Source organism: Dermacentor andersoni, chromosome 3, assembly GCF_023375885.2.
Source record: "Dermacentor andersoni chromosome 3, qqDerAnde1_hic_scaffold, whole genome shotgun sequence".
In the NCBI taxonomy this organism is placed as follows: Eukaryota; Metazoa; Arthropoda; class Arachnida; order Ixodida; family Ixodidae; genus Dermacentor; species Dermacentor andersoni.
The window spans coordinates 131,604,497-131,711,215 of NC_092816.1; the positions used below are offsets into that span (position 1 = coordinate 131,604,497).

A 106,719-nucleotide genomic window follows, 5' to 3' on the forward strand; every position below is an offset into this window, starting at 1 on the left:
GTCAAGTCTGTCCGTGTCCAAGGTTTCTTTTTCTTTTTTGGTCAGCAATCACTAACGAATCGCTGATAATTGAAGGGAGCGCTCGTTTATGTCATAAACATGGAAGCTTTATCAGCAGGCACGCGTTTTCCCGACACGCAAGAGGCAACTCACCCTAGACGCAGCGTCAGAGTCAAGTGGGATGCAGGCTCTTTGTTCGTAGGCAGACAAGTTTCCGGTGAGAAATAAAAAAAAATCCGACCACGGACAGCAACGATGACGACCTTGCGACACAACACACGCAGCTGCGCCAGCGATGCCGTGAGAGCAACGCACGTGCTTGCGGAACAGTGCCTCGACGCAGGCTCACAACGAGTGAAAGATAACGCCAACGCTCTCCGCTGTTTCTTTTTTTTTTTTCGTCCACGAACACGGGCATGACGATAAAAAATTACCCGGCCAACGGATTTATGCATCACGCCCCCCCCCCTCCCCCCACACACACACAAAATGCGAGCTGTATAGTGTTGCGTGCGCGATCGTCTCCTGCCCATGGCCCATTTTTTTACTTGTACGACCGTCTTCGGAGCCGCGGCTAGGGGCAAAGACAAAGAGAGCGTTATCGTTTTTCTTTTCTGCAGGCAGTTTATTTCCTCCCTGTTTGAGCTCCTAATCTTTATCGAGTTTTCAACCAGGGTCGACATAGAGCTTCCACAAGTTCACAGTAAGAGCGCTCAATGGCGATCCTGATATGACTGCTGCCTATGGTCGTTTGTGACGAGCCTCTCAAGAAATGCGAAACATGTACTGCGTTGTGTAATTAGGCTTGCCGTGTTCACCTAATTGTCTCTCAAGTTGCTCGCGTATAGTGAGCCAACAGGCGGTTAAGACTACGCGGAGATCTTTTTAAGTAGAATCACCGACCTTTGGAAAGGAAATGCGTTTGCGTTGTCGCTGCTGCTGATTTATTTCATCCCCTTTGAAACGGGGCGGTAACAAATAGTCACCAAGCCTGCTTGATTCAATCAGGGCTATTGTAGTTATTTTTTATTCTAGTATATTTCTATAAATCTCCTTAGTCTTATTCTTTTCTTTTTCTTCAAAGCTTCTCTATCTACCTTGTATCGCTACCTATACCTGTAACAGATCCGGTCGTGTCAATTTCTTCCCGACTTTTTTCCATCAATACTCCAAAAGTCGGTTGCTTATCTCGACTGCTGATCAGTCGATGCTTCCGCCTACAATCGAAGCGCTTCTGGAACGTATATGTTACCTCCCGAAGTCACTGGGATAATCCCTTGGCATTGCATTAGGATGTACTGAATGGCCTCCAGGTTTTTGCTGTCGCGTTATGTCTCCTCCATCTTTTATTCAATCGACAGTTATTTCACCTTCTCCTGCCGCTTTTCTCCGTTTCATGTCTTGCAAGGTCCTTCTAACTTCATCGCTTGTTATAGAACGAGCCTCTGTAACCTGTTCATTACTACTTCAAATGGAGGTAATGTGGCTGCTCTCGGTACTGTACAGGTCAGTACAGAATTCTCCCGCTGGTTTTACTATAAATTCAAATTTGCTGAAGATATTACCCTGCTTATCTTTCAGTGCACACGTCTTGGTTTGTCCTATGCGAAGTTCCTTCTCACTGATTTCAGGCTGCGTCAATCTTATACTGTTTCCTCAGTCTTTCTCACGCTATAATTTCGAATATCCCTTATTTTCTCCTTTCTTTATGAGTTTTGACAGTTCCGCGAATTCTATCTGATCTCATGAGTTGGACACTTTCATTCTTTGTCGTTTCTTTATTAGGTCCTTTCTAACTTGGGAGAGCTTGCCTACTGGTTACCTTGGTGCCTTATCTCTTACTTCAATTGCTGTTTCTGAATGCAGCCTAGTCACGGTTTCATTCATTACCTCTATGTCATCTTCATCTCTCTGTTCTAAGGCTGCATACGTGATGCTTAGGTGATGCAAAAAATTGTCGCGCAAACGAAAGAGGGCAAGGTGATGAGAAGGTTTGCGGTACCACGCAAGGGGTGAGAAAAAATAACGTAGCGACATCAGTAGTGCAGTTCGCATACAGATTTTCATTCCGTCAACAACGGTCGTAGTTTGCGTGCATCTCTTTCTTCTACATTTGCACTTATATTTGTTTTCGCGTGTTTCCGTTCGTGTTCCCGTAGATCACGAACTTGTGTTCGCAACTGCTGTACTGCAAGTACTGCAATGGCGGTGGCAAAAGGGACGTTATTTGCTTTCCCCCTGAAGTATACAACGCGTGTCTAATTGATCGCAGACGCGTCTGCTGTATAGCTTAAAGGAGGCATCGTACAAGCGCTGTCTAAGCAAACAGAAAGGCCGCTTCCAAGGTCGCCTGTTTTACGCGTGGCTCAGAACCATACTGTTCTGGCGGCCCGTCCGGCCACTCTTAAAATTTACCCGTGAGCGATACTTTCGGTATAATTTTCGGTATATGTGTATGCCAATGAGCCCTTCTCACACCCGATGACTCGGCCTTGGGGGGCGCTAAAGACGAGGGCGTAGAAGTTCCGACTCCTTCTGAAAGGACTTCTACTATGCCAGAGGCAGGCAGACGCGACAGTAAGCTGATGGGTGCATCTCCGTGCATACGTGGCTCGTGGATTACCGGTAAGCACTGAAACCTTTTTCACACACGTCTTAAGTGCTGTTCAAATTGGCCGAAAATATATTGTGTACTTAGCCGCGTTCATTGCCGCATGCGCACGGGAGATTCCGAAGCCACGATGTTACAACTATTGAGAAATACTAGAGTGTTTTCAGGCATGTAGGGTCCTCTGGGCTGGAGTTCTCCGACGTAAGGTGGCCTCACAGCCTGCAGGGTTATCTGACTGAGCTAGCTTTGATACTCGGTAGCCATAGTCGGAAGTTCGAATCCTCGCGCTTTTTCATTGTTTTTCTATATATATATATATCTTTTTTAATCTGAAGGTGGGAAGCGCGAATTCACGTCCTGTAGTACGCTACATCTCCAGGCTTGGAGTGGCGCCGTGCACCGGCGAAAATGCTGATACCCAGTGGGGCTATACTAATCCAGGTAGAACCAAATTAGGAAGGCCCACTAAGCTTCAACAAAAGACACTCCCTCACCAGAACAGGAATTGGCCTCCCTGGTGCAGTATTCGGCCACTCCCTCACAAATGAACAGTCGGTACGTGACTGCAATTTTTCAAATGTCTTTATCTACCTTGACAGTCTCTTTAGTTTGGAAATTGGCAAAAATTCTTTCTGTGTATAAATCCGCGGACAAGCAGTCACCATTAAACTATCGTCCGATTTCACTGACGTCTCAATCATGTAAACTTCCTGAACATATATTCTTTAAGTATATTATGGAGTTTATTGAATATAATAACATTTTGAGTGATGCCCACCATGGTTTTCGTCGCGGGTTTAATACAATAACTGAGCTCGTAGGATTCTCGCATGAGATTTCACACGCTCTCGTCATTGGAAATGAAATGGATGCCATTTTCATAGATTTTTCCAAGACATTCAACACTGTTACACAGCCAAAACTTCATAAGTTTCGTGCTATGCTTAATAACTCTTCCTTGGCTTACTGGATCGCTAGCTTTTTACATAACCGTTCCCACTGTGTTTTGTTTAATTCCTCAAAATTGTCTGTAGTAAACGTGACGTCCGGAGTTCCCCAAGGTTCAGTCGTGGGGCCACTTTTGTTCTTATTGCATATAAACGATTTGCCGAATTATAAGTCCACAAAACTCCGCCTTTATGCTGACGGCTGTGTGTTGCATAACGGAATTACCACGAATGTTGACCGCCTTTCACTTAACGATTCTTTTACACAAATTTTGCACGTGGTGCGACAAATTGCAAATGAATATAAACTTTATAAAAACAGACACTTTATTTTTTACTAAGCGCACTTCTATTTGTTTGTTTAATTATTCGTTTAAGAGCTCTTCCCTTGAACGGGTGTGTGAATACAAGTACCTTGGCCTCATCTTCACACCTAAGATGTTGTGGCCAACGCATATTGAATTAACGTGCAATAAAGCCCTTAACAAAATAGGCTATATAAATCGCACATTGCGAAAAGTTCTGCGTGAAACGAAATTGCTATCACATAAATCGCTCATCCAACCCATTCTCGAATATGGTTGCCCCATCTGGAACCCTTATAAAGTACCTGACATTAACACCCTCGAAACAATTCGAAAGAAAGCAATCTATTTCATACACCGCCATTTTGAATGGAACTTCTCCCCTTCGTTTCCCTCTGTTGCACTAGGTCTACAACCTCTGCCCGAGTGGCGCGTTCGTAAATGCCTTTAATTGTATCATAATCCCATTAACACCCCACGCTACTCATTAAAGAACTGTCTGTCTCCTGATAAATTGAAACCTACTAGGAATAGCCACAAACTTAACCTTGCACCTTTTCAACCGCATACTAACCTATTTAAGTGTAGCTCCTTTCCTCGTGCAATTGAAAAATGGAACTTACTACCTGCTGAAACTAGGTCACTGCCTTTAGAAGAATTTTTATATAAGTTAACCTGATTCGTGCTGTGTTCGTTATTACTCGTTGTATGTATTTAATTTTCAAACAGTCACGATTCCTACGGTGTTGAAGTTTATTTGTGCAGAAAAATGTTTTGACGTTATATCCAGTATACACACCCACTCCTGCGATAGCCCAGTTGGGCTGCAGCATGTATGAATTAATTAGTCAACTAAAAATGAACATGTCAAGGTCGTGATGTCGTCGTCGTTATACCGCCCTTTGTCTTTCCATCAATTTCATTCCTTCGTGACTCCATCGCCACTGCATCGGCGTCATACAGTCGTCGTCATGCCGCTATGCTCATGGCCGACCTCGGCAAGCGAGTGCTATTGTGATGTGGGGCAAAATCGGAGCATGCGGCATATATCCGAAACAAGGAATGCGACATAAACATAACTATACACGTGTTGCTTAAGCGTAACTTCAAAGAATACAGCCTGTCCTCTTCATTGCTCGAGTGCTATTCGCATTACCGTCGTAAGCCATCGTGAGACGAGTTCTGCCGTAATTTTTGTAGTGTGATGAGCATTTTTGCGTACTTCAGGTATTCATTTTCAGGTATCCATTAGCATTTTTGCCTACTTCTGCCTATCCATCGACCTCCATCCATCCACCCACCCACTTATGCATCCATCCATCCCATCCACCCATCCATCCATTCATCCATCTATCCATCCGTCCATCTATCCATCTATCCATCTATCCATCCATCCTCTTACTTGATTTGAATGCCAGCTTGGGCGACTATGCCGTGACGCCGCCGAGGTCGTGCCACCATCGTCATTTCAGATTTGTGATCTGACTCTCGCGTTGCCAACGTCGCCATGTCCTTTCGAATTTAACACTCCTAATTCCAACGCATTAAAAGGAATAACACATCCAACACACACTATACTACACACTCTAAAAAACGTTTACACCCCTTGGGTTGTATTTTGTCCCAAAACAATAATCGTCATCTATCTTGCCCACATTTCCTTTGTTTAACGCTGCGAGCCCGGTACTTTCTAGTCACTCACGGCTTGCGCGTTATCAGCTGGACACAGCATTCCATACAGGAAAGTAGCGAGCGCCGAGTTTTCTAGAGAGGAAACGCAAGCAAGGCAGATGATGATTATTGTTTTGGGACAAGATAAGCCCCAAGGGGTGTAAACGTTTTTTAGAATGCAGCCGCGTGACCCGATCTCGACGTCACACGACAGAATAGAAACCTAAGGCGTTCCAAACCAAAAACACAAATATTAAGAAAGCCGCTTGTACCTGACTCCTATTCGCTTTCTATACTTCATTAAGGACGGTAAGGCTATTCGTTAATGGTCGTGCTTGCTACAGAAAAGTGGCCAGTGGTACGCGTTGTGCATGCCGAGTTACGGGAAAATCTCTATCATGTTCAAGTTTGATTTGGTTTGAACGGAATGGTTTTAGCCACTGAGAAATGCGTACAAGCAAGTTTTACAAATATAGCTACAGATCCCTATACCTTAGATGACCCCCTTGTTCGACAGCTATCGACAGTCAAGTATCTTGTGTGGTTGTGTTGTGAGGACAGATTGTGAGGTAGCGTTGTTCGTAAAGCCAGTGCTTCACTTGGGTTCCTTCAGTACGCCTGCCCTTTGTGGGACCCGTCCCATTTTGTGTGCATAAAGGCATTAGAGACAATACAATGCAACACCGCAAGATAGTATCTCGGGTGGTAAAGCCGGCTTCATAGCGCAACAAATATGAAAATTGTTGCAGAAACAATCGGATATGATTGAACGCAAAAATGAAACGTACACACTAGGAATACTCCATTTTAGCCACTTCATTTTGAAATAAAACAGCGCGGACAAATGAAGACGGATAGAGCAAAATACACACACTACGAGCAACGGCCCGCAACTGAAGATATACTGAATCGTTCACAAAAATTTAAACAAGCACACGTGACATGAGTTGCCGCAGCCTTCTAAATCAGCCGAAGTTGGGAAAATATCTGCCGCAAAAAGGCAAATTCCTTCTCATGCAAACTGTCTCATGTCACGTGTGCTTGTTTGCTTGTTTATATTTATGCTCATGGTTCGATAAGCACTTCAGTTGCAATGCAGCGCTTGTGGTGCATGTTTCTTTCTCTATCCGTTTTCGTTTAATGCGCGCTGTTTTATTTTAAGATGAAGCATTACCAACTCACCAAAGTCGCAGTTTTATTATAGCCTACGGCTGGCGTCAGCAACGGTATTTCGTAATAACGGAACAAATAATCGTTCACATTCTTTGGTAGACGGCATGACCACGTGACAATGGTGTGGCAACGAATGGAGATGATGACGGCGCCAAGGACGACGGCACCATAACCAAGAAAACGTGACTATAGCGGAACCACAGCAGCGTGTAGAACCTCTGCGCGACGACGGTGGCGTGACGATAGCGTATTTACAGTAGCATGCCGGCGATTGCGTAAAAGCTGCTGCCGGCCTGCGCGTTCTCCTCTGCTCATTTACTTCACTGGGGCCATTCATCCTTCTCCAATACTACCTCCTGTCCCATCGTCTATATCCCCCTACTGATAAAAGCCCCACTCGAATGGAGGTAGTTGCGTGGCGAAAACTGCAAATAAACGCCTATCATCACATGTACCTTGATCACGCCTTATAACCAACCCTATAATCTCACAAGTGTTTGCACTGTGGAGGGCATGCCCCTCTGTATCACGTCACTTGGGCTTGCCGCAACACTCCCAACCTGCCCCTAACCGCAGACTCCGCCCCTGAACAGTGGGAGGCCGTTCTGTCCAGCTCAAACTAGCGTGATCACCAGTAGCTTGTGTGGCGGGCCGGTGGGGAGAGGGGGGCGAAGGCAGTCGTAGGGATCCTGGACTGAGAAGTCCCCTCACTGGAGCGACACGGAAGCATGGAGAAGCAGGAGTTCTCGTCACTTCTGTCTTTTAATTTCTTTTAATAAATGTTTGATCCTCGTCCTCCTCGCGGGGGCCAGATACACCTCTGACCATTTGCTCCCCGCACTGTGGGATCCCCCGCACTGTGGGAGCTTGCTAAGCGAAGTCCGCAAGATGAAATGGTGCATCTCGAGAAGACACGCGAGGCGGAACTGGGCGACGAACGCTCCTCGAAACTGTCAGCCCAGGCACCAGAGAAACGTGAGACAGCCGCAATCACCGACCACAGTCCCTAAACCATCAGACGCCACAAAGCTTTTGACCGGCAGCACGCATTCGGCAACGCACAATCACCGCAACTCGATTAGGTGGCTCTCGCGCGATAGCACTTGTCCTTTCCTTCGGGCAAGATATCTGACTAGCATCCAACCGCGTATGGTAGCCAAACGGAGCGATTCGCTTTGTAAAGGAGCCAGGCTGGGCTGCTCCCAGCTAACACCGTGAATATCTTCGCCTAGAGGTTTTATATACGATTTATAATAACCACACTGGAATCTGGATCCTGTCGTACTTACATCCACCTCATTACTCATCTGCCTCGAGACAACACACGTCCAAAATTTTACCCCAGGAAATAGACAGGAACAGATGATAGCAGAGAGGAGAGAGTAAACAATAGAACCATTTACATATATATACATGTTAGTGATCTTGCTTTTTGTCGAGAAGGATGCCATTTACTCTGCTAAGCCTTTTTGAAGTGACAGTTTAACTGCTATTTCTCTGCTAATATAAATGCTAGGCTAATTGTAAACTTAAAGCTCATTATTTCTAGCTAAAATATTGGCTGAGCACTGGCACATTATCTAACATAATATCTTGCCACGGCGTTTAGGCTTCATCTAAAACCCAGTGACACAGAGATACGTCTGTACGCTGATATCAGTCGCCTTAATGCCCGTAGAAAAACCGGAAGCCTTCCACGTCACAGAAACAAACGAACGTAATTGGCTGGCGCATCCATACAAATTATCTTTGGGTCAGACAGCGGTACGTACATATGCCTCAGCATTCTTAGGTTGTCACCGACTCTGTTCCTTCTGACGCTTCAGCTGCTACGGTGTTCATTGCTTAATAAAAAATTATGCAGGTCCAACGCGCATTTTTGTATCCATGTGAAGCTAAGCTTTCGTGAAGCGGCTAACTGAATTGTGCAACGTGTTTTTTAGGAATAGCGATTGCGTGCCGGCCCGGCAAATCATGACGACGCGGCAAACCCCACAACGTGACCCGCGCGACCCACGCGAACATGGATTAGACAGTGTCCCGGATCATCCCACTTTTCTTCAGGCCAGCTTCGGAATCAGACCAGTACACCATTCTCCACGACCGCCCCACATTACTCGGCTATGAAACCGACGGAGCAAACGCAGCAAAGCTCGGCAAAACAATAACATAGTCAATTTAGTCTTGAAGGCAAGAGAAATGCGTGAGAATCAAGTCTCGCCATAATTAAAACGCGTTCACCACATTGCAACTTGTTGTTCAGGAGATCACTCGACATACGTCCTGCCTCTTCGAGGTGCGAAGTGCAACCGACGGTTAAACGAAGCACACCACCGTCAGTTGCACGTTATATATATATATATATATATATATATATATTACTTCTGATTCTCACGTATCAAAAGGCAATAAAGCCTCGCTTTGATAACGTCATATATGCTCGTCGTCCTTGTCTTGATTAGAAAGCGAGAAACCCTGAGAAAAGACGCTAAATTTATTCACCAAATAGAGCACTTTTTTGAAGGGTTCATGGGTGACGAGGTTGGGCAATCGAAGGCTTCAGCGAACGCCTCCGAGTTCATCAGCGGAACCACACATCGCAACCGGGCAGTCGCCTGTCGTGACTGGCTGCTCGCGTTGCCGTTCAGCTCGCACAGCTTGGCGCAGTGGAAGGCGTAAAAGGTCTGGTCGGAGTCGAAGGGGCTCCTGTGCAGCCTCACAGCGCGCTCCTCCTTCGGCAGATCCGTGAAGGCCGCGTACGCCGCCAGCAGCCCCACGAAGTCTGCCAGGATCGCGGAATCGGGCGACTCGATCGGCGACTCGGCGTGGAAGCGATGCTGCGCCTATGCGGGAAGAAGGTCTACGCTTCAGTACAAATCGTATGATGCAATCGCTTCATTACCAAGGAAGTCCCTTCTCCCGCCTCCCTCACCCCCCCCCCCCCCCCAGCTTTTTGCTCCGTATGCGCTTTATACCAATAAAATGGGTCGGCAAATTGTAGCGATACTCCAATCTATGCCACTCTTATCAAACGCCGTTCACGGCGGGCTGATCATGTTGCTAACGCGGGTGGAGCACTGCTCTGACAGCTGGTTAAGTGCGAACATAAATGGCATTGAGATAGAACCGTTACATTAGCTCATCCGCGCCCTGCTTTGTGTTTTCATGGCCAATGGACCTTCCGTAACACAGCCTTACAGCATCGAGAAAAAGTGCACTCACGAGAAACATTGAAGCGTGGGAGCACTGAGATTGTTCGACAGGGCTGTTATGAGCCAAATGTGACACCCATATATTTAAACGAATCAACTTCCTTAATGGGGTTATTCTTTAACGTAATATTTACTTGACTGGTGTCAACGTTGTTTCGCCTCGATTGAAAAACTAATATTTCGTCTTATTGCTATTTAATGTTAATTTGTTTTCTAAAAACCACAACGAAATTCTTGGTAACTCGGCCATCACATCTGTTTGTAGTGCAAAGAGCGTGTCTCCTGTAAATAAAAAAGCTGTGTCATCCGCAAACACTAGAACACTGAAGAGCTTTACGGAGGTCATTAATGCACAACGAGAATTACACGGAACCGAGCACAGACCCTTGTGGAACTCCGCTGGTGACTGTGCTGCATACAGAATAATAATCACCCATTACTACCATTTGTTTCCGTGAGGATAAATAGCTGGGAACAGAATTCTAGGGAGTCATTTGTATCGCCATAACTTTCAAGTTTTTGCAATAGTATTGATTGAGAAACAGTATCAAATGCCTTTTCTATATCCAAAAATATTCCTATAATTAGTTTATTATGATGAACTGCAGAATTCATTAATTTTGAAAGTGTTAGGACTGCAGTTGATGTCGATCTAGACGGAACAAAGCCATGCTGCTGCGGACAAATTACATTGTTTTCGTTGAGAAATCGCTTCAATATCTTGGAAATTCGTTTTTCAAAAACTGCGTTTAGCACACTCAGAACAGAAATTGGCCTATATTTCTCTTGTTGGTTCGACTGTCAGGACTTGTACACGGGAATGACTTTGGCAGTTTTTAATATATCTGGATACGAGCTAGAAGCAAACGCTAGAGTGAATACATGGCATATGGGAAAGGTTAAGCAATATTTGCGTTTGATTCAGAAATACTCTGAACCTTTGGAGCATGCGAAGCCGATCCAACACCTCAGCGCTACACAAGCGCCCTGCTTGCAGTCTCATTGTGCCACTTGGCACCTAAAAGTAGCATCGCCATTCGTCAAGTCATAGTATGGAAGAACTGCCAGAACGGGGTCTCGAGACGGCTCGTTGTCTCACCCACTAATGCCACAGCGCCGCCATGCTGTCGAAGCTGAAGTTCCTCGAGTACAACAGACGGGGACGAAAAAAAAGAAAATGTGCCACTTCTATATGTCGACGCGCTTCGCTGCAGGTTCCGGTCTCAGCAGGAGTTGTGGCTGTTGGCTTCGAATACCACGCAAATAAATCCCGCCCTTATCAGAAAAATATTTCTCCTCTCCTAAGCAAGACGTTCTGACCAACGCGCTCTCACACACGTTGCTTAGTGCCAGTATCCTAAGAGTTGCGTGATCTCTTGTATGTCTCCGCCGACGCCGGCCCAGGTGCTTCAGCGTCGCACTAAGCGCAAATCGTAACTCGGTCAGGGCACGCACCCGCCTTGGTTGCTCAGTGGCTATGGTGTTAGGCTGAACACGAGGTCGCGGGATCGAATCCCGGCCACGGCGGCCGCATTTCGATGGAGGCGAAATGCGAAAACGCCCATGTACTTAGATTTAGGTGCACGTTAAAGAACCCCAGGTGGTCGAAATTTCCGGAGTCCTCCGCTACGGCGTGCCTCATAATCAGAAAGTGGTTTTGGCACGTAAAAACCCCATAATGTTGGTCAGGGCACGCAGCGGTCCAATAATCACATTGGTTCTGGGTGAAGGAAAGGTTGACAAAATTTTTCCTGGATTGGTCTTCTGCTTAGCTTAATTCCTATTACAATATCACAATTTGTACATCGGGAAATATGATACTGCCGGTTTGCAGATATACAGCGTATTTGACAAAATGCGCTTCGTTATTCTCAAAGATTGGTAAGATGGAGTATTTGCGCGATTACCTGGCTATTGATATTACAATAGAGGTGAAGATCTTGCTTGCTTCATGATCGCTTCTCGTTTATCCGGCGATCAGGAGTAAACAGTCACTTCACGCATGCGCGTGTGCTAAAGACGCGACAGCTGCAGTCTTTGATAGTTCACTTTCTGTTCTAGGTGAAATTGGCAGGAATTGATTACACCGGATAAATTAACAGCGTCAACGTTTTGCATGTATCAAGCCAGCTGTGAGCTTCGGGAAGGACTATAGCTTCAATTGTCGGGTTAGAATCAGTTGTTCTTTCATCATCATCATCATTAGCAGCAGCAGCAGCAGCAGCCTATTTTATGTCCACTGCAGGACGAAGGCCTCTCCCTGCGATCTCCAGTTACCCCTGTCCTGCGCGTAATCTTTATGATTGTCGAAATATTATCCTAAGTTGTTTTCTTTTGCATGGCTCTGTGTTAAAAGCAATGCCAAGCAAACTAGTTACATATTGCACCTTTACTATTTTAAACAAACTTACGACACCTTTCTTTCTAACACAGTAAATATTAACCTTCGAAGCTCAACCCAGCGTACTTTTTTGTTATTCAAGTTGCCGGCTTAGCATACTCGCAGTATTTCGTAAGTGCGATTACTATGCAGTTGTGCTACTTGTTTCGTTGTACTGCTGTTACGCCATTAGTCATCTGCCCGCTAACGACCCCGCTGTGCAATCTTTCTCTTCTGTTACGACCGTCCTGGCCAGCACTAACTCCCTGAATTTTACTGTTTACAAAATCCTACACTCACACCGACACATCACTCAGAATCACTGGTTCATGTACAGGGTGTTTCAGCGAACTCATTAAAAAATTCTTAACGGTTGCCTGTGGCAGATAGCACAATTCTTGTTCATGAGGTGGCCTACTCGGAGCGACTGACACTGCTTGCAGAAAAAAATTAAAATGCATAATCGACTAATTAACAAAAATCACTAAAAGCCCTTTTAAGTAATTATCATATGGCCCATATTGCAATTTACTAATTCCAGCCGTGGAGTTCGCAAGGTGTCTAAATAATGCTGGTTGCCCTTCGGTCTTTTTCACGAAAATTTGTGAGAGCCTTTTGCAAAAGTTGAACGAAAAGAAAAAATTGCCACAAACCTAGTTGGAACGTAACAAAACGCACGTGATTTCGTAGCTTCGTCGCATCTCTCATTATGTAAAAAAAGTTTCTGAGAGATATAACGTAAACGCGCTCTTTTCTACCCCGTGCAAGCTGGCAAAGTTATGCCCTTTGTTGTCAAACAAAGACGCGCGTGTGGGCTGCTCTAAGGACGCATGTCAAACGTTTCACCGACTGCACACATGACGTGGTTTACTGGATTCCACTGAGTTGCGGCCTTTCTTATATTGGGCAGACAGGCCGATGTTCCAACGATAGAGCACGCAAGCAGTCTGGCAGTGCGCAGCAATATAGGTGGTCACATGGGTGACCATTGTAAAAGAACGCCAGTGTAAGCCAGTACTAGAAAAAAGAAAATTCCTGAAGCGAGCCACGGATAAAACAGAGAGAGAGAGATAGAGAGATTGTAGAGGCTTACCACATAACCAAAGTAAAGCAAAAATGCATGAGTATGCCGTCACTGTCACTGCTTGGTAGAGAGATCAATTTTTTTAGATGGTTTCCTTTAGCCCTTGTAAAGTTGAAATATTGCAGAGATTGTATGACTGCTAAGCTTTCTTAAAGTTAAAGGTATAATACTGCTTGGACGCTCAAAATTAAACAGTTGCAAGTCAGAGCTCGTTGTGTCTCTTTGTGTTCCTAGTCTTTCGTCTTGTTTTCTTCACGCTGGTGAAAAGTTTGCTTCAGAATCATGAACCAGCTTACTCGCATACCTAATTCTGCTATTATCTCTTGCGCACTCGCAGTGCTCAGATCAAAGGCAGGAAGAGGCATGGTAACCTTTCGCAGCTCACCGCCAAGTATTTTCGCTCATAACACACGCAGCAGTCCCCGCGTCGAAAAGGGCTAGGACGGGGACACCTTCGACAGAGTTGGCAACAACATTCCAGGGGCGACAGATGGGTCTTGAAATGTCCGCATGCGGCGCAGTTCTTGCCCCCGGAACTGCGGCTCCTAGTTTTCCCCTGAGACAAGCTGAGGTTGTTGCAGCACAGGCAAAAGGCAACGGCAACGCGGTTAGGGCGACCGTCTTGTATTGAAGTTGCCGTGTGTCTAAGAAAAGCAGTTCACAGGCGCGCCAGATGAAGCATTCTGCGGTATCGGCACACAGTCATAGGTGTTTGGGCGGACGTCCTCGCTTGAGAGAAAGTCACCCCGGCGGCAAGAACGCGCTTCGAGCTCAGGCAAATGGCGCGAGAAGCTCATGGGGCCCTTGCCTGCAGTGCGCCTCGGGTTTTGAAAACGTAGTGCCGGTCGGTACTACGCTTTCAACCGGTGCAACCGGTACAACCAATGCAGCCTGGTGCACTGGTTGAGGAGCGCAAGAAAAATACGTGCGAGCACGTAGTGGTTCGTGATGGGCGAAGGACGAGGCCTGACCGCGGCTTCCGCGTAAGTCATCGGAGTAGCCACCGGTAACGTAGGCGGAGCGGGTATCACCTTGGTAACTTGCTCTTGAACGAGGCGTCGGATCGTGGAAGGTAGCAGGACCACCTGCTGACGATGCAAAATGAACAGTACAAGGAACAAGAATGTACAGTACAGTACAGAGAGAGTTTACGTGCAACCTCCTCGCATACAAGCCGCTTTGTCTCGCGAAGTAACGAAGAGTGATCCCCGAAAGGCAAGCAGGTGTTAATGCCGAAATTGTTCTTTCGGGTGAGCAGGTTCGGCGAGTCGACTCACGTTGCCTCAGCAGCTCATGATAGCTTTTCTGCGGTGATAGCTTTTATGATAGCGTATTCCTGCGGAATAAGCGATACCACGACATGCTCCCGCGAAACCATACCCGACGCCACACGTACCTGCTCCCTTTAGTTTCAACCGCGACCTACCCGTCTGCTACGCCTGCGGTTTCCGATTGCGCGCTTTTGTTGCCGCCACCCGCAGCGAGCAGCACGTTGTCGGCGTACACAACTCGTATGCACGAAGACGCGCCCGCGCCGTTTGGAGTCCATCCTCTGCGGCAACAGTGGTTCTACCAATCGCGCGATGGGTCCCCTGTCTGCGAGCGCCGCGTTACACCGCTGCGGACCCGTCTGCGCCGTTCGCCATCCCCGCGCCGTCGTCAGTCGCCTTCGCCGCTGCAGCTGGGAGGCTAGCTGGTGCGGCCGATGGAGGTGTGGTCGCGAGACGGTCAGACTCGCCAATTGCTCCGCCTGTTGTTATGCGGAAGAACAGTGTGTGTGCGTGTGTGCGTGTGTGTGTGCGTGCCGCTATTCCTGTTACAAGCCTACGCTTAGGACAGAAAGTTATGTTAGTGTGGGATCCCAAAGCAACTTTTCGGGGAATTGAAGGACAAATGTTGCACCCTGTTGGTGTTTGTTCGGTTTTGGTTGCGATCGGAGGACAGAGCTGTAGAGCCTAGTTCACGGTATTGGTCCACGCAACTCATGATGTTGCTTTAGACATAGATTCGCTACGTGAATGCAGCGCTGCACTCGACTGTGGCACTGGAGAGATCTTACTAAGGAGCACCTTGCCAATTGCCATACTTGATGATTTGCAGACCAATCAAGCCGACGTGTTTTCACTGTCTGTAGATGTGTCACTGCTTGGTCGGACAGCCATGTTTGTTCCCGCGAGTTTTTCACGTGTCCGGATGGGATCATGCGCCGCTCTTGCCGGTCCACATCATAACAAGGCGATTAAGAAGAATGTGTTGGTCCCTCGATCTGTTTTTCAAGCCATGGGCGCGCTTTCTCCTGGACAGGGAACGCTTCCACGGGGTCTATTACCATGCCAGTCGGACTTGGCACCGTTTGAGGAGCAAGCCACAATTGATTTACGAACAGTTGCAGTGTCTTCAGACATCAGTCGACCACTTCCCAACTATTCTGTGCGATGTATGATAAACAAGTCGTCGTCGTCGTCCGAGCAGGACGTACTCCAACAAGTGCTCGCCTGCTACATGTCATCATTTGATTTTACTTAACGAGAGCGTTCTTGGATGTTGTCGGAATCCCACATGCGCCACCGCATCAACACGGGGCAAGCGACTCCGATACGTCGGAAATCCTCTCACCTGTCTCTCACGGAAAGAAAAGTGATCGCCGAACAGGTCAACGAAATGTTGCAGAAAGGCGTTATTCAGGAGTCTTGCAGAAAGGCAACTCCTGGAGATTTCGCGTCGACTACCGCCGCCTGAATGCCGTCACAAAGAAAGACGTGTATCCCTTACCACGCATTGACGATGCTGTTGACTGCCTTCACTCCATATCGTACTTTTCGTCGGTTGACGTCCGGTCCGGGTCATGGCAGATACCGATGCACCCGTCTGGCATAGAAAAGACTGTTTTTGTTACTCCGGACGGACTCTGAATTTAGCGCCATGCCTTTTGGCTTATGTAATGCCCCAGCAGCCTTCGAGCGATTCATGGACTCCATCCTCCGTGGTCTCAAATGGGAGATTTTTGTCTGTTAGATAAATGACGGGATTATTTTCTGCCGAGCTTTCCACGAGCACAACCAGCGGCTCGGCGTTGTTTTGGGCTGCATCCAACAGCCTGGCTTCATTTTAAACTCTAAGAAGTGTCATTTCAGTGGGCGTCAAGCACTTGTGCTAGGATATCTCGCCGCCAAGGACGGTATAGGGCCAGATCCCCAAAAGATTTCTGCTGTTCGCAACCTTAAGCAGCCGAAGACAGTGAAAGACCTGAGAAGTCTCTTGGGCCTTTGTTCTTATTTTCGCAGGTTTATTAAAGACTTCGCCCAGCTTGCTTGTCCACTGACTGACCTGCTCCTCAGGGACTCTCTCTACATAGGGTCTGCTCAGTGCGAGACTGCTTTCCAGCAGTTGAAGTTTTTGTCCACCTCTGGGCCACTTCTCCGCCATTCCGATCCGGAGGCGTTCACCGGACTGCATACTGATGGAAGTGGTGTGGGCGTCGGTGCTGTGCTCGTCCAGTTTCATGATGGACGCCAACACGTCGTTGCGTACGCAAGTCGTATTCTGACGAAAGCGGAGAGCAATTATGCAAGCATGGAACTGGAATGTCTTCCTGTTGTTTTCGCCATCCACAAGTTGAGATCTTATTTGTATGGCCGCAATTTCAAGATTGTCACGGACCCTCATTCTCTCTGCTGGCTCGTTGGACTGCGTGACCCAGCCGGGCTAGGCTCGGTGGGCCTTGTGCCTCTATAAGAGCGGTCGGTGCCACACAGATGCCGACTGCTTATCTCTTCTTCCCTCTCAGAGCGAGGGTACTGATGATGACGATTCTGACGACTACTTAACTACAATCTCATCAGACTTTCCTGACTTTGCCGTTTTTAAGAACGAATAACAGGGCGGCTCTGCACTAAAGCCGATTATTGATGCTCCCACAGATCTGAACGGGCTACGCCATTTGTGATTCGTGACAATCTCGTTCACCACAATAATTATTCAAACAACGGTGCTCAACTGCTGCTCGTCATACCAAAATACCTGCGCCTTACTATACTTCGGGCCATGCACGACGACCGTCGTGCATGGTCACATCCGGTCACATTGGATTCGCTCGAACGCTCCACCACCTCCGACAACGTTTCTACTGGCCTCAATCCTGGAAGAGAACCAAGCAGTATGTCACCAGCTGCGATGTCTGCCAAAGCCACAAACAACCGACAACAGCTCTTGCAGGAACTCTGCAACCGGTGAGACCACCGACTTCACCTTTTGAGAAAGTGGGCATAAATTTACTCGGTCCCTTGCCCAAGTCTCCACTGGCTGCCGCTCGATAATCGTGTGCGTGGACTATTTAACACGTTATACTGAAACAATGGCACTTGTCTCAGCTACTGCGTTCGATGCTTCGGGGTTTCTTCTGCATTCTATTATCCTCCGCCACGAAGCTCCTCGTGTGGTGATAAGCGATCGCGCGCCCGGCAGTTCATCGATGACATCGTGGAAAAGTTGCTACGACTTTGCGGAGCTCAGTATCGTCATTCCACGCCTTACCATCCGCAAACCAACGGTCTAACCGAGCGCACCAATCGTACCCTCGTCAACATGCTTTCAATGTATGTTTCAGTGGATCGTAAGAACTGGGATGCCGTATTACCGTTCATCACGTATTCCTTAAACACAGCCAAGCATGAATTCACCGGATACATACCTTTCTTTATCCTCTACGCTCGCTATCTACAAAGTTTTCTCGACACATACTCATTTTCCACTTAACGACGATGTTTCTGTCACGCAGATATTGTGTCTTGCCAAAGAAGCACTTCGACTTGCCCGGCTCAGAACCCTATCAGCGCATGTTCATACTAAGGCTCGCTACGGCGCACAAAATCTGCCCGTCAGATTCACCACCGGTGACTTTGTGTGACTGTGGTCACCGGATCGGAAAAGAGGTCTTTGCAAAAGCTCAAGTGCTTCTCAAGTGCTTGAGTGAAGTGACCTGTGTGATCGCTAAAGTGAGGGCTGATAACTGCCGTTCACGTGAGACGCAAGTCGTGCACGTCGCGCGATTGGAACCGTACCATCAACGCGTACTGTGACTCGCTCGGTGAGCTTCGTCTGCCCCGGCGGAAAATGCAACGCCGCATCGGAGGAGCGTGGAAGAGGAAGAAGCGGCGCGAGGTTTTTGGGTGGTCGGATGTTTCGGACCGTCCAATGCCTTCTCTACCATTCTCACTGCAAATAAATCCATTCTACATCCGTAAGAGTGTGTGTATATATATATACAGGGTGTCCCAGCTAACTTGGACCAAGATCTTGAAAAAAACCTACGCGTTCTTCAGAACAGAAATCGCGTGGATGTTGTTAGCGTTTATCTAATCTTACAGAACCCTCTTTTTGCTGGTCCCTTTTTGAGTAATTGGCCGCGATAAATTAATGAACTTTTTAATACAGCTTGAAACGTTCAGGCGTCCATAGGAAAGTTGTGGAGCTTCCCAACTGCTGCCCAACCCAGGTACTTCGAACGAGATAGACTTAGAGTGGCCGTTTTTATTCGGGAAACACGAAAGCCCGCGGAGTTTAAAAAATACCACGTCACATCGCGCTCTGTGCGCCCGAATACGCCGCGATTACAGCGCTCTCGTGAGTTATTTTTGAAAACATCGCCAGCGCCGCGCCATCCCTTCGCTTACGAGAAAGGGCTTCACCCTTTGCTCGGCTCTGACATTACCGGCAGCGGCTGGCGACGGCTTTCCGAAAAAGCGCTTCGACAGCAGCCGCTCGCGCCTGACGGCGAAGAACGCGCCGTCATCAGCCGTTTATTCCGATATGACGAGAAGGGCCGCTTTTTTTTTTTCCAGCGTTCAAGTCGATGGGGAAATAGGAAATACACACAGAACATGCATCATACATCTGGAACCTGTGCGAGAGAGAGCACCATTTGTTACGACGCCGCTTTACTGCCAAGCTGTGCCAGCGGGTAGATGCATGTGAGCTCGACTGTCTATTACTGTCGTGCTGCGCAACCGTTTCGAAGAATTTGTTTGCAGTGCCTAAAGCATGCCGTACTCAAGCGAGCAGAAGGCGAACCTGGTCTTATCCTTGGGAGCGCCACGGGGCGACAAGAGCAAAGCTGCCAAGGTATACCGAAATTGGCAATGTGGGGGAAGACCTAGCATGAACACAATTATGAGAAGTTATTTGACGCTGAAAGAAACAGGTAGCTTCAAGACGCGGTACAGAAAGTGGGCCATCAATGAAGAGGCTGAAGGAGACATTTTGGCTTTCATGACTGCAAATCCTCATTCCAGCGTACGTGATGTGAGTGGTGAGGTCGCCATTTTAAAGTTTTCAGTGTCAAGGGTTCTTAGGAAGGCTGAAATGCATCCGTATCACCTCCAACTGCATCAAAAGCTGCAATAAAGAGACTATAAAGAGACAATAAAGAATCCAACAAACACTGACACCGAGGACAACATAGGGGAAATTACTTGTTCATAATAAATGAAATAAAAAAACGGCAACTTAATGGAAATGAAAGTGGATGAAAAAGCAACTTGCTGCAGGTGGGGAACGATCCCACAACCTTCGCATTTTGCGTGCGATGCTCTACCAGTAGAGCATCGCATGCGAAATGCGACGGCTGTGGGATCATTCTCCACCTGCGGCAAGTTGTTTTTTCCAGCAGAGCCTTGCACGCGAAATACGAAGGTTGTGGGATATATATATATATATATATATATATCGTTTTGCGGATAACTGTGATGGTGATAGGGTACGACATCCCACCGCGGTCAATTTTTTCACGTGCGAAGGACCACCTGTCCTTTTCATCACATACCATGATTTCTCTGAGGCGGTTCCCCTCTGTAGATTGTAACGCGGTATGGCCACTTTACTGCCATGTCAAATGGCTGCCATCCTAAGTTGTTATTCGAGTCGTTGTGCGACAGGGTTTCGTTTGGAGGAACCGCGTGTAAAATAGTGATGTGTCGCTTTTAAAACAAACGCGGATCCGCCTCGGTCAAGCCCAGTGGCTGCGCCATTGCGCTGCTGAGCTCGAGGTCGTGTGTTCAAACCCGGCCACGACGGCAGCAGTGCGATGGGGGCGGAATGCGAACGCGCTAGTTTACCTTGCATTGTATGCACGTTAATGAACCACATATGGAAAAAAATTAACCCGTAGCATCTCACTACGGCGTGCATCATAAGATCGCAATTTTTGCGCGTAAAGCACCAGAGTGTTTTTTTTTTTAACTAAATGTCCCTCGATACTATATAGTCGCGATTCATGAAGAACTGTTGTCTTGTGGGGTCTTAAGCGCCAAGTGGAATCTGTGTGGACAGACGAAACGGACATGGACAGACGAAAACTTTCCCTCCTTCATCGATGCTTACGAAGAAACCCGCCTAAATCTGTCGGCTTCTGTAGTCAGTTTAACAGCCGCGCGATGTTAAGCGAAGCTTAAGTGATGCTCTTAATTAATCTGAAGGTTAATTAAATGCAACGAAAGCGTCGTATTGCAAGGGGGACGGGCGCCACACATCCCTCTTTCTGCTGGCGTCAGGTCGACAGACGTCAGCCGTGCGCAACCCCGATAACTGTGAGAGCGCGGCTGTCAGAACGTAGGACTACAGAAGAAAAAAAAATGGATTGGTCACAAGCCCAGTTAGCGTGAATGCGGCAATGGTGTATCGCATTTCTTAGCGCATCGCGGTAACAGTATGCGACAGCGTTTACACGTGATGCCTCTGCCTTCGTCCGAAATCAGCTAGACCCTGTTGCCAGCGAGTGCGTTACGTCAGTGAATCGAGGAGTGCGCCATGCTGGTAGTAGTTTAAGTTTTCTTCCCTTTCTCTCTCTTAATGCCTTGCTCTAGGGTTTACACGAAAAGCGCGAGTCGACTTAACCGTTATTGGATTTCTGGTTCGTGGTCTCGGTGCTTGGCGTCACGCTGAGGGTCGCTCTCTAGCCCACTCCACCGGTGCGTCGCGAAACGGGTAGCTGACCCCCGCTACCGTGGCGTCACACGGAGGCTAAGAGGGCCCGTGCCATCGTCCGAACTTTCACGACGAAAGTTGCTAATTTTTGATGAGTACGAGTTATAGCAGGTTGGAGGAATTGAACAGGGGGTTCACTCACAGACAGACAGACAGAAAAACTTTATTCATAGCAAGTGAGTTTGGACTCCTCTGGGTCCCTGGACCACCGCACGGTCCCGCACTATGTCGAAACGTTCATGCTCCTTTTGTTCATGACGTCGGCAGCCCGAGCCACCGCAGTAACCTGCGATGTCGGGTCCGTCGACGAGAGCAGGACCTCCCAGTCCTCCCAGCTTGAGATGGCGGGCTGTCCCTGCGGGGGAGGATCGGCAGGGCAGCCAAAAAGGATGTGGGAGAGTGTGGCGTGAGGGTCTCCGCATAGGGAGCATGTAGGGGAGATGCCACAGTAGTGGGATAGCAGCTGAGGGGATGGGAGAGAGCGGGTCTGGAGGCGTCTCCAGAGGATCTGTTGGGAGTGCGTCAGGGAGGGGTGGGGAGGAGGGTAAGTCCGACGGTCCAAACGGGGTATTTGCGTGAGCTCCGCAAAGCTGTGTACCCGCTCCCTCGAGAAACCCGGATCGAGGCTGTCCTGAGCCCGGCAAATTAAACCTCGGGCCAATTTATCGGCAGCCCCGTTTCCGGGGTTCCCAGAGTGAGCCGGCACCCACCGGAGCTCAACCCTGCGTGGTAAATTCTGGGTGGGGATGTTCAACAAGTTCCAGGCAGGGCTGTGAATTCTGCCTCTGGCAAAATTGGACAAAGCAGTCTTTGAATCGCTAAAGATGTATTCAGCATCCGAAAGGGCAAGGGCTAAGGCGATGGCGGTCTCCTCTGCTTCCTCAGGTGTAGAGGCCGAGGGAAGATGGTGAGTTAGGGGTCGGGGTAAGGTTGGGTTGTAAGCAACTGCTACAGCTTCATGCGTTGTACATGCGGCGTCCACCCAGATGGCTTTCTCGACTTGTCCGTAATACTTGTGGAGGGCATTTGCGCGAGCTACGCGGCGAGAGATGTGATATTGGGGATGGACGTTTCGAGGAAGGGGTTTCACTACAAGGGGTGTATGAATGTGTCGGGGAATGGCTATAAGGGTTGACTGATTAGCGGGTATGTTGATGCGAAGGGAGGCGAGGATATGGCGGCCAGTGGCGCTCGCGGCAAGTCTTAAATACTGCGTCTGAAGGTGCGCCTCAACTAGTTCAGGAAGCGTGTTATGCATGCCTAGTGCAAGGAGTTTCGCTGTGCTAGTGCTGCGAGGCAGGTTGAGGGCTGCCTTAGTTGCAAGGCGGATCATGGCGTTCACGCGCTCGGTTTCCGTGCAGTTCAGCTTGAGATATGGAGTGGCGTACAGAATGCGGCTAAGCGTAAAAGCATGTACAACTTTCATGTTGTCTGCTTCGTCTAAACCCTTGTGCAGGGAAGATACGCGGCGTAGAAGCTGCAACACTGATTGCGTGGAGGCCTTCAGTGTTTTAAGGGTATGGTCATTGCGTCCGGAATCCTGCAGGTAGAGGCCAAGGATGCGCAGGGTGGGAGTGATGGGGATAGGGGATCCTTGTAAAGTGATTTGGATGGGTGAGTTAGCGGCAGATTTTGGTCTAATTAGGAGGAGCGCGGACTTAGAGGGGGAACATTCGAGTCCGATAGATGATACGTGAGCGGAGATCGTGTCGACTGCTAATTGTAGAGTTTCCTCAATTTCCCCGTCTGAGCCATGAGTGGTCCATGCGGTAATATCATCAGCGTACAGAGTATGTTTTAGGTGTGGGATGAGATTGAGCTTCTGGGCTAAGGGGATGAGAGCAATGTTAAATAAAAGGGGGGAGAGGACCGCGCCTTGCGGGGTTAAAAATTCACCGAGTTTATAAGAGGGTGTGCTGAGCTGATCAATGTGCAAGGAGGCAGTGCGGCCAGAGAGGAAGGCGCGAACGTAGTTGTAGGTCTTAGGGCCTACCTGTAGTTCCTGTAGTACCCGTAAGATGGCAGCGTGTCGAATTCTGTCAAATGCCTTAATGAGGTCAACCGCCAGGATGGCTTTAGTAAGATGGGGGATGGTATCATCAAGCACATCGTGCGTAATTTGAAGTAGGGCATCCTGCGCAGATAGATGCGCACGAAAGCCGACCATACTGTGGGGGAAAAGGTGATTTTCTTCCATGTACGTTGTCAGTCGGGCAAGGATTATGTGCTCAAAGGTCTTGCCGAGGCAAGATGTAAGAGAAATGGGGCGGATGTTCTCGAGGGTGATGGGCTTGTGAGGTTTTGGGATAAATATAATTTTTCCATGCTTCCAGGGGGCAGGGAGGGTACCTGCCTCCCAGCACTCGTTAAAGTAGGTAACGAGGTGAGATATGGAGACATCATCAAGATTTCGGATGGCAGCATTCGTAATTTGATCTTCCCCGGGTGTGGTATTGCGCAATTTCAATAGGGCTGCGCGAAATTCAGATTCTGTAATAGGAGCGTCAAGCTGTGGTTGGGGTGAGCCCGTGTACTCGGGATGTTTGCAAGGAGGACCTGGGGTGGTATAGGTGCATTTCACCTGCGCGAGGAAGGCGTCGGTGTCCTGCCGATGATTATGAGTGAGGCGGCGAATGCTAAGACGCGTCTGAGTTTTAGATTGCGTGGGATCGAGCATATGGCGTAACAGGTGCCAAGCACGGGTTGTGGAGAGATTGCCTCGGAGGCCGTCACAAACCTGAGCCCAGTTAGCTTTGCAAAGAGTGGCACTATGTTGTTCTGTTTGGGATTGAAGCTGGGTGAGTTTGAGTTTTAGTTTCCTGTTGTGCTTTTGAGTTCTCCACCTTCGCGTTATGTTCTCTTGAGCTTCAAGAAGGTGGGCGAGCTTACTGTCGATAACGGGGGTGTCTGGGGTAGTATCGAGCGTTTGGGTATGTTGGCGAATGTCTTTCTGTAACTGAGTAGTCCAGGTGTCTAGGTCGAAGGGGCCCTGTGCTGGCTGCGCTTGCCTAAATTTACGGAGCTGATCCCAATTAGTATGCCTAGCGGTAAATTTGCGCTGAGGTCGGCGATAGTTCACCGCTATGCGAATCAGGTGGTGGTCGCTGCCTAGTGTGCCTTGCGTTCTTTCCCACTGTAGGTGAGCCAAGTTTCTACCAAGCGTGAGGTCTGGGCTAGTATCGGCAGTAACACTGTTACCAACCCGCGTAGGTAGGCTAAAATCATTAAAGATGGTCAGGTGAAGTAATAGCGTATTATTGTATAAAACTGTGCCTCTGTGGTTGGTGCGTCGATAGCCCCAGTCCACGTGAGCGCAGTTAAAGTCACCGGCAACCAGTAGGGGGTTTGATCCGGCCATTTGGGTTACGGATTTGAGGAGTGGAGCAAGTAGGTGAATCGGCTGTCGTGGGAGAAGATAGCAGTTAAGCATGAACAGGGGAGATTGTGCAGGGGTGTGGGGTAAAATTTCGATGAAGGTGTTAGCAATAGGAGAGGTAACGTCGTGCTCCGCGTAATGCAAGGTGTTACAGACGTATGTAACCACCCGAGGAAGATCAGTGGAGTCAGAGGGGATAACAGCGTATCCTGGCAGTTGCCTGCAAACATTGGCATCCTGGATAGCGATAATGTCTGGCGGGGACAAAGAACTGGCGATAATCTGCTGCAGAGGGTCGCGCTTTCGCCGAAAGCCCCTGCAATTCCATTGAATAATTTGTAAGGAATTATGGTGCCTCGGAGGAGCCATGTTGAAGGGTGGCGGGGCGAAGGAGGAGTGCAGAAGGCGGGACTGCGGGAGGAGAGGCCGCTGACAGTCCAGATATAAGGTTAGCTAAACGCTCCTCAACCTTGGCCATGATGCTAGATATGACCCTATCTATTATACCGGTAATGGTAGCTTCAATCATAGTCTGGCACTGTGCAGTGACCTGCGCAGTAATGCGCTCTGTGAACTTGGATTCTAGGTTTTGGGCGAGGTCCTGAAATTTGGCTTCCAGGTCTATAGGTTGGACTGGGCTCTCATCAGGCCTCCTCTTTTTCTGAGGAGGTTGGTCGGACGGGTTGGATGAGGAAGATGGGGATGGTGGAGTGGGGGGTAGAGCAGGGGTGGAGATAGAGAGGGCTGCCTTGAGCTGCCTTACCTCATCCCGCAGAGCCTTCACGTCCAAGTCCTGGGAAGTCATGATGTTCGTCTTGGCAACCTTGGAAGCCCATGTAGAGGTAGACGGGAGGGTCGTGCTAAGCGGGGGAAAGTCCTTCTTGGTAGGGAACTTTGACTTCTGGGGCGGTGGGCTAAGTCGTTTGGTGGCGGTATTTCTTGCCTTGCACGAGCCGGTGCCCGTGAGGTGCTGCCCCCCACAGAGAATGCAGATCGGGATGCAGGAGGGAACATCTTGCAGCTCATGCTTGTCCCCGCACCGCGGGCAGAGACCACTCTTGGGGTGGGGGCACACGTCATGTCTGTGGCCCGGTCGACGACAGTTTGTGCACGCGTCTGGACTTCCCTTGTACGCCGTGCATCTATGCACTACACTCATTTAGCGTATGGTGTGAGGGACTGGGCCATGCGCAAATGTAATCAATATGGAAAGGGTCCTACCCATTCTGCGGGCTGCGTTGATATCAGCTTCCGGGTTGCGAGTCTGGAGGTCTTGTAGCATCTCTTCCGGTGTTTCCGCCCAGTAGGCTTGCGAGATGACTCCGCGCGCAGCAGCGGGCGGCGGTGCGATGTAGGCGGCGACGGGGTAACTGGTTTCTTGAAGGATCACTTCCTTGATTTGGACGAGGTGAAGGGCCGTTGACTCGTGAGGTGTAGCGACCGTGAAGGTGTTATTCGTCGGGTGAATCCGGAGGTGAAACTCTCCTAGGTCCCGGTCAGCGGCGGTGACTCGCAGAGCTTTCATGAGTGGCTGCGCCATGGCTCCGTTCAAAGCGAGGCCTCCTCTTGGTCGGAAGACTACCCTTATAGTGCCGGGAGGGAGTGAAGCAAGTTGCTTACTTCGCAATGCGATTGCGTGCGTCACGCGCAGCTGTTGTTGTTGAGCACGGTATGTCGGCTTGAAGGTCGCAGGGGCAGTGTCGGCCGGAGCACCGACGGCGGGCGCGGCAGGCTTATCTCGAACAGGGGCTGCATGAGGAGGCACAACCAGCGTTTCCGGGCTTGGTTTGCCTCCCTTGTACGCGCGGAGTATCGTGGTCCACTCACTGGGTCTGAACGTTGTCGGGTCGAGGTCTTCGCCTTGCGATTGCACCTCCATGGCTGTTGGGGGTGGGTGCGCTACCAGTGATTGGCCTAGCCTCTAGCGAGGCAATACCCAGTGCGGCGGCTGGCCAGGAGCAGACTTTCCGACATCGATACGGTCCAAAAAAGTTCGGATGTAGGTTTAGCGGTCGGCAGCGGCGCAAACGGAGGGGATTCGTGCGTATTCCGTGGTGACTGGCACACACAGCGCACGGCACCTCGGGAGGCCCGGGCGGGGGGCGACGGGCAAAGCTCGCGCCTCGGGAGGCCCGGGCAAGGGGCGACGGCCAAAGCTCACGTCGGATCGGCTCGGAGTGCGTGCCGACGGCACGTACGTTCTCTTCGGGCAGATTTCGGGGTCCGGAGAGCGCCGACGGCACGTCCGCTCACTTCGGGTGGCTGTGGTCGAGTCCTCACTCACAGGGGGAGAAAGGGCCAACTTATTTACAGAAACGGCTTAAGATACTCGTACTGCCAGGAGCGTCTAAGGCAGTGCATGTAGCGCGCAACTACAAGCTACATGTCAGAACAGACTACATCGTTCTGAAAGTGCATACGCTCAAGATGCCTTTTAAAAAACCCTTCATCTTCCCTAGATCACTCGCTATGCAAACGGGCAATGTTCCTATCAACCAGCTCGTAGTTTCGTATCGGCACAGCCCACCAGCTCCGAGGAGGGGAAGGTTGATACAAAGCCCATGCGCCGCCAAGCAGATCCTGGGATGGGGGGAGCAAGCAAACCAGACCCAGTGTTTCACTGACGACGCCAGAAAGTAAAGCTACTCCACGTCCTGAAGCCATTCGGTGAAGTTCTGGGAAAACTTCCGTCGTCTCGTTCTTATGCCGACCTCTAGTTTGCCGGAACTCTCAGCATCTCAGTGTCCACATTGACTTGGTGGAATGTTTGACCTCGGGACCACACTGGCCCCGACCTTCGCCGTTCGGCGAATGCGCCACACCTAACACGGTTTCGATCTATACTCTCTCCTGGCGCACTGTGGCAATTGACTTCCTAGCGCATTACCACCGCTTACGTGAATTCCATGCTCTTGAAATGCGATCCGGTGTGCCACAGTCGCATTCGTGTGCGCGGCTACAGAAGCTGCCGGCACTCGAGTTTGTTATCCGTACATCCAGGAAGCAATAAAAGCTGAGCAGGGTATAGAGGAAGAAAGCTTCGCTTTCTGCTCGCTCGGATGCAAGTAACTTCTTTCACATTCGGTGATTTAGTGCGTTTTGCGAAGTTGAAATTAGCGTCGCGTGGATGATTATCTTCTTCTATTTCATGACACTTGCTTCTTGTGGCTTTGCGAATAACTGTGATGATGATAGGGTACGACAACGCACCACGGTCATCTTTTTTTGTTCAAAGAACCAGCTGCCGTTTTTCACCGCATACTATGATTTCTCGGAGGAAGTTCCCCTCTACAGATTCTAAGGTGGTAAGACCACTTGACCGCCATGCCAAATGGCTGCCCTCCTAAGCAGTTATATCCGAGTCGTGGTACGACAGTACGAATCGTTTGGAGCAACCGCGTAGATTACAGCAATGTGCCGCTTTTAATAGAAAACGCGCAGCCACCTCAGTAAAGCCCAGTGCCTGCGCCATTGCGCTGCTGAGCTCGAGGTCGTGTGTTCGATGCCGGCCATGGCAGCCGCAGTGCGATGAGGGCGGAATGCAAACGCGCTCGTTTACCTTACACCGTATAAATGTTAATGAACCACAGATGGTAAAAAATTAACCCTTAGCATCTCACTACGGTCTGTCTCGTAATCAGATTGCGATTTTTGCGTGTAAAGCTCCAGAGTTTCATTTTTAAATAAATGTCACTCGATACTACGTAGTGGCGATTCATGAACAACTATTGCCTTGTGGGATCTAAAGCGTCAAGTGGAATCCGTATTACGTGGAGAGACACAAATGTTTCACCCTTCATCCATGTTTACGAAGAAACCCTCCTATATATATCTGTCGGCTTCTGTAGTCAATTTAACCCCCGACTGAGCATCCAATGTGCCCTATAGAGAGGAACATGCCAGCAGGGCGTCTACATTCTCAACATTGTGTCTCAAAGACAAAGTGACGCTTTTCCCTAGCGTGGAAACTGTAACGAGGCTCATTGCAGCGTCGATAGGAAGGGCGAAATCGTCGCAACCGAGCGACGGTAACCAAAATGTTGACTCCCACCAGGAACAATTGGAAGTGTAGAGGTGTCACAGTGGCATTAAAGGACAACGTGGCGCATGCGAAAAAGTGATGTATGCTTGAGGACACCGACCTCTTTTTGAGACTTCAGCAGGCAGCGAGCACTGGAGGCATAGTGCTTGGCCGTGTCGCTGCCGTTCCACTTGACAGCCGTTGGCTCGTCAAGTGTCAAAGATTGCAAGTGCATAATTTGCGTCATTTCACGAGCGACGACCTGCGAAAAACCAATAAAGTAACACCGTTTAAGAAAGCACATCAATCAGCACCTACTTAATATGTGTTTTTGAATTCACTTCGGTGAATGACCTGAATGGTTCGCTTTGACCCTTTGCGTTTCTTTTCCAACGGGGATAATTAAAAAAGTAATTTAATTATTCGGTTTTATGCACCAAACCTGCGATGTGACTATGAGGGACGCCGTAGTGAGGTACTCCGGATTAATTTTGACCACTTGGGGTTCTTTAACGTGCGCCTTAATCTAAGCACATGGGTGTTTTTAGATTTTGGTTTTATATTGACCTGAGGTATACTGAACAATCCCTGCCCCTATAGGATCACATTGCGATATTACCAGGACAACTGAAAGCTCGCTACGCACTTCCATGAGGAGTCCCAGAATATTCATTTTCACTACAAGATAGTTCAAGTTTTTGTTTCTTATATTTAAGACACATATTACCAAAAAATAAATCGTGAGTTTGATGGTTCATAGACGGTTCTCCAATCTTCAGGCTGCAATATGTCGTAGTAAACATCGTAATGCAATCCGCAGTACTTTTCTTCCAGATTTAGTCCTGCATATATCATCTACCCACAGTTTTCAATTCAAAGGATTTTCGTTTGGTTCTGCGGGCTGTACTTGGAAGGTGGTTCATGGCGCAAAGACACCGAAGAGAACATTGACGCCATGTTTGAGTCATATGATGGAAATGAAGGAGTAAGAGAGCTACGAAAGCAAACATGCTTGCGCCATGAATTACCTGTGAGGCAAGTGCCTGTGCAGAACGCCAGCACCAGCATAGCGCAGAAACGTGATTTTAATAGCAGTAGAGGCCTATAGTTAACAGTGCTCGTGCACATGAAGTGCCTACATCCTAGTAGGGAGAACGTCTGCAATAGCCGCTTAAGAGCACAATGCCGATAAACTTTTCTAAACCTTTCCTTGTGAGCACGGTGTACAAAAAGGGGCTGACGAAATTTCATCCTCACAAAGAAAGTTCGAGAAGCATTTGACATTCTGCTGCCAAATATATATACAACTGCAGTTGGTAACTGAAACTGTAAAGATATCCAGAAGACGACGGAGGCATGGAGGTTTAACATTGGAAAAACGTTGTTGTGGCACCGATAAACAGAAACCCCTTTGGCACTTCTTACTTTTCACCTTCATTCAGACAGCCACTACCTAGGCACCCATCCCCTAATCACAGTTTCCCCGCTTATCACAAAGCTCAATATTGACTGAAGTGAAGCAAAAACTTGCGCATAGGTCAGAGACGTCGACTCCAGCCCGAGATACTCCTCGTTCGAATAATGTTGATTACCATTGCGGTAGCCACTTAAGAGTTTCGAACACACAGGGTGTCTCACATCATCATCATCATCATCATCATCATCAGCCTGGTCACGCCCACTGGCAGGGCAATGACCTCTCCCATACTTCTCCAACTACCCCGGTCATGTACTAATTGTGGCCATATTGTCCCTGCAAACTTCTTAATCTCATCTGCCCACCTAACTTTCTGCCGCCCCCTGCTACGCTTCCCTTCCCTTGGAATCCAGTCCGCAACCCTTAATGACCATCGGTTATCTCCCTCCTCATTACATGTCCTGGCCCTGCCCATTTCTTTTTCTTGATTTCAACTAAGATATCATTAACTCGCGTTTGTTCCCTCACCCAATCTGCTCTTTTCTTATCCCTTAACGTTACACCTATCATTCTTCTTTCCATAGCTCGTTGCGTCGTCCTCAATTTAAGTAGAACCCTTTTCCTAAGCCTCCAGGTTTCTGCCCCGTATGTGAGTACTGGTAAGACACAGCTGTTATATACTTTTCTCTTGAGGGATAATGGGAACCTGCTGTTCATGATCCGAGAACGCCTGCCAAACGCACCCAAGCCCATTCTTATTCTTCTGATTATTTCAGTCTCATGATCCGGATCCGCAGTCACTACCTGTCCTAAGTACATGTATTCCCTTACCACTTCCAGTGCCTCGCTACCTATCGTAAACTGCTGTTCTCTTCTGAGACTGTTAAATATTACTTTAGTTTTCTGCAGATTAATTTTTAGACCCACCCTTCGGCTTTGCCTCTCAAGGTCAGTGAGCATGCATTCCAGTTGGTCCCCTGAGTTACTAAGCAAGGCAATATCATCAGTGAATCGCAAGTTACTAAGGTATTCTCTATTAATTCTTATCTCCAATTCTTCCCAATCCAGGTCTCTGAATACATCCTGTAAACACGCTGTGAACAGCATTAGGGAGATCGTATCTCGCTGCCTGACGCCTTTCTTTATTTCGATTGTGTTGCTTTCTTTATCCCCTTAAGTCACGAATTATGTTCGACTGTCGATAAACGTGTAAAATTTACATAATTTTATGCCAAGGGGCTGGAGGCTCCATAGAAAGCAAGTCAAGGCGGGACGAGAATGATGGTGCATTTTATAGAGAGCTACTATAATTACTTGGTAATTATATATTCATTTTTTGTACAGTCAGTAATGCTACGTCTCTTTATTTAAAAAACTGAATCACCCGCTCAAATTACATGCACAGCTTAATTATTTGGCGCAAGCATTGCAACAAGGGAAAAACACCTTTCGAAATTGCTACCGAAACACCCCACTTCAAACGTCCCGTGAAACAGGGTCCCTTCACCAAAGCAGTCGTCTAAAGCGATAAATTTCTCCCAGAAGTGAAGGGGGTGCACTTGAGGAAAGCAGAATGTTCAATTTACTCAATGCTTAATGTTCGTTGTCTATTCCTTGCAACCACGGCACAGTAATGGCAAAAATAAGTCGCGTCCACAAATGTGTACGCCGTGACTGAAGAGGTTATGGAGGATTACGGTGGCTGTGGAGCCGCTATAGATATCCTGCAGTATCTTTACATACGGCTCGTTTACACCCTGATTCCGCGATGCCTCCATGAATGCTGAGGTTTCGACTAAATCAAACGCTTTCTCGTAATCAATGAAAGCTATATATAAGGGTTGGTTATATTCCTCACATTTCTCTATCACCTGATTGATAGTGTGAATATGGTCTATTGTTGAGTAGCCTTTACGGAATCCTGCCTGGTCCTTTGGTTGACGGAAGTCTAAGGTGTTCCTGATTCTATTTGCAATTACCTTAGCAAATACTTTGTAGGCAACGGACAGTAAGCTGATCGGTCTATAATTTCTCAAGTCCTTGGCGTCCCCTTTCTTATGGATTAGAATTATGTTAGCGCTTTTCCAAGATTCCGGTACGCTCGAAGTCATGCGGCATTGCGTATACAGGGTGGCCAGTTTCTCTAGAACAATCTGCCCACCATCCTTCAACAAATCTGCTATTACCTGATCCTCCCCAGCTGCCTTCCCCGTTTGCATAGCTCCCAAGGCTTTCTTTACTTCTTCCGGCATTACTTGTGGGATTTCGAATTCCTCTAGACTATTCTCTCTTCCATTATCGTCGTGGTTGCCACTGGTACTGAATAAATCTCTATAGAACTCCTCAGCTACTTGAACGATTTCATCCATATTAGTAATGATATTGCCGGCTTTGTCTCTTAACGCATACATCTGATTCTTGCCTATTCCTAGTTTCTTCTTCACTGCTTTTAGGCTGCCTCCGCTCCTGAGAGCATGTTCAATTCTATCCATATTGTACTTCCTTATGTCAGCTGTCTTACGCTTGTTGATTAACTTGGAAAGTTCTGCCAGTTCTATTCTAGCTGTAGGGTTAGAAGCTTTCATACATTGGCATTTCTTGATCAGATTTTTCGCCTCCTGCGATAGCTCACTGGTATCCTGTCTAACGGAGTTGCCACCGACTTCTATTGCAGACTCCTTAATGATGCCCATAAGATTGTCGTTCATTGCTTCAACACTAAGGTCCTCTTCCTGTGTTAAAGCCGAATACCTGTTCTGTAGCTTGATCCAGAATTCCTCTATTTTCCCTCTTACCGCTAACTCATTGATCGGCTTCTTATGTACCAGTTTCTTCCGTTCCCTCCTCAAGCCTAGGCTAATTCGAGTTCTTACCATCCTATGGTCACTCCAGCGCACCTTGCCGAGCACGTCCACATATTGTATGATGCCAGGGTTAGCGCAGAGTATAAAGTCTATTTCATTTCTAGTTTCGCCGTTCGGGCTCCTCCACGTTCACTTTCGGCTAACCCGCTTGCGGAAGAAGGTATTCATTATCCGCATATTATTCTGTTTTGCAAGGTCTACGAATAACTCTCCTCTGCTATTCCTAGTGGCTATGCCATATTCCCCCACTGCCTTGTCTCCAGTCTGCTTCTTGCCTACCTTGGCATTGAAGTCGCCCATCAGTATAGTGTATGTTGTTTTTACTCTACCCATCGCCGATTGCACGTCTTCATAGAAGCTTTCGACTTCCTGGTCATCATGACTGGATGTAGGGGCGTAGACCTGTACAACCTTCATTTTGTACCTCTTATTAAGTTTCACAACAGGACCTGCCACCCTCTCGTTAATGCTATAGAATTCCTGTATGTTACCAGCTATATTCTTATTAATCAGGAATCCGACTCCTAGTTCTCGTCTCTCCGCTAAGCCCCGGTAGCACAGGACGTGCCCGCTTTTTAGCACTGTATATGGCTCTTTTCGCCTCCTAACTTCACTGAGCCCTATTATATCCCATTTACTGCCCTTTAATTCCTCCAATAGCACTGCTAGACTCGCCTCACTAGATAACGTTCTAGCGTTAAACGTTGCCAGGTTCATATTTCAATGGCGGCCTGTCCGGAGCCACGATCCATATCGGTGGCTTCTCAAGCTGCTTTACAAATCTGAGTATCATACTTGGGCTCCCCAGCCAATAATTAGAAAGCTGGCTGATTAAACTTAATGAATTAGTGAGTTATAGGAAAAACAAAAAAATTGTCTCACTTACTATAGGCCAGTGCGAATAGTATGCGTTCGGTTCAATTCGCTTTCGACGCGCCTTTCATTTTTAAATTCTTGGCTAAATTTACGTGGGACACCCTGAATTTCGGCAATGTGTTTGCTCCGCTGTTCACCCTACTGCCTACAATTGGCCCAATTTTATTCGCATGTAAAGCGCTTGGATTATTTGTTTACTGAAATGCGAAGCATGGTCATGGTTCTATACACAAACATTCACTCAGTTCGCCACGTTAAAAAGCCTTGCACGGCGTCCACGTGGCAAGATAAAGGAGAATTACGTGCGTGGCTAGCCCACTGAAAAGATACAGCGGTAGTGCCAAATCAGCATCCCGTAGATGTATCCGGGAATATCTACCATAAGTGATAGCACACAAAACACTGATAGTCTTAGTGCGCGTAACATCACGCTATAGTTATGGCTTATGTGCTGCGTAGTTTGGGAAGCGCAGTCTTTCGTCGTCGTCGTCGTCGTTAACCAGAACAAAAGGGGTTGCTTTTTAGCCTCCCCAATGGCCAGTGTTTGCCCTCCTTGGTCTTGTGTGAAGTTAAATGCTCCAATAAATTGGGAGATGCGGGCAATTAATACGATAATGAACACTTTCTCTCAACGAGAAGTCCTTCAAGCTGCGGATCTCTCACAAGGAAATTCATCGGTGGAAAGAAACCATTGAAACTACAGTCCTCAAAGGAACATATGTTGGTAAGAAAACTTTTCCCGTCTGGTTGTTTAGTGGCTAGGGCATTGCGCCTCTAAGCACGAGGTCGTGGGATTCCATCCTGATTGCGGCGGCATCATTCCGATGGGGATGAAAGGTAGAAATAGCCGTGAACCGTACAGTGGGTGCGCGTTAAAGAACTCAAAAGTGGTTAAAATTCAGGAATCCCGCCTCTACGGTGTATATCATAATCAGATGGCAGTTCTGACCCATAAAATCCCAGAATTTATTTATTTGAAAACGTATTCATCATCTCGTCTTAATACATTTACGTCGCCGGAGCTCATTCGGTCAGTTTAGGTATACATGAAAAGACGGACGTCACTGAAGTACCTCTTTACATTTCATGTGCTCTACTTTTTCTCTTTGGGGTTCATAACATTTGGCTCCTGACACCCCAACTGTATATGCCCGCAAACGTGCCCAAAACATTGGGGGCACGCTAAAAATTTAGCAGTGTTTTATGTAGGGATTGGAGAAACAGCGTACGTTTATGCTTGCTAGTCCTTTATTCATAGTGCTCCAATGTTTTCGAAAAAGACCTTCGACCCCGTCTTCTCGCCGCAGCTTTCACTTAAGCTTCAAATCTTCATTTGTTCATTTAAAGTGTACCGCAATCCGTACATTTATCATTTCTTTGTTTCACATCATTTCTTTGTTTCGCACTGCTATGCTTACAGCTTTAAGTTGATGACGATTATGCGAACACTTTAAGAGCCAGTAAAAAGTGTGTGTCAATTTCAATGCCAGGAACGTTAATCGTAGAGTTGATTTGTTCTCGGACTGGACGTTCTTTACACAGCTTTGCTCCGTTTTGAGAGGTTCGAGGCAAAGGTGACTGTCATTTGTCAAGTCAAGCTGAGTACACCGGTTCCCCTTAGCTCAATAAGAATACGCTCAACTTTGCGTGGTCACATCTTGCGAGTGAGACCACATGGCAACTGGAGAGATGAGGGCCACCCTTCTGCCGCGGAGCAATTGAGGTGTCTACCTTAAGCGAGCCAGTAACAATATCTGTGGCAGGATCTGTCCAATTTCCAATACACGTACTGAAAGAAACCATCTTTCTTAGAGAGACACTGAGAAGCTACTCCAAGCGAACTTGAACTGGTATCATTTGTTTACTTTCAATAATTACTTTTCACTTAGTATTATTGAACTTCAGCGTGACTTCGCGGTTCATAAGGCAAAGAAGGGGTAAGGCGTGCAGACACGGACACAACAGAAGAGAAGTGGACAACAAGAACGGATTATGAAAAAACGCACGAACGTACCCTTTCTTTGCATTATTAATTCTTATACCAACTAGCTCAGCTTTCTGTTGTTCTAAGCTTCATTTGTAGTACGGCGTTCGTGTTGTCCGCTTCTCTTCTCTTGTCTCTTTGACTGCACGCCTTACCTATTTGTTGCATTATGAATCCTTACCAGCTAACTGAGCTTTCCGTTGTTCTGACTTTCCGGATTGGGAGGTGTTCCATGGGCATATGACAGAACGACAGACGGAGCACAGACAAAAGAAATCCGCAGGCATAGCGCTGGTTTTCCTTTCTCTCTGTTTCGTCTGTCTATTTTACGGGTAAAACAGTTCACCCGTGTTGTAAAGACTGTCAATATCCGTGAAGTCAGGGGCTAGCTTGTGCGCGAATCCTGCATTTTTCGTCCTTCCGTTTTCGATGCGAAGCATTCTTTGTCTCATTCTCGGCGCTTCGCTGCAGGTAGGTTGGTTTCTGTCTCGCCTCACTATCACGAGATGAAAAAGAAAAATGACGTGCGACCGGCGGTGGAATCGAACCTCGGCCGTCCAAACACGCCAGCCCGGTGCTCCAACCACTAGGCCATGATCTAACACTTGTGTCTCTCGTACCAAATGCAGCCAGGGCATTGAAACCCTCGGCGCGTGCGTCACACGCCATCTTATAGCTTTTTGCATGCTCTTATGCATCTTATGCATGTTCTTGTGCATCTTATCGCTATCTGCGCTTGGTTCGCAGGCTAGCGGAAGTGAGATGGATGATGGCTTCGTGCCCGCTGTGTTCTTGCACACCTGTGTTCTCGCGTGACATGTGTCATGAAGAGTAGTTTGATCGACGCTGCTATTGCTCTTCGTCCCGCAAGCGTTCTGACAGCGAGTGCCCGCAGTCGTCGAGTGAAATGCGTTCGTGTTTGCCTGTGCGCGCGTGACAACGTGCTTGTTAAATGGGCTAGTGAATGTTTACGGCAATTTATACGGCAAGTGAAACTAGAAGTCTTACTTCGCACGGCTCTTTAATTATTTGCCATCGCAATCAATGCTGCGCCGTAACTGTGACTTTTTAATGAACCTTCTTCCCCTGGTAACAGTGGTCGTCTTCCTAACGTAGAAGTGCGATTTTCTATAAAGCTAAACTTTATATCACCATTTAGTGTGTTCTAAGGACACGAAACCCCTCGTTTGATTTCGGGACGCTTCGTGACTTTTGACGATCCTTATTGCAACTTGTTCCGAAACACGGCGTTCTGGAACTCAGCCATGCACGGCATCCGCTTGGTCAATCACGGTGCAAATTATTTTCTAGGAATTACACAAAGTCATCGAACTGAAATGCTTGTATAGCGATTACCTCAAGAAAATATTTTTGCACATATACTTATCCCACTGAATCAAAAGGATATCCAACGCCTGAACTTACTGTGCCGAGTCCTCCATAGTTTACGGAGGCGGGACCCTGTTGGAAGAAGAGACCAGGCTGCAAGCTCGCCGCAGGTACGATAATGGCGTTGGCGGTGGGAGAGTAGGAGACGTTTGTCTTCACTGACAGGAACAGCATGTGCACCTGATCGCGTACGAGGCGCCTTGCGTATAGTTCGAGGGCCTTGCGCCAGTCGTGAAAAAATCGTGAAGGTATCGAGTCGTCCAGCTCGTCTGCAGAGATATCCGAAGTCAAAGGCACTATTGTAATGAAACGCAGCAAGCCTATTCGAGCGCTGTACCAAAGTAAAATTAGCTGCAGACTTCTTTAACGGGCACAGGACAAACTTAGGTAATGTTGAAATTAAGCACGCCACGACGTTTTGAGCTTCTTACAGAAAGTGACGTTATGGCATCTGGCCAAACACAACAGTTGCATAATAATCCCAAAGCAGCTGTCAGGATGGTTACCCTCGTTACATGTACTTACTGGATTCTAGTGAACTACATACCCTGGCCACTAACTACCTTGCTTTCCCATTTTTTGGAAGACTAAGAGCAGCGTACAAAAGCTCAAGGGTGAAAAGAGCACGGGCGCTATGCGATGTTTTTCTTGTCCTTCGTCCTGTGAGCGTTGTCTCTAGTCTTCTAAAACATGTGCTAATTCTCCCAGCTCTCCATTCTTTTCCTTTGCTTACTAAACTGCTTAAAGTATTTGTCAAAGAATGAAGTGATTTAATGCCTTCAAATGTAGCGTGCGCCGTGCGCCTAAACGCAGCTGTGCACCGATTGTATACCTAGCCCCTCCTCAGATTAACCCGTGATGTGTGATGGTTCACTATGCAGCCCATAAAACACACTTCGAGCTTGCTTGTGACGGTTGCTCGTTTTAATCCCGAAATGCTTGTGACTGATTTTCAACTACTTTCAGACAATGACTCATAGCGTTGCGTCAAGCATCGCCAATAAGGCTGTTTGGATTGCCGCATGTCACGGCACGTATGTTTTGCCAGGCGCTGTAATTCAAACTTCGTGACGCTTTCGTCAGTGGGTGTTTCCGTGTTACGTGATAGCTGTGCTGCCTTTCGAGCACTCCCAGCGTGCTCGGTCTCGATATTACTTGAATTCTGCAGCGTTGAAATTCCATTATGCATTTCGCAAGATAGGTGCGATTTTCAAAGTATTCTTTTTTAAACGGGGTGCAGTGAAGCGTGACAGCCTCCAAATATGTCTCTCCACCATATTTATGCACGCTGTACGTTTTCTATTTTCATCAGACCACCTATATACGGGGTGTTTCTGCGAACACTTTCGAATATTCTTAAAGGTTGCCTATGGCAGATAGCACAATTCTAGTTCATGAGGTGGCCCACTCGAAGCGGCGGACACAACTTGCAGAAAAATTGAAATGCATTATAGATTAGTCATTAAAATATACTAATTAGGTTTCTAACTAATTACATTATGGCCCATATTGCAATTTACAAATTCGAGTCGTGGAGTTCGCAAGGCGGATCCTTTTGGAACGAATTATCAGGGTGACACCACTTTCGAGATATTAGTTCCCGAACTTTGCGGACAAATGCGCTGTCGTTGTACCTTCGTGCTTGAATGCATAAAACGACGTTCTTTTAAGAGAGTAACTGGAACGCCAATGCATTTCTCCGCAAAGTTCCGGAATTCATATCTCGAAACTGGTGTAATCCTGACAATTCGTTCCAAGTGTATCCGCTTTCCGAACTCCACGGCTAGATTTCTGAATTGCAATATGGGTCATATGGTAAATATGTAAAAAGTGAATTAGTGAACGTTTGTGAATATTTAGATTATGCATTGCAATTTTTCTTGGAGTTAGTGTCCAGCGCTTTGAGTAGGCCACCTCGTGGACTAGAATTGCGCTATCTGCCACAGGCAACCTATAAAAAACCTTGAAAGTGTTCCCTGAAACACCCGATATAGCTCTATGTAGTCTTCGACTGCGCTTCCCTCCTCTTGGCACCCGTTTCTGTAATGCGTTTCTGCGCCTTACATGGCTTGCCCCCCTCTATTTCGTCCTCTTAACATGAACCCCAGGACATCGGCTACCACTGTTCTCTAATTCACGCATCTGCACTCCTGTTCCTTAACGCTTCGCCCATTGTTTCTCGTTTCAACGCTCATTGCGCGCTCCTAAATACTTCTAAAGCTCATTTGTTAACCTGAAAATTTGTGCGCCATGAAATAGCGTCGGTAGAATTCAATGATTAGACAACGTAAGGTTTCAATTCCGTTAAAATTTGTACCGTAGTAGTCGTTCAGTCCGCGTGCGTCAGGAGCGCTGTCCGGGTATCCGACGAGAGCAGCCATGTCGGCAAGCTTATGCTCCATCACATTCTGGACTTCGTCTCCCATCCACTTGAATGCGAAAAGAAACCGCTTGAACGCCGCCTTGATGTTGGCGATCATGTCATGAGCTCGGCGAGCTGCTCCTGTGTTCGCATCTAGTAAAAAAAAAATACAGAGGGAACAAGAATTTGTTTTTCCAGAGGATGCGGTGGAGTTACCAGAGCAGAAACACGCGTACAAAAAGTAGGTACAAGTTACAACGTAAAGCTAATGGCAGCCGAGCTCCTCAGCAGAATCAGCGGCACAACAGATGCAGCGACAAGCCGGCAAGTCAGAAGGCACAGCACAAAGCACCAGATTTCCAACTCACGCAACACAAACGTGAGCAATTGAACAACAAACCGTGCTTCCGATGCACAGGGACGCAGCTGCCGGACGATTGCAAGGCCAAATAATCGCGTATTGCTCCAAAAAAGGCCACATTGCCGTAGCTTGCTTCCACAGAAAGAAGGTATTGAACTACAGCTCCGCAAGAAACAGCAAACGTACGCATCCACGGCACCTCAGCGACACAAGGTTCACCAATGCATGTCCCAGACCTATTCAGTGGGAGATCTCTTCGTCAGGAACAGTGTGGATGTGAGTTCGTCAACAACGATCGCAATCGAACTGACTGTGAACGGGCAGCCACTGCTAACGAAGGTAGACTCCGGAGCATCTCATTCAGGGATCCGCAATGAGACTTTTCAGCACCTCTGCCCAGCAGCTTCTGCACAACTGCACACTACAGACTTTACTCTATATATATGATCACTTCAAAAAAACGAAGCTGTTAAGACGCTGTCCTGTGGAAGTGCAGCTGAATCACTAAACCGTAAAGCTGTGCATCGTATAGGGCAAAGGAGCTAGCCTCCTCGGACGAGACTGGTGCTCGGCTCTGGATGTCGGAATCACCAGAATAGACGCCGTGGCCCCAATTAACCTGTGTGATCTTCGTGAACGTTACGGCGGGCGACGTGGTCAACGGACGGTTACACGGGGATATCGGTCAGCCAATGTGTATCAGCCAGTGCACAACGTAAAACCTGTAAAATGATCAGGGATTATAAAAAAGACAACTTCTAAGCCATAAACGCCGAACTCCTTACTTTCATTGAAAATTGATTATCTAACTATGTCGAACCCACCATTGAAATGAACTGGTGCATATTTAAAAGCAAGATTCAAGAAATTATCAATCGTTATATTTCCCTACGACGTGTGCGCAGTAGCAACTCAGCTCCTTGGTTCAATACTCAGCTTAATCGACTAAGTAACAAGAAAGAGCGGATATAGGGAAACGCTAAAAAAATTTACACGCAGGATTGTTGGTTACCGTATAAAGAAGTTGCTGCAGAATACCTATCCATACAAAGAACAAGCAAATTCACCTTTCTTAATAGTACTCTTCCTAATATACTTAAAACAAACCCAAAACGTTCCTTAAGTATTGTTAAGCGAAAAGATAGCAACAAAATATTGCTTTCTACATGATCTGATTTTGCAGTACCTGATCATGACTGCGTAGCTATTCTAAATGACACATTCGCGAATTCTTTCTCACGTGCATTGGTTCATGATTATCCACTGCTCCGCCAATATAAGTACTCTGCGATGGTATGGTATGTTATGGTATGGTATGGTATGGTATGGTATGGTATGGTATGGTATGGTAAAACTTTAATGAAGTCCTGCAGGTCTGCTCTGCGATGGTGCCTATTACATTTAACTCCACTGGTGTTCGCACTGTAATCAGCAAATTACCGCTCTCTGATGACAATAACTCCAAATTTCTTAAGAACACTAAGGAATACTCTTCTATCATTAGAATGCATTTTCCCCCAGTCACTTACTACTGCATCACTACCAATGGATGGTAAAGCAGGGAAAGCCATGCCGATTCATAAATACGGCGATACATATAACCCACGTAATTACAGACCAATATCACTTACATCAGTACCATGCAAAATAATGGAACATGTCATATACTCGCATCTCGCACGCTTTCTTGAGAACAATAATTTTTTTACTCCCATTTCAACATGGATTTCGTAAAACATTTTCGTGTGACGCTCAACTTCTGTTGTTCACTAATACTTTACATAACAATATTGATTCTGGTATTCTTACCGACTGTGTATTCCTTGACTTTGCTCAATCTTTTGACAAAGTAAACCATTGTCTCCTCTTACATAAATTACAAATACTTAATATCGACCCTGCTATAATTAAATGGATTGAAGCCTTCCTGACTACCCGAGTTCAGTTCTTTTTTGCAAATGAGACAGCGTCACCTGCGACACGTCTTATCTGGAATGCCATAAGGCTCCGTGCTCGGACCACTGCTACCTTTAATATACATATGAGACTTGCCCACTAACATTCTTTCGGAAATTTGTTTATTTGTAGAAGATTGCGTAATCCATAAAAATAACTTATGATACTGACTTCGCGCTTCTTCAAAGAGATCTGAACATTGTGCACGAGTGATGCCGTACCTGGCACATGGAATTAATTATCAGCAAATTGAAGGTCATGAGAATTTCTCGTACTAACATGACGCATCCTGCATATATCATGAATAACCAACCATTAGAATTAGTAACATCATACCTTATCTTGAGATAAACACACTGAACATATCAAATCTAAAGCCAACCGCACTCTAGGTTACCTCCGTAAAAACTTTTGTACACTACCAGCTTCCGCTAAGCTAGTTTTATACACTACATACGTACGGCCACAGCTTCAATGTGCGTCAGCGCTGTGGGACCCCCACCATGTTACATTAACCCAAAACAATGAGGCAATACAAAACCACGCCTCCCGTTTTATCTTATCTAAATGCCACTGAACACGCAGCGTAACCTACATGAAAGCATCATTACAACTTCCTTCACTTGCCGCTGGCAGGACATATTCTCGCCTATGTCTTTTCCATAAGATTTACTATCATAACCCATATCTGTTTTCATTGTTGATACATGCCGCACCTTTCATATCAGCGCGCCTCGACCACCGTCAGAAGGTTCACGTTCCCAAAAGTAACACAGTTATCTATTCATTGTCATTTTTGACTAAGACTGCAAGAGATGGAACCAGCTTCCTGAGTCTATAGCCAGCTTCCTGGCTCATTCACGACCCCATACGCTTTAAAAACGCCTTAAGAGTTCATTAGCTGGTCTTTAACCATTGTGTAACTCCATTCCCTTTATTGTATTTTTGCGTGTTCTGTTATATATTTATTGTATATATTATTGTAATTATGTGCTTAATTGCTCATGAATTGATGCTATATTGTTTAACTCATGTTACATTCTCAATTATTTCTTGCCTATTATCAGACTGATATATACATGTACGATTGCCGCTGCCCTCTGTAATGTACTCTGTGCTCTGAGGGTAAAATAAATAAATAAACAAATAAATAAACCGCAGGCTACGCCAAGCTTTCTAAAATGTCGTCAAGTACCGCTAGCTCTTAGTAGAGCCATTCACGAGGAGCTAAAACGACTAGAGACACACGGAATCATAGAGACACAGGGAATTCACTGCGTAACTACCGTTCCATAGCGAATCCTGCACTCAGCCCAAACGCCTACCCTCTTCCAACAGCTAGCTAACTACTGACTCAGCGAGAGGTGCACGGTTTTCCTCGAAGATTGACATCCAACAGGCATGCCAACAACTATGAGTGGACGAAAGCTCCACAGAAGTCCTCGCCTTGACGACAACAAAGGGACTATACAAAGTTCCCTTCAGAATCACCGTGGCGCCCTGTTGTTCCAGCAGTTGTTCCAGCAGCTGGTGTACACCTCGAAGATATTCTTGCGACGAAAGAGGTGGAGACTGAACACCTAGAGTGCGTAGACTCAGTGCTCAAACGACTGCAAGGCGCAGGTCTGCGTGTTTCAAAAGAAAATGCGTATTTGGTGCGTCCTCCATTAAGGTTTTCGGCTATCACGTTGACGCACAGGGCATTAGGCCCCCTGCCGGAAAGCGTAAAGATATCACGGGAGGCCCTGAGCCCAAAGAATAAGACGGAGCTGCAAAGCTTCCTCGGAATGCTTAGCTTTTACAGCCGATTTCTCCAAGACCGAGCTTCAGTCGCCGAAAGCCTACACAGATTGCTCGACAAAGACGTAGCATGGCACTGGGAAAAAACGAGAGAGCACTGGCTTTCAAATCTGTAAACCATTTAGTGCGGCAACAGTTCTGAGTTATTATGATGTGCGACACGACCTCATCTTGTTACGTAATGCTTCGCCATACGGCGAAGGAGCCGCCCTCTCTCAAATGAATGACGACGGTCTGGAAGCGCCAATAGCTTTCGCCTCTGGAACACTAGGAAACGAAATTGCTCACAAGTGGACAAAAAGGGATTTGGATCATCTTCCACCAGTGCGTCCCAGGTCGTCACGTAACCGTGTACACGCACCACAAGCCGTTACTGGGAATAATGAGCCCGAAAAGAAAGATCTTAGTGATGCTTTCGCTGCGAATGACACTTTGGTGTTTGATGCGTGGCTTCTACTATTATGAGCTCTGTTATCGCCGAGGAAAAACGCATCAAAACTCCAACGCTCTCAGCAGACTCCCGCTTCTTAGGGAGCAAGATGAACCTGCACCTCCAGGATATATTTTGTTGCTCGTAGCCATTGTGCGACCACCGCTCACAGGTCAGCGTTTGGCACAGCTCACAAAGGAAAAGTGTTTGCTACTGTACACCACGGACTCAAGGAGGGTAATACAAAAGTGTCTTGTAAGAGAATTCACCGCGTTCAAACGAGGCGAAAAAGAAAATTCAATCTACAAGAAGTGCGTACTTAGGGGATCGCGAGCCATCGTAGCAAAATTTGCTCAAGAGCAAGTACTTAAGATGATGCACGCCAACCATCCCGGCGTTGTGTCAATGAAGGGCAGGGCACGCAGTCATTTCTGGTGTCGAGGCTAGGATGCTGACAGTGAAAAGTCGCCGCATCCTACGTGGCAGACTATACACGTGGATTTGGCTGGCCCACTTGATGGATGATCATACTTGGTCATCGTGGATCCCTTCACAATATGGGTGGAGGTGAAGGCCATGAAAACGACTCCATCACCATGCGATGCAGATGCCTTGCGTTCGGTGTTTGCAACCTTCAGTGTGCTACGTAGTGACCGACAGTGCACCGAACTTCATGTCCACACACATTGAGGAATTCTGGTCCAGAAACGGCATCAAACACTAGACGAGTGCACCATATCACCCGTCAACTAACGGCCAAGTTGAGTGGATAGTGGCACAAACAAAGCGAGCCTTGCTGAAGCTGACTGAAGGTTCCGTCAAATGCAGAATTGCACGCTTTCTCTATCGACAGCATTCCACGCTTTCAATGGCTACTGACAAAACGCCAGCCGAACTAATGCTTTGCAGGAAAATGAAAACGCCCCTTAGCATCTTGACTTCTTCAGCGATATGCCATGAGGGGTAACCCGCAAATAATCACCTCATGCTGCTTGACCTGGGGCAACCAGTTACATGCGGAACCTCCCTGGAACTCCTGCTTGGATCCCGATGATCATAACGCAGAAGAGCGGTTCGTTCCTGGGGAAGGCGACTGGAATTATAGCTACGCAGGCGTCACCGTGATCACATCCGGCAGCGCACAAGCATTGCATATCTAGATCACGAAGAAACAGTGGATCCAATCTGGAAATTCCCAAGCCCGAACAGCGAACAATATGCGCGCATAACGCACCGGTGCCGCAGACTTTGGAGGGGAGGGAGGCACAAGAGCCGCCAAGAGACACACCGAGTCCTCAGCACAGGCAACCGGAACAGCAAGTGACACCGTGGCATCACAACCACGCACAGGACTCGCAATGGTCGCCAAATCAAGCCACCGGACTATCACGGACACCCATTTTCCACCTAAAAGAGGAGAGGTGATATATATATATATATATCACCGCTAAAGAAGTTGCGAGTTGAAAAAGTACCAAACCAAGCCGTTCTGCGGCCGACATCGTTCAGCATCGTTAAGCTGTGCCAAGAGGCACTGAGTGGGACCCTAGCCGTTGCGGGCAGCGTATCACATTACTCAAAAGCTCGGAGCGCCTAGCCCCTGGCCAATGCACGCCGTCGCGCGCTTCCTTGAGCATGCACATTCTGCTGCGCGGTGCCACTCGGCAAACACCGCGTTTGTACTGCTAGGAAACAAACAGCTCTTTGTTTACACACATGTGGTAGCCCCGTTCCAAAAGAAATATAAAATGACTGTCCAATGATCGCTCCGGTACTGTGTGCCGGCGAGAACTGGTTTAGTTGTGTATAACAAAAATGTCGCGTACCGAGCCCCTTTGGACTTATATGAAATCACTCCGCCAAGTATACCCTCAGCATCCCTTTTGGTGGCATCTTTAACGCCCCCTTGCACGTCATCACAATCGTCGACGATCCATCGCAAGATAAGCAAGGGAAATGGATCAATCGGAGACGCCGGCACCTCTCTTTTCAGCCGGTTGTCTATTTTCACTACTCAAGGACGGTATGGCGGCTCCGCTGAGACCCTCCCCACTTCTGTGCGCTCTTCGCGAGTCGTCAGCCAATTAGATAATAAAATCTTGTCGTGATAGCCAATGATATCCCCTTTCAAACTAATTATCTCCTATAAACGAGGAGAGCGCTTCATTAGACCCCTGACACAACCTAGTGGGTCAGCGGCCGTGCTAGCGCTGGCGGTTACGTGAATTTCACCTAAGGAGATTGGAATAAAGTCAGGAGGGAATAACTGTACCGTACAGCGCCCCATTAACGCTACTGTGATACTCGAAGCACGTCATCCGGGGAGTTTCGAGACCGCTTTCCAAACATTAAAAAACTTAATGCTTCGAGATTATCTAGCCTAACAAATTCCGGCCAATGTCCCCCAGAAAACCGAAACAGCGCCGGAAGAGCATAACTGTCACGCCCTAGGAGACGCCCATGAGTGACGGAACTATTCACGCTAAAATGATGCAGGCGATATTGCGGCTTGACAAGAACGCTCTCGTTGTTCTCGCTTGACGTTAAGAAGGAAACGGTCACGTTACTCCATAACGTCTGGTAAGATTGTGACAGTTGCGCTATTCAGCACTGAAACACCTGCTGCTGTTGACAGCGTAAATAAGGGATCCGTCGTTCTCCTCAGTATGAACATATATGCTAATAACCCAAAATTAGAGAAAAGGCTCTAAGCGGCCGTTTGAAACACGCCTGCGACAACAAATCTTGCCTGAAAAAAACAATGATAACGACAACATGTTGGCGGTATTGCGAGAATGTCGTAAGCATTTCGTTCTTAAGCAGTTTTTAACTTTTTAAGTTCAACTTAAGCAGCTCTATTTAGAAATCCGCGATTTCCAAGCTTTGTAATTAAGTTTTAATTGTCCAGGTGGTCGAAAATATTCAGCAAGTAAGCAGAAAAGGACAATTTCACAACTCTTCTGAGCATGTGCTTCTTATTACGTGCATTTTGTACACATGTTCTGATGGAATCGCCTTGCTGTGGTCGTAGTTTGCCTGCGTTTGCACTTTACCCTTGTCAACCATCGGCTTCAAAAGCTTATGCACTGCGGAATATGAGGAAATGTCGAATTTTTCAGTACTCTGTGACCGTAGCTAGGTAAAAACACCCGTATGTTGTCCGCATATGCTGTAGCACAATGTTCGAATCGGCTGTGCGGGCTGTGCACAGGCTGTGCGTTAAGCATGCAGAAATTATCTCTTAATCAAAATCCTACAATACATAAACGTTTGGCGTCGACCGCACGTATGCGGATCATTCAGACGGCCCGCACTACCATTCCAAATATAGCATCACATGACTCAAACGGAAGCGAGAGTTCCTGTGCATTCCTGTAGGCCCACAGCGCTAAGGCCTTTCAGACAAATATGCCAGTAAAAAAAAAAAGGTCTGATCTGTATTTGCATAATGATAGATTGCAGATTTGTTGTCTGTAATGACTGTAGTATGAGTCCGAGCGCAGATGTAAGTCAAAATTGTTATGAAGATGTATTCGGCAATATGTGCGACGCACCAGTATAAAAAAGCTATTGCCATGGAACATCAAGTTAATAAGTGAGCTTTGGAACAAGGTTGCACCTTGATTTTTGGGTAAGCAAGCTGATCCTGTTCATTTACACGCCTTATGAAATAAAACCAAATTACGAATGCGTAGAATCATATGCTGCGTGCACAATGTCATTCTGAGGTACCGCAGACTCTTTCCCATCAGACTTGCGGAGTGGGGCCCTGCAGTAATGGTAACTGCTCTTAATGGTGAGAGCTCGTAAGTAACTCCTCGTAATGGTGAGAGCTGGACCATTTCCACTGCCGCAACGGTTTTGCTTGTCGATTCCATTCTTCATATTCCAGTAAATGAAAGCTTTCTGCATAATTGTTGACTACTTCCGTTTGACTCTCTCTTTGTACAGCTAAACACATATTTTCTGAAGTCTTATGAACGTTGCAAACAATGTTACGTAGATTTTTTTTTTTTTTCACGCAAGAAACATCCATGTTATCTTTGCACCGCGTTGTCGCCTGTGCCCTTCAATAACTACTGTTTAGAAAGAAGTCTCCTCAATTTTGGTTTCGGTAATATCTGTCTGCCTATGCGCTGTGAAAATGATCATGAGCCCTCCGAAGAAACATTGCGCGAATACTTTGATAATAGAGCACGTGCCTTGTCAATAGAGTAACCATACATAAGGGGCCTTATTGCACAAACAGATACACAAGACGAGTACTGAAGACAGTTGCACTGTGTGTAATAACACTAAAGAAATACACAAAGAATGTCATACATAAGTTTTATTCTCTTACTTGACAAATAGAGTCAACAAACATATTTTAGCTGTGCGGGCTAGAAGTATACATAACGTTATTGTGAAATATATTCAGCTCTTGCAATCAAAATATCTCCCAAGCAAGTCAGTTTGTCGCGACAGCTTGTCACGCGGTCCCTTGTTTTGAAGCCATTCACTACTCCGTAAAAATAGTGAGGAAATAGAGCAAAACCTCTGCCACTCTCTGGGCTTCTTCAAAATCATGATTTGAAATTTGTTATATTTGTATCTTCAAAAGTGAACTCCCACTTCGACATGTTTACGTCGGTTTTGTTCAATTTAGCATTAAGCCAAGCATGACGCTCATTTCGGACCTGATCAATTTATATTTGAAGCACTAGTCTACTCCTGCCCGTTCGATCGTGATTGCTGAAGTTAACTTCACCTTATCCGAACCTGCGTTAGACACTCCACGACCATATCGCAGCCTGTGATACAAGCAGGACCTGTTTTCTAAATGATCCACCATTTACAAAAACCTGTAATTCTTCCGAACTATTTTGATGCGTGTAAAGTGAACTTGTAAAATACTTTTTTTACGTATATGTGCAGGGCGAAAAAAGACGGGGGACAAGGAACGCACGACACGACTGCTGACTGACAACTGAAAATTTATCGCTTGACAAATCGTAATAAATACTTAGGTCGCATGGTGCGTACCAGGCAACAAAACGAGATATATTCAAAGCATACACACACATATACATTCCGACTCGCGTGATAGCCAGACGCCCATTTCACACTGCATAAAAAAAAGCTGTATTTTTGAATGGCGTGTTTCCCGGCACCCTTGCCTATACGGTACCTACCACGCGACTTAAGTGTTTATAATGATTTGTCAAGCAATAAACTTTCACTTGTCAGTCAGCGCTCGTGTCATCCATTCCTTGTCCCTCGTCTCCCTTACAAAAGTGACTTTAGACTGTCTATAGAAAGTCTATAGACTTTAATAGACGACCTTGCCTTTCTATAGATTTGGAGTTTTGTTGATATAAAGTTTGTAGACTGTCTATCGACGAAAGTCGATAAAGTTTCTATTTCTTTTTGTCTATTCGCAGTCTATAGACGGTCTATAGAGGAAAGTCGATAAAAAGATATATATATATATATATATATATATATATATATATATATATATATATATATATATCTATATAATTATATTCGAGTGCTGATTGCTGTGCTATCGTTTGTTACCGAAGCTTTCCCTCAAGTCTAAATATTTTAAGGCAGTTTGTCGTGTGCGTATCATGGCTACGCACGCTTATATCGCATTCCGTTTCTCTACCACGGGTGCGCTTTAAAACCACGGCGCTGCAGTTTTTGCTTTTCTCTTCTTTCTTCTTCTCCGCCCTTAAACTGGCTCTCTTAACTGTACTACACGCAGAGACAAAGAAACAGCGCGCGCATTAGATCCCATAGATGAGATGAATATTTACAATTATTATTAGAGTTATAATTATATTCGAGTGCTGATTGCCGTGCTATCGTTTGCTAACGAAGCTTTCCCTCAAGTCTAAATATTTTAAGGCAGTTTGTCGTGTGCGTATCATGGCCACGCACGCTTATATCGCCTTCTGTTTCTCTACCACGGGTGCGCTTTAAAACCACGGCGCTGCAGTTTTTGCTTTTCTCTTCTTTCTTCTTCTCCGCCCTTAAACTGGCTCTCTTAACTGTACTACACGCAGAGACAAAGAAACAGCGCGCGCATGCGATCCCGTAGATGAGATGAATATATATATATATATATATAGAAAACTATCAGTCATAGCTCTCGTAGTATAGCCCTCTGGGCCGTTTCCTTTTTTTTCGAAAGTAGTCCTATTAGGGTTATTATAATTACACGAAGGTATTTCGCCCTCATCAGCAGCAGTCCTTGGTATAGTTATTCTGGCGGCTAGCTTCCCACGCTATGCGTGCCGCCATCGCACCTGGTTAAGCTTTTCCTAGACGCTAGAGTTATGCTTTGTCCGCGCAACCTTGAGCGATCGGAAAGCGCGTTTCCCCCTCTTGGCCGGCGGAGAAGGGAGGCTTCGTTCCGGCCGCGAAGCTCTCCACATCTCTGTAAGGTGCCTTGTGGATGTCTCGTGCTGAAGATGCCCTCTCGGTGAGCGCATATTTCACCCCTCATCTTTTAAGAGGTTCAATACATACAAGCATTTGTCTAGCAAACCAGATTTTTTTTTCAAGGGAATTTTCCACGTCTCAGTAATTTCTCTCGTCGTATTCGAGTGCTGATTGCCGTGTTATAGTTTGTTAACGAAGCTTTCCCTCAAGTCTAAATATTTTAAGGCAGTTTTCCTAGCCTCTAAAGCCGCTCGAATTCGCTCTTCTCCTTGAGCGGCCATTTTTCCTAGAAAGTATGCCTTCCAACTACTCCGCCCTTAAACTGGCTCTCTCAACTACTACACGCAGAGACAAAGCAACAGCGCGCGCATTAGATCCCATAGATGAGATGAATATTTACAATTAGTATTAGGGTTATAATTATATTCGAGTGCTGATTGCCGTGCTATCGTTTGCTAACGAAGCTTTCCCTCAAGTCTAAATATTTTAAGGCAGTTTGTCGTGTGCGTATCATGGCTACGCACGCTTATATCGCATTCCGTTTCTCTACCACGGGTGCGCTTTAAAACCACGGCGCTGCAGTTTTTGCTTTTCTCTTCTTTCTTCTTCTCCGCCCTTAAACTGGCTCTCTTAACTGTACTACACGCAGCGACAAAGAAACAGCGCGCGCATTAGATCCCATAGATGAGATGAATATTTACAATTATTATTAGAGTTATAATTATATTCGAGTGCTGATTGCCGTGCTATCGTTTGCTAACGAAGCTTTCCCTCAAGTCTAAATATTTTAAGGCAGTTTGTCGTGTGCGTATCATGGCCACGCACGCTTATATCGCCTTCCGTTTCTCTACCACGGGATGCGCTTTAAAACCACGGTGCTGTAATTTTGCTTCAGAGACTTTCCTTCCCTCCCTTCTTCTCCACCCTTAAACTGGCTCTCTTAACTACTACACAAAGAACAAAGCAACAGCGCGCGCATTAGATCCCATAGATGAGATGAATATTTACAATTAGTATTAGGTTATAATTATATTCGAGTGCTGATTGCTGTGCTATCGTTTGTTACCGAAGCTTTCCCTCAAGTCTAAATATTTTAAGGCAGTTTGTCGTGTGCGCATCATGGCTACGCACGCTTATATCGCATTCCGTTTCTCTACCACGGGTGCGCTTTAAAACCACGGCGCTGCAGTTTTTGCTTTTCTCTTCTTTCTTCTTCTCCGCCCTTAAACTGGCTCTCTTAACTGTACTACACGCAGAGACAAAGAAACCGCGCGCGCATTAGATCCCATAGATGAGATGAATATTTACAATTATTATTAGAGTGATAATTATATTCGAGGGCTGATTGCCGTGCTATCGTTTGCTAACGAAGCTTTCCCTCAAGTCTAAATATTTTAAGGCAGTTTGTCGTGTGCGTATTATGGCCACGCACGCTTATATCGCCTTCCGTTTCTCTACCACGGGATGCGCTTTAAAACCACGGCGCTGTAATTTTGCTTCAGAGACTTTCCTTCCCTCCCTTCTTCTCCACCCTTAACCTGGCTCTCTTAACTACTACACAAAGAACAAAGCAACAGCGCGCGCATTAGATCCCATAGATGAGATGAATATTTACAATCAGTATTAGGGTTATAATTATATTCGAGTGCTGATTGCTGTGCTATCGTTTGTTACCGAAGCTTTCCCTCAAGTCTAAATATTTTAAGGCAGTTTGTCGTGTGCGTATCATGGCTACGCACGCTTATATCGCATTCCGTTTCTCTACCACGGGTGCGCTTTAAAACCACGGCGCTGCAGTTTTTGCTTTTCTCTTCTTTCTTCTTCTCCGCCCTTAAACTGGCTCTCTTAACTGTACTACACGCAGAGACAAAGAAACAGCGCGTGCATGCGATCCCATAGATGAGATGAATATATATATATATATATAGAAAACTATTCAGTCATAGCTCTCGTAGTATAGCCCTCTGGGCCGTTTCCTTTTTTTTCGAAAGTAGTCCTATTAGGGTTATTATAATTACACGAAGGTATTTCGCCCTCATCAGCAGCAGTCCTTGGTATAGTTATTCTGGCGGCTAGCTTCCCACGCTAGGCGTGCCGCCATCGCACCTGGTTAAGCTTTTCCTAGACGCTAGAGTTATGCTTTGTCCGCGCAACCTTGAGCGATCGGAAAGCGCGTTTCCCCCTCTTGGCCGGCGGAGAAGGGAGGCTTCGTTCCGGCCGCGAAGCTCTCCACATCTCTGTAAGGTGCCTTGTGGATGTCTCGTGCTGAAGATGCCCTCTCGGTGAGCGCATATTTCACCCCTCATCTTTTAAGAGGTTCAATACATACAAGCATTTGTCTAGCAAACCAGATTTTTTTTCAAGGGAATTTTCCACGTCTCAGTAATTTCTCTCGTCGTATTCGAGTGCTGATTGCCGTGTTATAGTTTGTTAACGAAGCTTTCCCTCAAGTCTAAATATTTTAAGGCAGTTTTCCTAGCCTCTAAAGCCGCTCGAGTTCGCTCTTCTCCTTGAGCGGCCATTTTTCCTAGAAAGTATGCCTTCCAACTACTATCGCGGACAACATGAGTCTCTTTCCACGTAAGTGTGTGGCTCGGAGCAGGAGCTGTGGCGCTTGAAAGTAGCCTGGGGCCGGACGAACCAACCGACTGAGCTATCTTTCCGGGCAACATCGAAGGGTCACGAGTTCAAATCACCTGTTATGTTCCTTTTTTTTTTTCCGCCCCTCTTTCTTTCTTTCTTTTTCTTTCTTTTAATGTCTTTTCCTTTATTTTATCACTGTACGGGAACCCTCCTAAAAAAAGAAGAGAGATATATATGTTCAAATATGTATGGCCTCACACTCACATGTGCAGGTCATAAATACCAGGTTCTCTAGCCGAGTGCCATCCATGCGGTATAACCGAGCTCAGATTGGTCCACCTTGACTGACCAAGTAGGGCACCACTGTAGGTTAAATGAGGCGTACAACTCCTGCGGGACCCGCCGTGATTGCTCAGTGGTTATGGTGTTAGACTGCTGAGCACGAGGTCGCGGGATCGGACCCCGACCACGGCGGCCGCATTTCGATGGGGGCGAAATGCGAAAACACCCGTGTACTTAGAATTAGGTGCACGTTAAAGAACCCCAGGTGGTCGAAATTTTCGGAGTCCTCCACTACGGCGTGCATAATCAGAAAGTGGTTTTGTCACGTAAAACCCCATAAATTAATTTTTAATTTAACTCCTACGGGGACGGTAGAGTATCCGTCTCCAGTGCAAGAGGACCGTGATTCAAATCCCGGTGCCGCGCTATTCTCCACCGGAAAATACAAAAAAAAACCGTGTGTTGAGAAAATTGCACAAACAGGCCTGGAGTGCGGCCTGATCCCGGTGACCAGAACCGGTAACGCACTCTCTCACCAGAGCAGGATTGGCCACCCTGGTGCAGTACTTGGCCACAACCTCCTATATGAATACAACAATCGAACCCCGGCCCTCAGTCCCCAGCAGCCGCGAAGCAACTGACCACGGCGGCGGTCAGATCTGTGACGCTGCAGAGGGTGCTAAGAATACCTGGCTCCGGACAGGCCGCCATTGGAATCTGAACCTGGCAACGTTTAACGTTAGAACGCTATCTAGTGAGGCGAGTCTAGCAGTGTTATTGGAGGAATTAGAGGGTAGTAAATGGGATATAATAGGGCTCAGTGAGGCTAGGAGGACAAAAGAAGCATATACAGTGCTAAAAAGCGGGCATGTACTGTGTTACCGGGGCTTAGCGGAGAGACGAGAACTAGGAGTCGGATTCCTGATTAATAAGGAAATAGCTGGTAACATACAGGAATTCTATAGCATTAACGAGAGGGTGGCATGTCTTGTTGTGAAACTTAATAAGAGGTACAAAATGAAGGTTGTACAGGTCTACGCTCCTACATCTAGTCATGATGACCAGGAAGTCGAAAGCTTTTATGAAGACGTAGAATCGGCGATGGGTAAAGTCAAAACAAAATACACTATACTGATGGGCGACTTCAATGCCAGGGTAGGCAAGAAGCAGGCTGGAGACAAGTCAGTGGGGGAATATGGCATAGGCTCTAGGAATAGCAGAGGAGAATTATTAGTAGAGTTTGCAGAACAGAATAATATGCGTATAATGAATACCTTTTTCCGCAAGCGGGTTAGCCGAAAGTGGACGTGGAGGAGCCCGAATGGTGAGACTAGAAATGAAATCGACTTCATACTCTGCGCGAACCCTGGCATCATTCAAGATGTAGACGTGCTCGGCAAGGTACGCTGCAGTGACCACAGGATGGTAAGAACTCGAATTAGCCTAGACTTGAGGAGGGAACGAAAGAAACTGGTACACAAGAAGCCAATCAATGAGTTAGCGGTAAGAGGGAAACTAGAGGAATTCCGGATCAAACTACAGAACAGGTATTCGGCTTTAACTCAGGAAGAGGACCTTAGTGTTGAAGCAATGAACGACAATCTCATGGGCATCATTAAGGAGTGCGCAATAGAAGTCGGTGGTAACGCCGTTAGACAGGAAACCAGTAAGCTATCGCAGGAGACGAAAGATCTGAACAAGAAACGCCAATGTATGAAAGCCTCTAATTCTACAGCTAGAATAGAACTGGCAGAACTTTCTAAGTTAATCAACAAGCGTAAGACAGCGGACATCAGGAACTATAATATGGATAGAATTGAACAGGCTCTCAGGAACGGAGGAAGCCTAAAAACAGTGAAGAAGAAACTAGGAATAGGCAAGAATCAGATGTGTGCGTTAAGAGACAAAGCCGGCAATATCGTTACTAATATGGACGAGATAGTTCAAGTGGCTGAGGAGTTCTATAGAGATTTATACAGTACCAGTGGCACCCACGACGATAGTGGAAGAGAGAATAGCCTAGACGAATTCGAAATCCCACAGGTAACGCCAGAAGAAGTAAAGAAAGCCTTAGGAGCTATGCAAAGGGGGAAGGCAGCTGGGGAGGATCAGGTAACAGCAGATTTGTTGAAGGATGGTGGTCAGATTGTTCTAGAGAAACTGGCCACCCTGTATACGCAATGCCTCATAACCTCGAGCGTACCGGAATCTTGGAAGAACGCTAACATAATCCTAATCCATAAGAAAGGGGACGCCAAAGACTTGAAAAATTATAGACCGATCAGCTTACTGTCCGTTGCCTACAAAGTATTTACTAAGGTAATCGCAAATAGAATCAGGAACACCTTAGACTTCTGTCAACCAAAGGACCAGGCAGGATTCCGTAAAGGCTACTCAACAATAGACCATATTCACACTATCAATCAAGTGATAGAGAAATGTGCAGAATATAACCAACCCTTATATATAGCTTTCATTGATTACCAGAAAGCGTTTGATTCAGTCGAAACCTCAGCAGTCATGGAGGCATTACGGAATCAGGGTGTAGATGAGCCATATGTAAAAATACTGGAAGATATCTATAGCGGCTCCACAGCCACCGTAGTCCTCCACAAAGAAAGCAACAAAATCCCTATAAAGAAAGGCGTCAGACAGGGAGATACGATATCTCCAATGCTATTTACAGCATGTTTACAGGAGGTATTCAGAGGCCTGGAGTGGGAAGAATTGGGGATAAAAGTTGATGGAGAATACCTTAGCAACTTGCGATTCGCTGATGATATTGCCTTGCTTAGTAACTCAGGAGACCAATTGCGATGCATGCTCACTGACCTGGAGAGGCAAAGCAGAAGGGTGGGTCTGAAAATTAATCTGCAGAAAACTAAAGTACTGTTTAACAGTCTCGGAAGAGAACAGCAGTTTACGATAGGTAGCGAAACACTGGAAGTGGTAAGGGAATACATCTACTTAGGGCAGGTAGTGACCACGGATCCGGATCATGAGACTGAAATAACCAGAAGAATAAGAATGGGTTGGGGTGCGTTTGGCAGGCATTCTCAAATCATGAACAGTAGGTTGCCACTATCCCTCAAAAGGAAAGTGTACAACAGCTGTGTGTTACCAGTACTCACATATGGGGCAGAAACCTGGAGGCTTACGAAAAGGGTTCTGCTGAAATTGAGAACGACGCAACGAGCTATGGAAAGAAGAATGATGGGTGTAACGTTAAGGGATAAGAAAAGAGCAGATTGGGTGAGGCAACAAACGCGGGTAAACGACATCTTAGTTGAAATCAAGAAAAAGAAATGGGCATGGGCCGGACATGTAATGAGGAGGGAAGATAACCGATGGTCACTAAGAGCTACGGACTGGATTCCAAGAGAAGGGAAGCGTAGCAGGGGGCGGCAGAGAGTTAGGTGGGCAGATGACATTAAGACGTTTGCAGGGACAACATGGCCACAATTAGTACATGACCGGGGTAGTTGGAGAAGTATGGGAGAGGCCTTTGCCCTGCAGTGGGCGTAACTAGGCTGATGATGATGATATATATATATATATATATATATATATAATGCTGCGCGACCGGCCGCTCGAGCCACATTGCGTGTAGTGGCGGGCTACTTCACGCTGGGAAAAACACTTCTATGGAGCACGTGTTGAGCAACAGAAAGCTGTATCGGCAGTTTCTAATGTTGCCCTACAATTTTGTCATTGAGAATTTTTATCTAATTAAAATAATTGAGAGATAAATTAAAACTAATTATATAATCAGGGGAATGCACAAAAATAATCTGAGCATCTTCAAGCGATGACAAACAACATTACCTTGGTTCTCTCCAGCTACGTACCATTTGCATATGTTAAAGTCTGGCTCAAATTAAGTGAAACACCCCGTATACGTCTTTGCAATTCCAATTATTTTCCACGGTTTCCTATATCACCGCTGGCGAAGGCCATAGGGTGGAAAGTCACCAAAGGTCATGTAAACTTGTGCGAACAGCCCGTATACCGATTGTGGTAAGGCGTGAGATGAAGTAGAAAACAGCCGATACTGTAAAATTCCTATTGCTTCAGGTTTACATGCCGTCTATAGATTGGCAATAGACAAAAATCGTTAATCTGGGCTGTACGCTGTAACCAAGCACAGGTAGTGGTAGATAATACGGAGCTGCATTTGATATAAGCCACTGAAGTTGTATACTGCTGAGATTGCTGTAGAGCCTATTTGTAGACTTTAGTATACACATAGTGTATAGCTCCGCATTTGATGACCACATGATATGATCTACGTAGTCGTTCTCGGCAGTCCCAAGACAGCCTTCATAGTTGTCATAGCATGACTGTTGCGGCAGTAGAATAAAGAAAGCAAAACGCCCATCCAATTGTGATAATAGATGTTATGAACGCCAACTTTAGCTACAAGTGGATTCCAAACAAGCAGCAAGCTAACAGCACAGAGACTCGTAATTTTTGTAGCTGACAACGCGTACTTTGTGAGTGTGCGATGAACCGATGTCGCGCATGTGGTGTGCGCGTTGTGTCTCCTCCGATTCTCAGATACTTTTCACATTGTCTTCGTATCTCAGCTGCATCACTAACATCGGGCGGTTTTTCGTTGACTGATATCCTGCACTATAAGCTCATCAAAGTGTCTCATTCACGTAAAATATGTGCCAAATTCTCTGAGCCCACCCAGTATTTCGCAGGCGGTATGCCTACGCGGCCACGCATATGAGTACCTCATTGCTGTACTGATTGCTTTGACCTATCACCGGAACGGAAAATTTGCACTAACATACGTGCGGGCATCACATTTGGCGGTACGCTGGAAGATATGCTACAAATGCGCTGTATTACTCATCGTCGCTGGCGATAATGCAAGCGTCTGAAGGGCCCTGTTACGGCTTTTACAAACAGCGCATTCATGCTTGTCTGCGTTCCAGTCTCATACGTTAGCCCACAGCATTTGTAATACAACCTGCCAGCGCACTTCCTTCGTTCATGAAAAGAATGATGAAAAATGGAAAAGAAAGGATACCCGTTCCGGCGCGCATGGGGCGCAGAGAAAGAGAGACAATAATAAAAAAAAAGGCGCACAGACTTCTGGAGCGCGCGCGCCCCGGCACGCGGAGCTCATGCGCCTTAATGCGCCTGCGCAATGAGCGCCATCTGTCCGCATCAATTTGAATTCTCAACGAGTGCGCCAGGCACGTAAACGCTTGTAGCGGTGTGCGGAGTCTGCCTGAAGGTTGCACTGCATGATTGCACTGCACTGCACTGATTGCACTGCATAATTCAGCACTTCAATTTTGCGTGTTTATGCAACACATATGAGAGTACAGCTGGTTAAGGAGCATTATTAATCTACTAACGTTAATGCATAAGTGCAGATGAAAAGCAACAGGTGCACATGCATAAATACATTTAAGATATTTTGCTACCACATGTAAACAAAAATATAAACTAACTTCTAGATAGCACATAGTTATGGACTTCTGGCCTTATACACTCATTGTAGACTTGTCTATAAAATGTCTGTGTCTATAGACTGTCTATCAATTAATGAAAAGTCATATTAATTGACAAATGTCTGCAGGATGTCATAGAAAGAAGTGTTTAGGAATATATAGTGATGTTATTGTAGACTGAAGTCTATAGAATGTCTATAGACAAATGTCTATTGTTAGTCTATAGACATTTGCTTATAGACATTTTATAGACTTAAGTCTACAAAAGCAGAACTGTATATAGTTCCATTTTTATAGACTGAAGCCTCTGGAATGTCTATAGACAAATGTCTATCGGTAGTCTATAGACATTTGTCTATAGACATTTAATAGAATTCAGTCTACAAAAGTAGAACTGTATATATAGTTCTGCGTTTGTAGACTGAAGTCTATAAGATGTCTATAGATAGTCTATAGACATGCTATAGACTTCAGTATACAAATATAGAACAGTATAACCCTAAACACTTTTGTCTGTAAACATTCTGGGGACATTCGTCTACAAACATGAATTTCCATTAATCTATAGACACTCTATAGACAGTCTATAGACTCAGACTTTTTATAGACTAGTCTATAAAAATTGTATGGCCATAAGTGTATAGACTGTTTATAGACCGGTCTATAGGAATGGTCTATAGATAGTCTATAAACATTTGTCTATAGACATTATGTAGACTTCAGTCTACAAATGTACAACTATAAGCCTGTACACTTGTCTATAGACATTCTGCAGGCAATTGTCTACAAACATGAATTCTCATTATTCTATAGAAAGTCTATAGACAGCGTATAGAGAGTCTATGGATTCATACTTTTTATACACTTGTCTATAAAGTCTATAGCCATAAGTCTATAGACTGCCTATGGAGAGTCTATAGGAAATCTATAGACTCAGACTTTTTATAGACTAGTCTATAAAAAGTGTATGGCCATAAGTCTATAGACTGTCTATATAGACTAGTCTAAAGAAATGTTTATAAAGAGTCTATAGACTTCACAGACAAATGTCTATAAACTGTCTATAGACTTTCTATAAAAAAATTTGTAAGGCCTGGGTCGCGCTGCACATAAAGGCAAAAACGTTAACATAACTCTCTCTACTTCTTGTGGTGACACAAAATACTCTTACACCGTTGGGCATGTCATGCGTCCGGATATTGTTTCAGTATTACGATTAACATAAAAAGTGAAACCCATTGATATGTTTTGCAACGTGACATCTTTTTTTTTCGCACCCACTGGCATATTAACCACGATAGTGTGCGCACGAGCGTGCGCCAAAAATCATGACGCACGTTTTAATTTGCCGTGAACTCGCGCAGGGTGTAACCATTTGCGCCGTCATTCCTGGCCTCCGTCCTTGTGACGTAGGCAGACTTGTACGTAACGAATTACATTCAATTAATTCCTTCTAAAGCATTACATATTTCCGTAAATTTGTAGTTTACCGTTTACTTTGTTTACTCGGAAATGCTCAGTGTGAGCCGCCGTGGTTGCTCAGTGGCTATGGTGTTGGGCTGCTGAACACGAGGTCCCGGGATTGAATCCCGGCCACGGCGGCCGCATTTCGATGGGGGCGAAATGCGGTAACACCCGTGTGCTTAGATTTAGGTACACGCTAAGGAACTCCAGGTGGTCAAAATTTCCGGAGTCCTCCATTACGGCGTGCCTCATAATCGGAAAGTGGTTTTGGCTCGTAAAATCCCATAATTCAATGCTCAGTGTACTTCACTTACTTTCTTTTTCCGTACCGAATTAATTATAACCAATAACTTTATTGACGAGACCAGCTGTAAGAGAGCGACGCAGCTTTCAACACCTGAATTTGGCGGAAAGTGCCGTAGAACAGCTGACATATTATGCCACGCAGCAGCCTGGCGGTCATTGAGACAGGCAAAGCCACTTTCTCAGTATTTATTTCGTGTGAACGCTCTATCAGGTGTAGGCCGACGAAGTGAACCGGTGCTGGTATGTCTCGATTAGCCAAGGCCACTTAGCGTATTAATGCCAAGAAATCAAATACCGGTGATTTCTTTTTTTTAACTTTTCATTTGCCAACCGGAAACGTCTTCTCCACGTATCCGCGACAATGAAGCGCTGCGCTTCATAGAGGACCCAGATCGTGAGCAACCATGTGCGTCAGTAAGGTAAGTTTACCTTACAACACCGCTCTACATCCAAGCGCCCACATCGAGCGAATTTTCAGTGTCGCTGCTGATGTATTCGCAAGAAAAACGAGGGAAGATAACGGACTGAATTTCTGAAAAGCAAATTTTAGTGAAGATAGGCAATGTGCGAAGAGCTGCAGAGGACGCATTGAAGGTGCTAGGCCAGATCGTTCTATTTACTTTATCTGTGCAATGTTAATAAAAATTCGGAGAAAAGTAACGTAAATATAATGATTACTTTTGAGTAGTTTTTCAGTTACTTTCTTTCTTAGGGCAGTAATTGGAAGCTGTAATCCACTACATTTAGAATGAAATGGTTGTAATTGTAATTGGTTACTTCTCTTCTGTGACATGTACAAGTCTGGTCGTAAGTCATGTTTGCTCATGCTAAACCGAATTATTCTTGACGACTACAAGTTGCGCTCTTTAAACGCACTTTACCCTTTTAAGACAGAAAGGTGTTAGGGTCTTGAGAAGTGTAGAATTTGTGCTGAGAATAGCGTGTTTGTAATTATGGAGGCAAAAGTAGTCACATGTAGGTAGATACTAAAAAGACCGGTAGGACCAATTCAATACATTGGCAAAGTCTGAATTCATGGTAAATTTACCAGTTTTCTACTTTTGTAGTCTCGCTTAAAATCGACATGTAGCACTCCAGGACTATGTGCACATTTCATTCCAACTCCATTCCGGAATCTTGGGCTCCCATTCCATTCTCATTCTCTCTGTCCGACTGGAGCCATCATTCCATTTCCATTCCATTACGTGCGTTTAAATGTGCAAAGATTCCGGAATCACTCCAAGTCCAAAGTTGCCACTCCACCAGGCACGTACCCAGGGGGGGGGGGGGGGGGAGGCGCTCCCTCCCCGGCGACACCACCACTCCTCACACACATTCCTAAAGCGCTGACAAATGAATCTCTTCGGCAGTCAACATTCTGATGCATTTACAGCGAGAGCTGCATATGACTAACCTTACATAGTTTTTTCGTCATCCGTCAAGAGAAAAAATCATCATGTGGGCCGGTCCTGGTGATAGTGCCAAAAGGGTCCAAGCTCAATGGCACATACCCCTGTTCACTAGGGAACCTGCGCCCTTCGAAATCTTCGGGATGGGCCCACGTATGGGGAGCGCTCAACACCTGCTTCACTTCCGCCGCGGGTGGGCCCAGTATTGCACTACCGTCGGGCCGACCCGCGGCTGAGGTAAACCAGGCGTTAAGCACTCCCCATACGTGGGTGAAGCACTTTGCTTTTCGTTTGAGAGCTTTGACTGTCGTCAGCTCTCGGTGCCGTTCCATCTTCACAAAGTGGAATGGTTGTCAATTTTTTCACTCCTTTTGGATGGCGATAGTTATCGGCCTCTCCTTGGGCGTGAAGGCCAGTTTTCTCATCGATTCGGTGCCCGCGCGATTAACTCTAGATGAGTTCAGTTGTCACCATCTATTCAACCATCATGCGCATCGCTGTTGCTTTGTTAGTTCAACTTTCTTTGTTTAGACTGATCTAGGGACCAGGAAAGGGATTCGGTTCGTAGTGTGCTGGTCTAAATGCTCGAGGAACGAATTGCGGCCGGAGAGAACGCCACTTGCGTTAAACTTTTCCTTTTGCTTCATTATTTTCTCGAGTCACGGCTCGCCGCGACGCTGGCAGATCCTCGGAACCATATGCCCGCGATATTGGTTAGATAAGGTGGAAAATAAGATAGTGCCAAACAGCGTCCATCATCAGACCCTGCAATAACCGTTAAAGCCATACACAATATCATTGTCACCCGTTACCTCTTCTGGCTTTTCCCTAATTGCACAGCGCTTTTCGTGCAAAATTGGCAACTGGAAAGTGTCGCAAAGAGTTGAGAAATTAAGCAATCTACTAAGGCAAAGAGCCAAGGCCACAGCCAAAGAGGAAAGAAAAGCGAAAATTAACAAATTTAACTGTTGTTTGTTAACAGTTTGTTGACTGTGTGCTCCATAACAGTGTGATCCTGTGTGTGATCCATAACAGTATTTGTTATGGATCAACATCTCTTTATTTAAAAAGAAAGTAGAGAAAACGTCGCCGGAAGTGGAGAATAATTCCGTGTGTTTTGAATTACGCTTCTACAGTTATCAGTGAAGCCGCCGGACTTAACCACTTCTCTGCTGCGCTGAGTGAGTGTTTTTCTAACCTTCCGTGGTGGGCGCAGTACGTCTAGAACCGCGGCGTCCTGCGCTCTACGCGGTTGTACGGGACTGGTAACCACGCGTCGTTACGCAACTTCCCAAATAGCAAAACGGGTCAATTTTGGCACTTAAATGGGTAAAGCCATAAACGAGGGATACAAAAAAACTGTGATTGTTCCGCAAACGTATATATTTCTCTATAATTCTTCCCGGGCTCATTCAAAAAACGCTACTACAACTCTCCATTTTTTACTTTCGCTTGTTTACCTGTTCTTGGCAGCGTTCTTCCTGCGCTTCTGTCATGCGCAAGTCCATTTGATGTGCTTCCTTGTTTGCCAAGTAAAGGAGTGGTGTATCTCACAGGCGTACCTGTGAGGTAGACCTTATTTCAGTTCTCTTTTGCGGATTTACGCGTCTTTATGGCGAATGGTGGGCATTATTCAGATTTGTTCTAATAAAGCGACCTCCCTCCCCTCATTTGCATAAGAAAAGTTACCATGGTTTGCCCCCCCCCCCCCCGAAAAATATCCTGGGTACGTGCCTGCACTCCACAACTATACAACTGTGATGCCGATGCTCTTTGAATACCCAAGCAACGCGACTGCAGTTGTAGCGTAGCTTTCAATGTCTGTAATAGGAGAGGACACCAAGGATCTGTAAAAAGCTTTGCCTGGGAAGCTTCGTCCCAGTACTGCGATGATACCCCGCGCTTAGCGTCGTGATGTCACTGTCGATAAACTGATGCACAAGCCTGTAAGAATGCTTCAGTCTGCTATAGGAGAAACTCTTCCGCGTAGGTAAGAAAGACTCATCTTGTGTCACTATTATAGTAGCGATGTTACTCCCTGAAGCAGCTTGACATGACGATGATGCCGTAGCATGTGAGTGTAAGAATACACCTCCGTGATTTGCTGCATTTTTTTACCCTATAGATCGCAACATCTGCAGCAGTCTATGATGGCGTGTGTAAATGCGCACGCCATAGCCGGCGCACAGTACTCACTGATTTCGTCGTACTTCCTCATGAACACAGGTTCCATGACCAAGAGAATGTGGTCGTAGCAAACATTATCGAATGGCCTGCTGTTTGGGTCTGCAGCTGTCGAAGCAGTGTCCACGAGGTCTCCCACCCAGCGCAGGACGCTCCAGGCAAGCAGGCAGCGCAATCCATGCGTCCCTATGGTCGGAGACGATAGCAGTGCCACAAGGAGAGCCGGTGCCGACGGTACAACCTGGATATAGTCTTCGCCATGGTAGATGCCTCCCGTGTACCGCCCGAAAATGGACGCCCATCGCCCTGCATCGGATGGCGCATACACGTCAGCGATGCAATCGGCAAGCGCTGCACAAACTGAAAGCGACCCGCACATTCATTTGAACAACTTTAACAGATTTTGCACACACAGTGCGCTTGGTTACCGCTCCGGATTTTCTTCGGTCTTACGTTTCTCTCGCTTGTATCGTTCAATCAATCCAACTGCTTAGAATCTTCATTTGTGTGGTTCTATACTGCAGGCCGAGTGTTTCAATGAACAATGCGGCTACAAAAGAAATGACATTTTGTTCCCAAACTCCTACTGCTTTCTTGTAGTTGGAGTTTGGGAACAAAATGTCATTTATTGCGAACAGTTGAGGTTCTCTAACGGGAATCTACACGTAAGCACACGGGCGTTTTTCCATTTCGCCCCATCCAAATGGCACAAGGCCGGGCACCGAACCCGCGGCCTCGTGCTCCGCAGCAGAATGCCGTAGCCACTGATGACGGGGAGGCTAGATGAGAAGTTCCTAGGTGATGGAGAGGCAAAGTTAAATCGACGCACCGTGGTAGCGTACAGTAGCTCTGGCCTTTCGCTACTAAGCCCGAGGGCACGGGATGAAGTTCCGGCCGCGGCGGCCGCATTTCGGCGGGTACGAAATTCAAAAGAACAACCATATACCGTGCACTGGGCACAGGTTAAAGAACCCCAAGTAGCCGAAATTATTTCGGAGTCTCCCGCTGCCCGGCACGCTAAACCCCAGAATTTCCTTTTTTTTTTTAAAGCAAGATCATCTGAAAATTTACACCGCGAAGTCAGCGTCACCATAAAATGAGGGAAATTCAAGTGAAAACGCGTGATTGAATCAGAAGAATTTGGGTGGGAGCTAGTTGTGAACGTGATTGAACGCGGTTACTCTAGTCGGCACTGCAAGTATGTGAACTTCGATATCGTTGTGTAAGAGGATGATGTCATTTCTCCATCATGCCTATGTCACGTGCACATATGGCACCGTTGTTGCGCCACGCATGACGCAATCGAAGCTAAACATACGTAGCCTATCCGAGAGGCCCAGCTCCGCAGTAGGCTTGTCGATCTTAGGACAGTGATCGCGTTTGAACTCGTTCGCTCTTGCCACCGTAGGTGCAATCTATCAAATTTAAACCTGTGCTCGTCAGGAAGGACTTGTAGGGTTTACAAACGTGAAATTTGTTACAAAAATTTGACGGTTTATTGGTTATGGGGGGCCCCGCGTTCGACGCATAGAGTCCAGAAATGGCGTGAAAAGACTCGGGCAGCAAGCTACAAAAGAATTTCAATCCGAGTCCACCATATTTGAACACGGCAGGCCCACTACGAATAGGGAGCTAGGGCAATTACAAGATCATATGTCTTACGACGTCGACTTGTGAAAATAAGCTTCAATTTCAAGATAAGTCACTTGTGTATCACAACTTGTGAAAATAAGCTTCAATTTCAGAAGAGCGGAATTTTGGGCCAGCTGGTATATAATGCATATTTGACTACGGTGAAGCGCGATAGACGGGACAAAGGAAGGCGATACATACGGTACAGATGTCCCGTCTGTGTCACCTTCCTCTGTCCCCTCTATCGCACTCCACCTTAATCAAGTAAGCTTTGTAATGTGTGAATAAGTGGCACATGTGTGGGTTTGGTTATGTCATTTCTGTATCGCAGTACCCAACAATACCCCGCAGCAAGCTCAAGACATTTCACGTACTGCCAACTGCTGCTGCGTGCCCCATAAAGTCTACCCGACATTATTTTTCCGAAATTGGTGGCATTCCGAAGGGATTGATCTACTCTTGCGTGGTGCTCAGACGAAAAAGAAAGGAATGGTCAAGATGAGCTACACAGGACTGAAACTCTGATGCTCCAACTATAAGCACATGTAATAAGTATATCTTTGTTCTGTGATGCACGAAAAACACTTTCGGTATATTTTGCTATGTCATTGTTAATAAGATCTACTGAGAACATACGAGCATTCGCTTCTCCACAGATCTTACCTGAATCGACGTGCCCCTCCGTAAGATTTCCAAGACCAGCGATTGTGACTGCATCGAATGTGGCTGGCTGCTTCGCATAGTGGTCCAGGGCAACGGCGACTTAAAGACAGCGAGAACAAAAACGTCTTTGTCAGCACCGTTCGCGCAATAAAGTCAACTTCTGCGCACTTATTTTTAAACCGGCTGCACAGCGCAAATCGAACGCGCATAATCACTTAACCCTACGTCGCCTGCATACGTGACGCGGTTTAACTTCGCAGCACGATGACAGCTTTCTCACCACAGCTCTCTCCCCCCCCCCCCCCTTTGGCACGGAGCTTCTATATATGTCAAGTACCTACCAAGTGGTACGTTGATTTATCCTTATTAGGAACCGCTTAACATTGTACTTGTATGTGTAGGGACGTCTTAGGCCGTTTTCTTAGCCGCTGGAACGCGACGGGTGGCCAGCCAGCAGGACGTCCCCCGCTATGTTGCCCTTGAAGCCCGTGGCTAAAATTCCATTCGGTGAAGGACTGACAAGAAATTTGTTGTTTTACCCGCCAGCGGATACAACAGTCTCCACTGCAGACTATAATGTACCAGTAGCGGCGCCGCTGATAGCTGCCACTGTGGTGCAAATTCTCGCGCGAGAAGGTTATGTTGCCTGCCGAAGCCGTTGCTCTTTGACCAGACTAACAGAGTAGAAAGGCTTCTTGAATACGCCCTACGTAACAAATCATGCTACATATTTCAAGCCTTGCGGCAAACTCAGTCACTCAGAAATTATTGCGTTTTCTTACACAAGCAGGACAAAAGTATCCAGTGGCAACAGCTCGAATACATCGCTCGCATATGTTTAGCAAACTAATGTTCACAAGCGCAAAACACTAGGACACGGGCAGGGCAGTGACGTGGATACGTAGATAGCTGATGAGATGGCGGAATCGTCTGTCAAAGCTTATTGACGACCCCTTACGCTAGTTCCTCCGTTATCGCGGCTTTCATTGAGCGACACATCACTTTTCTGTCAATTATAGTTCAATTTAGTCCTGACATTCAGTAAGTTACTTGTTACCAAAAGCGATCTGGTGCACTATGCCATCACGACATTCCACGCACTGCGGATACTCCAACGCAAGGTATAACTAATCGTAATCTCTCGTAAATAAAGAAGAAATATTTTCTACATCACTTCAAAAGACAAGTCCCATCGTAACACGACGTGGTTCGCTTGTGACTTGCTGCCATAAAAGATTTACGAAGTTTTTCATTTGTTACAAGAGAAGTGAATTTGTCTCCACGTGCCTTACTTAAACTCGGAAAGCGGGTCTCGGCAATTCAGGTAATAAGTTACTAAACTTAGGTTTATATGCTACAACATGCACCATGTGCACAAATGTTGCAGAAACCGTTTCAACCATTTTCGAGAAAACTGTCGTAAAGCGAGGCATAGAGGCAAGTGCGTGGTGAGCACTTTCACACCACACACGTGCGCCAGCTGGAATATGTTTGCTCCTTGTTTCAATGGGCCAGTGCGGAATCCTTCGCACATTCGTCATCCCCTCTACCCCAACGGACCTAGGTGCGCCTTTCATTCATTCCGAACGTTTGTAGTCGGCACCAAAGTTTATGGACTACGAGGCCCGAGAAAATTTTGAATTTCGTTTAAGTTTGCGACCATAACCTGGAACATCGTAGAAAGTTGTGTTGTTCGCATTAATGCATGTGTAAAACGTAATACCAGTCCGCGTAGGCAGGCTGCTGTAATGTTCAGCGTTTTGTCCGATTCAGTGGTCAATAAACTTTTTCACGCCGACTGCACGTATATATAGCACAAAACTAACTGGGTGATGCTGGCTGTGACGATTTGTGAGACCAAAAATTTACAACGCCCGTAATAGCTTGGTGCAGTAGGACGCTTTTCTCGATCACTAATCATAATTGTGTTAAAATTACGTTATCTAGGAAATATATTTGCACACTTTTGCACAATTGCACAATTTGTTCCGCGCGTTTTTTTTTTTCTGCTTAGCCCCTGCGGACAGCAGAGCTGATGTGACCTCTCATAGTAAGTATGAGATTTTCGTAAATATCCACCCTTGCGAACCGGTTTTGGACTGATGTAGTCGAGAAGGTATGGTAAGTAAAAATTTCCACTTGAAAAGATGTTAGCCCGAGCTGGTTAGTTGCTGGTCACAGCTTAAAATTTATGTCACCCCTTAACTTCATCTGCAATATCCTTACGCCGCCACACGGCTTCTCTACGTTATTAGCCTAGTGAACATCGCAATCGTAGCATTATCAGGAATGCGGCAGCTTGCTGCATGCGGTTTCTGGCACAGGAGAAGCGTGCACTCACCTTCGGTGCCGTAGTCCTCGAGTGAGCGGGATATGGCTTTAAGCGCGTCGCCACGCAGGCCGTAGTGATTTAAATGAGCTTCGTAACTGCTGCGTCGCCCCGTTTGGTTGGTTCCATTGGCTATGTGGTAATGCGTGTACCACTCGATGTCGTCCTCATAAAGAGTGAACTGCAAATGCGAGCGTGACATAGGTTAACCTACCGCGTTATAGTCTGCGCAATGTATCGACGTAGCAAGGCGCCCATATGCGTCGTGATATTTGGTATTGTGATGCGTGCAAAGGAGTACGGACCGAACTCCAGCAACAGACAGGCTGGGCCCTCGTAATGTACGCACATACACTTACTCAACCTTAAGGACCATGCATACATTGTCTATCTCTCAGCTATTTCCTCTTGAAGAAAAAGATACAGTGGCAACGGTTTGAAAGGGCCCCATGAATTTGTACGCGTAAACATAGACTTCTCACTATAGAACTCCTCCAAAAAATATTAAATAAAGGAGGAGACTGTGACTATAGACTTGGGAAGTAACAATTATAAACAAATGCTGTTATCACTACACGCCCAACGTGCTGCTCACAGTCGTCACTTGTTATAATAAGGATAATTTAGTCATAAACAAAATGTATTATTATCTTGGCAGTGGAGACGGTGACGGAATGACCTGACATATGCATCAAAACAAGCTTCTCAAGTATTTTAGTTTAATAAGCATAGATAACAGGTTCGCAAATGAGTAGGTGAGTTTAGGGACGCACTTCACTATGAATAATTCGTGCAGGGTAGAGCACACGACTGCAACTCGACGCAAACAAGAACATGCATTAGACACGCAACATAATATTGAAACCGGAACAATGATAACTGCCACGGCTACCGAGGTTTCGTGCTTCGTGCTATCCTCCGTTATTTTGCGTCACGGACCCTCACGTATAATGGGCGCGATCGTGGCAGCCGGTTCGTGGCCGACGTAGTCGACGAGCTCTTGCGTCTCAGCGCTTGTCCATTTTGCTACGCGACGCTGTGTCTCCCGCAGAAGAACGGTATCGTTGAGCGCACCAACAGAAGTCTTATACATATCGATTCCAAGCACAAGAATCGGAATGGTATTTTGCCATTTAAAGCGTAAGCCTATAACAGCGCAAAAGCATGAAACCACTAGTTACAGCGCTTCTATCTTCTTTATGTGCGGCAGTTCGCCGCTTCCTGGGCGCTAATCTGCCTTTTACTCCTCACGTGGACTCTTCTCTCGCCCAGAATCTTCGCCGCACTATGGAAGCCCGACGTATGGCTCAGCTCCGTAGGTTGGCCTCCCAGGACCGCTCCAAAGTCAGGTACGACTGACGGCATAAGAATGTGCCGTACGGCAAGGCTGACACAGTATGCCTTTCGGCGCCCCTTTGCCAACGCAGCCTCAGCTAGAAGTTTCTGGCTTGGTACACCGGCGCATAAGGGACGTCGCCTATGCGATTGCTTGCATCGTATATCATGACAGTCGTTCCAAGAATTCGAAACTTGTTCACGTCACCTGCCTCAAGCACTATCACCCCCGCGACTCAAGAATGTGCATTAGAGTAAACTCGCCCAACGGGCTTCATTTGCGAAAAGAGGACTACTACGCTAGTGCGAGAGTGGAAGGAAGAACAGGATGGAGTGCGCTGGTCTATGAAGCAGCCCGCTGTCAGTGCAGTTTTTCTCCCTCTCTTCATCCATTAATAAACGCATCCCCGTCGTGCCGGTTTCAAAAAGTATATGAATGCCGCCGCTGAACACAATGCATGCAAACACATGGTGATGGACTGCTACACAATATAAAAATGGTCTGATAGGAACTGATGGCTTACGTGAATCACCCCATCCCTATGTGACAGTGGATAACAGCAACACTAGCACTATTTCAAATGTTACAACTCGTAGCGTGCCGGGACGCCCAGGAAGTGCTGAGCAAAAGTGCTGCGTGGGAGATGAAGGGATCGCCAGTAGTGCGAAGATATGCAGATATCGCGCTTACAGTCTGGGAAGCAAACCGACCGCAGCAAAAGGCATAAACTATCTGAGCCTGAAAACGAGTGCAGGGCTACGAGGGCGCCGCGCAGGAAGACTATGTTTAACTTAGGTCCAGGCTACCACAACGACCGGGCCCATATCTCGGCGGAATCCTCCTCCACTGTCTGTACCGGCTGAAAGAACCAAGCGTAGCGGCAGCCTACACAACTCCTGAAATACCACCCCCGTTCATCTGCTGGCCTTCGCCACGGATGTCTTAGCCATACCGTAGTAGCCATTACAGCATCAGAAACCGACGCTGGCGGAAGCACCAGCCCAGATGACACCACGAATGGCACCTTAGTGGCATATGGCACAGGCTAGGCGCCAACGACAAGCTTCAGCAAAATTAGAGTAACCGGGCCTTCTGAGCAGGAACGCTTGCCTCTGAAACAGGCCTACCGCATGTCACCCCCAACGCACTCCTATAGCGTCCTTATCCGGCCACATAACCCATTCAACATGAAAGAGGTGGCAGGCAAGAAGCTATGAACAGTCACCACTCAAGGTCGACGGAGATCGGGGTCCCGCGATAACCACCTGTCGAATAGAGTCGCACTGCTCACAGGGTCTCTGGCGGATGCTATGCAAATGAGTCAGCTCTCGGCCTTACAATTATCGGAGAATGGTGCAGCATCTCTGTCTAGTATTAGGTCATGGCCTCTGAATACATGCGATCTACCACCTACAAATAAAGTGCCAAGGTGCGAATATTCTTTGATATATTTATTGCTGGGCCTACAAAGTTATAACCAAGCGTCGAGTGAGCAAGCAATGCCAGCACCAGCTTATCCTGTAACTCATGTGTCGAAATGGTTCACAAAGTCAGGTTACCGACATGATAAGCCACGTTGCAACGTTATATTTCGATCATTATATTCATTTCGTGTAATCTACTGCTCATGACAGGCCGATACTGCCGGTAACGTAGGTGGACCACTGCTCAGGCTCCTCAAGAAGTTTGCACAGAGTAGTTGAAGTATGTTTGTTACAATATGCCGGCCCATATTACGTAAGTGAGTTGTCTCTGCAAATGCGAGACGATACCACGTGACCAAAAACGAAATCACTTGACGGAAAAATCATTGCCAACAAAAAATTATTCCTTTCCTTTGCTGAATGACGACACGTAAGGGGCCAATGTAAGTGTCTCTATGTGTTGCCCTGCGCGAGTGCGACCGCAAAATCTAAGCCGTCTCAGGGATTACCCGAAGTTGTTGCGACCGAAGTAACCAACATGACGAGAAATGCCATCGAATTTAGTGCCACAAGCCTCACATAGCAAGGAGAGGTATTCATGCAACAGCTGCAGCCTAAGCAAAAATAACCGCAGAGTGTTCCTGCTAAGGTTCAGAATCATGGATGCAACCTCACTACCAAAATGAACACATGAAAAGAGCTATTAACTAAACCTGTCTTTTCTGGATCATTACAAACCTACATGACGAAGGAAGCAGGGGCCAAATCCACAAATATTTTCTTTCGTAACTGTCCATTGTCATTGGCCAGCCGGCTTCGTTATTTATATGCCCAGCCTCGAGATTGGCTGAAATGGGTTTTTTTTTTTTTGTGAACAATTCGAGCCTAAGATGTTTTTGTAAATACACGTCCTGATACGCCATGGGCACTATACTACAACAAAACTGCAGAGTACTCATAAAAACGCGCCGCGCTTCTTTTTCGCAAGCATAAATATCCGAGTTCGTATCTCCACCTCACTGCTCTCTGCAATGCCAAAAAATTAAAGACAGCTGCTAATACTCACATCACTATTGCCTTTCATCTCTGTAAAGTATTCCGGTCATTGTCAGTTTAAATTTGTTTAAAATCAAATATGCTATATGTATTCAAATTGGCCGCTGCTCTGTAAAGAATCGCAGTGGATACGACGCGCTCCCATATAGAGACAAGCTGTTACACCCTCGTGGTGTACCTAGCGCCTCAGAATCTTCCATGTCGAAATTTGTGTGCCCTGGCCCCGTTGTGGTCATGACGGCTCCTCTGCCTAAGCTCTGCCGTGCCACCATACCCTACCGGAACCACAGGCTCTGGGGCCCCTCTGGCTCCACTGCCATTCGGGAAGAGCCTGTTGCGTTTCATACGAACCCTGACCTACGTCCAGCCTTTTCTATTGGTGGACGAGGCAAACTTGGGCCCCCAGTATCCGACCGTATACTATAGGTAATTGCAGAAAATACATGGCCTACCAAATAACACCACTTCAAGGGATATCACCCTCTCCATTATTGAGAGATCTCTCAAGACTGAGAGATGGTGACATCCGGGAAACTCGGATATATACTTAGCAATGCTGCGCGTGAAAGGAGATGGCAGTAGGTGTTCTACAGTGGTCTTAGTAATTGTGTAGCATAACACAGGGAGTGCCCGGAGCAACTTCAGCTGGCTCCAAGATATCCGATAAAGATGCATATACTTTCTCTATTAATGGGCCCCGGCTTGGCTTTATTGAACACAAGCGGTGGTTACCAAAGCGACTCACTCTGTGGCCTAAAAGACTGAAGTCGCATCATAAATCTTTCTCACGTTTCTGCTCACTACGATTTCTACACTCGCCCGAGAGCAGCATCCAAGACACCGGACTTTACACCGCGGGACCAACATGGCAAATGAAGGTGGGCAGCTGAACCAGACTATTGGGGAGTGATTCAGGAAGGGCAACTTCTCCTGCCAAATAGCTCAGTACAGGTCGCCGCGGGACTGCAGTGACCAATCGGACCGAGTTTCAGAACCATTACCAAGCTAAAAGGAGCCATGGCAGCCTCCGGTCAGACGAAACTCCAGCAGGTGAAACCCAAGCACAAACGGTGAACGATGACCGGTCAGCCAAACTTGAGCCGTCATTTTCCTTTCCCTCGGAAACGACGGAGGGATGCAGAGTTCCGAGACCAATCCTCACCGCATAACGAAAAGCTTCAGCAGGAAGCTAACTGCCTAAGCACCAAAGCGAGAAAGTAGGAGAAACAAGACGTGCAGCTGTACTTGGCGTCTCTGCGTGGAGCGCCTAATTAGCTGTACGGCGAACTAGCCCTAGAGGTAGTTGATGACTGGTGTAAGACCGCATGGTACGATGGAGAAATGGGCGGTAGGCATTCTTCGACCAAAAAGTTGCAGTTTTGCACATAATGCGAAGCAGTGCTTCGGTAGTAAATCGCGGTAAATCTTCATGGTAAATCTTCCATTGCTTCGTGCAGTATAGGTCGGAGTAAACGGTAAAGTTCTGGCTGGTGTTGCAGAAGTCGAGGGACGCGGTAGTGCTGAACTTAGCGTCACAAGTTTGCGGTTGGACGTAGTTATATTTATTCAGTCGTGTTTTTTACTAGTTGTAACAACGTGTAATTATTTTTAATTATTGGCGACGCATCCAGGACACCAAAGCGGCAACGGGAACATCAAAGCTAGAACCCGGACTGCTCCGTGGGTTGGGACTCATCGAGGCCCCGACCCACGGGCCGCCCTGCTTCCGCATATGGTTCCCCCGCTACGCATTGGGTGCCCCGGAGATCCTTCGCCGCCTCCTTTATTGTAATCTCAGGTGCTCTCCTGAGGCCTCCGTTTGCCGGTTACAGGTGTCCTCCGGGTGCAGTGCTTGTAAAAAATCCACTCTATCGTCACAGCAAAAGCGGCCAGCGACTTATACAACACCAGTCAGAAGATTACCCGAGTAAACATTCACAGATGCACGCGAGCAAATATTTTTTTCTAGAATAAAAAGTAAAACTGTGATTAGACAGAAACCACTGTAACAGGCTCTTGGTTACCAACGTAGGCCGCGCGGCTACTGTGGGTTTTTACGTGCCAAAACGACGATCTGATTATGAGGCACACCATAGTGAAAAACTCCGGATTAATTTTGGCTACGTGGGTATGTTTAACGTGCATCTACATGGTAAGTGCACGAGCGTATTTGCATTTCGCCCTATCTAAATGCGGTCACCGCGGCCGGGAACGCCATAGCCGCTAGGCTACCGCGGCGGCTGCGCTGGCGGCATGGCCAAATAATGCACGCAAAGCAAGAGTGGCAGGCTAGATAGGAAGGCGGGAGAAGTGGCATGCCACATAGCCACTTTCGCAGTCGAGATAATGAGGATAAGAAAACGTATTCAAATAATAGAATTTTATTTGTTAGCGGATATGCTACACCCCCTTGGCGGAGGACTGGAGAGATATTTCCATTTCATTTCACTTCATTTCATTTTCTGTTACAGACATGGTCTGCTTACAGAAAAGAACGTATCCATTGATAGAGAAAAAGGCATGGATGTATTCTTCATCCTCTTTCGCAACTTCCCCTCGCTTCTAAGCGCTGCCTCCGATATGATCACTTCCCCTATAGGTAATTGATGAAGGGCCCCTGAAGCACCTTTTCTTTAAGGTTCACAATCGCCTTGGGGCGAGTATTGTGCCCCCCCTCCCCCCCTCTCCCCAAGGAATACGTTGCCGAAATGATCCTTCAAGAAGATCTATTACGAGCGTACATACTGCGAGCGCAAAATTTATCTTTCTCATTATGTTTCAACCTGTTCCATTTCGAAGAAGCAGGGCGGCGACGGTAGCGGGGCCCCACCTATGGCGCTACGTCACGTGGCTTCAATGTTGGATGTCTTCTTTCAGGGCAAATAAATAGAAGGACGCTGTTGGCGACGCATACTTCCGGTCGCTGTTGCTATAGTAACGTCGGTCATCAGTTTGCTGTGATAGTGTGCTACTTAGTTACAGGCGGCTGTTCCTCATCGTACCGCATGGCCTGAGTGGCCTATTTCCGTTCGCACCCATATGTATACTGTCTGTCTGAAAAATATTTATTTACATAAGTTTTGCACGAACACTAGTGGGCTCCCCCTTACGGAAGCCCAGTGCGACCGAAATTTCATTGCTATGGTGGGTGTGCCTTCGCCAAGCCCGAGGGGCAGTTCAGGACCCTTTTACATGGATAACCCACCGAACTTCGTATCAGGCCAGTCAGAGCGCATCAGCGTATCATATAGTAGCTCGAGCGCACTCTCCAGGTGAATTTTTCTCTGCTACAGCATCGGTGGAGAGGCTGTGAGGTGAAACCTTGGACTAGCAATCTATAGATGCTGAGTTGGAATCTTCTACGTTCTCTTTTCTGCTTTCTCGCAAAGCATCGTACAATTCATGTGACATGCACCACCGGTTGCCAGCGGACACAAGACCTGGGAGTCAGCCTAAAGCAGCTTTCGCTGTAAAAAAATTACGACGCTTGAATATAGACTCCCGCGAATACGCAAAAGTTTAACTTCCATCGTTATTCGTCAATATGCGATACGACCTGAGCGTGACGTCTAGTCAACTCGATGCCTTAAAAAAAAATCTGAGGGCACCTAAGCACATCCTATGAGTTGTGAATGCGAAAGCATTAATGTCTGGTGGCCCTCGCAGGCAAGCGAGCGCGTTAAGATGCTCGGCCAACGTGTCCTAAATGGCACAAGGCCGGTGCACTTCGATCCGTGGCGCAATGCTACCTCCACCGACTGCCATAGAATTTAATGGAGACGCTCCCGAGTAAGCCACGGTGGTACTAAGGTCACCGCTTTCGTCACGCCGGGCTTGGCGATGAAAATTTCCGTCCATGTAGCATGGCGTCATAAAGCAGAGTCACAGGCCTTCTGCTTTGCGCCATTTGGTTTGGCCTTACCGAGGTGCGGTTAAAACGCAGGCGAGAGCTTTGGCAGACCAAAGGAAGGCGCAGATAGCACAGACTTGCGAGAGCGACGGAGATGAGGCGTCGCGACGATGCCCTCTCCCCTCACGCAACACCTAGCGCGCTAACGCAGCAGCTTTTGACCGCTCGCCTCCGTCGAGGCGCGCTAGTGACGTGGCATCGCATCCAGTGGCAATCGAGGTGGCTTTTTCGCTTGCCCAGAGGACAGACGCCAGATTTTTCTATCATTGACCCGTTGGAAGCCTTCGCATCAAAAGGAACACTGATTGGCATTTTGTGCTCCCCACTGATGTCCTGTGTTTGATTAAGGCCCACTACAAAGATTCATAGTTTCGAAGAACTTGGAGGCCTAGCTTTGTAGAGGAAGAAATAAACTAGAAGCGAGCATTAAAGCACGCAGCCCGCCTTGACAATATCCTCTCTTCTTAAACAAAGCAAAACACTTGGTCAGTTTAGTTTCAGGCGTTAGTTTCCCTGCAAGTAATAACGCGCGCTCTATACAATAGGCTGTGACCATTCGTACCGATATAGCGCGCTTCTTGTTCAAGAAGCGCATCCTGTCGACTTCGAAGGCCAACAATGCTGGCAGGTGATACTGCAGAGAAAACATCACCAGCGCGTCCACGACATCGTACGAACGGTCCTCGGTGATGTTGAAGAAGTCGAGCCTCTGAGAAGCCAGCCATTGCCGAAGATCAGCCATCTGCGGCAGGACATGGGAAGTGTGTAACAAGGCTTATTTGCGTATTCAAAGTATTGCAGACTGTTTTGGGGACTGCATAGGATTCAGCGGTATATAATTTAAAACATGCACCGTTGAACACTTTCTATTACTCATAAATGATCCATTGGGTTTAAAGTACCAAAGTATACACAGAGGCTACGACAGACGCCATATTAAACTCCGCACTGATAACCGTCGAGGGTGACACTTACTCGGAATTCGGCAAATGGGCATTTCCGCATTCCGCCCTAATTGTAGTACGTATGTTGCAGAAATGCACCTGACCCGCGACGCCTAGCTTATAGTATGTAGTTAAAAGTGTAGAGTACAGTTATAGCGACGATTCTTTCCCCATACCCTTATATTATTTTCTGCCAAACAAGTCTATCTGAATGCCGCAAACATTCACCGAATCTCTAACTGCTGCCGAATTTCGCGCGCTTTTCTCCGCTGGCGCAAAACCAAGAGAAAGAAAAACGAGTTTACATATGGTACATGATTGGTAAGAAACGAAGAAAACTCAACCTTGCCGTTGAAAAGCTTTTTCTCTCTTTGTTTTTTTTTTTTTGCACAGGCATGATCAGCTCACTGCGTAAGTTGCACTGATTTTCTTTTTTATGCAGCGTTGAGAGAAATGAATCAGTCACTGTCCATGCTTCTATAATTACTTCATTCCTCGGATTCCGCAGGGCACAGCGCAAAAAAAAAAATGGTTTAAAGTCAACTTCATTGCACGTATTCGTAAATTCGTGTTCTGAGAGAAAAAGAGTTCGTAAAAAAGAAAGAAGCTCCAATTCACGTTGCTGGCAAAAAGCCCAGGCGGCCTATAGTGGGCGCACATCCTGACAAGGAAAGTGTCTTCCGAGGACACGCAACGATCTCGCCTCCTAATGGCTACTATAGAATTACAAGTCTGCAAGCTAGAGCGCGTGCGTATTGCAGATCTTCTGTAAAACATGTAAGGATATTAGACGTTGTTCTTTTTCTCTCACGTTTCTTTCCGCCTCCCCAAAAAAAAAACCAGTTGAGTAAGAAAATCCTTGTTCTCTTCTTCTGTTCTACCAGGTTCTTTTTTATGAGCATACAGAATATGTTGGTATCGCCTGTGACCAGATATCACAATGCTAGTCACTGAACTGAATTACTTGAAGGGACTGGCATTACTTGCACAATAAGTCGAAAATGCATAATCGACAAATAAGATGAAGACTACTAAACAGATTTTCAGTTAATTACTTTCAGCACATATTGCAATTTATGAATTGCAGCCGATGGCTTCGCAAGGTGTATTCTGCTGTAGCGAATTATCAGGGCGATACCAGCTTGGAGAGATTCATTTCCAAAATGTGCAACGAAGCACACCGGCGTTCCAGTTACTGTATAATTGTGCTGCAAACGCATAAAACGGCGTTTGAAGAAAAAAATTGTTGGTGTGCATTTTTGCCACAAGTTCGGTGGGGCATAACACGACAGCGGTGCTATTTTAAGCATTTATTTCAAGTCTATTTGCCTTGAAATATCACTGGCTACAATTCATTAATTGCAATATGTGCCGTAAGATAGCTGGTAAAATATAAAGCCTAATAGGAGAAACTTGGTTCATGATTCTATTGCGCATTTCAATTTATCCTGCAATGTTTGCCTCTCCGAACAATATAGTTCAAGGATTAGAATTGTCCTATCTGCCCTTGGCAAAACAAAAAAAAATTATGTACAGAAAAAAGGAAAGAACGCCCGGCATATTGTTCGAGCATTTTTTTTCCCCTGAGGAACTGTAACCGATATCCCTGGCGGAGCTCTGGTCCACGCTTTCTCCAAGAAGGCCGAGCGCACTTTGCAGAATGCGTATACTTTCGCAAAGAAATTCTCTTGGCATTCGTCTCGAGGCGTTCGTCTCCGAATAGTTACCGGAAATCTGCTACTATACCGGCGAAGCTGAGCGGAGAATCGGTCGTAAACAGCGCGCAAACCTGAGTGTTCCGAGTCACGTCAAGATCCATGCAAGACTGAAACATGCCGGCTGCTTTTTCCCAGGCGTCCTGGCCAGTTTCGGGGACTTTCGTGGACTTGAGCAGTGCCTTCAGAGAACTTCGGATAGTCTCCTCCACCTGCGGATAAAGCAACCCGACCGAATACTCGCCGAGCGCTCACTATATTTCGTCTGCGAATAACGCGACCCATCGTGGAGGCACGCTGTAACGAAAGTAACCAATCCACAAGCCCGAAACATGTCGTCACGCTGCATGGTGACTTGGTTCTTGCAAAGTTTATTTCTCTATCCTTCTCTCTCTTTCTCTCTCTCTTGCTCACACACGCGGTGTGTCGTTGAGCGGACGCCTAATCAATGCGAGGCAGCGAGCAAGCGAATGCGCATATCAGGATGTGAGTGGTAGCGGCGAAGCAAAACCCCGTTCAACGGCCACAGACTGGTCTACGAGGCCCTATGCAAGTTAATTTCAAGCACTTTGCGTTATCGCCATGTGCGCGGGATGAATAGACACAGAAAGAAACATTTACTGTTATTAAAATGGGATATCGTCCTCGTAGGGTGGAGCCCCTACTTCGTGGCCCCAATGGCTGACGCCATTCAGTGCGCCCGATGTACGAGCCGTCGCTGGTCCTGTGGCTCTCAGCCGGTCAGCGCTGTCTCCCAGCCGGAAGGCGAGGGTGAAGGAATAGGAAGGTAGCCCTTAGGGCATGGGCATTCCCAGGTGCAGTGATATACTGTAGGCATTGCTCCACAGAAGGGGCAATGTTAGGGATATTGTATACGGTAGAAGAGATGAAAGCGTGAATATACAGGCTAAAGGATTATTTTGTAATTGTCGCCAAGCGAAGGGGGGGAGGGGGGGGGGGACTTCCTTGCGGCTCAGGAGGAAGTGTCTACTGCTTTTTTTCTAACGCTGTAGCATATCAGTGTAATTAAATGGTTTTGTTGATGCTTCTTCTGCGATGGATAGCTCTTCGAATGACGTCGGTGGGTAGGACTGGTGTACCCGATGTGCCGTTGCCAAAGACTCTGGCTAGGGCAAGTGCGACTCTGGTTTAACGTACGCGAACGTAAATTCACAGAAAGGTAAGCAGTCTGCCGCCATCCGTTGCCTGGTGTTAAGGCTGTCCAAGCCAAAGCAATTCATTTGAATCCAACGGGCCGATTCCATGGCGGTGCAACTCGCCAGGCCTATAGCTGTAAGCGCCACAGTCACGGAACGACCTCATAAAGTGGTTTGATAACCTATACTCGTAATTCGTGATTCAGATAAGCCGAGAAAAAGGTATAGCTTAGCTTGTCATTTATTTCCGATCGAAGACAGCGAGAACAGCGCTATAACAAAATTCCGTGCCGAGGTGGCAACCGTGGAAGCCATGATACTCGCCAACACTTCTTCATGCGAACAAAAGCCATCTGTGTTCAACTCGCCACATTAGTTAGCATATATCGTACGTAAACCAAAGAGACCCGACAACGCCCGAAGCATGCGCAGTGAACAGAAAGTGGGTGTATAAAGAAGGGCAATTCTAGACAAACGATTTTGGCATTAAATATTTCTCACGCCTGCAAAGCCTTTACGGTTGCTTACATTCCCTATTCTGAAACTGTACAACGACAACGATCATCCGCTTTCGTGACCAGCTAACCAACAAAGTCAAGGACAATAGACTGCGTACGCTGCACGAAGTGGGTAGCGCAAGACGACGCAGCTTGGTAGGTCGCTGCATAATGTGCACCTCATGGCATCCACTACATTTCCCATATGCTCCTCCTCAATCCCATCCTTGACCATGACGCTCTGCGGCCGCATTTCCGCGATGCGACGGTAACACCCACGTGGTGCAATGGAGTAGGAGCATTTGTGGGAATGTGACCAGCTACGATTGATTCACTGCTGGATAGCGGCAATAAGATATTTTTCGAGGAACCCTCTGTCCAGCAGGGGGCCTATTTAAGCTGGTGATGACTAAATAAAAGACAAGGGCAGCTATCCGTTGAGACAATAAACGACACTGACTTTAAAGAAGCAAGGGCAAGATTACATCAACGTTAACGTGAGCGGATTTCATGTTTGTAAGGACGTATGCGTGTAATCTGACGTAACATATCAAACTGTTAATTTCTCAACCTACCGGCTTGCAACTCATCGTAAAAGCTAAGACGTAAAGCCACCGTCGTGTCATGTAACTTCTAGTCAAAGTGGTAGGTCCACAGCTGCAACGCAACTATACCTCCACTCTCTAGTGAGTGCTCTCACTTTGGCGCGCATTGCCTCGGACGTTGCGCAAGCATCCGCAAAGTTGCTGGCACGAGCTGTATACGGCCTGTATACGTTCACAGGAATACGCCAGTAGCCCAAAATGTCGCGGCTGAAGCATATGCCCGCGCATTACCGCGACGTATCTCGTCTGACATCACGATGCTTGTCTCATACGTGTATCGAGAAGCTTTGGAGTGCGCTAACGAAAAATCGATCTGTTCATGAGCGCAGGTGAGCTGAGATTCTCAATAGCGTAGCGCTAGGACACCATTAGGCTTACCGCCGAGAACATGTTCGCCTCGGGACCACTGTAGTTGCCGCACATGTACTCGTAAAAGTCGTCGCACGGTTGTGCACTCTGGTTCATCGCTTGAAGCAACTCGTCGGCGACGAAGCGGCAGTCGACCGTGAGGCATCCGTCCGGCGGCTGTGTGACCTTGAGGGTAGGCAAATTGCTTGCTTAAGTAACTGACAACCTAAAAAAAACTTTTAAAAGATATTGTCAGAGAAGTATTCCATCCATGGATTCCTCATTTGCATGCCACGCAGTACATCTACATTCTTTTGTTGACTTAAGAAAGCTAATTAAATTTGATCGTTAGTGTCCTTTCTTTCTTCACGGATTTCCTTAAGGACTTGCGACTTAAGGATTTGCGACGTTCTAGAGTCATTTCTTTAGCATTTGAAAGCTTAGTAGGCTCGGCCTTTGGTCCCTTAGAATGCAGAGTGCAATCATTGTTTATTGGTTAACATTTAGTCTCGTTCTCAAAATCCATAACGTCATATGAGGAGAGGGTGGAGCCTCAAGGTGGAGTCGCCATCCCTCTTTTCTTTTTTGCCTGCGCACTCACGATAAAGCTGACCTATTGGTATTTCGCATTCGTAATTTAGCAATTCAGCTCAACGTAATAGTCCTCCTTTAGTGCCTTTTTACTACTTTTGATGTAAGCGCGAATAAACTTTCACGGAGTAGTGAAAATTGCCTCGCAATATGGTGAGAAAATTTCCAGAATTCCACGCAAGGAAAACCGAACCCTTCTGGCAAACAAAGCGCGCGTACTAATAAAACCAGCTTTGCAGGATTAATAAGCATTCCATGTACACTTTCGCTTAACAAGTCAGCTGAGTTCGGTGAATTCAAAATAACAAATCATCATCAGCAGCAGGAGCAGCCTGGTTACGCCCACTGCAGGGCAAAGACCTCTCCCATACTTTTCCAACTACCCCAGTCATGTACTAATTCTAGTCATGTTGTCCCTGCAAACTTCTTAATCTTATCCGCCCACCTAACTTTCTGCCACCCTCTGCTACGCTTCCTTTCCCTTGGAATCCAGTCGGTAACCCTTATTGACCATCGATTATCTTCCCTCCTCATTACATGTCCTGCCCATGCCCATTTCTTTTTCTTGATTTCAACTAAGATGTCATTACCTCGCGTTTGTTCCCTCACCCAATCTGCTCTTTTCTTATCCCTTAACGTTACATCCATCATTCTTCTTTCCATCGCTCGTTGCGTCGTCCTCAATTTAAGTAGAACCCTTTTCGTAAGCCTCCAGGTTTCTGCCCCGTAGGTGAGTACTGGTAAGACACAGCTGTTATACACTTTTCTCTTGAGGAATAATGGCAACCTGCTGTTTATGATTTGAGAATGCCTGCCAAACGCACTCCAGCCCATTCTCATTCTTCTGATTATTTCAGTCTCATTATCGGGATCCCCGGTCACTACCTGCCCTAAGTAGATGTATTCTCTTACCACTTCCAGTGCCTCGCAACCTATCGTAAACTGCTGTTCTCTTCTGAGACTGTTAAACATTACTTTAGTTTTCTGCAGATTAACTTTTAGACCCACTCTTCTGCTTTGCCTCTCCAGGTCAGTGAGCATGCATTGCAGTTGGTCCCCTCAGTTACTAAGCAAGGCAATATCATCAGCGAATCGCAAATTACTAAGGTATCCTCCAATAGCTCTTATCCCCAATTCTTCCCAATCCAGGTGTCTGAATACCTCCTGTAAACACCTCCTGTAAACACGCGATCTCACCATTGAAGAGATCGTATCTCCATGCCTGACGCCTTCCTTTATTGGGATTTTGTTGCTTTCTTTATGGAAGGCCACGGTTGCTGTGGAGCCGCTAGAGATATCTTTCAGTATTTTTACATACGACTTGTCTACACCGTGATTCCGTAATGCCTCCATGACTGCTGAGCTTTCGACTGAATCAAACGCTTTCTCGTAATCAATGAAAGCTATATGTAAGGGTTGGTTATATTCCGCACATTCCTCTATCACCTGATTGATAGTGTGAATATGGTCTATTGTTGAGTAGCCTTTACGGAATCCTGCCTGGTCCTTTGGTTGACAGAAGTCTAAGGCGTTCCTGATTCTATTTGCGATTACCTTAGCAAATACTTTGTAGGTAGCGGACAGTAAGGTGATCGTTCTATAATTTTTCAAGTCTTTGGCGTACCATTTCTTATAGGATAACAGATATAAGAGCATAAGTTGCAGGATGCTGAAAGGGGATGCACACCACCGACGATCACTAGCAACGGTGAATTGGGCCGGCGGTTACGATGTGGTGCGCTTGTTCAGCTCAGAAGTCTGGCAACATCCTCCCCACTTGGTCTTCTTTGCGTCTCTAATCATCTCCGCATTCGGTTGTTTCATCCCAACTCGGATAAAGCAAAACAGTGCAAAAGTTAGGTTTGCATAGCTGTCAGAGCACGTCATATGAGGTCTTCGCCAGAAAGCAACTCCCTTCGCTGCTATGAACCTATCCCTGGCAACGTTTCAAGGGCTCCCGATCTACGTGCATATTACCATGTCTATATACCGGCCAGCAGCTAGCACAATCGCCGACGGCATGGATCACTACAAATGGTCACGGTGCTTCTGCTGCCTGAAACCCGAAACATTAAATTCGTTTAGACTGATAGAGTATAAGTTGAACACTCACCAATTTCGGGTTAATAAGTTGAATAATAGAAGAGAAAACGAAAAGAACCTTTTGTCGAATGTTGCGTCCGGAGAGAAACACCGGTACGCCTGTTTGACGTCACTGACTGCAATACGTTTTCTCGTGTTTGGCCCGCTTTTGGCGCCGGTAAGGACCCTGAAACTTTCTGAGACCAGTGTTTGGTTCTTTCGCGGTGCAGTGTGGTTCCATCGTTACGGAATAGAAATTAACTATAGGTCCCGGCAGACGTCGTCAAAATCAATGACGTGACCGCAAGCTCGTGCGAGAACCTAAAAGCAGCGTCGTCGCGCGTCGTCGCGCGGTAAGCGTGGATATTACTAATTACCAATTTACTAATCACTCGCTAAAATAACTCAAAAATTTCTTCTCTTTAGTGTCCCCTCATGACTTGCAATGGTGGGTGTATTTATCGGTTGTCGCAGGCATGCGTAAACAGTATAATGTAATCCTGACGCGCGAAGTTTGTGTGCATGCGACGAGACTCACTTGAAATGCAGGATTCCTACGACGTAAGCTGTCTTACGCAGCGCATACCCAGTGATGCGAGCGAATACATTTTGCAGTGTGGAAAATTTAGAACCATGGAGGCAAAAGCTATGCATGCAGGCACGAATATAATGGCTAATGTCACAGGGCGCGCTTTCTTGCTTTGCTTTTAAACGGCATTTTCTTTTATAGAGAAGCGTATATTGGTACTCAATACCGGACAGGCCGCCATTGGAATATGAACCTGGCAACGTTTAACAGTAGAACGTTATCTAGTGAGGCGAGTCTAGCAGTGCTATTGGAGGAATTAGAGGGCAGTAAATGGGATATACCAGGGCTCAGTGAAGTTAGGAGGCCAAAAGAAGCATATACAGTTCTAAAAAGCGGACACGTCCTCTGCTACCGGGGCTTAGCGGACAGAAGAGAACTAGGAGTCGTATTCCTGATTAATAAGAATATAGCTGGTAACATACAGGAATTCTATAGCATTAACGAGAGGGTGGCAGGTCTTGTTGTGAAACTTCATAAGAGGTACAAAATGAAGGTTGTACAGGTCTACGCCCCTATATCCAGTCATCATGACCAGGAAGTTGAAAGCTTCTATGAAGACGTGGAATCGGCAATGGGTAGAGTGAAAACAAAATACACTATACTGATGGGCGGCTTCAATGCCAAGGTAGCCAAGACGCAGGCTGGAGACAAGGCAGTGGGGGAATATGGCATAGGCACTAGGAATAGCAGAGAAGAGTTATTCGTAGACCTTGCAGAACAGAATAAGATGCGGATAATGAATACCTTCTTCCGCAAGCGGGTTAGCCCAAAGTGAACGTGGAGGAGCCCGAACGGCGAAACTAGATATGAAATAGACTTTATACTCTGCGCTAACCCTGGCATTATACAAGGTGTGGACGTGCTCGGCAAGGTGCGCTGCAGTGACCATAGGATGGTAAGAACTCGAATTAGCCTAGACTTGAGGAGGGAACGGAAGAAACTGGTACATAAGAAGCCGATCAATGAGTTAGCGGTAAGAGGGAAAATAGAGGAATTCTGGGTCAAGCTACAGAACAGGTATTCGGCTTTAACACAGGAAGAGGACCTTAGTGTTGAAGCAATTAACGACAATCTTATGGGCATCATTAAGAAGTCTGCAATAGAAGTCGGTAATAACTCCGTTAGGCAGGATACCAGTAAATTATCGCAGGAGACGAAAGATCTTATCAAGAAACGCCAATGTATGAAAGCCTCTAACCCTACAGATAGAATAGAACTGGCAGAACTGTCGAAGTTAATCAACAAGCGTAAGACAGCTGACATAAGGAAGTATAATATGGATAGAATTGAACATGCTCTCAGGAACGGAGGATGCCTAAAAGCAGTGAAGAAAAAACTAGGAATTGGCAAGAATCAGATGTATGCGTTAAGAGACAAAGCCGGCAATATCATTACTAATATAGATGAGATCAAGTGGCTGAGGAGTTCTATAGAGATTTATACAGTACCAGTGGCATAAGTATAATATGGATAGAATTGAACATGCTCTCAGGAACGGAGGATGCCTAAAAGCAGTGAAGAAAAAACTAGGAATTGGCAAGAATCAGATGTATGCGTTAAGAGACAAAGCCGGCAATATCATTACTAATATAGATGAGATCAAGTGGCTGAGGAGTTCTATAGAGATTTATACAGTACCAGTGGCACCCACGACGATAATGGAAGAGAAAATAGTCTAGAGGAATTCGTAATCCCACATGTAACGCCGGAAGAAGTAAAGAAAGCCTTGGGAGATATGCAAAGGGGGAAGGCAGCTGGGGAGGATCAGGTAACAGCAGATTTGTTGAAGGATGGTGGGCAGATTGTTCTAGAGAAACTGGCCACCCTGTATACACAATGCCTCATGACCTCGAGCGTACCGGAATCTTGGAAGAACGCTAACATAATCCTAATCCATAAGAAAGGAAACGCCAAAGACTTGAAAAATTATAGGCCGATCAGCTTACTGTCAATTGCCTACAAACTATTTACTAAGGTAATCGCAAATAGAATCAGGAACACCTTAGACTTCTGTCAAGCAAAGGACCAGGCAGGATTCCGTAAAGGCTACTCAACAATAGACCATATTCACACTATCAATCAGGTGATAGAGAAATGTGCGGAATATAACCAACCCTTATATATAGCTTTCATTGATTACGAGAAAGCGTTTGATTCTGTCGAAACCTCAGCAGTCATGGAGGCATTGTGGAATCAGGGTGTAGACGAGCCGTATGTAAAAATACTGCAGGATATCTATAGCGGCTCCACAGCCACCGTAATCCTCCATAAAGAAAGCAAGAAAATCCCAATAAAGAAAGGCGTCAGGCAGGGTGATACGATCTCTCCAATGCTATTCACAGCGTATTTACAGGAAGTATTCAGAGACCTGGATTGGGAAGAAGTGGGGATAAAAGTTAATGGAGAATACCTTAGTAACTTGCCATTAGCTGATGATATTGCCTTGCAATGCATGCTCCCAATTGCAATGCATGCTCACTGACGTGGAGAGGCAAAGCAGAAGAGTGGGTCTAAGAATTTTTCTGCAGGAAACTAAGGCAATGTTTAACAGTCTCGGAAGAGAAAAGCAGTTTACAATAGGTAGCGAGGCACTGGAAGTGGTAAGGGAATACATCTACTTAGGGCAGGTAGTGACGGCGAATCCGGATCATCAGACGGAAATAATCAGAAGAATAAGAATGGGCTGGGGTGCGTTTGGCAGGCATTCTCAGATCATGAACAGCAGGTTGCCATTATCCCTCAAAAGAAAAGTGTATAATAGCTGTGCCTTACCAGTACTCACCTACGGGGCCGAAACCTGGAGGCTTACGAAAAGGGTTCTACTCATATTGAGGATGACGCAACGAGCTATGGAAAGGGAAGATAACCGATGGTCATTAAGGGTTACGGACTGGATTCCAAGGGAAAGGAAGCGTAGCAGGGGGCGGCAGAAAGTTAGGTGGGCGGATGAGATTAAGAAGTTTGCAGGGACGACATGGCCACAATTAGTACATGACCAGGGTTGTTGGAGAAGTATGGGAGAGGCCTTTGCCCTGCAGTGGGCGTAACCAGGATTATTATGATGATGATGATGATGATGATGATGATGATGATATTGGTACTTTCGTAGAAACCGGTCCGCCAACGTTGTGTTTAATCGAGGCACACAACAGCACGTGAGCGGTTATCGTCCGCCGCAGTGGCTTGCTACCGCCCCTGCGGCTTTGGCCCGTATCTCGACGGCCTTGCCACGTGTTCAGAGGTACAGGCGGTCTAATGTGGTCGTAAACCTTAACGTGTGAATGCCCGGCAACGAATAAAAGGGATACAAAGCTTTTGCCTTGTCACCGTTCTCAATAAGAAATATCCAGTTCATTTTGTTTTTATTTTACCCTCAACATTGACTATAACCACTGAAATTGAAAGTTCGATTTCAATTTTATAGACTCTGTCTCAATCCCTGTTCCAACAAATCTAAATGGCTTGCATTGCATGATCACGACAGCAAGAAAAGCTGGAAGGCCATCATTCTCGTCCCTCTAAAGCGGAAGTAGCCAACACTATGCCGTTGACGCGGAAATTACAAGAACGAGAAGGGCGGGACAAATGTAGGAAGAAACACACGCACGTGTGATTTCATATTTTCTTATATCGTTCGCGTGTCCTCCTGTTCGTCCTGTCCTTCGCGCGCTGTTATAACATCGATACGAAACACCGCGCCACATAGATGCCGGCGCATATATGGTGCCGCTCACCGTCGTTTCCTTCTGCGCCCTTTCTGCCGGCTTCAAGAACAGCATGGCCAGCACGGCGCTTACGAGGATTCCGAACAGGACGCCGCCCACGGTGAGCGACATGACTTGCGGACGCCGCTGCCGGCGCGTACGACGCGCCGAGGGAGCGGCGCTGTTGGAACCACTCACCTGCACAGGATTTTATTATTATTATTATTATTATTATTATTATTATTATTATTATTATATTATTATTATTATTATTATTATTATTATTATCGCTATTAATAATGGCGTAAGACGAAGCTCCATAAGTGGAAATGCAAAGTTGTTTATCTCGGGTGCCCCGCAATATTTCTGTCTTCATGGTGGGGGAGCAGCGCGTCGATGCATCATCAATTTTGCACACTTCTGCCACGCACTGCGCATACATTTAGTGCACGGGAGTCCGCGATCTGTACAAGCTGTGCTCCGTGAGACGCTGGCATTCGCCACGTTTCATACTCTGGAACGTGGCTTTATGAAAACGTATAGGTTGACTCGACCATTTCTAATTTTCTATGCACTATGCGAGAAGTTTGCACGCGAAAGATTAGTTTTTACTTCATCTTTCTGGTTTACAGTTTTCTCGAAGGCATTCCGGATACCGTCTCACAACTTCACAGGTTATGCCGCCAGCCTCCTTGCTATCTCTCCTGGCGTTTCTGGTCGGTCACCAGGTTCCCGCGCACGGGCATGTTCTCGAACGTGCGTGTCGTTCGTAAGCATACAGCCTGCCCGGAAGGAAGCCAAGCGAACATGAGGTGCGCGATTTTTTTTTTAATTCTAGTTTAGCGAGTTAATCGTACTGAGAAAATTGCGGTGCTGGAGAACCGGGCTGCACGTGCCACAGAGTGTGTCTTGTCGGGGAAATACTCCATGCTTCCCATGTGCACTTCTCGCGAACCTTCTATACCCATCGACCAAGCGGCAGTTTTTAGCTGCGCCTGCTCTTGTGTCTCGTGTCTCAACCCGCATCTCGATCGACCAGCGCATATATCGCGACGGCTGAGCATCAACTGTGGTACTTACGCCATAGCGGTTCATTTACGCCGTGTAAACACGCAACGGGTCTCGCAGCGCGCGCCATGGCGAAAAAAGCCGCAATCGGGCACCAGCAGGCTCACGCGGGGATGCTCTGCTCTGTGGCTATGCAACGCTGTGGGGTAGAGCACGAGGGTCGCGAGCTCGATTGCCTGCTGCGACAGCTTCGTCGGGGAGTATGTCGCGTGCAAGAACACGTGTGCACCAAACATTACGCGCACGTTAAGCACATCCAAGGGGGGTTACAATTAGTTTTGCCAACAGCCCCCTCCTCCTCCTCCTCCTCCGCATTCTGGTGTTTCTCAAACACGAGGCTGCGATTTCAATAGGCGTAAACCTGCGTGATACCTAACGGGCGATATTCTCGTCTCGCCGAAATTTCGCACCAGCGTGAGTGCGCGGCGCATTGCACGGCGCGAGGTGACCGAAGGTTTTTGCGAAGTTTGTCCTAAGGAGGTGCCATGATGACGGCAGACTCTTATACTATGCGGAAGTCACCAGCTAGAAACATTTGTGACGTGGAGTAGCACTTTACGTAGCTTAGTTTTGTCGCGTATTCCGAATTATCCTTAACTCGACCCCCCCTTCGGGAAGCATATAGCCAAACTTATCCGTCATGGGATATTCGCGGTGTCGGTGCCGCGGAAGTTAGCACGTGGCTGCTTCGGGTAAGTACTCTGCCAATGACAGCGTGAAAAATCGCTTAATTATCATACCTACACTTTTTGAACTGTGTTTAGGGCAATTTCCAGCGTGCTTATAGGATAAAAATGATGTTCGGCTTAGCCACTGTGGGCGCCGATGTACCTCCTCACTTGGATGAGTTCCATATTTGTTTAATCGAGCCTCCCACGGTCCCGTTCGTAATCAACGAGTTGACACATAGCTATTGAAGCTCCAATGATCTTTCTTCGAATCAAACCTTGGATAGAGTGGTATGGTCAGCCAATAATTTCGGCATTTACAGTTGTCATCTAAAAACGAAAGTTTATCCTTGATAATGTCCTCGAAGACTTCCCTTTTCAGGTCAGCTTTCAAGATTGTGTCGCGTTGGACCAACCACCGCGAATGGTATCCGAGCTGTTTACGATACAAAAGAAACTGTTGTTCTTCCGAGACGAACGAGCGGAGAGGTCACGGTTGGTGCTACGCAGGGCATGCACGCATGAGCGTATATATTGAGGCACCCTTACCACTACTGAAGACAGCGAGGTTGCGGGCAGGGCCGACTTGCTGGGAATGTCTTGCTGTGCTTCTTTAGGTTGGTTTTCCTGAGATGCAATAAAAAGAGATAAAAAAGAATCCGAGGACATCTAAGCACTTCCTTTCGAGTTGTGAATGAGAAAGCATTAATGTCCATTTGAACGCCGCTGAGCGGTCCTTCGCGTTATGACCTCCTCGCGGGCAAGCAAGCGCGTTGAGATACTTGGAGCGTTTTGATTTGGTCTTACCGAAGCGGTGTTGGAACGCAGGCGATAGCTTGCGCAATCAAGGAACGCGCAGGTGACGTGAGCAACCAGAGAACAGCGTCTGCAGGTGGCCTCGCGTATCTGCGTGCTCCGCCGAGGCGCGCTGGTGACGTGGCGTCGCGGCGGCGCCCTCTCCCCTCATGTAGCGCCTGGAGCGCCATCGCGGCAGCAGGCGTTCCGATACGCCCGCTCTGCTCCGTCGAGGCGCAGTTCGGGACGCGGCGTCGCAGACCAATAGCAATTTAGGTATACCGTTTTGCTGCCACAGACTCCTTCTGCTTTTTCGCTCTGAACTTGTTGCAGAAGTAGCAATGTCTGATGGCTATGTGAATGCGCTAGCATCTCATCGGCGGGGTGCGTTAGAAATGGCCGTGGTGCGTTAGAACACGATGCGCGAGTTTGTATATGTCTGTTGTGACTCGATCTCACGATTGCTTATGCCGATTCTGGATTCGCTGCCCGTGACGACGAGCAGGAGACAGCTTATGCTAACGTAATGTATCATCACATTTACAGCTATTTTACTCCTCTTGGTCAATACGTGATCAACTAAAGCTCCCTCCCTTGATGTGGTCATTGAGTTGGAAGTTTCTGTTCACAGCACGAAGAAACGGCTCTATACTTCATGATGCAACCATTATAGCGTCAGCCGTTGAAACATTTGCTAAACTGAAAAAGCAAGGCTACACCACTCTTTCTTTTTCTCTAACTTTTTTATTTTTTGGCGCGGGCTGCATTATGCATTTGTGGTGTAGTTGTACAACGTTAGCGATGGCGAAATTAGCGCACGGGCGCGCTCATTGCTGATACGAGCACACATTTTATTTAATTACAAAACGAGTGCTTGCAGTGCGCAGGACAAAGCCACACAACTGGTCCGCACAGTTGTCTCTCACTTTCGCATATAGTGTCTCGTCGCTCGGTTCCAGCTGTAGCACGTCCTTGAGCCTCCGGGCCACAGGTACGTGCGCATGCACTGAGGCACACAAGGAAGCGCACAACACTGGGCGTATACCGTGAACTCAAAGGGTGCAGATCGCTTTCCCCAAACCCCTCTCGCACCTGCCCCTCTCACTTATATGGCCATAGATTCGGTCGGAACGCCTGTCTTGGCCCCAAATACGAAAACATCAGACTTCCCGCAAACACATTTGTTCTATATAGACACACAAGCGAACTAACAAATAAAACAAGAACGAAATCACTACGCTCGTTCAGAGTAGTGTCCGTATCACAGCCGCAGGGGTGTATAATTCAAAACCAACTAATTACGCCAAATATTTTGTTTACATGCGTCGGCGCAGCATCGAAGCCAGAAAACCAAATTCGAGAGTGTGAGGTGAAGTACCCAAGAAAATGACATACCGATTAAAATCGCTTCCATCGAGCGAATGCATGAGACCAGCAAGCTGAGATGCCACATCAATAGCAGTATATTAAACACAAAGCAGTCACACGTAACCTTAACCGTTTGCTTATGAATATCTCCGGTTTTAAAAGTAAGCACTGCGATTCTCAATACACACTGTAGCTATACTACGTAAATAACCTCGTTGAAAGTGAGAATATTGGATCATGGGGCTCATACAATCTGACAGCGCTGCTGAAATAAACGTGTGTGAAGGCATCTACCGTGATTTTCTTAAGCTCGTAATGTACCGCTTTACTGCACAGTATACGTACTTTCCAGTAGCGATATGTCTGCGCCGAGATGAGGGCAATATATCTGAGAGCTTAGAGGCGTTAACTGTGGTTCAGGGGCCGCATTCACAGAGCTTATGACAAGTGCTGTTCGCTACACTTACCGATCATCTTCACTAACATGTCCGACATCACCAGTGGCTGGCATCGGCACTTAGGAACAGTTCAAGCGGGAGGACATTCCTATGCATACTGCGACAGTTGCTTTCCAGTTAAGGTATTGCATAGGCGCATTCTGATGGTTACTATGCGATGTCGGCTAGACCACGCGTATAAATAAAGCGTACGATTTCGTTAAGTCACGTTAATCGAAGTCACATGACGCACGCGCTCGCCTTTTGTTTTTTGATAATATTGCGCGAGCGTCGAGAGCATGGCGTGTCAGCGGTCTTGTAACGGCGATGGGGGCTCCTGACGTGAACAACGTAGCAGAATGCATTCCTACTGATGGAGGTCGGTACTTTTCCGCGGCTATGGCCTCCGAAATCGGGCCGCGTCAGCGCGCGCCGCCCTTCTAGGTCCTTCTTATAGGGATAGCAGCGTCAAAACAAGCAACCAATCTGAACAACAACTGCAAAATAGCGCTTATAGTTTGTCCTCAGCGTGAGATAAGAGTAAGCGACGGCCGATTTCGCCATCTATTTCTTGCTATTACGGCGGTGAGCAAGTATCATGGGCGAATTAGGAACGGTGCGGGCAGCCTGAGCTGCCGTGTTGTTGCGCAAACACGGTACACCGAGGAGCGTTCCGATAAACTTAGACCGGCGCCCGCTAACCTCCGCCCATGCACAGTCGTGGCAGCCGGTATACGCTAACGCTCGCGGCATACCATAAGGCTCTGCTAAAACTGTTATTAAAAAAAACTTGCAAGGATGTACATGAGTTGAAGCGTAGTATCTGCTGTTATTACAAACGAATGATTTCATAACAACTTTAAAAACGCGTTTATTACGAATACTGTTATAACCGAGGTGCCTTCCTTCACCTCTTCCCCAGCTCGCACGTGCGGACAGCCATTTATCAATACGAAAGTCTGGGAATCCCCGTCGTGGGGGGGCATGGTGGACAGGGCTAGCACGCCGGAGTTACTTTCCCGCATTACATGTGCGATCACATTTCGCATGAACCCGCCCTGACAGGTTTTCCTGTGATCGTCCATAGGGCACTCTGTCGACCCAGAGCTTAAAATACAGAATACCAGGGCTCGAGTTCCCAACGTTTCTCGTTCGTAAGTGCGTATTTCCATTGGTTGGCTGCCTTCGCCAATAGTATGTCCAGAATCCGAATTGGCCGGCATTTTCTCTTTGGAGTAATCCTAACGCGACAGCTGTTTTGTCAATACGGGCCCGTTTGAGGCTGGACGGCACTCCTGTCTATCTTGGCCCCTTGCTTTATGCGTCGTGTCGGAGAGTCGTTCAAACTTGTGGCGGCGTCCCACTGTGCGATTTGAAGCGGGGAAATGTCGCGCCCTTTCCCTATCGCCACTCGCGGGGTGATCCTAGGCCTCGTGTAATCTTTTCATTCCCTTCTCCCCCAGCGCAGCGCGGTTGAGGTGTCCTCTACTGAGAGAGTTACTGCGCTGCACTTTACCCCATTTCTTCCACTTTTTCCAACATAAGAATCTCCTTCCTCGTGTAATCTCGCGTACACGATTGTGCACTAATTGTGACGAGAACGACTGCTGCCCGCCGGCTACAACCAGCTACACAGCTATTGGCTACAGCCAGCTTGCTGTTGCGAGCCGGTTGTACTATCAAGGCTTAGCCGTTCGAGGCGCCTGTACGAGGACTGCCCTTAATGCGGAGCTTCAAACGAAAATCAAACGTGATATCGGGCTCATTATGCTATGGTGTAGGGACTGCGAGTGTAAGGACTTATCCCCGTAAGCCCCGTACTTACCATTACGCCGATGACGCGGCCCGAATGAGTGAGGAACAACCAACGATAACAGCAGCCAGACTCGGAGACGTGTCCGTCTTCTTCTCGTTCGCAATTAGGTAATGACCCTTACCCACTGCAAGGCATTCGCCTAGAAGCGTTCGCTTGTAAAATATTCTTAAACTGAATTGGAGTGGATTGTACAAACTTTAATAAGGAAGGAAGGAAGGAAATCAACTTTATTCTGGTCCTGCAGGCCACGAGAGCTTTGGGCTCTCATGGAATGGGCGTCTCCCACGACGGAACCGGGAGGTTGAGTTTCCTGGCGGCGTCGTGGACCTGCTGGACGGCCCAGAGTTGGGGAGCGAGTTCTTCGCTCCGGATCGCTTTTTCAAACTTGCGCTTGTCCGGTTCGGAGTTTATGTGAGCTTGCGAGCACGGCCAGAGTAAATGACATACGTTAAGGGATGTATTGCAATTGGTGCAATAAGACTTGTCGTAGAGCTCAGGCATGTAATGGTGTAATCTGTTTTGCGTGGGGTATGTGTCTGTTTGTAGCATTCTGAGTGTAACCGCTTGAGCTCGAGTGAGCGTGCGGTGTGGCGTGCTCTACTGTCTACGTTGTAGGTAGTAGTGTTTAGTGATATCATTGTATGTAGTGGTGGCGTCCTTATTACCGTGAACGCTCAGCTTTTGGAGACGCGGCGGCATAGGCGGGAAACAAAGCTTTCGCAGTGGCGGTTGTGGACGGCCGCGAATCCACAAGATAGGCAGCCACGGTAATTGCAAGGAAGCCTGAACAGGCCGAACAGGTTGCGATCGCTGTTGCGCTCACCGACGAAAATCTTTCCCATATCTACAGCGACTCCATAGCCGCTATCAGAGCTTTCCAAAATGGCACGGTCTGCGCACAGGCTCTCAGAATGGTTTCAAAGAAAGAGATTAAGAACCACGTCATCTACTGGTTCCCGGCCCACTTAGGACCAAAGATCGGCGACGTCCCAAACCTTAACGAGGCGGCACACGAGGCTGCGCGCGCGCTTACAGACCGCGCGGTTTCATCCGACCACTCGGAGAACGTTAATAAAGGTCCTGCAGGACACACGTCAGCGCGCAGTGGGCGTCTCCCACGCAGGGACCGACAGGGTGAACCTGGCTAACGCTGCGTGAGCCTCCTGGCCTTGTGGCTTATAACAAAATTAAAACTTAGCACACCAACGTATGAGGGCACATTGCTGCGCGATGGTGCATTAAAATGTAGTAGACGTCAGAAGCATCCTGATGTAAGTGGAGAGTTCTGATGAGTTATAATTTCAGAAAACAACCGAGGGAAGCTTTCGGCAATTCAACGTGGTAATCATATTGTAGTGTGGATAAAGTTATAAAACAGTCTAATGGATGTTCCACATCCACCGCTGTCAATATGACTGGCGCCGACTAACACTTGCCGGGTCAGAGCTTATACACGTGTACATAAATACCCGAGAACGTGGACGTGAGGAGCGACAGCGCAGTGCACAAGTAATGCGGAGGTTGTGGGTTCGGCTGGCACCGGCGGCAAATTGTTCTTCTTTTTTTTTTTGGTCCCCCATTCATTTCCCTTTAGCTCGTCATTTCCACACTTGAATTAAAACTACACATAAGTGTACACATGTTTTGCTTAACTTCATTACATATTGGCTTGATGGGGCTTCGACTAGCGAAAATCGGGCCCGTCTGTTCTTCTTGTTCAAATGGCGACAAAAGCATTTCCTGTCGCTGTACTGTCCAAGGAAGACACCATAAGGCAGAGAACGAATGGCGAGTTTAGTAAACGCCGAAGCTGACGAATAACTTTTCTATAAACAAACATTCGCAGTAATATAGAAGCTATTGTTCAATGTGGTCAGGTTCACCAAAGAAATCGTTGAGGGGAGACGCAGCCAGACCAGACCAGAATGAATAGAAGTTTTCTCGGCGGAATGCGGCAGCAAATTTTTCTAAGAGAAGTGTTGAACTGTTTCCACAAGTGTGAATTGTTTTTTCTAAAAAACCGGTGCTGGGTTTGCTTTGTCGCTTTGTGCTATATACTGTCAGGTAAATGAGGAATCATTTCTCTGACAACGCTGACATCGCCAATGCGTTTCGTCGGACACATTGAAAAATAATATGTCGAAATTAGTGCACTCTTGAGAACTCGTTCCAAGTGGATATGTCTTGTGAACTCACCAGCCATAATTCGTAGATTGAGAAATGTACCGTACAGTGATTAATCAAAAATGTAATTATCGTAGTTATGCTAGTTGTCCAATTAAGCATTTTCGTTTCTCGTAGAAGTAATGGTCGCCTCATCGGGTAATTTAGATCAAGGGTTAGAATTGCGCTGTCTGCTACAGACATTTTCCTATATTTCAGTGTAGCTAAAAAAGAAACAAAATCACCCTATATAATGACGAAATGGCCAAGAAGCCGGCGGCAGAGAGCTTGCTACTAAGATTCCTGGAGGGCGAATCAATCGTTCAGGCGTGGGAATCACGATCAGTGACTGGCTCTTTCTGGATAACGATATCAGTGTGTTACAAAAGCACGATGCAGCGCCTTTTATTGTTCTTTGTACATCAATTTCTTTGCGTACTATCCTCTGTTGAGAAGTCAGGGGTCTGTGCGGCTAACGAAGTTTCCATGGATGGTGCCGTACCAGGTGCCGGGAGAAAGACTTACGAGCGACCTTTAAGGGAATGAAAAAAATATTATGTTCAAAGAGAGTACATGATTGAGATTTACAAAACGGCTCCAACTATCGGAGCACACTACGGTAGCGTCTTAGCATGTCCGAATATCACACTCTTTTCCGAGCGTCGTCCTCCTCAGCCGTTTGGATCCGCTTTTTATGCCCTACGTCGTCACTACCCAGTCGCCTCGCCCAATCTGGCGTCAGGAGACCAATCCAGGCGTCGGGAGACCGATGGCGTCGAGGGCGTCGGGCCGCCGATGACGTCAGGAGGTCGGTTGCCCTTTTCCTCGGAAGGGAGCTTGGTCCGAAACGCACTCACCTCACTTGGCACAAACAGGGTAAGAGGGGGAACGTCCGTTGACTCCGATTCCGGCGTGGTCGAGCCAATTTGTGCGTCTGACAAGTGTGAAGAAGCGTAGCCTTGCACGGACCTCCCCTCCGGCGTGGACAGGCCGATTTGGGCTGCTGACAGATGTGAAGAATCTTTGTACTAGGCGTGACAACTGTACGTCGCCGGGGTGGCATTCTCCGCTCTGAAGGGCCGCCGGGCACACCTCACAAAGGAGCAGCTCCTCCAGTCGTATCCCGGTTTTTACGTCAGCCGGCAGCATTTTCGTGCCAATTTTGTTACTCCAGCAAACCACCGGTTATCACTTCTCTCTACGCATTAGATGACCCAAGTCGAATCCTTCCTCTTCATCCCGTCTACATACCAGATACAGAATTCCGCTCTGCAGTACATGCCATCGCCTGTGTTCGAACCATGCAAGCAAAGGTTAACCTTGCTGACCGACGCTCCTTGCGTCGTTAAAAGGCAAAGCAAAGATCTCCTAAACCTTGCGTAAAAACTTAACAGTACACAAAGGCCGGCGAGTACCTGCTGGCAACAGGCTTGAATTCGCGTCTGTTTACACGCTGTGCCGTAATTGTCTGTAGTGCGCGCGGTTCATTGAACTATATCGTATCTCTCTCTTTCACTCGCCCATCCCCTTCCCACGTGTAAGGTAGCAAACTCAACAGTGTACTTACCGTTTCTTCTAGTTCTCCTTATTTATTGCTGTCCGGGTCGGGAACGTGCTGCCACAATCCGAGAGAACGCTTCATCTGTCGAGAAGGTTTATGTCTATGTGCTCATTGAGCGAAATGGCGCCCAGATTAAGAGAGTTCGCTTAGAGAGTTCGCTTAGAATGCCGTATTTAGGGTGTCCCACCTATTTCTGCGTTGTTGCTCGACCAAAAGAGCACCGTAATTGCGCGGTCTAGGGCTATGTGCACTAATTTGCTCCCTCAATGCATTTCCAGTTTTTTGTAGCTATATTTAGGTGTTCATTAGAAACTGCGCGCGTCTGTATAAACAGCTCTGTCGGTTCAAACAAAAAAAAGTAAGTGTGTAAATAATGCAGATTTTTTGTGTGCCTCTCTAGTGCGGGTCACGTAGAGACACGCTGGTCGCTGTATTTTTCGAGTTCCTGCACTTATGAAAATTTTCAAATGTGTAGGACAGAAATCCACGTAGCTGTCTTGACTATACTATGTTTCAGTCATAAGATTGCTTTATCGTTCCAAAACAGTTTATTTACGTCCGCAACAAAAATGTGTTTATGACATAAGCTTTCTGAAAAGCACGACGCGGGTGGTGGCTTTATCAGAAGCACGCCGAAAGCTACAAAGCTATTCCGGCTATACATTGTTCACGATAATATATGCTAACGAGCCAAGGTACCGTCCCTGGGACACTATAATGTCAAGCCATTCCATCCTATTTTGATTTCATTTCTGACACCAGCTCTCCACTATTGGGCAAAAATGTTTAGGGCCATACCCACTTCGCCTGTCTGTCATGCGGCGCCGTGAAAACCGCGAGAACTCCCCATTTGATATGACGTGTACATACTGATTATTTATGATTAGGTGGAGCGAAATATTTCTGATTCTATGCCTTCTTCGCCATTAGACCTCCAATATTGGTCACATTTTTTTCGGGCTGCGGCAACTTCGCTTGTCTATTACGCAAGGTCATAAAGCCGCGAAACACTCACCACTTCGAAGCGACGTGCACGCATTAAAGATGCATTTTAATGCCGAACAACAGTGAACCCTCATTCATCCTTTTTTTCATTTCGAAAGTTTCCGCGACGGCATAAACTGTCAAATATATAAATACATAAAACACTCTTAGGGTGAAATTGTTCGTAAAAACGAACTACAGTCAATTGTCGTGCTAGACATATGATTAGCGAAAAGGGCCAGCCAATAGTAGAAAGCTCTCACGAACGAAAGCTTTGTGAATTCGGCCCCTGATTTTCTTAAGCATGAAATGCTTTTAGCTTCATTGTCGGTGACCTTCAAGTGACCTTGAGCCAAAAGCCACAGCCGTTATCTGGGCACTCAAACGACAACATCGGGGCAGGTTGCGAGAACAAAACGAGATCATCCGCGCAACCAGTCAAGACCGCGTCACATACGCTAGTTACTTCCCAAACAGGTTATACAAAAAATTTTCTTCAACTGCGAGGCTTTTCTTTCGAGCAACCCGTATGGGCTTCCTTTGTAGCAATTGTTACGATTGAGTGGATGTCTCATTTTTACTTAATTACTTCTCTCCACCTTGCGGGTTTCCGCAGAACCATCACGTCAAAAAATATTGCTTCCGAGTTGTTTCAAATGATTGTTCACAATATCACTCAAGCTGTAACTTCTAGTACGCTGAAGTTTTATTTGTCATTTCCAATAGCGACGTTCAAAAGGCAGATACTGGGCACTATACACTCGACTGTAATCTTTTGGCGCTGAGACAGAGTTGCCTGTGCTCTTTTCAACGCGAGCGCTGGTACTGTCCGGCAGCGTCCAAGCCGGTAGCGTCCGGCGCACCGCGAATGGCTGTTTGACCGAGACGAGACTTGCAATGAAGTTCTGTCTGTGACAGGAAACTATAGCGTCCATATGGACCAGTGCACAGTATGGCGTGGTGGGGTGTGGTGGGTGGAATGTACCGTTGCGAACATGCACTACACCGACTTTAAAATTGTGGCTAGTATCATCTCCAACCAGTCTGCTTTGGCCGTAGCCATTTCATGCTTACATCTACTTCTGATTACGGGAGAGCCAGCACTGTTTTTTTTTTACAGCGTCAGCTGTTATGGGCTCATTCCCATAGCCGTTTCGGTGGCCAGTGGGGCCTGTAGCCGCAGCCGCTGGTGTCCTGTGTTCATAACAGCTATCGCCAGGAATGAGAAAAGAATTGACCGCCCCTCCACTACTGTAAACCTTCTGTTGACTCGTTTAATATTTGTCTTAAGATGTGTATAAATTAAGTGTAACCTTATTTATTACTCGGATTCGCGCTGCCTCACGGCGAGGTCGGCACGTCGATGACGAGCCCTTTTTCGAGCGAGTTCCCGCAAGCCGATGTGATAGGCAAAATTAAACAGATATACGCAGGAACTGCTCCGACCCGGAAAACCACCAAACCCGTTTACGAAGGTCCGGACCAAACGGAACTGCACGCCCCCATAATATTTGATTAGGTTTATGCAGTGGCACAATCCTCCTGGAAAAATACGGCCCCAGGGATAGATCAGGTCACAAACGCAATGATTCGCAATCTAAGTGACCACACGCTAAAGAGCTTGACCAAATTCTTTAACGACGCGGTCTGGACCGAGGACGGCGTCCTTCCAAAAGAATGGAAGGAAGCGAAAGTTATCTTCATTCCGAAACTGGGCAAGCCCCGTAACACCAACAACCTTCAACTCACCTCCCTAACATTATGCTAGGGGAAACTCTTTGAAAAGGTTGTGCAGGTCCGGCTTTCGAACCACATTCACTTCTAAACAACATGTTCCCTTCCAACATGTTCGGTTTCCGACCCCATATGTCGGCGCAGGACCTTTTTCTACTACTAAAGTACGAAGTCGTGCACCCCAACAAAGGGCCGGACGATAAATTTGTACTGGCATTGGATATCAAAAATACCTTCGACAGCACCTCCCACCACACTATTCTGGAGGCACTGGAAGCGGCAACTGCGGAACACGAATTTATAATTACGTGCGCTCGTTCCTCAGTGACCGCACGGCCATAATCGGATTAGGCTCCACGAGGTCCGACACATTCAAATGATCCGACAAAGGCACCCCTCAGGGATCTATACTCTCTCTACTGCTATTTAATGTGGGGATGCGAAAGCTAGCCTTGGGGCTATAGATAAACAGCCGAATCTCGGCTGTGCCACATAAGCCGATGACATCATGCTCTGCGCTCAGCAGTGTCCTACGGGGACAAGCAAGAAACTCTTGAAAATGCTATAGGCGCAGTCGTGGGTCAAGACTCTTCACAAACGTTTTGGTATGGGACCGGGAGCGTATTGTACGGATTCCAGTCGAACCAGCTCAGACGCCTTCACCATAGTCTCTACACATCAGACCAACATAACAATGGCATCCTTCAAAACCACCTGACCATGCTTGGCAGACGCTGCAGCCATTCAGGACGCCGAGCGCCAAACCAATTCGGCTGTTATATTATCCGTTTCACAAGCGGCTTGCTGCCTGTTTCTAAATGGGACGGCACAATAATCAAAATTTTAGGCAATCAGCTAGAAGGGCACTACACTGGTGTCCAGCACACGAGGGACTCGCAGGAGGGCAGACCGTATTGCTCGAGAACTAAACGTCCGAGCAATACGCCTAGCGACGCCTAGCGACGCCGAGCCTAGCTACGACCTTCGTCCCAATTCTCGTGACATCCTCCTATAGCAGAGGCAAGAGCGGAGACGTTTTGAACATCTTCACTCCACGTTAAACAGCCACCAAGAAAGGGACTGGCTCGTATTCAGACGAATACATACCCCGTCCTGCACCACCTACACAGAATACACCCCATGAGGTTCGCAGACGAGCGTCCGTGATACAACCACAACCACGCCAGAACAACCACTCCCATATGATGTGTCCCAGGAGGCCTCCCGCACATAGACAGCCCCATAATACACCAACATCCACTAATGAGGAATGGGCATGAGGGTCGGGAGAGCCAATTGGTTCTTGCGACCCTCGTCCGATTTGGCTCTTCTGTACGAAGTCCAGTGAGCCGCTCGTGCCAGTGGGGTCCATCGTTTTACTCACTCACTCTTCGGCCGAACGCACGACGCGCGGCCGACCTATCGCAGTTCCGATAGCATTCTAACGCCATAAACACTCGTTCCTCTCACATCACTTAGACACACGACTCCTATTGGCGGAGAGAATGACGTCAGTAGTGCTGTGGCACGGCAGGATTGTCCGTTCAACGGGTCGATAGCTTTTCTTTTTTTAACGCGACAGCGTTAAGGAGCTCGTGTCGCAGAAAAGCCGGTGTCGGCGGCGTTGGCCGTGAGTGAAAAATCCCGGGAGGCACTTCATGAATAAAAAACAACTTGCAATATAGACTGGGTGGGAATCGAACCAGGGTCTCCGGAGTGTCAGACGGAGACGCTACCACTCAGCCACGAGTTCGATGCTACAAAGCTGTACAAGTGAATGCGGTGTTGCACCTCTAGTGAATGCGGTGTTGCCTTAGAAACGAGCCGTAGAAAGTTCTACTGCGGTGTATATCGGTAATTATGAACATGTAACTTACAGAAGTCGCAGTTACACGAGTAGCGAAATGCGTTTCCGCTACATTTCTTCTGCGCTTTCCGCACACACAGAGCCATCTTGCGGCAAACACAGAAGACCCCCTCTTCTCAATGTACGGCGCTGCCCCGACAGGTGGCGTGCTACGCGCGCATTGGGGCTGTGCGGGGACCGGTGCGAGGCGCGTCGCGGCCTGGACTTCCTCTCCACTGACGACACATCGCCGAGCTCCCTCACGGGTTGCAGAATCAAGCGTCCTTCCTTTCTTTACCTCACTATCTATCTCTCTGCCCGTGCCGATCACGACGTTAGGCTGGCGTAGATCGTTTCGCCCTCCGAGACACCGAGTTCTTTGGTTCGTTCCGCTTGCTCAGGCGCACGTTTCGTTGCCGCGCCGAACGCTGCGTTGCTCGACGCTCACCGCGTGATTGGTGGGTGCAAAGTCCGATGCGGGGCGCCTCGGAAGTGATCGCTGCGCCGTAGCGCATTGTCTTACACCCCTTGGCGGGTCGACGGGAACGCTGTCGCGTTCCACTCCTGAAGGCTAAGCTTAAGCGTCCTCCAATTTTTTTTACATAGCAATCCCTGCACCTGCGCAGCTCTGAGAACAGCTGGTTTTAACGCGACAACGTTAAGGAGCCCGTGTCGCAGTAAATCCAGCTCCCTGCGTTGATGTCAGGCATTGGACGTCGTTTCAGCATAGGCATAGAGAAAGAAAAAGACTAAGAGCGGACACTCCGAGAAATCTGGCCTCAGGAACTACGTCACGGTTACGTAACGAACTAGTGCTCTCACCAAACGCCAGAGGACGCAGGCGCAAAAAAAAATCAAATGTTTTAATGAGTTCTGCTCAATCGTTCTACAAAAAAATAATTATACGCCCCAATTTGGCGCGTTTCTTATACATAAAAACAGAATTTATCCAAGACAACTTCCGTGATTTTTGTTCTTCATCCGTACTGCCATCAACACCAATCTACATTCGTCCATCGAGAAGAAATCAACGATTCGTGTACCAGCGGCATGTCAGCGGGAAGCTTTCGTGAACGTCGGCTGCGGCGGTGTTTTCGTGTGCGAGACAGGTGAGTCACGTTTTCAAGCGAAGCTTGGAGTAACTGGCTTGTGAGTGCGACGAGGTTCGCTAAAAAACGGTTCGCGGCTCTATATGAGGCGGCTAGACGCGAACAATGCGAAAAGCATGCCCACTCAAGGAACGCGTAACGAGAGGGCTGTACCAAGTACTTTCTTGCTAGCCCCACCGAGAACGGAATAATATTTGTTGGTTGCGTTCCATGAAAATCGTGAAGCAACGCGAAACTGTCATTAACTTGCACCGGTTCACCGCTGTGCACTGCGCTGCGACTCGCAGCTTGTCAGACGCCATCGAGATGCTGCGTCTCGGTTTGAGAGGGTAAAGCGCTGTTTGCGATAACCACGGTATCGGCGTTTCATTGAAATAGTTCGTGTTGGGGAACTAAAAACGATCTGCTGGACAACGCTTAAGGTCAATATCAGGAATTGCACATTTCAGGAAAATTCCGGTTTCGAGAAAATTGAATTCCTAACCCGCGTTTACATGATCGCGTGATGAATGACGGTCCTTTCGTTGGGCCGTTCTAGAGGCTGACGAACGCTGGAAAGAACGTAAAAGACGCCACGCCGATTCAGACCGAAAGCGGCGTTCCGGGGACGGGCGCTACCTAAATAAAGAACAGGACTTTAGGCACGATATAGCCAAGCTTTGCTTGCGCGTCTCCCCTATAGACTAAGGGCTCCGGAATATTTTAATAATATTGCTTGCAAACAATGGCATGTGACATAAACAGCGAGCGTAGCTTATTGCGTTTTGTACTGCAGCGAGGTGTATATCTACGGCGCACGGACGGACGGTGGTGCATACGTCCGTGCGATTTGTTTACACAGAAAAGTAACGGTGGGGAAAAGTCCCCAGTGACTACTGCATGTACTTATTGCGGCGGCCGTGTTGGGAAGTACTGCGCATTCTAGTAACTTTCGGTTGCTTACCATTTTTTCGTGGCGCAATACATTGCTCAACGTATTGTCGCGTAGGCGTGGAGTGGCGCACATTTGAACAAAGGCCTCGTATTTGGACGTTTCGAATTTATCTTTACTACGCCTATGTGAACTGCTATTTCGCCTACCAATGTACCCCTTATACTGAGTACGTACAGGGGTGTCCAAAAGTTCACAGGTCGCGATGCCATGGGTTTAAATATGATGGCGGCCTAGGAACATTTAAACACCCCTGTACGGGGTCTTAACATTTATCCTTGTAAGTCCGAGTTTTATGGGTCAGAGGTCAGAATGTGTCGGTGGTTTTATATTGTGCATCGGTTCGCTATTCATTCAAAGCGGTTTCCTGGTTCAGTTACGACGTGTACATATGTTTTGGGTAATTAACGAAGCGTGCACTTATTGACATTTTCAGACCGTGCTGACGCCATGCTGTCCGGCGATCCAAGCTACGGCAGCTACTGCTGTGTGTCGTGGTGCTTTAACAACGGCAGAACCCAGAAGAAGCCTATCTTGCCTTGGAATAAAGACATTGCAGAAACTCTGCCTCTTTGATATATATGACCGCTTGCACCAAAACACGGAAGACAAGCGCGATGGATAAAGCCGTAGTGAATTATGATTACCTCTATCTCCATCTGTTATAACCTAATCGAAATAAAAATTGCGTCATGACCTCAATTCACACTAAATATTGAACTCGACAAAATATGGAATCGCTAAACCAAAACGACAAATAAAAGCGTTGCCATTTGGGTGACGAAAAGTGGTCTGAAATGACGAGCTTCCGCTACAGCGTAACGTCAGTTACGCGGGGGTAATCCAAATTTCGCGACAGCGAAACCGAAACAGGAAGTGCAGGCCAGTTGCTCTCACCAACCGCCAGGCGCGCTAGGGTCGATTGGGCCGCTGGAGGTGTATGGGAGTGTCCACTCTTAACTTTTTTTTCTTTCTCTATGGCATAGGTTTCGGTAGAAAGATGGTCGAACCACCAATACCGAGGCCCTCCATGTGACGCAAGGCATTTACTGAACTAATTGAAATTCTCCAGCTAAAATACGCGGAAACATCGTAAACTACGACTCACACACAACTTACAGGCACGATAGCTCTCAGATGGTAATTTTACTATGCGAGAAAACATAATTCTGTCACGCGAAATCTTACAAGGACCCCTTTACACACACAAACCGGCCGCGGCGTCCACCATTTGCGCTCGCTGGCGCGATGGGTATCTCGGGGGCCACGGAGCGGCGTGCCCGGTTCCTTGCAATACCTCCAGCTGGCACTCGCCTCCGCCGCCTCGGCT

The 106,719-nt window shown here is 47.0% G+C and overlaps 1 protein-coding gene and 1 long non-coding RNA gene across 2 annotated transcripts; one reads left to right on the forward strand and one right to left on the reverse strand.

Annotated features, from left to right (window-relative positions):
- Positions 1–9,204: 9,204 nt before the first annotated feature.
- Positions 9,205–89,041, reverse strand: LOC126525219 (endothelin-converting enzyme 1-like). Its single transcript, XM_072286903.1, has 10 exons — positions 88,940–89,041; positions 81,974–82,129; positions 79,411–79,548; positions 77,240–77,419; positions 68,964–69,132; positions 64,340–64,687; positions 39,608–39,805; positions 37,327–37,559; positions 28,882–29,022; positions 9,205–9,550 (listed from the first exon to the last, which is right to left on the reverse strand). Exons 1-10 carry the CDS (start codon positions 89,039–89,041, stop codon positions 9,206–9,208), a joined length of 2,010 nt encoding a protein of 669 aa, XP_072143004.1. The 3' UTR covers position 9,205.
- Positions 89,042–104,084: 15,043 nt separating this feature from the next.
- On the forward strand, positions 104,085–105,951 carry LOC140216408 (uncharacterized). The gene is made up of 2 exons (XR_011893070.1): positions 104,085–104,458; positions 105,826–105,951. It is a non-coding gene; the product is annotated as an uncharacterized lncRNA (long non-coding RNA).
- Positions 105,952–106,719: the final 768 nt, after the last annotated feature.

Coding starts and splice junctions, on each gene's coding strand:
- LOC126525219 (XM_072286903.1), bottom strand. CDS start 89,041: ATGTCGCTCACCGTGGGCGGCGTCCTGTTCGGAATCCTCGTAAGCGCC. Junction 77,420..79,410: donor ACGTGACTCGGAACACTCAG/GTTTGCGCGCTG, acceptor GTCCTGCCGCAG/ATGGCTGATCTTCGGCAATG. Junction 39,806..64,339: donor GAGGAAGTACGACGAAATCA/GTGAGTACTGTG, acceptor TTTTTTTACTAG/ATGCGAACACAGGAGCAGCT.